At 43.6% G+C, this 134,538-nt stretch overlaps 2 protein-coding genes and 1 non-coding gene across 8 annotated transcripts in view; all 3 read right to left on the bottom strand.

The window, feature by feature from the left end:
• Nucleotides 1-20,167: 20,167 nt before the first annotated feature.
• Nucleotides 20,168-66,045, bottom strand: NOL11 (nucleolar protein 11). Of its 4 annotated transcripts, none has more exons than XM_032241956.1 (18): nt 65,795-66,045; nt 63,445-63,558; nt 63,272-63,328; nt 61,718-61,866; nt 60,625-60,682; nt 59,679-59,823; nt 57,247-57,435; nt 50,611-50,687; nt 48,323-48,446; nt 47,384-47,472; nt 46,994-47,068; nt 46,447-46,631; nt 46,170-46,295; nt 45,794-46,024; nt 45,180-45,258; nt 44,561-44,653; nt 40,850-40,957; nt 20,168-20,564 (listed from the first exon to the last, which is right to left on the bottom strand). In XM_032241956.1, exons 1-18 carry the CDS (start codon nt 65,933-65,935, stop codon nt 20,499-20,501), a joined length of 2,106 nt encoding a protein of 701 aa, XP_032097847.1. In that variant the 5' UTR covers nt 65,936-66,045; the 3' UTR covers nt 20,168-20,498. The 4 variants fall into 4 exon arrangements, with proteins under 4 accessions (XP_032097847.1, XP_032097846.1, XP_032097848.1 ...); XM_032241955.1 differs by lacking the exon at nt 20,168-20,564 and adding an exon at nt 40,227-40,686; XM_032241958.1 differs by lacking the exons at nt 20,168-20,564; nt 40,850-40,957 and adding an exon at nt 41,458-41,682.
• LOC116525880 lies at nt 43,677-43,807 on the bottom strand. Its single transcript, XR_004257872.1, has one exon. It is a non-coding gene; the product is annotated as a small nucleolar RNA SNORA38 (small nucleolar RNA).
• A 16,329-nt stretch (nt 66,046-82,374) lies between the features above and the next one.
• The window catches only part of PITPNC1 (phosphatidylinositol transfer protein cytoplasmic 1), a 322,862-nt gene continuing 270,698 nt past the window's right edge, over nt 82,375-134,538 (bottom strand). The window contains exons 7-10 of one of the 3 annotated variants that reach the window (XM_032241953.1): nt 107,621-107,776; nt 103,316-103,379; nt 91,368-91,486; nt 82,377-87,016 (exon numbers count right to left, since the gene is read on the bottom strand). In XM_032241953.1, the coding sequence (XP_032097844.1) occupies nt 87,011-87,016; nt 91,368-91,486; nt 103,316-103,379; nt 107,621-107,776 (345 nt within the window). In that variant the 3' untranslated portion in view covers nt 82,377-87,010. Of the gene's footprint in view, nt 87,017-91,367; nt 91,487-103,315; nt 103,380-107,620; nt 107,777-134,538 lie in introns of all 3 variants that reach the window. The other 2 variants (XM_032241952.1, XM_032241951.1) reach the window with 2 other exon arrangements.

Below are 134,538 nucleotides of genomic sequence, written 5' to 3'. Positions count from 1 at the left end.
CACACACACACGGCCAGTTAAGGTGGGCAGATTGCTTGAAATCAGGAGTTCGAGACCAGCCTGGGAAACATGACAAAACCCCATCTCTATAAAAAATACTAAATATTATCCAGCCATGGTGGCCTGTGCCTGTCTTCCCAGCTACTTGGGAGGCTGAGGCAGGAGAATTGCTTGAACTCAGGAGGCAGAGGTTGCAGTGAGCTAACATTGCACCTCTGCACTCCAGCCTGGGTGACAGAGTGAGACTGTCTGATAAAGAAAAAAGATGACGAAGAAGAAAAAAGCAAACAAAAAGCACCAAGACATTAGAAGTCCAAAATCAGACTAGCAGATGCATCAAGAATATCTGTAGGCAGAGTGAGCACATGGAGTCCTAGGGAAGGCAAATCAGAGGCCAGAAGGTCAAATCCAGGTTAACCAGCACGCTCTGGTTTAACTTGGCAGCAGAACAGATGGATGTCGTCATGGTCTGGGACAGGACACCAGGACACCATCAAGTCTCGACTGCACGTCTTCCCTGACTTTACTATGGGGTTGTCTGCCTGTTTCTGGCCGACTTCCTGTCCCTGGCCCTAACAGATGGGCTGTGATGAGGAGGATTGGGGGTTGGAAGAACCACTCTAGCCTAAGGGTCCACTCCCATATGGGGGGCCCCCATGATTCGGCCCACCTCCACCAGGACAGAGTGGAGTACACCGGATCAGGCAGCAGGGGGCGCTACTGGCCCTTCTGGAAAGGGGAAGGTGGCAACGTCACAGAAAAGTGTTGGTTTTATAAATGCGTTGATCCCAACACTTTGAGTGGCCAAGGTGGGTGGATCACATGAAGTCAAGAGTTTGTGACTAATCTGACCAACATGGTGAAACCTCATCTCTACTAAAAATACAGAATTATCCAGGCATGGTGGCGCACACCTGTAATCCCAGCTACTCGGGAGGCTGAGGCAGAATTGCTTGAACCCGGGAGGTGGAGGTTGAGGTGAGCTGAGATCACCCCACTGAACTCCAGCCTGGGCAACAAGAGCGAGACTCCATCTCAATAAAATAAAATATAAGCCAGGCGCGGCGGCTCACGTCTGTAATCCCAACACTTTGGGAGGCCAAGGTGGGCGGATCACGAGGTCAAGAGATGGAGACAATTCTGGCCAACATGGTTAAACCCCATCTCTACTTAAAATACAAAAGATTACCTGGGCATGGTGGCACACACCTATAGCCCCAGCTACTGGGGAGGCTGAGGCAGGAGAATTGAACCCGGGAGGCAGAGGTTGCAGTGGGCCAAGATCAAGCCACTGCACTCCAGGCTGGCAATAGAGTGAGACTCCATCTAAAAAAAAATAATAATAATAATAAAAGAAAATAAATACATTGAATAAAAGAGGCCATTGGTTGTAAGGCGTATGTCAATTTCATAGATAATATGTGAAAAATTAGTGTCTTAGAATCTTTTAAATACATATTTCTTTGACATGGTTCTTTCAGTAACCCTAAGAATCATAGGTAAGTTATCTGTTTACCGATAGGAAAACTGAAGCTCAGAGACAAGTAACTTTTCCCAAATGTAAGGCTTTAGTTTAGTCCAACAGAAACTTTTCTCCTACAGCTTTCCCTGGAGCCAGTGATGCTCTAAAATTTCTATTTAGCAGGAATTTGGGGGCAGCAAATGGGTTGGATGGAGCTGGGGCTAGCTGGTTTTGAAAGCAACAGGGAAAGATAATACGCTTGATTGGGGTGGCTTCGGTGGGACTAATGGAGATTATGGGAGGGATTCAAACCCCTCAGCCACTTCTTGGCACCGCCACTGCTTGGAGCCATGAATACTGCTTCCAAGGCTTGTCTCCCAAAGTGCTGGGATTATAGGCATGAGGCACTGTGCCCAACCTCTTATGACTTCTTTAAATGCTTATTGAGCATCTACTACATCTACTATGTGGCCAGTCCCAGATAGGGACTGATCCTTGTCTTGCCCACTGTTGACACCTGCTCTACTATAGTCCCCCCTCAACTCTCAAAAACTCCAGCTTGTTTGATGCCATTCTGCCCCTGAGCTTCCCCGGAACCAGGTCTCTGATGTCTCAGGGCTGTCTCTGAAATGCTGAGGGCCCGTGGGGACTCCACAAAGCCACCAAACGCAGCCAATGCCTGCTCCCTGCCAGGGGCCACTGCGACAGTCCTTGGTCTCCTCTATAACAGAGTCTAAAGTGTCTAAAATGAGGCCAGGGCCCTGATCTTGGTCCCCAGATGTTCTATTAGCTCTGCTCAGAAGCAAGATCACAGCTCCTGGCTCCTGTTCTGAACCTGCACGTCACAGAAGCTTCTGTTTGGTGATAGCGTGCATGTAAGAGGAAATGCTGCCCAAGAGTGTCACTCCACACAGATGACTGTGCTTTCTAAAAGGTGGGCTGGAGCATCATCTTTGCATACAAAGAAAGTGTGTTCAGCCCATATTAAGTTATTTTAAGCTAATAATCTTAAAGAAAAACAGTATTGCTCTGTTGCTCAGGCCTGGAGTGGAGTAGTGCCATCTCGGCTAACTTCAACCTCTGCCTCCTGGGTTCAAGCATTTCTCCTGCCTCAGCCTCCCAAGTAGCTTGGATTACAGGTGTGCACCACCACGCCCAGCTATTTTTGTATTTTTAGTAGTGATGGGATTTCGCCATGTTGGTCAGGCTGGTCTTGAACTCCTGACCTCAAGTGATCCACCTGTCTCAACCTCCCAAAATGCTGGAATTATAGGCATGAGCCACTGCACTCGGCCTCAACTAAGGTTTCTTGAATTCCTCAGCTAAGAATCTTGTTTCACAGTCTAATGTGTAAAGAATCCTAGCAAATAGGCCTTTAGTAAAGTGTTGTGGTTTCTTGATGGTTTTGATAGCCAGTGTAACATTACAGCAAATTTAATTTTGGACAAAGAAAACATCTTGTCCTAACCCAACTACCCTAGCAATATTTCCATGGTCGCACAACCAGTCTTATTACTTCCTTTTTTCTTTCTTTCTTTTTTTTTTTTTTTTTTTTGGGAGATGGTACTCCAGTCTTGTTACCAAGGCTGGAGTACAATGTCATGATCTCGGCTCACTGCAATCTCCACTTCCTAAATTCAAGCAATTCTCCTGCCTCAGCCTCCCTAGTAGCTGGGATTACAGGCACCTGCCAGCATGCCCAGCTAATTTTTGTATTTTTAGTAGAGACAATGTTTTACCATGTTGGCCAGCCTGGTCTCAAACTCCTGACCTCAGGTGATCCACCTGCCTTGGCCTCCCAATGTGCTGGGATTACAGGCATGAGGCACTGTGCCCAGCCTCTTATTCTTTATTTAAATACTTATTGAGCAGCTGCTATGTACCAGCCACTGAATATACATCACTGTGTGCAGTGCTTTTGTGTTTTTGTAGAGATGGAGTCTCACTACGTTGCCCGGGCTGATCTTGAACTCCTGGCTTTAAGTGATCCCCCTGCCTCAGCCTCCCAAAGTGCTGGGATGACAGACCTGAACCACCACACCCAGCCCTGCACAGTGTTCTTAATTATGATGTTAGTCTATTATATACTCTTCTTGAAAGAGCAGACTCATAACTGACTCAAACATTTTTTTTTTTTTGGCTTTCTACACTATTCAGAGAGGGGTCCCTACAGCATTGTCCTGAGTTCTTTTGTCATGTAAAGGAAAATCTTTACAATGTCTGGTACACTTGATATCCTGAAAATGAAGGAGAAAGATATTGTCAAATTCCTTGTGGCAGAAACCCACTTAGGTGGCACCAATCTTGACTTCCAAACGGAACAGTACATCTCCAAAAGGGAAAGTGATGGCATCTACCTTATACATCTGAAGGTGGCTGGACGAAGTGGCTCACACCTGTAATCCCAGCACTGTGGGGAGGCTGAGGCAGGAGAATAGCTTGAGTCCCGGAGTTTGAGAACAACCTGAGTCATGTGGCAAGACTATCTCTACAAAAAAATGGTTTTAAATCAGCCAGGCATGGTGGTATCATCCATCCTAGCCTACTGAGGCGGGAGGATCACTTGAGCTCAGGAGTTTGAGGTTGCAGAGACCTGATCGCACCGCTGTAATCCTGTCTGAGTGACAGAGCAAGACTGTCTCAAAACGACAAAAGAAAATCAAAACAGGCTGAGCATGGTGGATCACGCCTGTAATCCTAGCACTTTGGGAGGCTGAGGCGGGTGGATCACCTGAGGTCAGGAGTCTGAGACCAGCCTTGCCAACATGTGAAACCCCGTCTCTACTAAAAATATAAAAATTAGCTGCATGTGGTGGCGTGTGTCTGTCATCCCAGCTACTCAGGAGGCTGAGGCAGGAGAATCACTGGAACTCTGGAGGCAGAGGCTACAGTGAACCAAGATCGTGCCACTGCACTCCAGCCTGAACAACAGAGCGAGACTGTCTCAAAAAAAAAAAAAAAAAAAGCCTCCCATGTTCAAGCGATTCTCCTGCCTCAGCCTCCCGAGTAGCTGGGATTACAGGCATGTGCCGCCACGCCTGACTGATTTTGTATTTTTCGTAGAGCTAGGGTTTCTCCATGTTGGTCAGGCTGGTCTCAAACTCCCAACCTCAGGCGGGTCCACCCGGCTCAGCCTTCCAAAGTGCTGGATTATACGCGTGAGCCATCGTGCCCAACAAAACAAACAACCTTTCTAAATCAACTGAGACCTGTCTCAGATAATTTGGGTTCACAATACCGAAAAAGAAGAACAGGTCACTACTGAAAAGCAGTGACCAAGGAGAACATTAAGGGCAAAGAAACTGCCATCTGAGGTTGTAAACTTGTCTGAAGGTGTGCAGGTACCCTCTGTCCCTACTAAAGAATACAGCACTCAGACTGCCATTGAAGACGGGTCTGGACCAGGCACAGTGACTCACGCCTGTAATCCTAATACTTTGGGAGGCTGAGGTGGGCAGATTGCTTGAACCCAGGAGTTTGAAACCAGCCTGGGCAACCTGGCAAAACCCCCCTCTACAAAAAACACAAAAGTTAGCCAGGTGTGGTGGTGCATGTGTGTGGGCCCAGCTACTTGGGGAGCTGAGGTGGGAGGATCGCTTGAGCCCTGGAGGTCAAGGCTGCAGTGAGCCATGATTTCACCACTGCACTCTAGCCTGGGTGACAGAACGAGACCTTGTCTTAAAAAAAAAAAAAAAAAAAAAAAAAAGGGTGCTCTTAAGCTGTTCTTCCACAGGCTTTTAAACAGGAAATGGAAACAAGGTTGATGGAAAATAAACATCAGTTTAAAAAAATAAACAAATCATTATTCCTGTTTTTATAGTCTCCATGATTACAATTTTTAAAATGTAACACAATATAGAAATTTTGGAAACTCACTGGAAAAAGATCCTATCCCAGAACGTAGCGACCCTTGGTACCTTTCCTCCATGTTTCTCTTTGCATTTGGTACAGAAGAGTCATCAGATATCCTGTTTCTTCCCCGACATTATGTCATAAGCACTTTCCCATGTTGTTACCTTCTCATCTTGCAAAACTGTCTTTGCTTATAAATATTTCCAGCCTTACTAGCATTTTCCAGGTTTTCCCAGCAGCAGACTTCTCAAGCATTGCTGGAAAGGTGCCAAAATGATTGTCTGAGTTGGGATTTGTTCTAAATAGTTCCCTTGTGTCTGGAACTGTCTGGCTCCACAGAGTCCCTGCCTGCAAAACTCAGTCCTGCCATGTGTGAATAAGGGTCCCTTCCATGAGCCCCTTTCAGAAACGATGGTAGGATGGAGCCCCACTTTGCCAGTCTCTTCTTCCCTCAGCACCCCCAACTCATCCTCCCTCCTCGTTTCTGATACCCATTTCCACTGGTATTAAAGTTAGCAGCCCTGGGTTCAAAACCAGGCTCAGCCACACAGCAGAGTAGACTACAAGCAAATCACTTCACATCTCTGCACCTCTCAGTTCCACCTTTTCACAGGCTGTAGTCAGTACATGAGGTCGGGAACCGTGGTTCATGCCTGTAATCCCAGAACTTTAGGTTGAGGCGAGAGAATTGCTTGAGCTCCAGAGTTCGAGACCAGCCTGAGCAACTCTGGAGACCCCATCTCTATTAAAAATAAAAAAATCTAGCCAGGTGTGGTGCTGCACACCTGTAGTCTCAGCTACTCACGTGGGCTGAGGCAGGAGGAACACTTGAGCCCAGTAGGTTGAGGATGCAGTGAGCCTTGATTGCTCCACTACACTCCAGCCTGGGCAACACAGCAAGACCCTATCTCAAAAAAGTTTTAATTAATTAATTTTTTTATTTTTATTTTTTAAGACAGAATTTCCCTCTTGTTGCCCAGGCTCGATCTTGTTGCAATGGCTCGATCTCAGCTCACCACAACCTCTGTCTCCCAGGTTCAAGTGATTCTCCTGCCTCAGTCCCCCTGTAGCTGGGAGTACATGCATGCACCACCATGCCCAGCTATTTTTTTGTATTTTTAGCAGAGACAGGGTTTTGCCATGTTGCCAGGCTGGTCTTGAACTCCTGAACTCAGGTGATCCACCAGCCTTGACCTCCCAAAGTACTGGGATTACAGGCCTGAGCCACCGCACCCAGCCGGTTACCTGTTCTGAGCAGCCCTTCTGTGCCTGAGGTTTGATCTCTGCCAAGTCCTTCCACCTGGATCCTCACCTGTAGACTTACAATGCTGTGCTTGAGGTTGACTCTCCTGAACCAGTTCCTCTGGGCCTGAAATTCTGCCACTTTTGTTACCTAGACCTTGTATACCTGACCTCCGCCTCTTCAAGCCTTGTCCCTTTTTTTTTTTTTTTTTTGAGACAGAGCTCTTGTCGTGTGGGCTGGAATGCAATGGTGTGATCTCGACTCACTGCAACCTCTGCCTCCTGGGTTCAAGCTGCCTCAGCTTCCCTAGTAGCTGGGATTACAGGCGTACACCACCACATTCGGCAAATTTGTATATTTTTTAGTAGAGACGGGGTTTCACCATGTTGGCCAGGCTGGTCTCAAACTCCTGACCTCAGGAGATCCACCCACCTTGGCCTCCCAAAGTGCTGGGATTACAGGCATGAGCCACCGCCCCCGAAGCCCTGTTTCTACTAGAAATGGCACTGCTCTTCCTGGCCAGGGGCAGTCTCCCCATGCTCCAAAATTGAATGGCGCCATTTATAATTTTGCTACCTTCCCCTGTTTGCTTCGGATCTCCTGACACAAGCTCCTATCCATACACCAAAGCACTGTGACCTGTTGGTTTCCTCTAATTGGCACCAGGCTCCTTATTTACCCGGTAGACTTGCCATGTTGGCTAAACACAGCACAGTGTCTTCTCCACACATGCTTTGCTATGTTAAGAAAGCAATCTGATTAAATGAATTAGTAAGCCATTTAAATAAAAACAAAACCTTATATACATATGGCAATTGACACCACATAGAAAACAACTGCTAGCAGGTCATCACCTTTGATTATCATGATGGTCCCATGAGCTACAGAAGAATGGTTTAGTCAGACTTATTTTGAAGACTGAAGTATAATCTTAGCACTTTGGGAGGCCAAGGCGGGTAGATCACTTGAGGTCAGGAATTCGAGGTCAGCCTGGCCAACAGAGTGAAACCTGTCTCTACTAAATATACAAAAAACTACCTGGGAGTGGTGGTGCATGCATGTAATATCAGCTACTTGAATCCAGAGGCAAAGATTGCAGTGAGCCGAGATCGAACTTTTTTTTTTTTTTTGAGGCGGAGTTTCGCTCTTGTTACCCAGGCTGGAGTGCAATGGCGCGATCTCGGCTCACCGCAACCTCCGCCTCCTGGGTTCAGGCAATTCTCCTGCCTCAGCCTCCTGAGTAGCTGGGATTACAGGCACGTGCCACCATGCCCAGCTAATTTTTTTTGTAGTTTTAGTACAGACGGGGTTTCACCGTGTTGACCAGGATGGTCTTGATCTCTTGACCACGTGATCCACCCGCCTCGGCCTCCCAAAGTGCTGGGATTACAGGCGTGAGCCACCGCGCCCGCGAGATCGAACTTCTATAACCTCTGGGTAACAGAGCGAGACTCTGTCTCAAAAATAAAATAAAAAAGATGGTGGGGCCGGGCGCGGTGGCTCAAGCCTGTAATCCCAGCACTTTGGGAGGCCGAGGCGGGTGGATCACGAGGTCAAGAGATCGAGACCATCCTGGTCAATATGGTGAAACCCCGTCTCCACTAAAAATACAAAAAATTAGCTGGGCATGGTGGTGCTCGCCTGTAGTCCCAGCTACTCAGGAGGCTGAGGCAGGAGAATTGCCTGAACCCAGGAGGTGGAGGTTGCGGTGAGCCGAGATCGCGCCATTGCACTCCAGCCTGGGTAACATGAGTGAAACTCCATCTCAAAAAAAATAAATAAATAAATAAATAAATTAAAAAAAAAAAAAAAGATGGTGAAATGAGTTGTCCAAGTTTGTTAACTAAGTGAGGTTGCTAAAATGAATAGCTATGACTTCTAATTTAATACTTTCCCAGTCTTCAACCCTCCTTCCAGAAATGACTAATAGCCCCTTCACTCTCCCTGTGGTATGTGCAGTTTAGAAGATGTTTATTAATGAAGCCAAATGAGTTTGAGTCTTTTCTTTCTGGTCATGAGAAAAAAAAAGAGAACTTGAAGGAGAGTAATGTAACATGGAAGAGGCTTTTCTCTGCATGTGGAACACCACAGAACCAAGCTGCCTTGACCACTTCAATTTAAAAAGGAGGAAGACAACCAGGTGAGGCGGCTCATGCCTGGAATCACAGCACTTTAGGAGGCCTAGGCCAGTGCATCACTTGAGGACAGGTTTGGCCATCATGGTGAAACGCCATCTCTACTAAAAATACAAAGATTAGCTGGGTATGCTAGTGCGTGCCTGTAGTCCCAGTTACTTGGGAGGCTGAAGCAGGAGAATCACTTGAACTCAGGAGATGGAGGTTGCAGTGAGCTGAGATTTGCCACTGCACTCCAGCCTGAGTGACAGAGTAAAACTCTGTCTCAAAAAAATTAATAACCAGCTGGGCATAGTGGCTCACACCTGTAATCCCAGCACTTTGGGAGGCCAAGGGAGGTGGATAATCTGAGGTCAGGAGTTCAGGACCAGCCTGGCCAACATGGTGAAACCCTGTCTCTACTAAAAATACAAAAATCAGCTGGGCGTGGTGGTGGGTATCTATAATCCCAGCTACTCGGGAGGCTGAGGGAGGAGAATCACTTGAACCTGGTAGGCGGAGGTTGCAGTGAGCTAAGATCGCGCCATTGTACTCCAGCCTGAAAAAATAAATAAGTAAATAACTAGATAAAAATAAAAAGGAAGGAGAGAGGGAATAAGAGCCGGCCGTGGTGGTTCACGCCTGTAATCCAAGCACTTTGGAGGCCAAGGTGGGCAGATCACCTGAGGTCGGGAGTTCAAGACCACCACCCTGACCAACATGGTGAAACCCAGTCTTTTTAAAAAAAAAAAAAAAAAAAAAAAAAAAAAAAATAGGGAATGACTTCAAGGGCAGCACAGGGGAACATAGAAAGGGGAGAAAACTTTTGGTACCAAGAGTAGGGCTTCCCACACTTACACACTGGCAGTGCCCCAGGGAAACGGCCAGTGCTCAGCAGGGAGTGGCCAAGTGGAGTACCAAGGGAGGCTATATCCTGGGCACTGGGGTACCCAAGGTGGGTACCACCCTCACCTTGCCAACAATTCCTGGTTCCCAGACTAGCACAGAAACAGAGATCACCAGACTTCAAGAAACCTCAGGGGCTTAGGCAAAGACCATGGTGGACTGACCACCTCCTACATCTCTGGCACCATTCAAACCTCTTAATGGCTATAGAAGGTGAGAGTATTAGTCTGTTCTCACCTTGCCATAAAGAAATAGCGGAGACTGGGTCATTTATAAAAAGAGGTTTCATTAGCTCATGGTTCTGCAGGCTATACAGGAAGCACAGTGACATCTGCTTCTGGGGGGGGTGGCCTCAGGAAATTTCCAATTATGGCAGGAGAAGGGGAGCAGGCAGGTCACACGGTCAGAGCCAGAAGGACGGGCACAGGTGCTACATATTTTTAAATGATTGGATCTCATGAGAACTCACTCACTATGCAAGGATAGTATAAGATGCTGCTGCTGAACCATTCATGAGAAATCTACCCCATGATCCAATCACTCCCCACCAGGCCCCACCTCCAACATTGGGAATTACTCTGCCCTTGTCACCTGCCTTTTTTTTTTTTTTTTTGAGACGGAGTTTCGCTCTTGTTACCCAGGCTGGAGTGCAATGGCGCGATCTCGGCTCACCGCAACCTCCGCCTCCTGGGTTCAGGCAATTCTCCTGCCTCAGCCTCCTGAGTAGCTGGGATTACAGGCACACACCACCATGCCCAGCTAATTTTTTGTATTTTTAGTAGAGACGGGGTTTCACCATGCTGACCAGGATGGTCTTGATCTCTTGACCTCGTGATCCACCTGCCTCGGCCTCCGAAAGTGCTGGGATTACAGGCTTGAGCCACCGCGCCCGGCGGGAATTACATTTCAATATGAGATCTGGGCAGGACATCTGAACCATATCAGTGAGGGAACCTCAAACATGACTGAGACTGAATTTCCTATCAGTCTGGTGAAATAAGGCTTGAAGTAGGATTTAACTTGATTTAAGGAACATAATTAGGTGTTTCTTGAAACCCTGAGGTTGTGGATGGACAGCCACCATTCCTCATTCATTCTTTCAAGACTTTGGCTAATGTTGGCTGGGCACAGTGGCTCACACCTGTAATCCCAGCACTTTGGGAGGCCAAGGTGGGCAGATCAAGACCAGCCTGGCCAACATGGCAAAACCCGGTCGCTGTTAAAAAGCAAAAACTAGCTGTGTGTAGTGACACACACCTGTAATTCCAGCTACTCAGAAGACTGAGGCAGGAGAATCACTTGAACCTGGGAGGCACAGGTTGCAGTAAGCTGAGATTACATCACTGCACTCCGGCCTGGGCAACAGAACAAGACTCTGTCTCAAAAACAAACAAAAAAAAAAGAATTTGACTAATTGTGCTAGGTACTGGAAATGCCTTTTTTTTTTTTTTTTGTACCGACATTGTTCCTGCCTGATGAAGCAGGTAAATTATGTCAAATATAAATTCATGGTAAAAAGGAATTGAAAAGGTTGAAGTGATAAAAGACAAGGCATAGGCCAGGCACAGTGGCTCGTGCCTGTAATCCTAGCACTTTGGAGGCTGAGGCAGGGGGATCACGAGGTCAGGAGTTCAAGACCAGCCTGGCCAACAGGGTGAAACCCCCTCTCTACTAAAAATACAAAAATTAGTTGGTGTGGTGGCATGCCTGTAATCCCAACTACTCAAGAGGCTGAGGCAGGAGAATCACTTGAACCCAGGAGGCAGAGGGTGCAGTGACCTGAGATTGTGCCACTGAACTGCACTCCAGCTTAGGTGACAGAGTGAGACTGTTTCCCAAAAAAAAAAAAAAAAAGGCATGGAAAGAAGAGGGGGAGGGGGGAGAGGGTAAACCCACTCTACTAAGATAGAGTGGTGGCCGGGCGCGGTGGCTCACGCCTGTAATCCCAGCACTTTGGGAGGCCGAGGCGGGTGGATCACGAGGTCAAGAGATCGAGACCATCCTAGTCAACATGGTGAAACCCCGCCTCCACTAAAACTACAAAAAATTAGCTGGGCATGGTGGCACGTGCCTGTAATCCCAGCTACTTAGGAGGCTGAGGCAGGAGAATTGCCTGAACCCAGGAGGCAGAGGTTGCGGTGAGCCGAGATCGCGCCATTGCACTCCAGTCTGGGTAACAGGAGCAAAACTCCGTCTCCTAAAAAAAAAAAAAAAAAAAAAAAAAAAGATAGAGTGGTTAGGGCAGGGCACGGTGGCTCATACCTGTCATCCCAGCACTTTAGCACTTTGGGAAGCCAAGGAGGGCAGATCAGCTGAAGTCAGGAGTTCAAGACCAGCCAGGCCAATATGGTGAATTCCTGTCTCTACTAAAAAGGAAAAAAAAAAAAAAAAAAAAAAAGCTGGGTGTGGTGGTGGGCACCTGTAATCCCAGCTACATGGGAGGCTGAGGCACAAGAATCACTTGAGCCCTGGGGGACAGAGGTTGCAGTGAGCCAAGATCGCACCACTGCACTCCAGCCTGGGCGACAGAGCAAGACTCTGTCTCAAAAAGAAAAAAAAAATGGCCAGGCACAGTGGCTCATGCCTGTAATCCCAGCACTTTGGGAGGTGGAGGTGAGAGGGTCATCTGAGCCCATGAGTTCAAGACCAGTCTGGGCAACATAGGGAGACTGTCTCTGCAAAAAATCAGAAAATTAGCCTGGTGTTGTGGCTTTTGCCTGTGGTCACTGTTACTTGGGAGGCTGAGGGGAAAGGATGGCTTGAGCTTGGGGGGTTGAGGCTGCCGTGAGCTGAGATTGCGCCACCGCACTCCAGCGTGGGCAGCAGAGGAAGACCTGCCCACTCAAAAAAAAAATATTGGTGACTTATGCACTGGAGGAAGAAAGGATGGCTCCAGGGAGGCAGTAAGGATGCTGTGGGAGATTCGCAAGCTGGCTCTTCTCCTTTGCCTTCCCTTGCTATACTGGCCGGAAAACAAAACCCCACATTCCCAGGCTCCCTTGCAGCTGGGGATGGCCATGTCATGTGACACAGTCTTGGCCAATGAGATGGAGGCACAGGTCCCTGGGGGAGGGTTTCCCCTCCCAACGAAGGAACAAAGCCCAAGTGAGAAAGCTTTTGTCCTTGACCTTCCGTTTTCTTGTTGCTTGGGTTACAGATGTCATCTCTGGAGGTCAGTAGCTATCTTATGAGGCGTTGCAGATCATGGGGCAGGAAGACAGAACTATCCTGGGCTACCTCTTTCCATGGTCATTGTCGCATGAGTAAGGAAACGCCTTGCTTCTTTCATCTGCTATTGTAAGGCCGGACGCCTCATCAGGAGCCCGGACAGCACCCAGCACTGCACTCCTCAGCACCCAGTTGTGCACCCAGCACCCAGCTCTGCACTCAGCACCCAGCTCTGCACCCAGCCCTCCAGTCGGGAATTCCGGCTGATGCAACCCTAACCCAAATCTTGCCCCAAAAAACCCGCCCGCCAACCCGCCAACCAATAGCGGCCCAATCCCGCTCCCCCAGAGCCAATCAGAGCGCCCTGCTGTTTCTCGTTACTCATAGCCACAAAACCCCCAAAAACCCCAAGCCCCAGGAAGTCAGCGGGACTTCTCTGGCCCCCTTTCCCCGACCGTAGACCCTCACCCGGAAGCTGAATAAACTGGCATTTAATTTTCTTATACTGGCCTCAGTTTCTTCATTTTAAACTCGACAATAACCCTTACAGCTATAATCGGGTTTTCTGGTACTAAAAGCCGATTCTGATATGGATACCTTTGCAGTTGTCCAGAAGAGGCCACATTGGCTTGGATTAAGGTGGTTATGAGGGGTGTATTAATCCATTTTCAGGCTGCTGGTAAAGACATACCCAAGACTGGGTAATATAAAGGAAAATAATTTTGTTTTTTTTGTCCCCCCGCCCCCCTCCCCAGAGGGAGTCTTGCTCTGTCGCCCAGGCTAGAGTGTAATGGAGCAATCTCGGCTCACTACAACTTCTGCCTCCTGGGTTCAATCAATTCTCCTGCCTTAGCCTCCGGAATAGCTGGAATTACAGGCACCTGCCACCACGCCCGGCTAATTTTTGTATTTTTAGTAGAGACAGGGTTTCACATGTTAGCCAGGCTGGTCTCAAACGCCTGACCTTGTGACCCGTCCGCCTCCGCCTCCCAAAGCCCTGGGATTACAGGCTGAGCCACCACGCCCAGCCAGAAAAAGAGGTTTAATGGACTCACAGTTCCAAGTGACTGGGGAGGCCTCACAATCATGGCAGAGGACCAGGGAAGAATAAAGGCAGGTCTCACCGGGCACCAAGCAGAGAGAGGTCGCGAGCCAAGTGAAATGTGTTTCCCCTTATAAAATCATGAAATCTCGTGAGACTTATTCACTATCACGAGAACAGCATGGGGGAAACCGGCCCCACGATTCAATTATCTCCCATTGGGGCCCTCCCACAACGCGTGAAACTTATAGGTGCTACAATTCAAGATGAGATTTGGGTGGAGACACAGCCAAACCATATCAAGGGGGATGGATGGAGAAGAGCAAATGGATTGGAGATAGATTGTGGAGGACAGCCTGGCCTTGCTGGTGATGACGACCACGGGACCAAAGGAACGTTTGAGCCATTCATTCAAATCATGCAGCTAGCTAGCAGCAAAGACGAAACTCCAACTTGGCTCTGCGTGCCTTACTTGTACACCAGGCATCCTATAAATGTTTGCTACTTACGGGGACCCTCATAGGGCACAGGTCTTTTCTCCAATGCCTGACTCCTCTTGGGCTGCCTAAACCACGGGTTGCCATTGGGAGCTGCCGTGGGTTTAGGAAAGCTGAGATGTCAGTGTGGCCAGCCCATCCTCCAGCATTAGCTACACACTGTCCAAATGTGTGGAAACGGGCTTCTCAGCAAACTATCTTGGGGAGGAGGGATGACATTCCCAAGGCCCTGATTCCTACAGTTTTCCTCAGATGTGCCCACTTGTCCTTCCAAAGCCCAGAGTGTATTAAGCCCATCAGGTCCACCTGGACCCTGGGCCTTGTCTCCCAGTCTTTGTGAAGACCAGGTTAAAACACTTTGGCTGACTTATCAATAAAATAAAGATGCAAATTCAGGAGATTTTCTTCTACCTCATAGAGCAAGTGATTCCCTGGCTGGGTGTGGTGCCTCACACCTGTAATCCCAGTACTTTGAGAGGCTGAGGCAGGTGAATCACTTGAGGTTAGGAGATCGACACCAGCCTGGCTAATATGGCAAAACCCCATCTCTACTAAAAATACAAAAAATGAGCTGAGCATGGTGGCACACGTCTGTAATTCCAGCTGCTCAGGAGGCTGAGGCAGAAGTTGCAGTTAGCTGAGACTGTGCAACTGCTCCCCAGCCTGGGCAACAGAATGAGTCTCCATTTCAAAAAGTAAATTAAATAATAAATAAATAGTGGAAGGTAAACAATAAGTTATCCAAAGGGAACATTGCCTCATTTTCCTTTGTTTCCAATGTTAAGAGAATAGTTTTTCTTGTAAATTGCACTGCTTGCTTATACTTTTTTAATTTTTTTTTTTTTTTTTTTTGAGACAGAGTTTCACTCTTGTTGCCCAGGCTGGAGTGCAATGGTGTGATCTCAGCTCAGTGCAACAACCACCTCCTGGATTCAAGCGATTCTTCTACCTAAGCCTCCCCAGTAGCTGGGATTACAGACATGGGCAGTACGCCCAGCTAATTTTGTATTTTTAGCAGAGATGAGGTTTCTCTACATTAATCAGGCTGTTCTCGAACTCCCGACCTCAGGCGATCCGCCCACCTCAGCCTCCCAAAGTGCTGGGATTATAGGTATGAGCCACCGCACCTGGTCCCTTACACCTTTCTTTAAAAAAAAAAACACACACACACACACAGGGAATAGTTGTTCTCTTAATTACAATAGGAAATAACGATTGTGTCTAACATTTAGGGAACAGAAAACACCAAGAAAATTACCCATAATGCTACCTATCAAAAATAATCATAATGTAAAAGTATTTTTCCATGTATAAATAGTATCACTGAATAAAGAGTATCAGAATCCATAAACTATTTTAAAGTCTATTTCCATTAAATATATCATGTATATTTTCCTATGCTAATAAATATCCTTACAATATAATTTTTTTAAAGGTTTCTTTTTTAGTTTTTTATTTTTAAAAAATTTTTTGAGACAGAGTCTTGCTCTGTTGCCCAGGTTGGAGTGCAATGGCACAATCTCGGCTCACTGCAACCTCCGCTTCCCAGTTCAAGCAATTCTTCTGCCTCAGCCTCCCAAGTAGCTGGGATTACAGGTGTGCACCACCACGCCCGGCTAATTTTTGAATTTTTAGTAGAGACAGGGTTTCACCATGTTGACCAGGATGGTCTCGATCTCTTGACCTCGTGATCCGCCTGCCTCGGCCTCCCAAAGTGCTGGGATTACAGGCATGAGCCACCACGCCAAACCTATAAACCAGTTTTTAAGTGGCCTAAACTCTATAGAGTTCTCTCAGTGATGATTTCTAAAAGGTAAAATGAAATCACTGGGCTCATTTTATGTGGAAGAGCAGGGTCTACAGTTCCTGTCGAGGGAAACAGCCAGGGCACAGGGAAGGGTGTTCTGCGTGCCTAAGAGCACGAAAGCGCGTCCAGATTAGCTGCTCCTTATTACAGGGATAGAGGCTTTGAGAAACCAAAAAGTGTAAAGACACCTGGTTGCTATGGTCATATAGGCAAAGTAGAGAACAGAGATAATCTGCATTTGCCTATAATGTAAACAAGAACTTGGCGGTGGTTGGGGGGAGGCGGCGGGGGTGGGGGCTGCTTTATCTCTGGAACAGCTTGAATTTCCCACTACCCTTTGTAAGGGTGTGGTGCACAGAGCTTCTTGGCTGAAGTGCTGTGGTCCAGGGGATTAGCTTGCAGGGTGGAAGGGAGAGGGCCTCCTTTCCTTCCTCTCCTCTCTGGGGCCTGTCACCTCCTGCCCCTTGAGTCTAGCCAATGTACACCCTGTCCCGAAAGAGGGTGGCTCCGGGAGAGCCATGGGGCTGCTGGGCAGGCAGTAGGTCAGAGGGTAACTGGGTGTGGACTCTGGTGTGGATGACATGGGGGACGGCTGGCCCTGGGAATAGAACCAGGCCAGATTATTTTTCTGGCGACTGTGGGCCCCAATATACATTCTTTTCCCTCTGTCCAAGCTGGAAATTCCATTGCACAACCATCTGTGTGTGTGAGCACATGTGTGGTATGAAAAGCACAGAGGAAAAAGCTGGATAGATCTATATTTATGGATTTTCTGGCCCTGAGATCTCAGCCCTCAGCTTTCTGGCCTTTCAGGAAACTTGGATTCAGAGCAAGAGAGAAGGTGCTGTCAGTTCTCACTCAGCCTATTATGGGCCACCTTGGAAGGGCTGAGTTTTACTAAATGGAAAAATCACAACAATAGCAAATCTAGATTTAAGATATATGACCAGAGCCAGGCACTTTCCTTGCATTCTTTCATTTCATTTGCACTGTAATTTCTGAGGTATGCGGAAAGGGTTGGAGGGAAGCAAAGAAAGGGAGGCTTAGTGAAGCCAAGCAACTTGCTCAAAGTTGAGTTTGAACACATTTGGCCCTGGTACTGTAGCTAATTTGCTCTGTGATTGTAGGCAAATCATGTGGCCTCTCTGAGCCTCAGTTTCCCTATCTGCAAAGTGAGAATAATAGTAATATCTGTAATCCCAGCACTTTGGGAAGCTAAGGTAGGAGGATCACTAGAGGCCAGAAGCTCAACACCAGCCTGGACAGCACAGTGAGATTCTGGTTTTTTTTTGAGACGGAGTTTCGCTCTTGTTACCCAGGCTGGAGTGCAATGGCGCGATCTCGGCTCACCGCAACCTCTGCCTCCTGGGTTCAGGCAATTCTCCTGCCTCAGCCTCCTGAGTAGCTGGGATTACAGACATGTGCCACCATGCCCAGCTAATTTTTTGTATTTTTAGTAGAGACGGGGTTTCACCATGTTGACCAGGATGGTCTCGATCTCTTGACCTCGTGATCCACCCGCCTCGGCCTCCCAAAGTGCTGGGATTACAGACTTGAGCCACCGCGCCCGGCCTAGAGATTCTGTTTTTTTAAAAAAAAAACATATAAAAAAAATACTGCATGTGGTGGTGTGCATCTGTGGTCCTAACTACTTGGGAGACTGAGGTGGGAGGATAACTTGAGGCCAAAGTTCAAGACCATCCTGGACAACATAGTGAGACCCCATCTCTAAAAATATATATATATATATATAAAACCTGGACATAGCAGTGCGTACCTGTGGTCCTAAATACTTGGGAGACTGAGATGGGAGGATCACTTAAGCCTATGATTTTGAGGCTGTAGTGAGCTATGATCATACTACTGCAATTCAGTCTGGACAATGGAGCAAGACACCACCGCTAAGCATTTTTTACGAAACAGTAATACCGGCCGGGTGTGGTGGCTCACGCCTGTAATCCCAGCACTTTGGGAAGCTGAGGCGGGTGGATCACCTGAGGTCAGGAGTTCAAGACCAGCCTGGCCAACATGGCAAAACCCCTAAAAATACAAAAAATTAGCTGGGTGTGGTGGTGGGTTCCTATAATCCCAGCTACTGGGAGGCTGAGGCAGGAGAATTACTTGACCAGAGAGGCGGAGCAGATGGTGCCATTGCAGTCCAGCTTGGGCAACAGAGCAAGACTCTGCCTCAAAAAAAAAAAAAAAAAAAAAAAGTAATACCTACCCACAGAAATAAATTCAAAGAAAAGATGAACTAATTCATGAAAGGTCACTTGATGAACTAAAGAACTATCTAAAAACAAGCTAAGAAGGTTAGAATGCTGCTTGCTCAGGGCAGACCCAGATGTCTACTTGGTAACAAGGAATAATGATTTCTTTGCTGAAATCTTCTCATTAAGAAAGTAGGTCATCTCACTGTATCTGTCTCTTTTCATAAGATGGAATAAAGCTCATGTCATTTTGACTGAGGAATAAAAAATGAGGCCTGTAGACTGGGCGAGGTAGCTCAGACCTGTAGTCCCAGCACTTTGGGAGGTCGAGGCTAGTAGATCACCTGAGGTCAGGAGTTCGAGACAAGCCTGGCCAACATGGTGAAACACCATCTCTACTAAAAAACACATAAATTATCTGGGCGTGGTGGTGGGCACTTGTAATCCCAGCTACTCTGAAGGCTGAGGCAGGAGAATCACTTGAACTCAGGAGCTGGAGGTTGCAGTGAGCCGAGATTGCGCCACTGCACTCTAGCCTGGGTGACAAGTGAGAAACTCCGTCTCAAAAAAAAAAAAAAAATGAGGCCTGTAAACACCTGTAATTCTCTGAATTAGGCCTTGTGCTAAAAGGCTTGCTACTGAAAAGGCTGCAGCTTCTTCAGAGGCAGGCCAAGTTTCATGTTCTGTATGTTACCAGTGGCTTCAAGCCAGATCTTGAGCACTAGTTACGTCTTGCCCAACATCTGGTTGACAAACACTCTTTCTCCAGTTCCTGATCAAACACAGAAAATGCCTTGCAGATTTACGATCTCTTACATAGGTAGTATATAAATTTTTTGCCTTTAAAAATTACAAAGGAGCCGGGCATGGTGGCTCACACCTGTAATCTCAGCACTGTGGGACGTCAAGGCAGGAGGATCACTTGAAGTCAGGACTTGGAGACCAGCCTAGTCAACATGATGAAACCCCATCTCTACTGAAAATACAAAAATTAGCCAGGTATGGTGGCACACGCCTGTAATCCCAGCTACTAAGGTGGCTGAGGCAGAAGAATTGCTTGAATCCTGGAGGTGGAGGTTTCAGTGAGCTGAGGTCACATCACTGCACTCTAGCCTGGATGACAGAGTGAGATGCCATCTCAAAAAAAAAAAAAAAAGGTACAAAGGAAGTGTTGTGTATTCTTTATTTTTAAAGCTTCACTCATTTATTCTACACACACAGACATTTATTTATTTATTTTATTTTGAGATGGAGTCTCTGCCTCTGTTGCCCAGGCTGAAGTGCTGTGGCGGATCTCAGCTCACTGAAACATTTGCCTCCTGGGTTCAGGTGATTTTCCTGCCTCAACCTTCTGAGTAGCTGGGATTACAGGCACATGCCACCACACCAGTTAGTTTTGGTATTTTTAGTAGAGACAGGGTTTTGGATTGTTGGCCAGGCTGGTCTCAAACTCCTCACCTCAAGTAATCCACCCGCCTCGGCGTCCCGAAGTGCTGAGATTACAGGTGTGCACCACCACACCCTGCTAATTTTTGTATTTTTAGTAGAGATAGATAGGGTTTTGCTATGTTGGCCAGGCTGGTCTCAAACTCCTGACCTCAAGTGATCTGCCCACCTTGGCCTTCCAAAGTGGCAAAACCCCCCATCGCTACTAAAAATACAAAACTTAGCTGGTTGTAGTCACGTGTGCCTGTAATCCCAGCTACTTGGGAGGCTGAGGCAGAAGAATTGCTTGAACCCAGTGGGGTGGAGCTTGCAGTGAGCCAAGATTGCACACCTCACTCCAGCCTGTGTGACAGAGTGAGACTCCGTCTCAAAACATAAAAATAAAAATAAATTGAGTCTATGAAATAAACTGACAATGGATATGTTAATAGGAGAAAAATCATTTTAATGACAATCTTGTCCACATGAGTCCCAAAATATAAGACCAGAGCTACTGAAAGCAATAGAGGGGCCTGTGACTTCTGGGGGAGCTGTGGTGACAAGTTATGGGAGGGCGAGGAGAGGAAATGCATGGTGAGCAGAGGTTGTCTTGTTACGCAGATGAAAGATCTCATGATAGAAGTTCTCTTGCAGCAGCCCTCAGAAGAATAGATGATAGTCTGTGATGAACTCTTGGTGTGGGGTCGACCTTCAGTCTCTCCTGTGATACAGTTAATGTTCTCTTGTTGATGAGACTCCTGGGGGAGGGGACTCATGACAATTCTATTCCCTCTAGAAAGTCTCTGTAATTGCCCAGTGGGTTCTTCTTGCCTGCTGCCTGGAAAAGCCAATACAATGAGATCAGCAGGAGTGTTACAGCAGAGAAATAATTAATTATTGCAAGGCAGCTGAGTGGAAGGACAAGAGATAATTCTCAGTCCCTGAGGATTCAGAGGCTGGGATCTTTCAAGAATCGTTTGGTGCACAGGGGGCTAGTGAACAGTTAATGCTGAATGGTTGGGTCTAGGATGAAATCACAGTGGGCGGAAGGTGTCTTCTTGCCCTGAGGCAGTTCCAGGGTGGGAGGACTGGTCGAGTCAGTTTCTTGGTATAGGTTACTGGTCCAGGTGGTGCCAACTGGTCCATCAGAATACAAGTTCTGAAAAATACCTCAAATACCACTCTTAGGTTTTATCATAATGATGTTATCTCCAGGAGCAATTGAGGGGGTGGGTTACAAGTCTTTTTTTAAATTTTTTTATTTTTATTTTTATTTTTTTTAAAAGATGGGGTTTCACCATGATGGCCAGGCTGGTCTTGAACTCCTGACCTCAGGTGATCCACCCACCTCAGCCTCCCAAAGTGCTAGGATTACAGGCGTGAGCCACTGTGCCGGGCAGGTTACAAATCTTATCACCTCTGGCAACATGACTCCTGAACTGTAATTCCAACCTTGTGGCCAACTTGTTAGATTTATACAGGTGGTTTCAGTCCCTGAGCAAAGAGGGGTTTGTTTTGGGAGGGAACTGTTAATCATCTTTTTTTTTTTTTTTTTAGAGACGGAGTTTCGCTCTTGTTACCCAGGCTGGAGTGCAATGGCGCAATCTCGGCTCACCGCAACCTCCGCCTCCTGGGTTCAGGCAATTCTCCTGCCTCAGCCTCCTGAGTAGCTGGGATTACAGGCACGCGCCACCATGCCCAGCTAATTTTTTGTAGTTTTAGTAGAGACGGGGTTTCACCATGTTGACCAGGATGGTCTCGATCTCTTGACCTCGTGATCCACCCGCCTCGGCCTCCCAAAGTGCTGGGATTACAGGCTTGAGCCACCGCGCCCGGCCCTGTTAATCATCTTTTAAAGTTAAATTGTAAACTAAACTTCCATAGTTAGCTTGGCCTATGCCCATGAATGAACAAAGACAGTTAGCTTGTGAGGTTAGAAGCAAGATGAAGGCAGCTATGTCAGATTTATCTCTCTGTCATAATTTTTGCAAAGGCAGTTTCGTGTCTTTAGGCAGACAAGGGAAATTCAGAGAGATCCCTTTCTTGTGTTTTAGGGAAGAAAGGGGTGAGAGACCTTGGTTCTGAGGTTGCCTCCAATCTGCATTAGTTTGAAATACTCAGCATGCCCAAGTGCCATGCTTCAGTGCATCACTTTCTGAGCCCAACAGCTTAGAGCAGGTAAAGCACGGCTCAGAGAACAAGGAGAGGAGGGGGGTGGCGAGATCATGCAGTGCTCTGTGGGCCTTAGTAAGGAATTTGGATTGCATTTATTTATTTGTTTTTTTTGAGACAAGGTCTGGCTCTATTGCCCAGGCTTGAGTGCAGTGGTGCTGAAGCAGGAACTAGCAAGGAAGGGGTGACTTATTCGGCCTGGAGCAGGGTGACATAGTTGTTTAACAGCCAAGCTCGCCTAGCAAAGAGAAGCTTTGTCTTTATATAGGCTTACAACTCTAGATATTACACGTGAAAGGGTCTTGGGTTTACAGTCTTAGAAATTACATGTGAAAGGGTCTTGGGTTTACAGTTTTAGAAACTACATGTGAAAGGGTCTTGGTCCATGGAGTAGGCGTGGGGTGGGGTTTGATCTTGTTTAGGTAAAAACAATGCCTTCCGGAAAGATTCCCCCATACCATGCCTGCTATCTATAGGAAGGTGATTAAGGAGGCGCTGGTCGGCCAGGTTTTACTTTTACTGAAATGCAGCGTGGAAGTCAAGGGGGAGGTGATCTTAAATGCTTGGATCTCTTTCCTCAGTGCAATCATGGCTCACTACATCCTCCACCTCTGGGCACAAGTGATCCTCCCACCTCAGCCTCCCCAGTAGCTGAGACTACAGGCGCATGCCACCACATTTGGCTAATTTTTTCTAGAGACAGGGTTTTACCATGTTTCCCAGGTTGGTCTTGAACTCCTGACCTCAAGCAATCCACCCACCTCGGCCTTCCAAAGTGCAAATTATAGGCAAAAGCCACCATGCTCGGCCCTGGCTTCTATTTTAAGACCACAAGAAGAAGTCATTCAACATTTTTTAGAAAAGAAATACGGTAAAGTTCACAAAACAAAAGTTGCCCTTTTAATGTGCACGATTCAGTGATATTTAGTACACTGTGTTGTGCAATTATCATTATCCAGTTCCGGAACATTTTTCATCACCCCAAAAGGAAACCCCACACCCTTTCAGCAGCCAGTCCCCATTCCTCCCTCACCCATCTCCTGCCCCTGCAGCACCAGCCCGTCAGCCCCTAACCTGCTTTCCTTCTCTATGAATTTGCCTCTTCTGAACATTTCACCCAAGTGGAATCACACAACACACAGCCTTTTTAAACTGGCTTCTTTCATTCAGTGTCATGTTTTCTAGATTCATCCATGTTATAGCATGGATCAATACACAAGAGCTATTTATTTAATTTATTATTATTATTTTTTCAGACAGAGTCCTGCTCCCTCACCCAGGCTGGAGTGCAGTGGTGCAATCTCGGCTGACTGCAACTTCCGCCTCCTGGGTTCAAGTGATTCTCATACCTCAGCCTCTCAAGCAGCTGGGACTACAGGTGTGCACCACCATGCCCAGCTAATTTTTTATATTTTTAGTAGAGATAGGGTTTCACCATGTTGACCATGCTGGTCTCAAACTCTTGGCCTCAAGCGATCTGTCTGCCGTGGCTTTCCAAAGTGTTGGGATTACAGGTGTGAACCAGCTCGCCCAGCCTTATTTTTTATTTCTTTATTTTTTGTAGAGATGGGGTCTCCTTCTGTTGCCCATGCTGGTCATAAACTTCTGACCTCAAGTAGTCCTCCTGCCTTAGCCTCCCAAAGTGCTGGGATTACAGTGATCCTCCTGAGTAGCTGGGATTACAGGTGGGCACCACCACACCCAGCTAATTTTTGTATTTTTAGTACAGACGGGTTTTCACCATGTTGGCCAGGATGGCCTCGAATTCCTGACTTCAGATGATCCACCTGCCTTGGCCTCCTAATGTGTAGGAATTACAGGCATGAGCCAAGGCACTTGGCCTGAGGATACTTTTTTTTTTTTTTTTTTTGAGACGGAGTTTCACTCTTGTTACCCAGGCTGGAGTGCAATGGCGCGATCTCGGCTCACTGCAACCTCCGCCTCCTGGGTTCAGGCAATTCTCCTGCCTCAGCCTCCTGAGTCGCTGGGATTACAGGCACACGCCACCATGCCCAGCTAATTTTTTGTATTTTTAGTAGAGACGGGGTTTCACCATGTTGACCAGGATGGTCTCGATCTCTTGACCTCGTGATCCACCCGCCTCGGCCTCCCAAAGTGCTGGGATTACAGGCTTGAGCCACCGCGCCCGGCCTCTGAGGATACTTTTTAAAAGGCGTGTGAACTGATGTGACTTATGTTTTAGGATAATCTGCTGTGGAAAGAATATTCGGGTAGGAGAGAAGCCAGAGGGAAAGCAGGTAGATCAGCTGGGGGCTGCTGCAGCGGGGAGGGAGGGATGCTGGCGACCTGGTCTAGTGGCTGCAGTGGAGATGGAGCAGGGAATGGGGCACCAGGCGTTCCAAGCACCTGCAAGGGAGCAGGCTCTGTGTGGGGCTTGTGGCTGGACCAGGCCCGCTGCACCTTGGAAATATCACAGGGAAGGTGCACAAGACTTGCTGATGGATGAGGGGTGACAGAAGTAAGATGCCAAGTACCCAGGAAGTCGGGATTGAGGAGGGGAACAAAAGTGGAGGAAAACTGGCCTGGCACAGTGGGCTCATGCCTGTCATCCCACCACTTTGGGAGACTGAGCACGTTGCTATGGTTTGAATATTTGTCCCCTTCAAAATTCATGTTGAAATTTAATCTCCAATGTGGTAGTACTGAGAGGTGGGCCTGTAAGAGGGCTCTGCCCTCATAAATGGAATAATCCATTCATTAGTTAATGGATTAATGGGTTATCATGGGAATAAGATTAGTGGCATGATAAGAAGGGAGAAATGAGCTAGCACAATCAGCCCCCTTGTAGCTGGGATTACAGGCATGTGCCACCATACCTGGCTAATTTTTGTATTTTCAGTAGAGATGGGGTTTCATCATGTTGGCTTGGCTAGTCTCGAACTCCTGACATCTGAGGTAGGAAGTTTGAGACCAGCCTGGTCACCATAGTGAAACCCCGTCTCTACCAAAAATACAAAAATTAGCTGCGTATGGTGGTGCACACCTGTAATCCCAGCTACTCAGGAGAATAAGGCAGGAGAATCGTTTGAACCCAGGAAGTGCAGGTTGCAGTGAGCCAAGATCACATTACTGCACTCCAGCCTGGGCGATAGAGCAAGACTCCATCTCAAAAAAAACAAAAAACAAAAAGCAAAAAAACAGAAGTTGGGTGAGGGGAAAGCCAGAATTCCATTTTGGGTACATTAAGCTTGAGATATCTAATCAAAAATGTTAATCAGGCAATGGAAATTCAAATTTAGAAATTAGTGGGGAAGTCAGAGCTAGAAAGGAAAATTTAAGGACCACTAGCCAGAAGATTGAGTTTAAATTCAGGAGAATATGTACTGAATTATTTGCATTATAATAAAGTGATTTCCACCCTCAAGGGTGACCAAGCATAAGAGGTCTATAAATCTATTACTTCTCAGCTTCTAGCAAAAAGCAGAATATTCTGCATTTGAATGAGTACTCAGCATTCACGGACATCCGAAGAGGACTATATTTAGAGCCCCTAGTCCCATTCCACACATCTCTTTTCAGCAATAGAAATTGCTGCTGCAGTCAATCAGCCCAACAACCAGGTAACACACAGTGTGTAAGTAAAACGAAGTTTGCCTTTCAATAAGAAAATCAACAAAGTGAGTCAGGCTCCTGTTCACTGAGGTCACTTAACATCAAGAAGTCAAACTCTTTTTTTTTTTTTGAGACAGGGTCTCACTCTGTCACCCAGGCTAAAGTGCAGTGGCATGCTACTCTCTGCAGCCTGGAATTTCTGGGCTCATGCCATCTTCCCACCTCAGCCTCCCAAGTGGCTGGGACTACAGGCAGGTACTACTAGGACCAGCTAATTTTTTGTTTTTTGTAGATGGGGTTACCCAGGCTGGTCTCAAACTCCTGGGCTCAAGACATCCTCCCACCTTTCATGCATGATTTTTCTCAGTCACTTTGCCAGCTGAAGATTTCCAGCCGGCAAACCCCTGCCTGGGCCTTGCTCAGGCCTCAGCTTGCTGCAGAAGACACTCCATCTACTCAGCCTGCCCAGCCGCACCTGGCTTACACTCCAGAGCAGGTTCCATGGCCGCCACTACTGCCGGCTTAGCCCGTGGCAGGAGGGGGTGTGTGAGTGAGCGTATGTGGGGTCAGGTCAGACGTTCCAAGTGCTGGCAGAGGAGTGGGGTCTGTGTGGGGCTTGTGGCTGGAGCAGGCGTGTCACAAGTGACTCCCATGGTGGACTCTGGCATCTAGATGAGGGGAACACAGTGGCACTCAGGTAGGGGTGCCTATGACCCTGAAGCCCCAGAGGGGGTGTTACAGCATGCTAATTAGCTCTTTTAGTCCCTTAGTCCACAGCCTGATGGATGACAGCGTGTTAACAGCTCCGTCGGTCCTGTTGCCCATTCTGGCTCATGGCTCCAGGGCTGGCTCAGCCCTACTGCTGCTTCCCATCACACGAGGCAGCTTCCCTCCACTGGCGGAGGGTGTATAGCTTTCTTTGTACCTGTGTTTGGTGAGTCCCGAGTTCTTATCTCCTGTCCAAAAAGTATGAGGTTATGCTGACGATCAAAGGGTGAGGAGGGCAGAGAAGAATTTTAGTGAGCGACGAAACAGCTCTCAGCAGAGAGATGGGAGGGTGGTCCCCTACTGAAGTCAGATGGTCTCTCTCTCTGTGTGGCTGGGTCTGGGGCATTTATGTGCTCAGAATAGGGAGTATGTGCTGATTGGTTTGTGGGTATGCAAAAAAAGGCTAAAATAAAGGTACCACTCAAAGGTGGGCAGGACAGTGTAATAAACCAATTAGGGAAGGGTAGGTACATGTAAAATAGGTGAAGGGTGGGGATCAATCAGAGGAAAGTGTGGAAAGATCAATCACAGGAAGAGAGGTTCTCAATCCATTCTGTGAACTTACCTGGGATTTGTAGCTAGGCTTTAAGCTGTCTATGGCTTGAAGGTTGGGTCACTGGGGATCTGCCTCCATCTGCCTAGGATTTGTCCTCCTCCTACTGCTATCACCTTTGTCAGGTCTCCATATGCAAGCCTGGAGCCTGAAAATCTGAAGTCCTGCTTGTCCCGGCTGAAGTCTCCCACCCGCTGCCTGCATTCACCATTGTCCCTAATCACCCAGCGGAGCTTCCCCAGACTAGCCCCTCATCCAACCCTGCCATCTTAACTGTTCTTATGATAATACAAATAACTCTCACCCAACTCTACCATTGTAACTGAACTTGTGGTCATGTACACTCCTTGTCCCCTACCCTGCACCACTGTAACTAATCTTACTCTGCAACACCCCATCCCCCAAAAAACTACCCAAGTCTATAAAACCAACTCCTATCCCACTGCCCTTTACTAATGCCCTTTTCAGCCTTAGCTCACCTGCACCTAGGTGAATAAACAGACATGTTGCTCATACAAAGCTTGTTTGGAAGGTCTCTTCATTCAAATCGCATGTTTTTCAACAACCTTGGCATCCCAAAGTACTGTGATTACAGGCATGAGCCAACTTTTGTTTAAATTGAAGGAGAAAATATTCATAATGTGTTTCCCAGTAAAATAACTTTATTTTTCCTTTTTTTGCTGTACAACATAATGTTTTGATATATGTATACCTTTCGGAATGGCTAAATCAAGCTAATTAACATAAATATTACCTCACATACTTTTTTGTGGCCGAATACTCAAAATTTATTCTCTAATTTTCACGTATATAATATATTGTTATTAAATGTAATCACCATAGATCTTGAAATTGCCTTTGTGGAAATTATAGTAGTAAGCAAAGTCTGCCATAACTGACTCCATCTTGCTTCTACCAGACGAAATTGCTTTTGGTCATTCCTTTTTTTTTTTTTTTAAGACACAGTCTTGCTCTATCACCCAGTCTGGAGTGCAGTGGTGTAATCTCAGCTCACTGCAACCTCCACCTCCCAGGTTCAAGCAATTCTCCTCCTTCAGCCTGCTGTGTAGCTGAGATTACAGGTACCCACCACCACACCTGGCTAATTTTTGTATTCTTAGTTGAGACAAGGTTTCGCCATGTTGGCCAGGCTGGTGCTTTCGCTTATTCTTAGGCAGAGACCATAATAGTCCTTCCCTGGAACTAATCTCCTCCTTGTTCAAAAATTGAAACTGAGAACAGGAACAGTGCTCATGCCTGTAATACCAGCCCTTTGGAAGGCCAAGATGGGTGGATCATGAGGTCAGGAGTTCAAGATTAGCCTGGCCAACATGGTGAAACCCCGTGTTTACTAAAAATAGAAAAATTAGCTGGGCATAGTGGGGTGTGCCTGTAATCCCAGCTACTCAGGAGGCTGAGGCAGGGGAATTACTTGCACCAAGACCCAGGAGATGGAGGTTGCAGTGTGCCAAGATTGTGTCACTGCACTAAAATCTGGGCTACAGAGCAAGACTCTGTAAAAAAAAAAAAAAAATTGAAACTATATTTGTAAAGACTAACAAAAGGTCATAGGGTTAGAATTATTGGATCTCTCCCAAGAAAGAATTCAGGGTGAGTACATAAAGTGAAAACAAGTTCATTAGGAAAGTAAAGGAATAAAGAATGGCTACTCCACAGACAGAGCAGCGGCATGGGCAGCTCAGCTACTTATATTGTTACTTCTTGATTATATGCTAAACAAGGGGTGGATTATTCATGAGTTTTCTGGAAAAGGAGTGGGCAATTCTTGGAACTGAAGGTTCCTCCCCTTAGCAGACCATATAGGGTAACTTCATGTTGCCATAGCATTTGTAAACTGTCATGGAACTGGTGGGAGTGTCTTTTAGCATGCCAGTATCTTATAATTAGCATATGAGCACTGAGGACAACCACAGGTCACTCTTGTGGCCATCTTGGTTTTGGCTGGCTTCTTTACCATCACCATTTTTTTTTTTTTTTTGAGACAGTCTCACTCGGTCACCCAGGCTGCAGTAAATGGTGCAATCTCAGCTCACTGCAACCTCTGCCTCCTGGGTTTAAGTGATTTTCCTGCCTCAGCATCCTGAATAGCTGGGACTACAAGTGCGTGCCACCAAGCCCAGCTAACTTTTGTATTTTTTAGTAGAGATGGGGTTTCACTATGTTGGCTAGGATGGTCTCAAACTCCTAGCCTCAAGTGATCCACCTGCTTTGGCCTCCCTAAGTATTGGTATTACAGGTGTGAGCCACCATGCTGGGCCGCCACAACCTGTTTTGCAAGGTCTTTATGACCCGTATCTTGTGCAGACCTCCCGTCTCATTCTGTGACTTAGAATGCCTAACCTCTTGGGAATGGAGCCCAGTAGGTCTCAGCCTATTCGAGACGGTGTTGCTTTGGTTCAAATGCTTCTGACAGTAGGGACTTGGACTTCGCTAAAGAATAGACATAGTTACTGGCCAACCAGCCTGGCCAACATGGTGAAACCCCGTCTCTATTAAGAATACAAAAATTAGCTGGGCATGGTGGTGGGCACCTGTAATCCCAGCTATTCGGGAGGCTAAGGCAGAACCACTTGAATTCAGGAGGTGGAGGTTGCAGTGAGCTGAAATGGAGCCACTGCACTCCAGCCTCGGTGACAGAGCAAGACTCCATTTCACACACACACACACACACACACACATATTAGCATTATTAAACAAATGACCTGCTATGGCTAACTTGTTTTCCTACAAGTTGCTTACTATCCCAGAGTCACATAACTGGGGGTTGCAAGATTTATAACTTCCCCAACTGTTCCTATAGATAACATCACTACTGTGAAAACGAAAAAACTGGTCTTTGAGATATTCTTCAGATTTAGTGTTTGGCAGACTACGAGACACCACCTGATCTGAGACTCCTTCCTGGAAATGGACTTGGCCGCACAAAGAATGTTTAGACAGCACTTGATTTCATTCCCAGCCCATCAGTTGTTTTGGTTCCCCAGCCCCCAGCCCGCCAAAGTACCCTTAAACACTCTAGCCTCTGAATTCTCAGAGAGGTGGATTTGAGGAATTTTTCCCATCCTCCCACTGGGCTGGCTCTGTGATAATTAAACTCCTTCTTTGCTGCAACACCTGCTATTCTAGATTCATTGGTTATCTTTTTCTGGGCAGTGAGCAAGAAGAACCTGTCAGGCTGTAACAATCTCTTGAACTTACTCCTCCTGCCTAAATGAAATTTTGTGTCCTTTGACCAACATCTGTCAATTCTCTGTGAAAGTTATCAATATTAGGCTGGGCACGGTGGCTTACACCTGTAATCCCAGCACTTTGGGAGGCTGAGGCAGGTGGATCACTTGAGATCAGTTCGAGACCAGCCTGGCCAACATGGTAAAACCCCGTCTCCACTAAAAATACAAAAATTAGCCAGGCATGGTGGTGCATGCCTGTAATCCCAGCTACTCAGGAGATGAGGCAGAAGAATTGCTTGAACCTGGGAGGCAGAGTTTGCAGTAAGCTGAGATCACACTACTACACTTTGCACTCCAGCCTGGGTGACAGAGTAAGACTGTCTCAAAAAAAAAAGAAAAAAAAGAAAAAAAGAAAGTTGTCAATATTAAAATGTAGTCGTTAATGTCCTTAACAGAATGGAGCCGGGAGGCCATGAAGCAGGGGCCCTTATGTCAGGAACCATGTAAGGAATTCCTCCATAAGCACAGAGGAATCACAGAATGATTACCCAATAATCATTACCCAGATGCTTATCTGTCCTCTTTCAATATGGGAGGGGGGAGGTGGGGAATGCAGGCAGTATTTTTAAGAGGTAGTAAATAATTATTAGAGAAGGGGGGTACAGTGGCTCATGCCTGTAATCCCAGCACTTTGGGAGGCTGAGGCAAGAAGATTGCTTGAGCTCAGGAGTTCAAGACCAGCCCAGGCAACAAAGTGAGACCTTGTCTCTAAAAAACAATAACATTAGCTGGGTATGGTAGCATGCACCTGTGGCCCTAGCTACATGAGAGGCTGAGGCAGGAGAATCACTTGAGTCCAGGAGGTCAAGGCTGCAGGGAGCTATGATTACACCACTGTACTCCAGCCTGGGTGACAGAATGGGACTCTGTCTTCAAAAGAAAGGCAAAAAAAAAAAAAAAAAAAGAAAAGAAAAAAGAAGAAAAAAAGATTATTTGAGAGAATGAATGGTGCCAAGAAACAGAAATTAACTTGTAAATGATTCTCTTTGTAATTTGAATGAGCATAAGAGGCAGATACTATTTTGTGAAAAAAACCCATCAGTCTTTTCTGGGATAGATAATGAAATTTCAGGGAGCAAATGAAGGCAACTGCATTTTCTTTGGTGGGTCGTCTTAAGGTAGACAGGGAAAAATAGAGTAGAATCTCTTCCAGCACCTGCTATCTTTCAAGGGCCCTTAATTTAAAATAATCAGCATGCCAGGGTGCCATATTTTGGGGTGAAATTCTCTGGGTTCCTTCACTACAACAAAGATGAACTTTTTTTTTTTTTTTTTTTTTTTTTTTTTAAAGAGCCTCCTTTCGTGGCCCAGGCTGGAGTACAGTGGCACAATCTTGGCTCACTGCAACCTCTGCCTCCTGGGTTCAAGCGATTCTCGTGCCTCAGCCTCCTAAGTATCTGGATTTACAGGTACCCACTATCACAGCAAGCTAATTTTTTTATTTTTAGCAGAGATGGGGTTTCCCCATGTTGGTAAGGCTGGTCTCAAACTCCTGACCTCAAGTGATCTGCCTGCACTGCCCTCCTAAAATGCTGGATTACAGGCGTGAGCCGCCGTGCCTGGCCAATTTTTACATTTTTAAAAATAGAGATGGGGTCTACATATGTTGGCTAGGCTAGTCTCAAACTCCTGGCCTCAAGTGATCCTCCTGCCTTGGCCTCCCAAAATGTTGAGATGACAGGCATGAGCCACTGCACTCAGCCAGTTTTGAGTATTTTTTAATACTTTTCTTTGCCACAGAAATCTTACTCATTCAAAGCCTAGCTTCATTTCTTCCTGTCCTCTCTAACATCACTCTAGTTCTGTGTCTCTGAATGGAAGTCTACTGGCTGATGTTCTGTGACTGTTAGCCAGGGTTTGAGGTGAACTGACAAAAATTAGGGCAATAGAGAGAGCTCTTCCCAAAGATTAATAAGCAAAATAAAACATTGGCAATGCTCATGTCAGATCCCAAAATCTTTCGGAAATTTTACTGCCTCATGAAATCGTTTTGGGAAACACGGTCATAGATTTCTCCTTCCACAGAACTCTAGAAACACTGAATGTCAGCAACACTCATTTGACAAAGATGAGTTTGTGTTGAGATTTGATTTTGCTTTGCGGTCTCCTCTTCCAGAGTGTAAGCACATAAAAGGTAGGAAAGTTTTCTCTCACTTGTTTTTTTCCTTTTTTTTTTTTTTTTTTGAGACAGAGTTTCGCTCTAGGCTGGAGTACAATGGCGTGATCTTGGCTTACCACGACCTCTGCCTCCCGGGTTCAAGTGATTCTACTGACTCAGCCTCCTGAGTAGCTGGGATTACAGGCATAAGCCATCATACCCAGTTTATTTTGTATTTATAGTAGAGACAGGGTTTCTCCATGTTGGTCAGGCTGGTCTCGAACTCCCAACCTCAGGTGATCCGCCTGCCTCGGCCTCCCAAAGTGCTGGGATTATGGGTGTGAGCCACTGCGCATAGCCTTCTCCCACTTTTCTACTGCCTTTTTGATTTTTTGAGACAGTCTCGCTCTGTCACCCAGGCTGGTGTGCAGTGGTGTGATCTCGGCTCACTGCAACCTCCACCTGCTGGGTTCAAACAATTCTCCTACCTCAGGTTCCCGAGTAGCTGGGATTACAGGCGCCCACCACCATGTCTGGCTAATTTTTTTAGTTTGGTAGAGACAGGTTTCATAATGTTGGTCAGGCTGGTCTCAAACTCCTAGCCTCAGGTGATTCATCTGTCTCAGCCTCCCAAAGTGCTGAGATTACAGGCATGAGCTGCTGTGCCCAGCCTGCCTTTTGAAATTCTTATATTTTTATCTTATAGTTCTCCAAAAGTCTTCTGGGTTTATAGCACAGTCTACTGCTGCTGATGCCTATGGGGAGCGTAGATGGGTTGAGCAACAAAAAGTTCTTGGAAGTTCACCTTTCCACAGGCAGGGTGGGTCAGGTGGAGAAGAATGTCCTCTGCAAAGTCAAGTTCCTGTTCTTCCCCTCCAGGCTTTCTGCTTGTGTCTAAACGATCACTTGGTTACTCAGTTGCTGCTTTGTGAAAACTTTTCCTCCATCTCACATTTGTTTCCCACCCCAGCTGTCATCTTCTCCAATCATTCAATAATCATTATTATTATTATTTCGAGATGGAGTTTTGCTCTTATTGCCCAGGCTGGAGTGCAATGGCGCCATCTTGGTTCACTTCAACCTCTGCCTCCCGGGTTCAAGCCATTCTCCTGCCTCAGCCGCCCAAGTAGCTAGGATTACAGGTACGCGCCACCACACCCAGAAAATTTTGTATTTTTTTTTTTTTTTTTTTTTTTTTTTAGTAGAGATGGGGTTTCTCCATGTTGGTCAGGCTGGTCTTGAACTCCCAACTTTAGGTGATCCACCCGCCTCGGCCTCCCAAAGTGCTGGGATTACAGGTGTGAGCCACCATGCCTGGCCTAATTATTTAAGGAGCATGTCCTCTGTGCCATCTTCATATTCATCTCCCAACCGCTCCTTCAGCCTCATCTCCTGGATCCCTAGCCTCTTCCTGAACCGGAATTCCTGAAACAAGGGCTTGGCCCTTAAACCAAACACGTGTTGTCCTCATTGATGCTCTCCTCAGAGCTTAGGATATTTGCTCCCAAAATTTGAGTCTGAGCCCAAACACCATTGCCGCTGAGTAGCAACCAATCCCGAACAAACCTCTCAGCTTCTCTCTCCATAAACTCCAACAGTAAAGCACTTCTAGCACTATGAACAAATGCTATACACGGATTTTAAGCCTGCCTACAAAGAGACGGACTACCTTTACATGAACAGTGTCTTTTCTTTCCTTTCCTCTTCTTTTCTTTCTTGAGACAGGGTCTAGTTTTGTCACCCAGGCTGAAGTCCAGTGCACAGCTCACTGCTGCCCTGACCTCCTCGGGCTCAGGCAATCCTCCAACCTCAGCCTCCTGAGGAGCTGGGACTACAGATGCATGCCACCACACTCAGCTAATTTTTGTATTTTTTGTAGAGACAGGTTTTCGCCATGTTGCCCAGGCTGGTCTCAAACTCCTGGGCTCACGTGATCTGCCCGCTTCAGCCTCCCAAAGTGCTGGGATTACAGACACCAGCCATGGTTTCATTAAAATACATCTCTTTGGTCGGAAAGAGCTCAAGCAGTAATGATCTAAAAAGTTGTCTGTGTCCTTTTCTGCCATTCTATATAAAGGAAAACTATAGCAGAATTAAGGAAGACAAAAAAAACAAAACAAAATAAAACAAACAAACAAACAAACAGGGATTTGAGGCAAAAATGATCACAAAATCTGTACTGGAGACCAGGTAAGAAAACTGACCCCTTTAACATTTTCAAAACCATACCATCCTATAGCAGATGCAACCAAGCATGGGTAATGGGTATGTCAGAGAAATACATAACATCAAGAATACCACAGAAGCCAGGCGCAGAGCAGCGAGACCTCATCTTAAAAAAAAAAAAACAAAATAAAAACCAAAATAAAAAAAACACCTCACTACCTATTAAAGGTATAGGCATAGACAGAACTTTTGAAATCCTAGGGAATTAACCTCCAGTTCCTGAAGCACAATCAATTTCAGCATACACTTATCCCTAATATAAATAAACTGCTGTTAATTTTCATTCATGATATCCTGAAAGGTTTAAATAGCTTATTTAAAAATTTTACACTACAGTCCAAAGAAACCAGAATCTTGTAAAGAGCCTCCAGGTCCAAAAACCAATTTAAAGGAAACATAAATTCAGAACATAAAAAATGATACTCTGGACAAATAATCAGCATAATCCAAACAGCAGAAATTCTACCGGACAAATTACCTAATTCCTTCAACAAGTGAATGTAAGTAAGAAAAAAAGAAAAACAAGAGATGGTGAGGAAATCTATAGATTAAGTCTTGAGACCTATCAACCAAACACTACAATGTGTAAATTTTGCTTGTGCTGATTCAAATAATTTGTGAAAATAAATAACTGAAATATTCAATGGTGAAATGATTTGACATATAAAATAATATGGGAGGGGAAGGAAGGGTATGGATGAAACAAGATTGGGAAAATATTGATAATTCTAAGGCCAGGTGCGGTGTGACCCACACCTGTAATCCCAGCACTTTGGGAGGCTGAGGCAGGCAGATTACCTTGTCAGGAGTTTGAGATCAGCCTGCCCAACAGGGCGAAATCCTGTATCAAAAATACAGAAACTATCTGGAATCCTAGCTACTCGAGAGGCTGTGGAATAAGAATCACTTGAACCTGGGAGGTGGAAATTGCAATAAGCTGAGATCACACCACTGTACTCTAGCCTGGGTGACAAGGCGAGACCCTAACTCGGAAAAAAAAAAAAAAAAAAAAAAAAAAAAGGTAACTGTTGAAGCTGAGTGACATACATGGTTATTTGTTAAACTCTCTTTTTTCTTTTTGTATGTTTGGAGTTGTCCATAATAAAAAGAAAAAAAAAAGGGCCGGGCGCGTTGGCTCAAGCCTGTAATCCCAGCACTTTGGGAGGCCGAGGCGGGTGGATCACAAGGTCAAGAGATCGAGACCATCCTGGTCAACATGGTGAAACCCCGTCTCTACTAAAACTACAAAAAATTAGCTGGGCATGGTGGCGCGTGTCTGTAGTCCCAGCTACTCAGGAGGCTGAGGCAGGAGAATTGCCTGAACCCAGGAGGCGGAGGTTGCGGTGAGCCGAGATCGCGCCACTCCAGCCTGGGTAACAAGAGCGAAACTCCGTCTCAAAAAAAAAAAAAAAAACAATAACAACAACAACAAAAAAAAAAAAGAAAAAAAAGGAGGAACTTACACAAGTTTAAGGTATATAATCAGTCTCTGTGAGTTGAAATTTTGTTGACTTTGGCAGTTTTGTTTGTATTCATCTTTCCTAGGCCTGTTCTGCTATTTTATTGCAGTGTCTCTTTGTGAAACAGACAATGCATAAATAAATTTAAAAGCCTTATACCACAGCTAATAGAAGACTTAAACTTCCTAATTTTCCTAAGGGGGATCATGTATTAAACTTGAAAATGGTGCAAATTTAATTCTGTAGAGTATGCTGTTGTGTATTATATGCTCTTGTCCAACCTAGTAATGTAACAGCAATGGTGCATGTGGTCTGTGCAAATCCAAGAACGCTTTCTTCAACTTTATTGTACTCCAAGTTCATCTTAATTTATTTTATTGAGACAGAGTCTGCTTTGTCGCCCAGGCTGGAGTGCAGAGGCACAATCTCGATTCACTGCAAACTGCTTCCTGGGCTCAAGCAATTCTTGTGCCTCAGCCTTCTGAGTAGCTGGGACTACAGGCATGAGCCACCATGCCCAGCTAATTTTTGTATTTTTTTTGGTAGAGATGGAGTTTCGCCACGTTGGCCAGGCTGGTCTTGAACTCCTGGTCTCAAGTGATCTGCCTGCCTTGGCCTTCCCAAGGGCCAGGATTACAGGCATGAGCCACTGTGCCAGCCCACGTTTATTTTATTTCTATCCTTTTTTTAAATTTTGAGACAGAGTCTTACTTTGTTACCCAGGCTGGAGTGCAGTGGCACAAACATGGCTCACTATAGCCTCAACCTCCTGGGCTCAAGTGATCATCTCACGTTAGCCCAAGTAGCTGGAGCTACAGGCACGCACCAACCCAACCAGCTAATTTTATAATTTTTGTAGAGAGAGGGTCTCCTCATGTTACCCAACTACTGTGGCAGTTACATTTCCTGAGCTTAAGTGATATGCCTGCATCAGCCTCCCAAAGTGCTTGGATTACAGGCATGAGCCACTGTGCCCGGTTGGTCCAAATTCATTTTAAAACAGTATAAAACACATCCGTACACTAACTATACCTTACCTGGTGCATAACCAAACAAACCAGCAAAAACAGATACTGTCAGCTCTGTGGTCTGAATGTATTAAACGAGGCATAACAAATTTGGCACTGACAACCCAAAGCATATGAATTCATCCAGAGATGAAAAGTAGCCAAAGATAATTAGATTCACATGAAATTAAATTTAGAAAGAATTTCAATTTGTCAATTTACAGGGATTATTCCAATTTAGGAAACTGTAATTACCTCTCATACAGAGCCTCCTCATCCTGGTATTTGTTTCTGGGAAAGTAAATCAGTGTCAGTTGCTTGGCAAGTGTGGGATTAGAGGAAAGATACTTCCAAGAAAAAAGAATTTCATTTTGGCAACAATGTGCAACCCCCAGAAAGACCCCCTCCTCCTTCCTTCAGCTATGAAATACATTACTGGGACAATTGTGGAAATCTGAATACAGACTGTAATCTCTCTAGAGAACAGTACTGCATTAACATGAATTTCCTGAACTTGATTATTGTATTGTGGTCATGCAGAAGATGCCATTTTTTTTTTTTTTTGGAGACAGAGTTTCGCTTTGTTGCCCAGGCTGGAGTGCAGCAGCACGATCTTGGCTCACTGCAACCTCCACCTCCCGGGTTCAAGCGATTCTCCTACCTTAGCCTCAGGAGTAGCTGGGATTACAGGTGCACGCTGCCACGTTTGGCTGATTTTTGTATTTTTAGTAGAGACGAGGTTTCACCACGTTGGCCAGGATGGTGTCGATCGCCTGACCACATGGTACACCACCTTGGCCTCCCAAAGTGCTGGGATTAGAGGCATGAGCCACCACACCTGGCCAGAAGATGTCCTTGTTTTACAGGATTAAGCTGAAGTATTTATGGGATTAAGCTGAAGTGTCTGGATGTCTGCAAATAACTCTCAAATGGTTTGGGAGCAAAAGAAAAAAATATAGAGATTAGTAAAGCAAACATCATAAAATGTTACCAATTGGTAAATTTAGTTGAAGGGTGTATGGGTATTCACTGTTTTATCTTGCAATTTTTTTAAGAATTAAACTTCAAAAAAGAATTGGACACATGATCCAGAATGAACTCAACCATAATGATGTCATAACACGTACATAAACATGTACAAAGGCTAAGGAGGCAAAAAGCAAATAAATGCTGCATCTTAAGTAGTAAAAACCCGTTAGCCCACATTTCCTTCGGAAAACAGCTAAGATTCATAACAGGAAGTCATTTTCTTTTTCTTTCTTTTTTTTTTTTTTTTTTGAGACAGAGTTTTGCTTGTTGCCCAGGCTGGAGTGCAATGGCATGATCTTGGCTTACTGCAACCTCCACCTCCTAGGTTCAAGCAATTCTCCCACCTCAGCCTCCCGAGTTGCTGGGATTACAGGTGTACACTACCATGCTTGGCTAATTTTTGTATTTTCAGTAGAGACAGAGTTTCAGCATGTTGGCCAGGCTGGTCCTGAACTCCTGACCTCAAGTAACCTGCCCACCTCAGCCTCCCAATGTGCTGGGATTATAGACATGAGCCACCATGCTAGCTGGATCATTATCTAGATGGAACGTCGGTTTACAGAACAACTCTTTTATAGATGTAGTATATAGTATATTATCAGAAATCAATCAGAGATATATAGTGTTTTTTGGCCTAGAGGAAGAAGACACACTGCCTATATATAGCGAACATGGATGGATTCCTTTCCAACAAAAGGAACTATAGCAAACCGTCAGAATTTTACTCTGTAGTTAGATACAATCTATTCTTCAAAAACTTTATTCATTAACCATTTATTGAACACCTGTTAACCATTTACTGAATACCTGTCATCTCCCAGTGGTCCTGGGCTTAGTCCTTGCTTTGAAGGAGTCGGTCTATCAAAGTTTCTGCATATCTTTATAAAATCCTAGTTTAATTTTAGTAACTTAGATTGCAGGTAATCTAGAAATAATTTACAACTACTAATTAAAAGCAATTATGAACAGGTGCAGTGGTTCACGCCTGTAATCCCAGCACTTTGGGAAACCGACGCAGTTGGATCACTTTAGGTCAGGAGTTTGAGATCTGCCTGGCCAACATGGTAAAACAGTCTCTATTAAAAATATAAAAATCAGCCAGGCATGGTAGCATATGCCTGTAATACCACTTACGTGGGAGGCTGAGGCATGACAATCACTTGAACCCAGGAGGCAGAGGTTGCAGTGAGTCGAGATCACACCACTGCACTCCAGCCTGGGCGACAGAGTGAGGTTCTGTCTCAAAAATAAAGTAAAATAATAAAATAAAGGCAATTAAAATTTTCTACTCCAATTAAAATGGCATATAATTCTGTAAACCATAATATAGTTTATAGTCTTCTCTGAGGTAGTTGCATTTTGTCAAGCATCTGATTCCCTACCAGATAAGTTATTTTTCAATGCAGAAGCCAGTCTTTAAGTATACAATTAAATCAGAAGTCACAAAGAGTAAAATGTCTATCTAGGGACTGCCTCTGCATTTCAGTCATTTGCTTGTTTTCGCTGGCTAAGAGGTCAGAGATCAATGAGACTTGTCTCTTTAATTATGGGTTCTTAGATACAAAATAAAGATCCACTATGCAAAAGCTCAAAATTCCTATAAAGAAAAGCTTAGGAACTCATAATTTTATAACTGGCTGTCTACAAATAATTTTTGAATGGTTCAGAAAAAAAAAAAGATAAAAAGGGGACATGCACTGTGGAGACCTGCTGTGGTCTCCACATTTTCATTTCTGCTGAGTACTGCACTGCCGCTGAGCAAAGGTCCCATTACATAAAGAGAATGTGATCTTTGTTTTGTTTTTGAGACAGGGCCTCACTCTGTCATCCAGACTGGAGTGCAGTGGTGCCATCTTGGCTCACTGCAACCTCCACCTCCTGGGTTCAAGTGATTCTGCCATCTCAATTTCCCAAACAGCTGAGACTATAGGCACGCACCACCATGCCCCCATCTAATTTTTGTATTTTTTGTTCCTTTGGTATTTCTTTCCATTAAGGCCTACTGAGAGATTAAAAATGATGGAGGAGACCTGTTTATTAATGGCCACATGTGTGACTAAAGTTTACACAGATTGCCTTACCTAAAATGCAGCCTTTCACTACTGCAAGGTAAATGCAGCCATCAGGATTCTTTCTGTAAATCTGGGCTGTAGAATCACACTTGAACTTTTCATTTGTCCTAAAGGACAGGGGAGACAGCAGGAGGCAAGTATGTGCCCAGATAAGAACCCCTCTCTGCCCTGCTTGCGGCAGAAGAGGTCCATGCAGAAGACACACTACAAATATGTATGAAAGAAAGATGAGCTGTGGAACAAATGAGCAGGGGCAGCTTCTGACTCGATCAAATGACATTCTTCCTAGAATCACTGCTTCAATGATCATCTTTTATTAAAAGAAAAACAATTCAAAACACATGATAAGAAATTAGAGTTTTTATCAATACACAAATAATTTTACTTAAAACCAACCCAGTTATGTATTTTAAAAAACTTCAGAACCTCTCCGCATCAGTGTCCACAACCTAGAATAGGTTCATGTGAAACCTACAATCCTACCCAGGAGCATCAGTAAGTGATGGGCCAGGTACTCACTGACACGTTTCTTGACACTGAGGTGGTTGCAAACAAAACATCTTTCTTGCCTGGATGATGCAAGAGTTCACATAAAAGAGCTTTATAAAATGTCTATGAAGGAGAACTGGTAATATCAGAAAAGCTCCAGCACTTCAATTGAATATAATCCTCTATTATTCTTTTCTTGGTTTAATTTCTGTAGCTCCCGAAAACTTACTTCAATCTTGTTAAGCTCGGAATAAACAGATATCTAAAGAAAAAAGTTTCAGAGTACCTTTTACTATAATGTCTACATAGAAACAAATCTTCCATGATTATTAGGAAGTTTTTTAAGGATCAATTTTAAGAATAAATTGTAATTCAGGTGATACTTGGGTACAAATAAAATCAGTATATGTCAAATAATCACAAACCTGAGATTTCACAAGCTTGTAAAGATTTATCAGTAGCCTTTTTGCTTCTGGCATCATTACTACAACAGTAAAATTTGCATCCAGAAGTAGGCATATCCAATCCATAATCTGAAGATGAATAGGAAAAGGAAAGTTAAGATTTTAAATTTAACTTCAACTTAATTCATTTTACAAAGTTCATAAATATATCAAATAGTTATGAGAAAAATAAGTCTTTATAAATAAAATCTGAACATTTTAGTTTAGAGATAGAGGAGTTTCTAAGAAATATAAAAAGGATCATTTCTGGCTTTAAAAAATTTATTTTAATTAAAAAAAAAAAAAAAGGCAGTGGCACAATTCATAGCTCACTGGAGCCTCCAAACACCTGGGCTGAAGTGATCCTCCTGCCTGCGTCTCCCAGATAGCTGCAGCCATCCAGAGTAGGTAGGATTACAGATGCACCACCACACCCCGCTAATTTTTAACATTTTTTGCAGAGATGGAGTTTTGCGTTATTGCCCTGCTGGTCTTCAACGCCTGGCCTCAAGCAATCCTCCAACATTAGCCTTCCAAAGTGCTAAGATTACAGGTGTGAGCCACTGTGTCCGGCCAGTAGTTGTCTTTTATTTTTAAAAATTTTACTTTTCAGTTTTGATAATTTTCAGTTACCAAAACAAAACAAAACAAAAAAAACCACTCATCTTCTATTCTGCAAAATGCATTTTCCCCCAAGGACAGGGTGTTGTGTATTACAGATGAGCTACCATAAACTAGGATTATTACTAAGCACTTATAAAAGTTTCCTATGTAGTCCCCCATCTTCCAATGGCATAGTTGACATGCAAATATCACTGTAATGACAAAGCACCCAGGAAACTGGTCATCCATTTGGGCACGGGGAGCTGATCCCTATGGAACTCCTTATGTTAAATTAAATTCTGTATGTATTAAAGGGTTAAACACAAGAAATAAAACCATGAATACAGTAGGAAAAACTGGTGACTATTTTCATAATCTTAGAGTGAGAAGGGGCTTATACATAATATAGGCCATAAAGAAGTCATAGAGGAAAAGTTTCACTAATTTTAACAGCATGAAAATGAAAAAGTGTCTGTCAAAAATTACACTAAAGAGAGTAAAAAGACAAATAGAAAAAAAGTACTTACAATGCATATGACAGAAACAGGCTAATTTCCTTAATATAAAAAGAACTGTTTATATACCACAAGACAGGAAGTGTAATAAATATATGGACAAAGAACCCAACTAGGCAGATTCACAGAAAGAAATATAAATGGACAAGAGACGGTTCACTTCTCTCATTATCAAAGAAATGCAAAATATAATGAACTAACACCTGTTACCCATCTGAGTGGCAAAGAGTAAGTTTGACAAAGCCGGGTGTCAGTAAGAATGTGAAAAAGAATGTCTCAGACCTTGCTCGTGGTAGTTGTCACAACTCTTCAGAAACATAGTCTGGCATTTTGAAAACTAAAAATGCACACGCCATTCCATCCAATAATTTCTCTTGTGGAATTTATCCAACAGGCATTCTCATAAATATACAAGAATATCTGTATGAAGTTACTCACTGAAGGTTTGCAATAGCAAAAAATGGTAAACAACAGAAATGCCCACCGATAAAGGATTCACAGATACATGAATATATATTTGTAAAATGAAATAGTATGCATTGGTAAAAAGGAATGAGGCAGATTTACGTCTACTGGTCCAGGAAATGTCTAAAATACTGTTGAGTGAGAAAAACCAAACTGCAGAATAGCACACATACTTATAATCTCATTCATGTTAGACAAAACAAGAGAAAGTTAAGTTTGTGTATGTTTAGACAGAAGAGAAACTCTTGGTCAAGCATGGTGGCTCACACCTGTAATCTTAACACTTTGGAAAGCCGAGGAGGGAGGATCACTTGAGCCCAGGAGTTTGAGGGCAGCTTGGATAACATAGTGAGATCTTGTCTCTATTTTTTAAAAAAGAGAAAATAAACTCTTAATGTTGGTTAGCTCCAGCCTGGGCAACAGAGCAAGACTCCACCTCAAATAAAAACAAAAAAACAAACAAAAAAAATCAACTTATTTTTAGACCAGGTAAGTGTCTCATGCCTGTAATCCACGTGCTTCGGGAGCCCAAGGCAGGAAGATCACTTAAGCCCAGCAGTGTGAGAGCAGCCTGGGCAACACAGGGAGTCCCTGCCTCTAAAAGAAAAACTAAAATAAAAAAACTGAATTTTGGCCGGGTGTGGTGGTTCACACCTGTAATCCTAGTATTTTGGGAGGCTGAGGCAGGCAGATTATCTGAGGTCAGGAATTCAAGATGAGCCTGGTCAACATGGTGAAACCCCATTTCTACTAAAAACATAAAAATTAGCTGGGCATGGTGGCACATGCCTGTAATCCTAGCTACTTGGGAGGATGAGGCAGAAGAATCGCTTGAACCTGGGAGGTGGAGGTTGCAGTGACTTGAGATCGTGCCACTGCACTCTAGCCTGGGAGACAAAGAGAGGCTCCCTCTCAAAAAAAAAAAAAAAAAAAAGAAGAAGAAGAAAGAAAAATATTGTCTTTTAATGTGGTGTGGTGGCATGCACCTGTAGTCTCATCTACTTGGGAGGCTAAGGGCGGAGGACTGCTTCAGGGCAGGATTCATGGCTGCACTGAGCTGTGATTGCCACTGCACTCCAGTGTGGTTGACTGGGCGAGACCTTGACTTCTTAAAAAGGAAAAAAAGAAGTTATTTTCTAAATGGAAAATAGCCAAATTCAGTGTTTAAAATCCTTAATTAGAATAGCATATTACCAAACCAAAACAATTTACTGTTTTTACTGCTTCTATGTGGGATGGTTGATCTTGAGCCTGCAGGGAGCAAGCTGGCCCCAGATTTCTCCAAGTCCACATTTCTTTGCCTCCAATTCTTACATGTCCAAAGACAAGGAACTATAGACATGCCTTTGTAGGAGGGTGAATATATTATTTTCAAATTTTTTTTTTTTACTGTTTCTCAAATAAGTATTATTTTTAAAGAGGGACTACCATAGGATTCTCTGGGAATATTTTTTCACTAATCTTTATTCTCTTATTCTTTTTTGTTTTTTTGGAGACGGAGTTCTGCTTGTTGCCTAGGCTGGAGTGCAGTGGCATGATCTCGGCTCACCGCAACCTCTGCTTTCCAGGTTCAAGCAATTCTCCTGCTTCAGCCTCCCAAGCATCCGGGGTTACAGGCATGCACTACCATGCCCAGCTAATTTTGTATTTTTAGTAGAGACAGGGTTTCACCATGTTGGCCAGGTTGGTCTCAAACTCCAGACCTCAGGTGATCCACCCACCTCAGCCTCCCAAAGTGCTGGGATTACAGGCATGAGCCACCATGCCCGTCCTATTCTCTTATTCTTAAGAGATAATTAAGGGTGCAACATATTAACAGCCCCTTCCTGTTGTCTCACATCAAGGTTAAGGAAATTCTTGGAAAAGGGTCATAATGAAGAATCAGGAATTTAAGATAAATTAAAATTCTATGGTGTAGAATTATGGATTTAGAAATCTAGTAAATGCGAGCCTCTCCATTTCTAACTGCAGTGGTTTGGTTTTATGAGGGAAGAGATTCCTATAGCCTAGGAGACAAGAAGTCAGCTCTTGAATCCAGGTGCTGACCTTGAATACAACTTTTTTTACAGATTGTTCCCAGCACCAAATCAAATTAAAAAAATAATCTCACCTGGTTCAAGGTAGGAGGGTGTATTCCAGGAAGAGTCAAAGTAGCATTTTCGCTACACTTTAGATAAAGGAAATACAAATACTTGAGAAACAGCTGGGTGGAAAAAAAAAAAATGGACAATTTAGCACTTTGATAGAAAAACTTCCTCTTATTATATAAACCAGTCAAGAAGACTAAAAAAAATTTTAAGAGGATGTTCAGTTTAACTATACATCAAACAAATATGTCAGACATCTGGACACAAAAATGAGTAAAATGCAGTCCCTCCCATTAATGAAGAGCTCATCTGGTTTGGGGGTAGTGGTGGTGATAAGCTTATTGTTTACAAATAATAGGTAAAGGAAAGAGAACCCTTGTCTCAGCAACTCTTTTTATAGTGTTTACTCATTTATAACTTAGGAAGCTTAACTTGGCCTTCAAGTTTGGCACAAGGAATATGCCATGGTCTATCAGCCTAGAATCACTCTAGTTTTCTCAGTAGGAGTTTGCCATGATAGCTGGACAATCTCTTATTCACATAAAAGAATTTGATAACCTTTAGAATGCTCTAACAGCTGGTTACAGTTAAATAGCAAAATTTAAACTGGAAGTAAAATTCTATACTTGTATGAACACTTACTGTGATATGCTGTGCTGGGATGTCTTTCAAGTGAGGCAGAAGAAATGTTTCACTATACGCTGAATGAAGAATTGCATTACTTAGGACTAAAGGAAAAGCTTATTTCAATAATTTATACAAAACTTTTATGTCTCTAAAAGAGCTCTATCACCACTCTCCTAATAATTGGAGAACATGTGGAATACTTTAATTGCTATTTATTCAGAATACTAATCTTCGGAATTGATAGAGCTTCTGTGGTAGTATAGCTTCTTCTTCCTCTTCTTCTTCTTTTTTTTTTTTTTAAATCTGATGTAGAGATGGGGGTCTTGCCATGCTACCCAGGCTGGTCTCGGATTCCTGGGCTCAGACAATCCTCTTGTCTAAGCCTCCCAAAGTACTGGGATTACAGGCATGAGCCACATGCCCAGCCTAGTATAGCTTTTTAATTAAAACATGTTTAAGTAAACCTTACTTAATGTGGCACTGAACATAATCTATTTTCAAACAGAAATAAAAACCAATTGGAAAAGGAAAGAAAAATCTTAAATTACTTTGTTACTCCTTAGTTATTGCTTGGCAAATAACTATACCCTGTAAAGAGAAATAGAAGGATGTTCTATTTCAAAGGATACAGTAGAGCTGCTCTTTTTGGTATCACAGGGCATGAAGTGGTCTCCTTTGTTTTGGCCTGGGGCTCTTCATTTAACTCTTGATCACACTTATTGCATTCATCTTCTACAGGATTGAAACCATTTTGAAGAATTTCAGTTTGCTCTTCCATTTTCTCATCATGTACAGAATTACTACAGTCAAAAACTGACTCCATATTGACATCTGTTTCTTGAAGACTGTCATCAGCAATGCTATGATGTTAAGTGAAAGCAAGAGGTTAATCCTTATCACCAAACTTTTAGGAAAAATTTCATTTTCTAAGCATCGAAGTTTTAGAAATCAAATAATGTAACAGATTACAAAGTGAAGAAAAAGGACCATTAGAGTGTAACTTACCTTAGGAAAATTTTTAAGCAAGCACAGGTAACCAATTCAGGAATGTCAGGGAAGTGCTGTAGACAGAGTTGTAACAACTGTACATCTTTCTTTTGTAAGGCAATCTCCATTAAGTCGGGGCACAGACTAAGACAAAAAAATCTGAATGACTAATACATATTAAGACCCTCAAATGCAGATAATTTATAAGCCTTTTCAGAGTTTCAGAAGCTAAGAACTATAAAAAACAAGGTCAGAAGAGTCATGCACGTACAGTTTGGTACACACAAATAGCTACCTGTAAGAAAGCACATGTGTTTGGGTAAGCTGCATCAGACAGTTCCGGGGATAAAATGATGGTTCTGCTTTACATCTTTCCAGAAGTCCTGTTACTGTGTCCCCAATTACAGTATGAAAGTCAGGTGTCTGCTTAATAGCCAAAAATTTCCGTAGTTCTACTTCAATGTGTTTTTCTGAATCTTTCTGAAAGGGCAGAATTAAAGAATTCCATTTGGCACATTAATAATCTCACTCTGAACTCAAAAGTTTCCTGAACATTTTGTCAAATGACTAACAGTTTTCATGCATTTCTGCAAAGCTGGAGTTGATACTGCAGAGTTAAATAAGAAACAGGTAAGATAACACTGTATCAATCTCACCAGGTGACAGCGAGCATCAAAGAAGCCAAAATATTGGATCAGCTCTGACACCCTTAAGACACTACACAGATGTTAGCTATAGCTATAAAGATGATCATAAAAATAAGACAGAATGAGTAGTAGTAGATAGGATTTCTTTGAAACACTTGAGTGGGATTTTTCATATTTCTATTATTATTTATTTACCATTATGGTTGACAAAAGTTGTTTGGATGGTGGAACCTCTGGCTGTAAACTCACTTCAATTTTTCGTCTCCTTAACTGGAATCAAGTAAATTGATTAGGATCACAAAACAATACAAGAGATCCAATATACATTTAGAGAGATATCAAACACTCCAAAGAGATTAGCACATTTTGCTCTCATCAAAAACTTTTGAAAATAAATATAACTAATAGACTACATGTGGTATTTCTGGATAAAGAATGTGAGGTTACTGAGTTCAAGCCTCAAACTGTCCTGTCATTAACATCAAATCTGTAAGAGTTGTAAGGATATGATTCACTAAAATAATTCGGTCTTTTTCTGTTTTTCAACATTCACACTAATATTTCAATTTCAGCCATGAAACTTACGATTCTTCTTGACTGCTCTGAGTTCTGGGCTCCAAGTCCACATTCTTGAGGTGTTTCCCAGTTTACAAAATGGGGCACGACATGAGTTCCTAAGAAGATGCAAAATGCACAATTTCTGGAACGTTCTGACTTACTGATTTTTACCCAACTAAACAATCAAACAAAGAACAATTTAAAAAACCCACTCATACAATTTAAGAGGGACTTTGAAGCCCATGTAATTCTGCTGATAACCTCTGATAAGTAAATCGTAATATAGTAAAAAGGCTGTATGTCCAACAACATTAAGCCAACAGATGAGCCCATCAGTAAACAAGGGAGGACAGAGGCATTACTGATTTTGTTTTGGGGGTTCTCCCATTGCTCCTAAAGTAAGAAGAACACTGGCATTCAAAACACAGTATAGGCTCACGCCTGTAATCCCAGCACTTTGGGAGGCCGAGGCCGGTGGATCACAAGGTCAAGAGATCGAGACCATCCTGGCCAACATGGTGAAACTCCGTCTCTACTAAAAAATACAAAAATAAGCTGGGCATGGTGGTGCATGCCTGTAGTCCCAGCCACACGGGAGGCTGAGGCAGGAGAATTGCTTGAACCCGGGAGGCGGAAGTTGCAATGAGCCGAGATCAAGGACTATTAACAAGTTTCAAACTTGGTTTTTTTTTTTTTTTTTTCCTTTTTCTGCGGAGAATGGGGTTTTACTATGTTGCCCAGGCTGGTCTTGAACTCCTGGGCTCAAACTATCCTCCCACCTCTGCCTCCTTAAGTGTTGGGATTACAGGCATGAGACACTGTGCCTGGCCTGTTCACAAGTTTCGATAAATAGTGATAAATTTCAAAATTAAGAACAAGCTTTACAAATAAAAGACTGTTGGAAGCTATATGAAACTAAAGGTTAATAAAATGGTTTGTATTAATAAAACAAACGTAAGTTTCTACCTGGATCTTGACTATGCTTGAGTTTTCCAAGAGCACTTGCTAATGATGACACTTCACACTTATATGGAATCACAGTCAGAGATCTTCCATGTAGCATAAACAAATTTTCCCCATAATACCAGAGCTACAAAAAAAGTTATCCAAAACATAAGCAAATTTTTTTTCTCTTCTAAGATCTGATTCAATAAAGCTTTATCACTTATTGTATAAGCTCTCAGTATTAAAAAGAACAAGGTAAAGTCAAGCAACTTCCCAGAAGAATTTCATATGTAGAGCTTATTAAATAGGCTTATTTCTGCCCAAGTCTGAATGAAGCATAAAGAATATTTTCCACTCAGAAAATTGTAATCAACATATACATTTTAGAAACCTCAATTGTTTAAAATTAATGCTGTCACTATTATACATCTACTAACGTAATAATTACCAAGGCTATTATAACATGGGCAAACTTCTAATGCACTGAATTTAAAAACCAGAATTTAACACTTTATATCTTATGATTGTAAAAATAAGACAGGTATATGGAAAAAAAAAATCCTGAAGGAACAATGAAATAAAAAAATAAGTTTGCAATAATAATAAAATGATAAAGCAAATAAAATAATAAGTTATAAATTGATAGCTGCTGCTATGAGAGAAAAAGAAAAACAAAACAAAACAACAACAAAATAGTAAGTTGTAATAAGAAAGTTTGTGAGTTTATTTACAATAAAAAATTATGGGCTGGGCCGGGCGCGATGGCTCAAGCCTGTAATCCCAGCACTTTGGGAGGCCGAGGCAGGTGGATCACGAGGTCGAGAGATTGAGACCATCCTGGTCAACATGGTGAAACCCCGTCTCTACTACAAATACAAAAATTCAGCTGGGCATGGTGGCGCGTGCCTGTAATCCCAGCTACTCAGGAGGCTGAGGCAGGAGAATTGCCTGAACCTAGGAGGCGGAGGTTGCGGTGAGCCGAGATCGCGCCATTGCACTCCAGCCTGGGTAACAAGAGTGAAACTCTGTCTCAAAAAAAAAAAAAAAAAAAAAAAAAATTATGGGCTGGGCATGGTGGCTCACGCCTGTAATCCCAGCACTTTGGGCAGCCGAGGTGGGTGGATCATGAGGTCAGGAGATCGAGACCATACTGGCTAACATGGTGAAATCCATTCTCTACTAAAAATATAAAAAATATAAAAAATTAGCCAGGTATGGTGGCACGCGTGCCTGTAGTCCCAGCTACTTGGGAGGCTCAGGCAGGAGAATTGCTTGAACCCAGGAGGCAGAGGTTGCAGTGAGTGGAGATGGCACCACTGCACTCCAGCCTGGGCAACTGAGCGAGACTCTGTCTCAAAAAAAAAAAAATTGTGAATAGTTAATTTTGTTAAAATTACTTGTTCACATATAAATTATAATTAAATTATATGCTAAGAAACCTTGTCTCTTTATTCTCAAATTAGAATTACCAAAACATCCTGTTGCCTTGATTTATATTTTATTTGTATATGAATATTCATTCACAAAGTAACTAAAACTTACTGTGCACCTTGCTAAGCATTGAAAATACAAGAGAGAACAAAACACAAAAGGAACCCTGCCTCAGGAAGTTCACAGTCTGGTCAGCTTCACTTTTAATTCATTTAAGTATTTTAATATAATTTCATGGTAACAATTAACATATAATCTAAAAGATTAATGTATTAGAAAAAGTAACAGCTTGAGGCTGTGTAGTTCAAAACATGTAAGTAAAAAGACAAAACAAAAGAGCAGCTAAAAACAAAAGCTGTTTTGTTAAATAGTTAACTGTTCTGGCAATAATTTAGAATTTTGGGAGTGATAAACATAAGGAAGTGATTTTAACAATAACTAAACTAAACATAATCTCTCAGGCAAAAAAAAAATTTCTTAATTTAATCAATAACTGCCAAAAATATTGATCAATAGATTGATTGATTGAGATGGGATCACACTATGTTGCCCAGGCTGGAATGAAGCAGCTATACACGGGCACAATCATATAGCACTGTAGCCTTGAACTCCTGCCTCAACCTCCTCCGTAGCAGGGACTACAGACACACACCACCACACCTGGCTTGAAAAGCTGCCAAAATATTTAGGTCCAAAGAGACCTTACAGCATATTTATTAGGCACAAAAATAACTACATTTCTGAGGCAGAAAGATCACTTGAGCCCAAGAGTTCAAGACCAGCCTGGGCAACACAGTGAGGCCCCATCTCAAAACAAAACAAAACAAAACACAACAAAATAACGAAATCAGAGAAAGTACTCAAGTGAAACAACTTACTTGACCACTGGTCCCTTGTGGTAACTCTTTTGAAGTCTGTAGTGTTTGAAATTTTATGTTCCATACAGAGAGGCATTCTATAAAATAAGACATACAAATTCAGAAAAAGTCCCAGGTACAAACATGTAAGTTTTGCTTTAATTTAGTATACAAATGAGTTATGAATACAGTGATTGTCATATGAGCTGGAAGAAATGAGAGCTCTTGGTAAGAAACAGCCTGGGAAGGTGAGCCCTGAGGAAGGGAGGGCTTTATGAATCGGGAATAACAGTGAAAAACACCCAACAAAGAAAAGCCCAAGGCCAGATGGCTCCATTGGTAAATTCTACAAATTTAAAAATGAACACTAAATCTTCCCAAACTCTTTCAAAATACAAAAGAACAGGAAATAAATCCACTCAGGCTTTTGGTTACTCTGATACCAAAGCCAGACAAAAGACACCATACAAAAAAACTACAGTGCAATAACCCCGTGTATATAGATGCAAAACAAAAAATCCTCATCAAAATACCAACAAACCAAATCCAACGGCAAATATTAAGATCCATGACCAAAGTGGGATTTATTCCAGGGATGAAAGGGTAGTTCAACAAATGAAAACCAATCAGTGTAGTACATACATCAACAGAACAAAGGGTTAACCATATGATCACCTCAGTTGACACAAAGCATTGTACAAACTCCAACACTCTTTTATGACAAAATCTCAGAAAGCTAGGAAGAGGAAGGAACATCCTTAACATGATAAAGAGCATCTGTGAAAAACCCACAATTACCATCACTCAACAGTGAAAGACTAAAAGCTTTCCCCCTAAGATAAGGAAAAAGACAAGGGTCCTGCCCTGCCCTCTTCCCCACTGCTATTCTACACAACTATCATTACACTGAGTGGTTAAAGACTGAAAACTTCCTCCCTAAAATGAGGAACGACACAAGGAGGCTTATTTTTACCACTTCTATTCAAGTTCTAGTCAGAGTAACTAGGCAAGAAGAAAAACAAAAATCCAAATTTTGTTTGTTTTAAGACAGAGTCTCACTGTCGCCCAGGCTGAAGTGCAGTGGCATGATCTCAGCTCGCTGCAACCTCTGACTCCTGGGTTTAAGCGATTCTCCTGCCTCAGCCTCCCAAGTAGCTGGGATTACAGGTGCATGCCACCACACCCGGCCAATTTTTTTGTATTTTTAGCAGAGATGGGGTTTCACCATGACGACCAGGCTGGTCTCGAACTCCTAGCCTCAGATGATCCACCCGCCTCAGCTTCCCAAAGTGCAGAGGTTTACAGATGTGAGCTACCACACCTGGCGAAAATCCAAATTTAAATGGAGGTAAAACTAACTCTATTCACAGATGACATGATCCTGTATAGAGAAGATCCCAAACAATCCACAGGAAAAGATCAGCATTAATTCAGCAAAGTTGTAGGGTACAAGATCAACATACAAAAATCAGATGCTCCTATATACTAAAAATGAAAAGGAAATTAAGAAAAAAAATTCCATGTATATTAGCATCCAAAAAGAACAAAATACCTAGGAATAAATTTAACCAAGGAAGTGAAAGCATGTACACTGAAAGTTATAAAGCACTGCTGAATAAAACTAAGGAGGACATAAACAAATAGAGACATCCTGTGTTCATCAATTGGAAGATTTAATATTAATATGGCAATACTGCACAAAGCAACCTACAGGCTCAGTTCAATCTCTGTCAAAATTCCAACAGTCTTTTTTGCAGAAATGGAAAAGCCAACCTTTAAAATCACGTGGAATAATTGCAAGGGGCCTAAACAGCAAAAACAAACTTGAAAGGGAAGAACAAATTTAGAGAGCTCATGCTTCCTGATTTCCAAACTGACTATAAAGTTACAGTAATCAAAACGGTGTGGTACTGGCCCAGTGCAATAGACTGAAAGTCAGCTAGGGCCAACTGATTATTCAACAAATGTGTCAGGACCATTGAGGTGCTGGGACAACTGAAGAGCCACATGCAAAGGAATAAAATTAGTCCCTTATTTTACACCTTACACAAAAATAATTAAAAATGGATCAACAACCTAAATATAAGCTAAAACTGCCAGGTGTGGTGGCTCATGCCTGTAATCCCAGCACTTTAGGAGGCTGAGGTGGCTGGATCACAAGGTCAGGAGTTGGAGACAGCCTGACCAGCATGGTAAAACCCTGTCTCTACTAAAAATTCAAAAATTAGCTGGGTGTGCTGGCACATGCCTGTAATCCCAGCTACTCAGGAGGCTGAAGGAGGAGAATTGCTTGAACCCGGGAGGCAGAGGTTTCAGTGAGTCGAGATCACGCCACTGTACTCCAGCCTGGGTGACAGAGCAAGATTCTGTCTCAAAAAAAAAAAAAAAGAAAAAAAGGCCGGGCGCGGTGGCTCAAGCCTGTAATCCCAGCACTGTGGGAGGCCGAGGCGGGTGGATCACGAGGTCAAGAGATCGAGACCATCCTGGTCAACATGGTGAAACCCCGTCTCTACTAAAAATACATAAAATTAGCTGGGCATGGTGGCGCGTGCCTGTAATCCCAGTGACTCAGGAGGCTGAGGCAGGAGAATTGCCTGAACCCAGGAGGCGGAGGTTGCGGTGAGCCGAGATCGCGCCATTGCACTTCAGCCTGGGTAACAAGAGCAAAACTCCGTCTCAAAAAAATAAATAAATAAATAAATAAAAAAGAGCTAAACCACAACATTCTTTGAAGAAAATGTGGGGATAAGTCTTTATGACCTTAGATTTGGCCATGGATTCTTGGATGTGGCACCAAAAGCACAAGCAACAAAAGAAAAGCAAAAACTGGACTTCATGAAACTTAAAACTTTTATGCACCAGGGACATTATCAAGAAACTGAAGACAACTTATGGAATGGGAGAAAATATTTGTAAATTGTATGTCTGATAAGGGTCTAGTAACTAGAATGTATAAAGAATGCTTATAATTCAACAACAAAAAGACAAACAACCTAATTTAAAAATAGGCAAAGGACTCAAATAGACATTTCTCCAAAGACATATAAACAGCCAATGAGCATATGAAAAAATGTTCAACACCCTTAGTCATTAGGGAAATGCAAGTCAAAACCAAACTGAGGTACCACCTCACACCCACTAGGATAACCAGAATCCAAAATAAGGAAAATAGTCACGTGTGAGCAAGAATGTAGGAAAACTGGGAACCATTGTACAATGCTAGTGGGAATGTAAAATGGTTCGGCCACTGTGGAGTTTGGCAGTTCTTCGAAAAGGTAAACACAATCAATAACTAAAAGTGTATAACTAAAATGTCTGTAACGTGAAGAAATGACAAATGCCTGAGGTGATGGATACCCCATTTACTCTGATGTGATTATTATGCATTGCATGCTTGTATCAAAATATCTCAGGTACCCTTTAAATACATATAAATTATACCCATAAAAATTAAAAAATGAAAAGTTAAATGTAGAATTAACATACGACCCAGTAATTCCCCTTCTAGGTAGGTTATATCCCAAAGAACTAAAAACTGGTACACAAACAAATACACGCACACCAATGTTCATAGCATTATTCACAATAACCAAAAGGTGGAAATAGCTGAAATATCCAGGAATGGATGAACAGATAAACACACTGTGTTATATACATAAAATGGAATATTTTTATACCCTGAAAAGGAATGAAACACTCATACATGTAACAATGTAGATGAACCTCAAAAACATTTGGCTAGCCAGGCATGGCAGCTCATGCCTGTAATCCCAACACTTTGGGGAGGCTGAGGCAGGAGCATCTCATAGCAAGACCTTCATTGCTACTAAAAACTAAATACAAGGAAGCCAGACACAAAAATTATTGTATGATTTCATTTACACAAATATTCCTAATAGGTAAATCCGTAGAAGAATGGAGATTGGTGGTTGCCAGGGGTAGGGGGTGGAGGAGAATGAGGAGCAACTGCCTAATGGGTCCAGAGATTCCTTTTGACACGATGAAAACGTTTTAAAACTAGATAGAAGTTGGCCAGGTGCAGTGGCTCACGCTTGTAATTCCAGCACTTTGGGAGGCTGAGGTGGGTGGATCACACTTGAGGTTAGGAGTTCAAGACCAGCCTGACCATCACGGTGAAACACCATCTCTACTAAAAACAGAAAAAAAAAAAAAAAAGTAGCCAGGCGTGGTGGTGCATGCCTATAATCCCAGCTACCTGGGAGGCTGAGGCAGGAGAATCGCTTGAACCCAGGAGGTAGAGGTTGCAGTGAGCTGAGATCCTGTCATTGCACTCCAGCCTGGGCAACAAGAGTAAAACTCCATCTAAAAAAAACCACAAACTGGGCCGGGCGCGGTGGCTCAAGCCTGTAATCCCAGCACTTTGGGAGGCCGAGGCGGGTGGATCACGAGGTCAAGAGATCGAGACCATCCTGGTCAACATGGTGAAACCCCGTCTCTACTAAAAATACAAAAAATTAGCTGGGCATGGTGGCGCGTGCCTGTAATCCCAGCTGCTCAGGAGGCTGAGGCAGGAGAATTGCCTGAACCCAGGAGGCGGAGGTTGCGGTGAGCCGAGATCGTGCCATTGCACTCCAGCCTGGGTAACAAGAGTGAAACTCTGTCTAAAAAAAAAAAAAAAAAAAAACCCACAAACTATACAGAAGTGGTAGCTGCACAACAAAAGCCAGTGGATCGTTCACTTTAAAGTAGTTCATTTTTCTTCTACAAGGGCCTACCAAAAATTAAAAATAGATGAAAGTAAAAAATGAAAAAAGAAAGTAAAAAAGAGGATTAAAAACTTTTCAAAATAAAAGTTCATTTTATATTATGTGAATTTCATCTTAATTTAAAAAAACAGAATGTATGGTTCATGTATGGCAATAGGAGAGTGATGAAACACATTGTGGGGCAGCCATTCAGTGAAATTCAATGAAATAGTACGCAGCTATTAAAACAAGGAAGAGAAAAGAATAATATCATATGCAAAGATGTCTGAAAGATCTTGGGTAGGTGAATAAACAAGGTACACAAACAGTATGTATGGTGTGCTACCACGTGTGTTAAACGAGGGAAAAGCCCTTAAGCAGTAGTATTTGCTTGTATATGGACCAAAAAAAAAAAAAAAAACAAAAAACCGTGGAAAGAGACACAGGAAACTCTAGAGTAGCTAGTGGGGTTTTTTGGGCAGGGAAGTAAAGCAGGAATAACAAAGAGAGGAAGATGGGAGGAGAGAGAGGAGAGGCACAGCATAGCCAAGTGGTAAAGGGCCAGGACTTAAGAGTGGCAGGGGAAGTGGCCTAACAGAGTTAACCTGTTCCGGTTGAATCCCAGTTCTACTACTAATAATCATCCCTAAAAGAGGGTTGATAACTGTATTTCCTCCCATATGGTTGTTAGAGGAGTAAATGATACAAATAATGAGATAATCTTAGTAAAGTACCAGGCACACTGTTTAGTTATAACTAGGAGCTCCTGTTTCTTTTTTTCTTTGAAACAATCTCACTCTCTCGATTAGGCTGAATGGAGTGGTGCAATCTCGGCCTCCAGGGTTTGTGCATCAACATGCCCAGCTAACTTTTTGTATTTTCAGTAGAGACATGGGGTTTCACCATGTTGGCCAAGCTGGTCTCAAACTCGTGGCCTCAAGCAAACTGCCTGTCTTAGCCTCCCAAAGCGCTGGGATTAGAGGCGTGAGCCACCATGCCAGGCAGGAGCTCTTATCTTAATAATAAGCAGGAGAAACACAGAACAAAGTACACAGGTGAGGATGGGCATATCAAGTGTGTAGTCAATAGAGAGCCTCCCCTGAATAAAGCAGAGAGTTCTTGCTCAGAATTTGGGAGAAAACGTTGGAAAAGGTGGATGGGTCTAGACCATGAAGGGACTTATGCCAAATGATGGATTCCGAGTTTTCTAGTGAAGGCTGGGGTCTGCGATCCTCCACTGGCAAGGAGCAATCGTGTTCTTCATGACAGACTAAAAAGTCTGGAGGGGAGTTGGTGGGTAGGAAGGTGAGGTGGTGATGAGAATCCTATTCAGAAGTCACAGAGACTAAAGGCACACTATTAGGTCCCACATTTCAAAGTGTCCATGTCCAGTGGATTTCCATGCTGTGAAATGTTGCTAGGAATCCAATCCTCAAATGCAAGGCTTACTAATGTTTCAAATACCTGCAGGCTAGTATAAAGGAGTGTTTTTGAAAGATTAATCAGCCAGGCACGGTGGCTCATGCCTGTAATCCCAGCATTTTGGGAGGCTGAGGCAGGTGGATCATGAGGTCAGGAGTTCGAGACCAGTCTGGCCAACAGGGTGAAGCCCCATCTCTACTAAATATACAAAAACTAGCTGGGCGCGGTAGCTCACGCCTGTAGTCCCAGCTATTCAGGAGGCAGAGGTTGCAGTGGGCTGAGATTACACCACTGCACTCCAGCCCAGGCGAGAGAGTGAGACTGTGTCTCAAAAAAAAAAAAGATCAATGCAAAATAAAAATAAAAAGCCAATTCAAGATGAATTAGGAAAGTACAAAAAGAACTGAGTATGCTGATAAAGAGAATGAGCTAGGCTGGGAATAACGAAATGAAAAAGAAAAGGAAGACTAAAAGAGACACTGTGAAGGAAAAATACAAAGGCTTTCTTAATTAATTGGATTTCAGTTACCCTTAGAAGCTGCTAGTGGACTTCCCAGGACTGCGATGTGATCCTGATCCAGGACAGTGACTGCAACTCCATGTCGAGTGTTACCAGATACAACAGCCTTGAATAACAGTGATCTAACTAAGCTCTGATTTTTTTCTGGGTCAGTTGGACGTATTGGTATCAAGGTTTCATATATACAACCATCAGTGCCTATTGGAAACAAGCATTTGTTGGTGGTTATTGAAGAGCACTTCTGTATCTATTAAAGTGTACTAGGTTGTTTTTAAGATTTTACCAATTTGATAAAAGCCAACCAGAAAAATAAACAAGCCCATCACTGTGGTTTCTCTTAAAGAACACTATAAATTTAAACTGGGGAAAGGAGCATTATTAATAAAAATCTCAGTAAGAAATATAATAGTCAAGAAATACAAACTGTAAATACCTGCAATAACTTAAAATATTCAGAGGGAACTGCAAAGAATATAGATAATCTAGTCCCTAAAAGGATATATCCCTCATTAGAAACTAGCATCTGGTCTATACATTCTATTTCTTTGCTTGTTTGTTTTTTTGAGGCAGGGTCTCACTCTGTGGCCCAAGACTGTAGTGCAGTGGTGTGATCACAGCTCACTGTAGCCTCAACCTCCTGGGCTCAAGTGATCTATCTTTCCATCTCAGGCTCCCAAACAGCTGGGACTACAGGTGTACACACCTCATCCAGCTAATTAAAAAAAAATTTTTTTTTTTTAGAGATAGGGTCTCCAGCTCCTGGGCTCAAGCGATCCTCCTGCCTTGGTCTCCCAAAGTGCTAGGATTACAGGTGTGAGCCACTGTGCTCAGTCTGTTATAATTCTTCCTACCCAATCACCCTGAAGACCATATGAAATTGCTCTTTCTTGTGGGCCAACTGAATTTCGGCAGTTTCATGTGATTCTAGCTATTGCTACATAAAGATTTATATGACCCTTTGGTTTAGACTTCCTCACTTCAAAGTTCATTAAGCTAAATATTAAGTACATTCCAATAACCCCCGAGATATGAGAATGATAGAAGCCTTTTAAAAAACAGCCACTGCAAACATCTGTACATTGAAAAACTTCACAAAGATTTTTAGCTGTGATAATACGGAAATGTTTCCTAAATACTGCTCATTTATTTCTCCATCACCTTCTCAGAACAACTTCAAAAGCAACTGTGAAGCGTGGAGGGGAGAGGATACTACAAAGACTTTTTTTTTTCTTTTTTGCCCTAGAGGTCTAAGACTGGGATTATACTTTAGATCATTTCATACAGGTAGACTCTAAGGCATTACAGTCTGTAAAAAGCAAGTGGCATGGGCCAAAGCTGCTGTTAGTTTCCTTTTGCCCATCTGTCTCAGTCACTATTCAAAGAAGGGCACACTAAATTTAATGGCTGGAAAAAAGGAGCAGAGGGACCATTCAATGCCAAGCATAGACCATTTATGGTTCACTAATTACACTCTCCAAGAACCTGGGCCTTATCGCCTAAAAGGTGATTTCTCTTTTTCATTGGTATTAATATTGTTACTTACTGCTTACAGTACATTTTAAGGCATAAAATGTAGAGAAGCAATGTTTGAAAATGATGCTGTAAGGCCGGGCGCGGTGGCTCAAGCCTGTAATCCCAGCACTGTGGGAGGCCGAGGCGGGTGGATCACGAGGTCAAGAGATCGAGACCATCCTGGTCAACATGGTGAAACCCCGTCTCTACTAAAAATACAAAAAATCAGCTGGGCATGGTGGCGCGTGCCTGTAATCCCAGCGACTCAGGAGGCTGGGGCAGGAGAATTGCCTGAACCCAGGAGGCAGAGGTTGCGGTGAGCTGAGATCACGCCATTGCACTCCAGCCTGGGTAACAAGAGCGAAACTCCGTCTCAAAAAGAAAAAAAAAAAAAAAAAATGATGCTGTACCTAAAGTACTTCAGTAGGCCCTCAAAACACAGCATCACTGATCTAACACATGGCCAGACATGCAAAGTACAGAAAGTGAAGGCATGGGCCGGATGTGGTGGCTCACGCCTGTAATCGCAGCACTTTGGGAGGCCAAGGCAGGAGGATTACCTGAGGTCAGGAGTTCGAGACCAGCCTGGCCAACATGGTGAAACCCTGTCTATACTAAAAACACAAAAATGAGCTGGGCGCAGTGGTAGGCACCTGTAATTCCAGCTACTTGGGAGGCTGAGGCAGGAAAACTGTTTGAACTTGGGAGGCAGAGGTTGCAGTGAGCAGAGGTCATACCACTGGCACTACAGCCTCGGCAACAGAGCGAGAATGTCCCCCCAAAAAAGTGAAAGCATGAATGCTGTAAGAAAGCACAAAAAGGGCTGTAATGGAATGCTTCACAAAGTCTACAATTCAAAAACATACACTATCCTGTAATATTCCTCTATTTATAATCTCTGAAAGCTCAAAGAAAGAAAACTTACTTACTTAATGACATCAAAGAGATGAATTTTCTATCTACAGATGCTGTAAAACTCTCTATAACAGAGTTTTCATCTTGTCCAAATAAGAGTGTATATTTGCTTAAGACACGTGAGTTAAACATTTGTACGTAAGCAAAGTAATTGCCATGCTGCAAAAAAAAAAGAATTTATAAATATTTCCATTTCAACCAACTACCTTTACATTATGTTAAAACCAGTTGTTTCCCCATTCTAATTACATCAATGAGTACTTAAAAAACATCTTGTCCAATTAAATTTAAAATGTTGATTTTTTTTTTTTTTGTTTGTTGGTCTGTTTTGAGACAGGGTCTTGCTCTGTGTGGCCCAGGCTGGACTACAGTGGTGTGATCTTGGCTCACTGCAACCTCCACCTCCCAGGCTCAAGCAATCCTCCTGCCTCAGCCGCCCCAGTATCTGGGAATACAGGTGTGCACTACCACGCTCCACTATTTTTCTTTTTTTACTAGAGACGAGGTCACTACATCGAGCCTTAAATTTAAGAGGTTATTAAAAACCTAGAGATCTTCTGAGAGAATAATAAAGTCCCATTTTAGTTTAAAAATTTATGATTTTGAAATTTCACAGCTGGGCACAGTGGCTCACGCCTGTAATCCCAGGACTTCAAAAGGCCAAGGTGGGAGGATCCCTTGAGCCCAAGGAGTTTCGAGACCAGCATGGGCAACAGAGTGAGACCCTGTCTCTGCAAAACATAAAACATAAGCCAGGCATGGGTAGTGCATGCCTGGAGTCCCAGCTACTCAGCAAGCTGAGGGAGGAGGATCGCTTGAGCTAGGAGGTTGAGGCTGCAGTGAACCATGATGGCACCATTGCACTCAAGCCTGGGTGACACGGCAAGACCCTTTCTCTAAGTAAAATTTTTTAAAAAAGAAATTTCACAAATTGGGCCAGGAATTGAAGATATCACTTACTTTTTCAGTAATAAAAATTAAAACAGGATGCCTGAATACTATGAAAAACTTTGTCCATCTACAAAAGAAAAAAAAATTATAAGATGCAAAAATCACCAGCTGGGAGAAATGTTATCAGTCAAAGTTTAATCAGCTTTCACTAAATATTTTTTAGAATCAGAGAACACTTAATATGGTGTTTCAAAACATGTACCACACGGAGTATGCATTTGTTAAATGCAGCTCTGGATTAAATGCAGGTTGTTGACCTCCCCAGATGATAATATGAATTGTTAGGTTCTAAGAGGGGTGATGCAGTGCTCCCTAAACTTAAATTGACTCCCCATCCCATTTTTTTCATTTACTTTTGGGACTTGTGTTCTGAGGAAAACATTAAGATCTTATTATTCAAGTGACAGAGGAAACTGAGGCACAGAGAAATTATCAGCCCATAGTCAGTTTGTGGCAAAGTGGCAACTAGAACTCAAATCCTCCAAAGACTTCCCTCATAACAGTTGCTCACGCCTTAGAGGTATTCATCAAGTCAGTCTAACATATAACAAGTTATTGTCCACCTTGTAAGTATATGTGTTCACTCTGACTTTTGGAAAATTAGTTTCTACCAGGTGGACCTGGAAAGAACAAGTCAAATGAAGAGGAAATGTGATGAAATAAAGAAGATCGGAAAGATGTGAAATCACGAAATGCCCTTCTGTCCCCTGAAGTGTCACTTTTCCAGTTTTATTTCAGAATTTTAACACACATCAGGATTTCACTAACAAGATGCACTTTTAGCCAGGGGAAAAGGATGGGAGCTTGGTAGTCAGGGCAATATGACAGACAAAAAAAAAAAAAGATTCTGGTCTTTTGGGATAACCCATCTCATCCTCAAATAACTGAGTATCCAGTTCTGTCAAGACCTCATATGACTCCACAGTTTCTTCAATAATCATGTCCAGAAGCTTTTTAGAGTGTTATCTCAGTCAATGTTTTACAAGTAATTTTAAATTAGGTCATTTTTATTATGTTTATAACTAAAATACTTTTGAACAAGGCAAAAAACATTCAGTGCATTTTTATTTTGATAAATGTACTTATAAGTATTGGAACTTACTTAATCACTTCTTCATCGGAGATAACAGTTTCAATTTTCTGCTGGGGCTCTGCAAGCAAGGCCTCTAAACCACGAACAGCACCTTCCTTGAAGAGCACCAAGGGCTCTGTCCCTTGCACTGAAAGTATCCTATATACTTCAGCTGACAACTGGAAGAACATAAAAAATTTAATTTTTATTCTAAAACAACTTATACCTAATATAAGTAATATAAGGATATTTAGATAAGTCTTTTTTTTTTTTTTTTGAGACAGAGTTCTGCTCTGTCACCCATGGTGGAGTGCAGTGACACAATCTCGGCTCATCACAACCTCCGCCTCCCGGGTTCAAGGGATTCTCCTGCCTCAGCCTCCCAAGTAGCTGGGATTACAGGCGCACACAACCATGCCTGGCTGAATTTTGTATTTTTAGTAGAGAGGGGGGTTTCATCATGTTCTCAGGCTGATCTCGAACTCCTGACCTTGTGATCCGCCTGCTTCAGCATTCCAAAGTGCTGGGATTATAGGTGTGAGCCACTGCGCCTGGCCTAGAGAAGGCTTCTTGTTAAGTGACTGCTTTCTTTTCATTTTAATTTTGCTTTATAATTATCTATGGTTCCAAAATCTAACCTACAACATAAAATACATTTAGAAGTCTTAACTTTTTCTCTTATCCTCTCTACCCAGGCCCCTGCTTTAATCCATCAGTTCATTTTTGGTTTATCCATTTTGACTACTAGAACTTAGGCTAAAACCTGGGTTTCTTAAAACCGGAGAAGATACAAATAAGCCATTAATGCAAATGTACATGCAATTCTGGTGTTAGACAAGAATGGATGCCACAATTGTAACTACAGCCTGTAATTCCAGAAAAAGAAGTTAACACTATGTGTGAGGTAAAACAACAAACAAAAAAAAAACCCTAGTGAGAAAAATTCAGGATTGTGTTATTAATTTCAAGGCAAATGAAAAAACTGGAGCCAGGGAGCAGCATAGCTAGCTGGCTGAAAATTTCAAGGATCCAGGCAACAATTGCATTATATCTCAAGTAGACCGATTGTGAGCCACTTCTAAAATGTGCCAATTATATTTAGACATTTAGAACTGGAAAGAACTTTCAAGATTAACCTAGTTTAAGATCCTCATTTTATAAGTAAGAAAAAATGAATGTACTTTAGGTCATTAGTACAACATGTACAGCTAGTCATGTTTTTTATTTTATTTTTACTGTATTATGTGTCACTCTTAAAAATATACATGAAACTGAAGGGTCTATTCTACCTATTCTAAGAAAGGGCACAGGAAGTTCATTTGCTCTCACAAAAGACATATTCCAAACATCCAAACTTATGCAAATAAGTATAAATTTCTCATTCATGAATTATGTAAATCCTCATCTCCTTAACTCATGGAGACATGTTACTAAGATACACTGTAAGATAATTAGAATGAAAACCTGATTAGGACCTTATGCTTATTTTCTCAGTGGTATCAAAATAAATAACACATACTTTATTACGAATGATTCTATTTCACCAATAAGCTAAATAAATATGTTGGAAATTCAAAGACTTACTGTAGCTTTAAATACTTTATCCAGGTTTACATCTTCATTATTCCATATTCTTAAAACCTTAAATCAAAACATACTAGTTAAAAACTATCTTATTCTCCATTTACATATAATAAATACAAATAGTTAAGTCAACATTTATGTTGTATATATTATATAAAAGTTTTAAAACTCACCTTATTATCGTGTACAACAATATACTCCCCAGTTTGAAAGTTGCACACAGCTGGACATGTTATAATTTGACCTTGTTTCACTGACCAGCTCCCCAAAGGTTTCTGATCAGAAACCTAATGAAATTAAGATAAATACAATAGTCAAGAAGTCAATTTCAGACATTAAAAGCAATTAAATTTACAATTAATGAAAGAAACCATTAAAATGACAGCATTTAACAAATTTCCTGGCTGGGCACAGTGGCTCACGCCTGTAATCCCAGCACTTTGGGAGGCAGGCAGAGGCACGTGGATCACCTGAGGTCAGGGGTTGGAGTCCAGTCTGACCAATGTGGTGAACCCTGCCTCTACTAAAAATACAAAAATTAGCAGGGCATGGTGGCATACACCTGTAATCCCAGCTACACGGGAGGCTGAGGCAGGAGAACCGCTTGAACCCAGGAGGTGGAGGTTGCAGTGAGCTGAGATCACACCACTGCACTCCAGCCTGGGCAACAGAGTGAGACCCCATCTCAAAAAAAAAAAAAAAAAAAAAAAAAAATTCCTAAATGTCATTAAAATGACAGCATTTAGAAAATTTCCTAAAAAAATAAGTAGTCACAACAAATACTGTAGATTCCACTTACATGTGAAGTACTTAGGGTAGTCAAATAAAGATTGAAAGAATGGTGGTTGCCAGAAGCTGGGGCAGTGGGAAGTATACGCTTAAAAACAGTTAAGATAGGCCAGGCTTGGTGGCTCCCGCTGAAATCCCAGCACTTTGGGAGGCCAAGGCTGGCGGATCAACTGAGGTCAGGAGTTTGTGACCAGACTGACCAACATGGAGAAACCCCGTCTCTACTAAAAATACAAAATTAGCCAGGTGTGGTGGCGCATGCCTGTAATCACAGCTACTCGGGAGACTGAGGCAGGAGTATCGCTTGAACCCAGGAGGTGGAAGTTGGGGTAAGCCGAGATTGTGCCATTGCACTCAAGCCTGGGCAACAAGAGCAAAACTCCATAGCAAAAAAAACCAAGTTAATATAAAGACAGGCACAGTGGCTCACACCTTTAACTATAGCCTGCAATTCCAGAAAGAGGGTCTCCTTCTGTGGCCCAGGCTCGATTTTGGTGTGATCTCGGCTTACTGCAACATCCGCCTCCCAGGTTCAAGCGATTCTCGAGCCTCAGCCTCTCAAGTAGCTGGGATTACAAGTGCACACCATCATGTCTGGCTAATTTTTCTATTTTCAATTGACACAGGATTTCACCATGTTGGTCAGGCTGGTCTCGAACTCCTACATCAAGTGATCTGTCCACCTCGGCCTCCCAAAGTTCTGGGATTACAGGTGTGAGCCACTGCCCCTGGGCAAAACTTTAAAGGGGTAGTTAAAATGAAAATATAACAAAGTCCCTAAATAAGTAAACAACCCTTTGTTAAAAAACAATAGTATATTTAAAAAATTGATTCTATTATGCCTCTGAATAGAGGTATGGGAAATTAAGTAGGGACAGCCGGGGATCATGTCTATCCAATTCCAATCAGCCCCTGTATTTCTACGTAGGAGCTGCAAAACTGCAAATCTACTTGACAGCTCAAGTAAAATCCAACAGTCAGCAGAGTCAAAACACAACAGGGAGCTGCTGGAAACCTGTTCTCAAAACGTCAAAGCAGATAGATAGCTAACTTCTTTAAAACATGGAAAACTGTTCAGCAGACAAGATAAAAGTAACTGTTTTCTATGCGACCGCCAAGAGCAAGGTGAGAAAGTGTTCTCTGTCAGGCTTTAGGCATAAAAGGGGGCAGGGCTTGCAGATTTTCCCGGGACTCAACTCCAGGATTTACAGCGTAACCAGAGGTGCCAACAGACAAATCACTTGGAGTCAAGATTCTTACCAAGCTATCAAGAAAAGTCCCTCACCCTCTAAAACTGTCCCCCTCCCACCCAAGGAGAGGGGTGTGAAGTGTACAGACACAGGAGGGCTAAACCACTATTCCCAGTCTGTCAGTGTCATCCTCTCCCGCCCAACCAATCTCCCGCGGGCAGCTAAGATGTTAAAGACCCCAGGACGGAATCTTAGCAAGGCCATCTCCGTGAGTTCCGAAGCAAAAGCACAGGTTCTCTTTCTTTTTCGAGTCTAACCCACGTGCACCCAGAAGCTCTGCCCCTGCAACTCGGAAATACGCCTTTACAAGAAGGCAAGCATCCAGATTCTAGACCTCACTCAGCGTCCCCAACAGGACAAGCTGGCTCTCCGCTAAGCCCACTCCACGATCTCTTTCTGAAGCTGTGAGAAACTCAAGCTCGGGCTCTGCGCTCAGAAAGGGGCGAGAAGGCAGTTGGGGCGCTCCCGATCCTATCGCCTTCACCTTATACAGGATGACGGTCCTGCCGTTGTCTGTCACTAAGAACTGGTCTGTTTTGCTGCTCTGCTCCACGCCTAGGAGTCCTTCAGACCCGGCGCTCAGGACTGCCGAAGACAACGTGAATTCTTCCTCCAGCGATGCCATTTTGAGCAAACCTAGGGACGGCCGCGCTCCCTCCCGGCAGGCCTCGCGCTTTCTCTCGCGAGACTGAACGGACCGGAGGGGGCGGGTGTTTGCCAAACCAAGAACCCACTCTCGCAGCCTGCGACCTCTGGCGGGGGGAAGGAGCGAGCGCGACTGTGAATTCAGCCAGGTGGGCGGGGCCGGCTTGTGTCAGACTCCGCCTCCCAAGACCATGCCTCCTCGAGTCCCGGATGTGCTCCAGGAAGGGATGGGGCAGGCGCGGAAGTGTTGCTTATTGGTTCCTGAATCGGCTGCGTGCCTTTCTGGGTGGGGACTTGAGAGACTGCAGGATGGGTCTAGGGAGTGGTCGAATTTAAATAAACTAGGTTATTTTTCACTCTAAGGGCACTCCCTAGGAATTCTTCCCATGGCCTTGTGGAACCACGAGCCAAAGAAAAAAAATTTATCTCTGTAGGTAAACTCCCAATAACGTGCTGTTCCTACGTGAAATGCTTAATTCCTCTCCAGTTCCGAGTTCACTGACTCCCCTCCTCTTAGCCCCAGCGTGGAAAGTCTCTCCCCAGCTTACAGGAAATTCAAATTAGTTTGAGGAAGGTGAAGTTGAAGGTCCCTTGATTTTTGGCAAGGTTTTATTTCCGGGAGAAATCTGTTTTTAAGATAAAGCCTGGCAGATTCAATCAATAATGTTTTTTTAAAAAAATCAAAGATAAATTGTGGGCGGGGCGCAGTGGCTCACACCTATAATCCCAGCACTTTGGGAAGCTGAGGCAGGTGGATCACCTGAGGTCAGGAGTTCAAGACCAGCCTGACCAACATGGCAAAATCCCATCTCTACTAAAAATACAAAAATTAGCCGGGTGTGATGGCACACGCCTGTAGTCCCAGCTACTCAGGAGGCTGAAGCAGGAGAATCGCTTGAACCCGGGAGGCGGAGGTTGCAGTGAGCCGAGATCACACCACTGCACTCCAGCCTGGAGTGCGAGACTCCGTCTCAAAAAAAGAAAAAAAAAAAAAAGATAAATTGTGATGTTCTTAGGGAGAAACTATATGATAGGCAATTACTAAACAAATGTACCCTGTGTGACAAAGTGCCTCCAGAGCGCCATGTGTGTTGTTTCTCATTGCCACAACATGAAAACATGGGCAAAGGAGAATATCCAGCTGCTGTGAAGGAATCTGATACAGCCAGTTTTTATAAAGCTGCTGGGCGCTGTGGCTCACACCTGTAATCCCAGCACTTTGGGAGGCTGAGGTGGTCGGATCACCTGAGGTCAGGAGTTCAAGACCAGCCTGACTAATGTGATAAAATCCCATCTCTACTAAAAATACAAAAATTATCCGGGCGTAGCGGCGAACGCCCCTGCTCCCAGCTACTTGTGAGGCTGAGGCAGGAGAACCACTTAAACCTGGGAGGTGGAGATTGCAGTGAGCTGAGATCACACCCTTGCACTCTAGCCTGGGAGACAGATGGAGAATTTGTGTCAAAAAAAAATTTTTTTTTATAAAGCTAATAGGTCTTTCATTGTTCAAAAGTAGCAGCATTATCATGGCTCACTGCAGCCTCTAACTCTTGGGCTAAAGCAGCCCTCCGGCTTCAGCCTCCTGAGTAACAGGGACTACAGGGATCCATCACCGTGCCTGGCTAATTTTTGTATTTGTTGTAGACATGGAGTCTTGCTTTGTTGTCCATGGTGACCTTGAACTCTGATAATATTTTAATTTTTAGGTTGGGTTGTGAGTTCAGGAGGATGTGGTTTATTATTATGCTTCATAACTTACATTGTGGTAGGTGGTAAGAAGAAAAACATTCAGCTCAGAAGTGGGAGATAAAGCATGGCAGTGAGGGAGGAACGGGAGGTATGTGTTTATGTGAGATTTTAACTAGGATGACCACAGAAGTCCTCCTTAAGAGAGAGGATTTTTTTTTTTTTTTGAGGCGGAGTTTTGCTCTTGTTGCCCAGGCTGGAGTGCAATGGTGCAATCTCAGCTCAACTTCTGCCTCCCAGGTTCAAGCGATTCCTCTGTCTCAGCCTCCCGAGTTGTTGGGATTACAGGCATGCACCACCATGCCTGGCTAATTTTGTATTTTTAGTAGAAACCGGATTTGATCATGTTGGCCAGGCTGGTCTCGAACTCCTGACCTCAGATGATCTGCCTGCCTCAGCTTCCCAAAGTGCTGGGATTACAGGTGTGAGCCACTGCGCCCAGCCACTTCACGTTTTTGTATTCATGGCCCCAGCAATTGTGTGCGACCAATTACAAAGAGCTTAATACATGTTTGTTCGTTGCAAGCTAGGGTAATAAATAGAATGTGGACTTGATCCATTAAGGGAAAGTAAGACTTCCTGGTTGAGAAAGTTGGAACTGCGCTTGCATATTCGTCTGTAATTTGAGTCTAAGTTTGGTAAACTATTAAAGGAGATTGCAATCCTTTCTGGAAAGGACACCAGCTGTAATAAGGGAACTAGGAGTCTTCTGCAACCAAGCCTAAGCTAGGAACGGGTCAGGAAGTGTTCCACTTCCACTGTGCATCCGTCAAGGTCAACGAGCAAGAAAAGAGTCTGGCTATCCATCACTGGTTAGAGACATTTAAGGCTGGTCTTCAAAGGCAGCTGTGACCCTGTATATTTTACTGTGTGCTGTGGATGTTCTCTCTGGATTGTTTGTCATGTTTATGCTGTTTGGCTGCCTAGCTGTGAAGACTGGGGGAAGATATCGCCTCTCACATTCAGTTCCTAGAATAGAATCAGATGATAAATATACAATGAACGAGTCTAAATATATAATGGGTAGGAAGGGAAGCCTACTCATATTCAAAAAGGAGGATGTTAGCCATTAGAAATTTATCATGGAAGGTTGACAGCTGGTGATGTGTACTTTGCATGAATGGGGTACAGTAAGTGCTTCATCAAAGGAATATTTGTAGAAGGACCATTCTGCAAAGAATGTGGATGGTAGTTATGTGTATGCCACCAAATCTCTATGTTATTTGAAACTTCTGGTGATTCTTAAAAAGGATCTGAGATACTCTAAGATATGTTTTTCAGTTTCAGAATCTCAAAAAACCTTTGTGGTAAATGTTCAGACCATAACAAATAATTGAACAAAAGTATCAGAATTTAGGTGTATGCCCCTGAAGACGTTTTCTGCCCAGCAAAAATCAGAGAGAGAGGAAAAATCTAATATCTTTTGTCATCCTTAGGAGCATACATTTCTTTCTTTTCCTTTTTTTTCTAACGAGGATGGAGCATACATTTCAACCTAATGTTAGCGTCCTCCCAGTGGTGCCAAAACCCAATGAGTGTATTTCAAATTTTTTGATTGTGCTAAAATATACATAACATAAAATTGCCATTTTAACCATTTTAGCAACTTTTCTTTTTTAAGAGACAGGGTCTTGCTATGTTGCTCAGGCTAGTCTTGAACTCATGGGTTCAAGTGATTCTCCTGCCTTGGCCTTCCCAGTAGCTGGGATTACAAGTGTGAACCATGGCATCTGGCTCTTAACCATTTTTTATTTTGAGACTGAGTCTCGCCCTGTCACCCAGTCTGGAGTGCAATGGTGCGATCTTGGTTCACTGCAACCTCCACTTCCTGGGTTCAAGCGATTCTTGTGCCTCAGCCTCCCATGCAGCTGGGATTACAGGTGCCTGCCAATAAACCCAGCTAATTTTCTTTATTTCTTTTTTTATGGAGTTTTGCTCTTGTTGCCCAAGTTGGAGTGCAATGGCACAATCCTGGCTCACTGCGACCTCTGCCTCCCAGGTTCAAGTGATTCTCCTGCCTCAGTCTCCTGAGTAGCTGGGATTACAGGCATCCAGTTAATACTGTATTTTTAGCAGAGACAGGGTTTCTTCATATTGGGTCAGGCTGGTCTTGAACACCTGACCTCAGGTGATCTGCCTGCCGTGGGCTCCCATTGTGCTGGGATTGCAGGCGTGAGCCACTGTGCTGGGCCTCTTAACCATTTTTATTTTATTTATTTTTTGAAACAGAGTCTTGCTCTGTCACCCAGGCTGGAGTGCAGTGGCACAATCTCGACTCACTGCAACCTCCACCTCCCGGGATCAAGCAATTATCCCGCCTCAACCTCCTGAGTAGCTGGGATTACAGGCACACGCCACCACACCCAGCTAGTTTTTGTATTTTTAGTGGAGATGAGGATTCACCTTGTTGGCCAGGCTGGTCTTGAACTCCTGACTTCAGGTGATTCACCCGCCTCGGCCTCCCAAAGTGCTGGGATTACAGGCGTGAGCCACCGTGCGCGACCCGTTTTTCGTTTTCTTTTTTTAAATTTGCACAATAATAGCCATCCTAAAGAGTGTGTGTATTTCGGAATTTGAGGTCAAGCAAGCCGTTTTGATTTAGCTCCAACAGGATAGGTAAGTAAGTAGGAGGAAAGGCCTGGGCTGAAGAGTTTAAGATCAGTGGGCAGAGTACAGTGCCTGCAAGAACCCAACAATCTTCAGGAACAGTTTAGGCTGCTTGTCATCATTAAGGGTCCAAGCTGGAGTTAGAGCAGTGACCAGTGCTCTAGAAAACGATTGCTGGCAGGTGCGTGCACAACTTGAGAGAGGTCTGGGTCCTGGAAGTCATTTCCAGTCAGTGGGCGGAGGCTCAGGAGAAAGCAAAAACAAGACAAGGCTTCAGACCTGAACAAAAACCACTGATGCTTCCTCTTCCTCATCTCCCAGATCCAGACTGTACCCAAGCATTCATTCATTATACACTTTTTTGTTTTTAAGGGACCGGGTCTTACTCTGTCACTCAGGCTAGAGTGCAGTGTCATGATCGTAGCTCACTTTAGCTTCAAACTCCTGGACTCCAGTGATCCTCCCACCTCAGCTGGGATTACAGGCACATGCCACCAGGCTCAACTAAATTTTTTTTTTTTTTTTTTTTTTTGAGATGGAGTTTCGCTCTTGTTACCCAGGCTGGAGTGCAATGGCGCGATCTCGGCTCACCGCAACCTCCGCCTCCTGGGTTCAGGCAATTCTCCTGCCTCAGCCTCCTGAGTAGCTGGGATTACAGGCACGCGCCACCATGCCCAGCTAATTTTTTGTAATTTTAGTAGAGACGGGGTTTCACCATGTTGACCAGGATGGTCTCGATCTCTTGACCTCGTGATCCACCCACCTCGGCCTCCCAAAGTGCTAGGATTACAGGCTTGAGCCACCGCCCGCCCGGCCTCAACTAAATTTTAAAAGTATTTGTAGGCCGGGCGCGGTGGCTCAAGCCTGTAATCCCAGCACTTTGGGAGGCCGAGGCGGGTGGATCACCAGGTCAAGAGATCGAGACCATCCTGGTCAACATGGTGAAACCCCGTCTCTACTAAATATACAAAAAATTAGCTGGGCATGGTGGCGTGTGCCTGTAATCCCAGCTACTCAGGAGGCTGAGGCAGGAGAATTGCCTGAACCCAGGAGGCGGAGGTTGCGGTGAGCCGAGATCGCGCCATTGCACTCCAGCCTGGGTAACAAGAGCGAAACTCCATCTCAAAAAAAAAAAAAAAAGTATTTGTAGAGACAGGTTCTTGCTATGTTGCCCAGGCTGATCTCTAACTCCTGGCTTCAAGAGATCCTCCTGCCTCAGCCTCCCAAAATGCTGGGGTTACAGGTGTAAGCCACTGCTGCCCGGCCCACTTTGCAAATATTGGAGTGCCTAGGAACTGTGAATTCAGCAGGAAAGGAGAGAGAGAAAGTTCCTGTTCCCAGAGGGCTCTCCATCACGTGTGGGGAGGCAGCCTGCATGAGAAAATTCTCCCTGTGGTTAAGGCCTTTTCTTTGAGATTCCATGGACAAGGAGGAGCAGGTGAAGGGGAGAATGGAAGGCGATCAGGCTGAGATAGGCAGGAACCTTGGTCATATAGGGTTCTCTGAAAGCCAGTGTAAGGAGAGGGCATTTCATTCTAAATGCAGTTAAAAACTTACCGAAGGATAGGCTAGACACAGTGGTTTGTGGCTGTAATCCCAGCACTGTGAGAAGCCAAGGCGGGTGAATCACCAGAGGTCAGGAGCTCGAGACCAGCCTGACCAACATGGTGAAACCCCGTCTCTACTAAAAATACAAAATCAGCTGGGCATGGTGGTGCATGCCTATAATCCCAGTTACTTGGGAGGCTGAGGCAAGAGAATCGCTTGAGCCTGGGAGACGGTGGTTGCAGTGAGCTGAGATCACACCATTGCACTCCAGCCTGGGTGACAAGAGCGATAGTCCGTCTCAAAAAAAAATTTTTTTTTAAGCTAAGGTCTGATTTCTGTTTTGAAAAGATCACCCTGGCTCTCAAGCAGAGAATGGCTCACAGGGGATAAAAAGCAGAAGCAGAAAGACCAGTTTTAAGGATACAAGAGATGGTGGCTTGTGGTAGGTGGTGATAGTGGAGACAGGGAAAAGTGGATGAATTCAGGATGTGAATTGGAGGGAGAGTCGACGGGGGGACAGATGGGTTGGGTGTGATAGTGAGAGGGAGGGAGGAATCGAAGGCATGTTCTCCACGTTGACCTTGAGTGACCAGGTGGATTGGGGTGTTCTTTACTGAAATGAGGAAGTCTGGGCGGCGGGGTGGGAGATTTGCAAAGGGTTGTTTGGAGAAGCCATACCCAAATTTCTATTTTGGCTGTGTTAAGTGAGATGCCAAATAAGCTGTATCCCATATGATGCTGGAGTTCCTGGCAGAGCCCAGGCGGGTGATAGAGATGGAGGTATCATTGGCACATGATAAGAATCTAAAGCAGTGGGACTGGAGTAGGTCGCCAAGTACTGTGGATTTTGTCTTCTAAACATAGCTCAACCTGTCTACCTCGCTCCTTCTCCACTGCCACCCCCTGTTCCCAGCCCTGTCTCTTTCTTGGACCGAAATAAGTGCTCTCTGGTCTCTAAGCTTCTTTGTTGCCTTCTGCCAACCTGTAGCCAGTATGATCTATTAAAATTCAAATCCGATTATGCCACTCCCTGCTTAAAACCCTTTAATACCTCATTCACAGGATATGAGCAAAATCATATCCTTACCTTGACCTACAAATAGGGTTGCCAAGTAGAACACGGATGCCCAGTTAATCTGAATCTCAGATAATGAATCATTTTTTATTTTTAGGTATGTCCCTTGCAATTATTCATCACAGGATGCCCAGTTCATCTGAATTTCAGATAATGAATACTTTTTATTTATTTATTTATTTTTTGAGATGGAGTCTCGCCGTGTCACCCAGGCTAAAATGCAGTGGCACGATCTCGGCTCACTGCAACCTCCACCTCCCGAGTTCAAGCGATTCCCCTGCCTCAGCCTCCCTAGTAGCTGGGATTATGGGTGCTGGCCATCCTGGCTAATTTTTGTATATTTTAGTAGAGACGGGGTTTCGCCATGTTGGCCAGGCTGGTCTTGAACTCCTGACCTCAAATGATCCACCTGCCTTGGCCTCTCAAAGTGCTGGGATTACAGGCATGATCCACTGTGCCTGGCCTTGCTTAATCACCTTCTACCCCTGAACTCTATCAGGTGTGGCCCCTGTTGAGTTTGTTCATGGAAATGCTGCCGGAAGAGAAGCTCAAGTGGGTCTGTGCTCGGCTCCCGTTCAACTCTGTGGGAATCCTGTACCTCCGTGTCCCCTGCCGGAGCCAGCATGAGGGTGCATGTGGCTGCAAGACAATCAATGCACCTAAGTCCCGCCTTCTCAACCAGCCCTGCAAATAAATTGGTCCTATTCACCTAAATGTCTAGTTGACTATTTTTTTTCATAAATGTATATTTATAAATTGCTTAAGTTTTGTCTTAGCAATCAAGGGAGTAGAAAAGTAGAGAGACATTTGGTGCCATTGACACACACATTTCAATTCTTTGCTAAATTTTTTTTGGAGGTGGTGCTGTCTTCATTGCAAATGTTAGCTATATCTAGATTTTTTTAAATCTAAATTTTAATATTTGGAAACAAAAAGAATGGCAACATACGTTTATAAAGCTTTGTAGTTTATGTAGTGTTTTCATGCCAATAAATTGTTTTCTTCTGGAATTAAATTTAATTCAATTCCAGTAAAATTAAATTTATTGTCTCCTCCCACAAAAAAACAAAACAAAACAAAAAACAGATGACTTCTTCCTTGAAGTATATCCAATTAGTAGCTATCAACGCTATTAAAAACTTGCTATTAAAAACTGGTGACTCCCTGGGTGTGGTGGCTCATGTCTGTAATCCCAGCACTTTGGGAGGCCAAGGCAGACAGATCACGAGGTCAAAAGTTCGAAACCAGCCTGGCCAACATGGTGAAACCCCGTCTCTACTAAAAATACAAAAATTAGCTGGGTGTGGTGGCGGGTGCCTGTAATCCCAGCTGCTGAGGAGGCTGAGGCAGGAGAATCGCTTGAGTCCGGGGGGCAGGAGTTGCAGTGAGCTGAGACCATGCCATTGCACTCCAGCCTGGGTGACAGAGCGAGACTTCGTCTCAAAAAAAAAAAGAAAAAAAGAAAAAAAAAACCAACAAGAGGTGGCTCATGTCTGTGATCCCAGCACTTTGGGAGGCTGAAGTGGGAGGATTGCTTGAAGACAAGAGTTCAAGATCAGCCTGGGTTTTGTTATCAAGACCCCATCTCTACAAAAAAAAAATTATTTAAATTAACTGGGTGAGGTACTGTGTGCCTATAGTCCTAGACTCGGGAGGCTGAGGCAGGAGGATCACTGGAGCCCAGGAGTCCAGGGCTATAGTAAGCTATGAAGGCACCACTGTACTCTAGCGTCCTTGGCAACAGAGTGAGAATCTGTCTCGACAAAACAAAACAAAATGATATACACACATAAAAGAGCTGTGTTTGTGAAGATGGTTTGAAAGCTGGTTGTTTTGAACTCAGTTCATATTTTCGCAGTGGCAGTGCTGGGGAAACTAGGCTCTCCCCTCAGCCAGTAAACCTGCCCAGTGCAGCTAAAGGCTGATCAATCCGCCTTCGTATTAGCCTCTGAAACCCCAATGGCCACGGTTCAGCAGGAAAACATTTTTAGAGTTCCCACTTGGGATGTCAGGAAAACATCTTCATCTGCTGGAAACTAGATAAGGAGAGGTGGCTCTGTGTGTCCCCCTGGAGGCGAGGAACCACGGAAAAGCCAGGAGTGGAGAGGTGAGTCTGAGAGTAATTGTTGGAGACCCAGTGTCAGGTATTATGGCAGCTGAAATCATGGTGAAGGAGCCATTGTGTGGGTGGGTCATTAATAATTCAGATGAGTGAGTTGGAGACCACCTATTATTTTTTTTAATTTTTTTTTTAAATTGAGACAGAGTCTTGCTCTGTCGCCCAGTCTGGAGTGCTGTGGCTCGATCTTGGATCACTGCAACCGCTGCCTCCCGGGTTCAAGCAATTCTCCTGCCTCTGCCTCCCAAGTAGCTGGGACTACAGGTGCACGCCACCACGCCCAGCTAATTTTTGTATTTTTAGTAGAGATGGGGTTTTACCATGTTGGCCAGGAAGGTCTCGATCTCTTGACCTCATGATCTGCCCGCCTCAGCCTCCAAAAGTGCTGGGATTACAGGCGTGAGCCACCGCTCCCGGCCCTATTATTTAGAGGAAAGTAAAAAAGCAAAGGCCTAAAATTGGGAGGGAAGAAAAGAATACTATGTGAAAACTTAGAGGTCCCCTTGATGGGTCGCAGTGCTCCCTCTGGGAAAAAAGGCTCTCAGACTGTCCCTTCAGGAAAATTGGAGGTATTCTACTTTTTTTTGAGACAGGGTCTCGCTCTGTCACCCAGGCTGGAGTGCAGTGACCCAATCACAGTTCACTGCAGCCTCAACCTTCCTGGCTCAAACAATCCTCCCACCTCAGCCTCTTGAGTAGGTGGGACTACTGGTGTACTCCACCATACCTGGCTAAGTAAAAAAAAAATTTTTTCTTCTTTTTTTTTTTTTTGGTAGAGACTATGTTTCCCTATGTTGCCCAGGCTGATCTCAAACTCCTGAGCTCAAGTGATCCTTCTGTCTCAGACTCCAAGTGCCAGGATTACAGGTACGAGCCACCGCGCCAGGCCTGGTATTTTACTTTTTAAACCATCTTTCCTTGGTTTTCATTTGAAGCATCAAGAAAGGTGCATGGGGAGATGAAAAAGAACCAACCCAAACCACTGAAAATAATTGATTGATTTGTATTTGGATCCAGAATTGAAGAGGCTCATTTTCAAAGATAAGAGTGCTTCTCTGGATATGTTTGGTTTAATTTTATATAAAAGGAATTACTGAAGAGTTTCAGCTGAGGTAGTGGTAGGTATTGTTTAGCAAATCTAATTAACAAAATGTTGGCCTTTTTAGTTAAATTTCTGCGTATTAACCAGATCTGTCTCAAAAGTCATCCTTCAGCTTGGGGAGGTATTTTATCCTGCTAAAAAGCTTTTTCATTTAGGTGCAAATTAGATCTAGTATATCAGAAAAAAGAGAAGCTTTTGACATTTTTATATTCTGACAATAACAGGTCATGTTACTTAGAATCTGAATATAAAACACTATTGACCCACCAGATAATCTGAAATTAGTCAGTTGTGTGTGTGTGTGTGTGTGTGTGTGTGTAATGATCTAAGCATCCTCATTTAATTGTCTTTACAGGAGGAAAGCATAGTTATTTTTACAACTTGCATGCATGAAAACAAAGCAGGTTTTGCATGTCTGACTTCATTTGTATGGTTCTTTTCAAACAGAAACATATTTTAACTTATTTTTCATTTTTTATTTTTATTTTTGAGAAAGGGTCTTGCTCTGTCTCCTGAGCTGGAGTGCAATGGCACGATCTCAGCTCACTGCAACCTCTGCCTTCTGGGTTCAAGTGACTGTGCCTCAGCCTCTCAGGTAGCTGGGATTAGGCATGCACCATCACACCCAGCTAATTTTTATATTTTTTAGTAGAGATGGGTTTCACCATGTTGGCCAGGCTGGTCTTGAACTCCTGGCCTCAAGTGATCTGCCTGCCTTAGCATCCCAAAATGCTAGAATTACAGACATGAGCCATCACACCAGGTCTTTATTTATTTATTTTTGAGATGGAGTCTTGCTTTGTTGCCCAGGCTGGAGTATGGTGGTACAATCTTGGCTCACTGCAACCTCTGCCTCCTGGGTTCAAGTGATTCTCCTGCCTCGGCCTCTTAAGTAGCTGGGATTATGAACACCTGACACCACTCCTGGCTAAGTTTTTTGTATTTTTAATAGAGACAAGGTTTCACCATGTGGGCCAGGCTGGTCTTGAACTCCTGACCTAGTGATCCACCCATCTCAGCCTCCCAAAATGCTGGGACTACGGGCGTGAGCCACTGGGCCCAGCTGATGTACTTTTATAGTTATACAAGGCATTATCGTCAGGGGAGGTTGAGTGAAGGGTGTATGGACCATCCTGTATACTTTTTTGCAACTTTCTGTGAATCTATAATTATTTCAAAACAATTAAAACAAACACGCAACACTGACAATAAAAAAGTAAAGACTGGGCCGGGCAAAGTGGCTCCTGCCTGTAATCCCAGCACTTTGAGGGGCCGAGGCAGGTGGCTCACTTGAGGTCAGGAGTTCAAGACCAGCCTGGCCAACGTGGTGAAACCCAGTCTGTCTCTAATAAAAAATACAAAAAATAGCTGGGTGTGGTGGTATGTGCCTGTAATCCCAGCTACTTAGAGATTGAGGCAAGAGAATCACTTGAACTCGGGAAGTGGTGGTTGCAATAAGCCGAGATCATGTCACTGCACTCCAGCTTGGATACGGAGTGAGACTCGGTCTCAAAAAAAAAAAAAAAAGTAAACACTGAAGTCAGATTCCAAACTAACTGGAATGTAAATTTTATACCTTGTCCTTGTCCTTATTATGTATGAAAAATGACCATTGTACTCTCCTGGTGGAGAATTCTCTATTTCTCAGGAATGGCTTACACATGGCTGCAAAGAGTGCTATGTACTATTTCTTCCCTTTTTGGAGCACATGTGCAGTCCATCATCACGCTGCTTCCCAAGAAGTTAAATCAAAGACTTTGGAAGGACTCTGCTTTGTCTTTATCAAGGTTCTGCTAGAATCTGGGAATCACGGATTCTAAAATAACAGTAAGAGAGCTGTAGGGTTTTTTACCTTTTTTCTTTTTTTTTAACCGATTCCTTCTTGGTTCAAGGAAAAAAAAAACCTTGTTGGCACTTACATGGTGGTTTTCAGAAAAACTTCAAGTAAAGATGCATTCAATGTTTGTTATCACCGAAAGTGTGAAAACAAAATGACTTAGAATTGATGTTTGTTTATTCAATTAAATGCAGTTCCTTATGTTCAAGTTAGGCTTTTGTTTCTGTAGTAGCCAGTCAAATGTTTCTGCAGTTTCTGCAGCTTGCTAGCTAGGCTGGAGAAGGCACTGAACATTTAAATAATTCAGAGAGCTTCTTTGTGTCTGGGTTCTCCCTTTGTTACATGCCTACCCAAAATAAGGATATTTGACCTATTAATACATAAAACTAACAAAAGACTTATATGGGAATTGGATGGTGGCAATTGCTTAATAAGTTGAGAATGGTGAACTTTTACAATGGCAAACACTTGTTTAAAGAGACACATGTTCTCACTCAGATATTGTCAGTGGAAGTATAAATTGGTATAATTTTCTTTGGAGGGGATGTTGGCAGTAAGGACCCAAAGTCAGGAAAATATTTATATCCTTTGACCCAGTAGTAATTCAATTTCTGGGAATTTATCCAGAACAAATAATTTAAAAGAAGACATAAGCTATGTTGCAAAGATGTTCCTAATAGAACTTTATATAATAATAACATAACCTAAATGCAAAATAACAAAGGAATGTTTAAGTTACAGATTTTCAACCCAATGGAATATTATATGGCTATGAAAAATGATAAACATGACATGTACCAAACGTAAAGGTGTTTATAAAACAATTAGAAAATCTTCAAAGCATTTTGTAGGAAGACAGGCATGTATGGATTATCCTCTACAGAAGACAAATTCTAAAGTACTTAATGAAGGTGAAAAGTCACATTCTTGGATTTATATAATAGATTTATAGCAAAATGCAAAGAAATACAGTAACTCTAAGATGACAGTGGGAAAATTTAAACTTGTAGAGTCTTTCTAAATTTTCAAGTTGTCTTCTGAGAAAAGACAAAATATGTATTCAGTGCTGTTAACTGACTACACATACAAAGCAGCAAGCTGTCTTTGAACACTCTGAATATAATCACTGGTATGCTTAAGAGCACAAAATGATTCTCAAGGGTTGCTAATGAGCTGTAAACTGCCAGCATTTTGCATGAAGAATCTCTTGGGAGGAAGAAAGTTATTTTGGAATAAAATTAAAAAAAAAAATCACAGAAGTCCAGATTTGGCCACCCTCAAATGCCCTTCAGGGACAGAGCGCTCAAAACTCCCTCCTATAAAAGCTAAAGGAGGGCAAGTGATGATCCAGCCTTTCATGTCTGCTTCCAGTGGAGAAAGTTGGTACTTACAGTTAAACACAATCAGCACAATTTAATTTACAGTTAAATCCCAGGTGCTTAATTCAGCCGGTTAATTCACCAGCACTGAATGGCTGATTCATTAGGTTCTGAGGCTGTGTCAGGTTTCTTTGGCCACAGGCTGGCTCCATTCCTCAAGGCTGGGAACAGAGCAAAAGCACTAAGGCAAAGTCCCAGACTGCTTCCAACTTTCCCAGGAGCAGGGGAGCACTTGGAGATTTGGATTTGAATGGGATATCCTAGTAGGTTGCATACTGTGGAAAAAGGAGGATTTATGGGAAGATGAAATGTCAGAGGGCAGGTATGTTAGGCAGAGAAAGTCAGTCTGCCAGTTGGAAAACAGGGTTTGCCTGGATCAACCACACTGAGTTAAACACACACACACCTGTGTGTGCACACACACAAAGGCTGTTGTTCCAAAGGCATCAGGACTGAGGGTGACATTTTCTTTCTTTTTTTTCTTTTGAGACAGAGTTTTGCTCTTGTTGCCCAGGCTGGAGTGCAATGGTACAATCTTGGCTCAACGTAACCTCTGCCCCCCAGGTTCAAGCGATTCTCCTGCTTCAGCCTCCTGAGTAGCTGGGATTACAGACATGCGCCACCATGCCTGCCTAATTTTGTATTTTTAGAAGAGATGGGGTTTCTCCATGTTGGTCAGGCTCTGGTCTTGAACTTCTCACCTCAGGTGATTTACCCGTCTCGGCCTCCCAAAGTGCTGGAATTACAGGCAATAGCCAGTTTGCCCGGCCTGAGGGTGACGTTTTTGTTTTTCTTCTTTTCCTTTCTTTCTTTTTTTTTTTTTTTTTTTAGAGATGGGATTTCACCATGTTGCCCAGGCTGCTCTCAAACTTCTGGACTCAAGTGAACCTGTCTCAGCCTCCCGGAGTGCTGGTTTTATAGGCATGAGCCACTGCACCCGGCTGAGGGTGATAGCTTCATAGAGGGATATTTCACGACAGGGTTGGAGGATGGTTGCATGATTATTCTGAACTTGAGAGGCCAAGATGCAGCTGGAGGTCAGAGGCAAGAAACCCCAAGTAGAATGTAATGAAGGAAATAAGGACGTTTTAGAAAAGAATGTGGGTGTTTGGAAATCTAAGGAGTAACGCTCAAATGAGATAATGCCTTGATGAAAAGCTGTAGTAGGAAATCGGGGGTGACACAAACATATATATGTATTTTTAACATCAGGCATCCAAATATTTAACCATCCATATAGCTTGGTCACAGCAATAAACACCCCAGCCTGGCTGTACCCAAGTTCACCGGCTGAAAGCCGGCCAGCAACAATGCGTGGAAAGTTTGTGTGTTTTGAAAAAAGAAGTAAAAGGCGGGGTGGGGGTGGTAATGGTGAAGCTGGAGCTACAAAAGCAAGCATATTTTTGTTAATTGGAGCGATGCAATATGATTTTAGGAAAATTTTCAGTGTAGAAAGCCAAATGATGGTGTGCTGTTCTATGAAGCTGTGTGTCTGATCCAATCAGAGATTAGAACATAGGATGTGGATATTGACATGATTCAAGAGGAGAGAACAGAGTGAGAGCACGTGCTGTTTTAGCAGGAGACTAACGAGCAGGGTGCTAGAAAGTATTTCTGACTGCATATGGTGGCTCACACCTGTAATTCTAGCACTTTGAGAGGCTGAGTCAAGATGATCACTTGAGTCTGGGAGTTGAAGATCAGCCTGGGTAACATAGTTTAACCCATCTCTACAAAAAATAAAAAATTAGCTTGGTGGGGTGGTGTGCCTCTGTAGTCCCAGCTAATCTGGAGCCTGAGGTAGGAGGATAGCTTGAGTCTGGGAGGTCAAGGCTTCAGTGGGCCGTGATCATCACACCACTGCACTCCTGCTTGGGTAACAGAGCAAGACTCAAAAAAAAAAAAAAAAAAAAGGAAAGAAAGTAAGTTTCTGTCCTCAGACTACTCATCTGCAGAGAACTCTTCTGTGCACAGGAGTTATTTGAGATGTAGAAACCACATCAGAGTGATTTCAGCTCACCTTAAAAATGGGCCCAACTAGTGTCCCACTGGGATGGTGGTCTACCAATTCCCCTGGGGTGGGTAGCTTCACATTTGAGAAGGGGAAACCAAACCCCTGGTGGATGCATGCATGATTCTATATTTGCATCCCACTGGGTTATCGATTTACCTTGGATTTTTTGTTTTGTTTTGTTTTTTAAGACGGAGTTTCACTCTTGTTGCCCAGGCTGTAGTGCAGTGGCATGATGGCTCACTGCAACCTTCACCTCCCAGGTTCAAGCGATTCTCCTGCCTCAGCCTCCCAAGTTGCTGGGATTACAGGCACGCACTACCACACCTGGCTAATTTTTGTATTTTTAGTAGAGATGGGTTTCACCATGTTGGTCAGGCTGGTCTCGAACTCCTGACCTCAGGTGATCTGCCTGACTCAGCCTCCCAATGTGCTGGGATTACAGGCGTGAGCCACCGTGTCTGGCTGGGGGTTTTATTTTTTTGAGACAGGACCTTGCTCTGTCACACCCAGGCTGGACAGCACTGGTGCGATCTGGGCTCACTGCAAAGTCCACCTCCGGGGTTCAAGTGATTCTCATGCGTGCCACCATGCCTGGCTAATTTTTGTATTTTAGTAAAGATGGGGTTTTGCCATGTTGGCCTGGCTGGCCACCTTGTGCACTTTTTGACTGGATAATTAATGCAGACACTTAGGCTTTTTTTAAACCAAGAGTCCTGAAGGTGCCACATGCCTACTAGCAGGCAAGGCCGCAAAATGACCTATACCTATACAGATCATCTGTAATGATCAACTTTTGTTTGCTTTGCTTATAGTCTATAGCGCTGTGTATCCCAACATGTTGTCCTTTAGCAGTGGCAGTGGTATGTGGATGGGAAAAAATCCACAGAGGAAAAGAAACAAGCCCATCAACCCAAGTGAACAATTGCTAACATTCCCTCCAGAACAGCTGAAGGAGAGGGAGAGAGAGAGAGAGAGAGGAAGCTACACTTAGAAAGAAGATTGCTTCGTATTTTATTTACAACAGAATGTAAGAAAAAGTAAGTTATTAACAATAATAAATAGGGAGAAAAACGCAGAACAGCCACAAAATGACACAGAAGGATGGCATATGTGAGGATCAACTTTTGTTTGCTTTGCTTATAGTTTGTAACGCTGTGTATGCCAACACCTGGTCCTTCAGCAGTGGCAGTGGTATGTGGATTAATTTAACCAGTCAAGATCCCAGCTTGAGTGTAAACACTAAAAATGACACTTGACGCTGCATGTGAAGGGTATAGGTACAACAGCAACTCAAAGAACCTCTTCTGGGTGATACATAGAAACTGAAGGGGCATTTGCAGTAAAACAGACATGCTTTCAGTTTAAAGCAAAAACATCAAGAGGCTTATCCTAAAGGACTTGTTAATTTAACAACAAAATTACAATTATTAATGGCATCTGAAAATTTCCCAACATATTCATGTTCCCTTATTACACTAACGCCTAAAAGCTTAAACACTTATATTTCAAATGCAAACGGATTGTTTCGAAGGTAGAACACAAAATCCAATGTTTTGCCTCAGCATGCCAACACTGTGCTATTGTGTACACTTCAGTTTCAGCAAGGATGAATAGTTTAAAATAGTTTATTTATAATCAGATTGCAGTCACTGGACAGACTTTTTTTTAAATCTCAAGAACTATGGCTCAGATGACAGACTGTCTCCTAGCCTACTGAGTCAGATGATCAGAAAGTACTAAAACTATTTGGACAATTCCTCTCTATTGGATTATCTGATTACACATTATATGTAGAGTCAGTTATACACTGGCCCTTCTTAAAATTCCTGTTGACCTAAGCCAGCCAATGACCTATTTATTACCTTGTTGTCTCTGAGCCATAAAGAGATGCCAAAGAAAGAATTTAAAAATACACATAAATACATTAGCCCTGAAACTTTTGCAGAGAATGATTTATCGAGATGTGTCAGAATCTATTCTCTTAGTTCACTGTTGATCAGTGTCTTGAAAGAAAACCACAGTAACTTTTGCAGGTACTGTAAAGTGCATAATATACCCACAACTGTGCTACTTAGAGATTTATTTTCAGGACCAACATCATGGCTAATAAATACTTCCAAATAAATTAAAATCATTGTCCCCACACACAGATGCAAAACTGTAACAGAAGGCTTGATAAATCGGTTCACCAACAAACCCATATTGTCTGAGTTACAACGGTGGTAACTAAAATGTCACAGGCTTCCTTCGTTGTTATTCTTTTCCTTTGCTTTGTCTTGCAACATCCCAAAGTGAGAAAATGAAATGATCTTCAGAGGTGATTTCTAACAAAGCTTATGTGTTAAAAACACCAAGATCTTCTCATCCCAGGAAAGCACAGCTAAAGCAAGAATGCTGTGTGCTTGGGCCAACAAAATGCACAGGGGCATTTCACATTTGAAATCCTCCCAGAGTAATGAAATTTACAGTCATTTTGATGAACTCCACTAACTTCAGAGATGGAGATGGTGAACATGTGATTATCTATGGATTATTTATTTAAAATCGGCTACCAGAGACTTAAAACCAGGGTGTCTGATTTACTCTACTATATATATATTTATATATATATATATACACAGGTATAATACAATTTTGGTGAAGAAAGTTGAAGGTTTCCACATCGCAGACAGAGGCACTGAGTTAAGGATTCTATTTCCCCCCAAACATGCTTAGCAAATTCAAGTTTCTGCTTTTTTTTTCTTCTAATTTCCATCATGCAGCCATTTGACTTCCATCCTTATAAGAATTATTAATGTTCTGTATATATACATCCATGGCAGGCTTGTATTCCACAATAACAAATTCATGTATAGAGGAAGTGAAATGATACTTGAAAACCAAGATATATCAAATATTGAAAGTCATTTATGCCTTTTGATGACTGGGTTAAATATGCAAAGCAGCTAAAGGAATATCTGCACTCCCCAGCCCCTTTTTAATGCACACAAAGCACATGGAGACAGAAAAACTGAACATACTTTAAGAGCACACACATTTTTTTGGCTAAGAATCACACTATCATGGTAGCTTTGCAACTGATGTCTGTGGTATCACACTGGTTATAAAAGAAATGAGACTCACAAAAGGAAATTAGACCTTAGCTTCCTAAAGCGTATAGAATTGTTGACCTTGACAGCAGAAGCTACTTTATAAAAAGGGAAAATAGCAATGATATGAATGGAAAAACTAGGTGCCAGATGTGGTAACAACCTGCAGAAAATAAATACATTCTATGTGAAAATAATGACCCCACCCCGCCTTGATTTCAGCTTGCAAATGGTAAGCAAATACATATATGATTTCAGTGTCTTCTGAAAGTAGGATTTTGCTTTCTAAAGCAAAACTTTTTCATTAAGTACTACTGTGGGGAGGGAGGAATTGAGAAGTCCAAGGGGTTTGATAAAAGATTAAGTTTTCCCACAAGCAAAAATCATGCTTCCATACCATGCATAGAAAGTGTCTTATTAAGATACTATCATTCTTAGGGAAGAGATACACTGTTGAGCTAAGCTATTTGTAATGGGTTTCCTTTGAGTTCTAGGTTTATTTTTTTTTAAGCTAAATATCAACCTATAGATAAAGAAATGATCTTGATAGTCTGACCTATGACTTAGAAAACTTTGGTGCTGGGCTCATGGGGCCAGCGCCTGCACCTTGGGAGAGTGTATCGACCTGAAAGACACAACTCACAGTGCTGAGCACTGAGAGGGAAGCAGGCAGGGTCCACTGGCAGAGAGGCTGTGTGAGAGAAGCACAATATGCTCCTTGGTCTCTTTTGTTTCCTTTGGGATCTGTGTTTTGGGAAGGTCCCTTTCCTGAGGTTAGAGGTTATGATCAGGAAGGCTAGCTGGGGCACGGGCCTTGGAGTTGTCCAATTACCTTCTTCTTTTCCTCTCTCGGAGGACAAAAGTCAATGTTGAGATTCTGCCTGCCCTCCCGTCTGTGTTTAAAGGCAGTGAGGTGCAAAGGTGACAGATTTCTCTCTTTAGAGCAAAGGAGATTTGTCTTTCTGCCACTTCGATGAGTGATCTTGCCTCCTGTCAACCTGGATTCTAATCTTGCATTACCACTAGTTGAAGAAAGGAAAGCTAGGCAGAAGGGAATTTATTTTAGCTCCTCTTTTTACTCTACAAATAGGAGTCAGCAATTCCGCTCATTCTCTCCTCTTACTTGACAGTAGTTACTTGATGTCTGTGAGTTCCCAATATTTGTATTTCAAGCAAGGAGTAAGAGAATGACAGTCTTTCCTAAGGTCTGGTGGTAGGGGTAGGCAATCTGTTCCAGGGAATTCTGGATGTTACTAAAACAAGGAAGGGGATGGGAGACAGTTCTCTTCTTAATGGTTCATGCACCAGACATTCTGATAGTGTTAAAGCCCAGTTAGCTTACTCTGCCCTTGAACTTCTTTGAGTGGGCAGATAGTAAATTAATTCTATTCAATTAATTGCAAATTCTGAGAATCTTAATGGATGACGGAAGCTGACAAGTCAAGGTTTATTGGTACCTGTAGAGAAAAAAGCTGTTGCCTCACCTGGACCTCTTGGTTCCTAAACTGAACCATTCCAAAATCAGTTATGGTCACATTCATCCATGCAATTCTTAAGGATTTCTGAGGCCACAAGGGCACAAAGGGGAAAGTTATTAAAAGACGGAAACAAGTAGAATCTTTATTAAATTCCGTGGAAGGTATAAATGAGTTATTATTAATTGCACTTGGAGCCTCTATAGCTTGATGATTAAAATTTTCAAAAGTTTAAAGAGTTAATTAGGCCCCAAATCCTGAGTCAGACTAAAACAAAATAGGAATCTCAGTAACTATTGGTATTCAAGTATTGGTAATCAGCAGTTCAAAATTTAGCAATTAAGCATGTTACGCCTGAGAGTATTTTGGAGAATTTTAGATTTGATGAGAGGAAACTGACTTCACTATTTCCTACCATACCTTGTAACAAAGTGGTGCAAAGTTTTCATTCATTTATCCTTGAAGTCCATGCCAACCTCATCAAATGCCAATAACAAGGCTTCCTCTCTGGCTTACAGCTGTGGTTACAGAAGATTCCTTCTGTCCTTTGCAGGTCTTACATCTTACATCTAATATGATGCTGTGTGGCATACTTAGGTAATCATACTCTATGTGAAGTTACTGAATCACATGCACACTGAGCGGTCGAAGGAACATGTTTGAGTGACAAAGCAGTCTTTTTCTCTATTGGAAAATTCTTAAAAAAAAAAAAAAAAACGAAAATATAAAACCCCATGAGATATTTCTATAAAGTTACTCTGATTTGGGCCGACATGGCTTATCTGAAGAGTGCATGCCAGGTAAATTCAAGGTGGCTTTTTTCTCAAGGTCTGGAAGCGTGAGAGTTTCTGGGGCAGACTTTTTCCGGGGCCGATCTTTGGGAACGGACAGAAATTCGGGTGCATCTGTGGAGAGAGGGGTGGATGGAGCACTAGAAGGCGCACTGCGGACAGAGGAAGGCAGCAGGGGGATGCTGGAGATAGAAATTGCCGGTGGGAAAATGCCAATTTTCTTGTTGGTGGCTTCCTGAGTGGCTCGTTCAAATTCTCGGACTTCATCCATTGTCATGTCTTCAAGGAGAAAAACAGAAAGAACAACCAGCAGTTATTTACAACAGATGCAAATGGATCCATCACTACCCTTGTTTTTACAGGAGCTGTGAGATCCCTATCACAAAAGGGCCTCTCTCAATCATACACCCAAAGTATCACTGAAAGACCGAACCCCCAATTTTTTCTTATCAGAAGCTACATCCTGAAAACAATATTCCTTTATGAATATCCATTTGAGATTTTCCAAAGTACTCTTCAGTGAATTTTAAGTATTCTCAATAAGGACTTAACAGTAGAGTACAGAACTAGATGGGGAAAATGTGTGCCTGTGTGTGTGTGTGTGTGCGCGCGCACACACACACACATGTGCATCTGTGCTGTTGTGAGTACGGTGTGGGGTATTTGGAGCTATAATTAACTGGTCATCTTTTCCATAAAGAGAAGGCAATTAAAACAATTGAAGACCCTGAAATAATACATATTATTGTCATTATTGTCAACTTTAGATCGTGAAAGAATAAGCATACCTTTATAGGGTAAACGGGTAAATCATCAGGATTTTTCAATATACTGTCTTCTTTTTTTTTTTTTTTTCTGAGACAGGATCTCATTGCATCACCCAGGCTGGAGTGCCATGGTGCGATCATGACTCACTGCAGTGTCGACCTCCTGGGCTTGAGCGATCCTCCTGCCTTAGGCCCCCATGAGGCTGAAACCACAGGTGTATGCCCCAATGCCTGGTTTAATTTTTTGTGTTTTCTGTAGAGACAGGGTCTCGCTATGTTGCCTAGTCTGGTCTCGAGCTCCTCAGTTCAAGTGATCCACCTGCTTAGGCCTCCCAAAGTGTTGGGATTACAGGCGTGAGCCACTGTATTCAGGCCAACACGCTATCTTCTTAATCAATACATATATGTTTTTATTCTGAGGGGCCACAGAGATGCTATTGTTTCTGTTTTCCTGACTGTGTATCGATCCTAAGAAGGTTCAGAGGTTGTGTTTTAATAAATTCAGCTTCAAAAACACAGAAATCAACAATATCACCACACCCTGCTAATCATTCCAAAGCTGAGAAAATAAAACCATGTCTTGAGGAAACGTAAAAAGAATAGAGAATGAAAAGAGAGAATCGTTTAATGGTGAGGACCACTGTTAATAATCATTGTCGGATAATGTAGGTTTTCCCAATACCTGAAATGTTCTTATTAAGTGAGAAAGTAAAAACGGTATTTAAAAAATGTAAATCTTTCCCTACTGTGTTTAATGTATTATATATACTTACATCTGAGATATGTTGAAAATACATCACTGTGTAAAAATACAGTTCCTTAGTTCTTTCTCGGGGTGTACTTGCTCTTTATGGCTTGATAGCTCTTCTCTCACACTCAGGAACTCTATTATTACCATTATAATTAATTTTTGTTATTCTGGCTATCCCTGATATCCTTTGCCAGTTTTATTTGCTGGGAACAGGGAAAACAGGTTACTGGGCTTATTAAAGACTGAGTCAAGGCTCAAGGCTTATCCTTGAGAAAAATGTGAAATCTACTGCCCGTAGATTTTCTATGCCTATTTTGGCCTCCCAGAGACCCATTTTTCATTCTTTCTTGCCCACTGCCATGTACTTAGCAGTTGAAACTTCATTATAATGATAATACTGCATGAATAACCAGCATGAAACAATATAGCCACTTTGGAAATACTGAGTATGTAATGAATAGTCATAACACATAAAAGGTTAATCCTTAGATCTTTTTTTTTTTTTTTTGGAAACAGAGTTTTACTCTTTTTGCTCAGGCTGGAGTGCAATGGCATGATCTCAGCCCACTGCAACTCTGCCTCCCGGGTTCAAGTGATTCTCCTGCCTCAGCTTCCTGAGTAGCTGGAATTACAGGCGTCTTCCACCATGCCTGGCTAATTTTTGTATTATTAGTAGGGATGGGGTTTCACCATGTTGGCCAGGCTGGTCTCAAACACCTGACCTCAGGTGATCTGCCTGCCTCGGCCTCTCAGAGTGCTGGGATTACAGGCGTGAGCCACTGCGCCTGGCCTAATCCTTAGGTCTTATAACATCTGAGCAAACCAGAGTACTTGTCACAAAATGAAATCCTTAAGAGGATTTCCTGGGAAGAATTATTAAATTTTTTTGAAAGGGAAAGTTTTTACAAAGGAAATAAATCATTATGACTGTGTGAATAGGATATAAAATTCAGAATACATCAAGAAAAATTGCACCTGCAAACTTACCAATTTTTAAGAATATGAAGACTATTAAATGAGCTAAGATGTGACATTAAGATTATATAAAAGAGGCATTTATTTAACAGTAAAGTTGAGACTAAGAGACATTTTAGTGAATCAGAGTATGCTGTTTTTACTATGATAAATGGATATTATCTTTGAAAAGGCAGACTTTCTTAATCAAGTGGCTGAATGCATTGCTCTACTCCACATAGCCGGCAGGGGGCAGAAATAATCTAAAGCACAGAATTTTGATTTTCCACTGCCAGAGGCTCTTAGAAGGTCCTTTCCTTGAAGGCTTTGAACCTGCTCAATTGAAAAGGAGACTTATTTCCTTACTGCTGTGTTCATGGATGTTAATTTTGCCTAATTTCAATCTAATTTGTCCCTGCACGGGTTGATGATCTAAAATCCATTTAGCACCCATGCCGTTTTTATTTGTGACAAACAACCGCCTCCTGATTTTCACCGTTTTTCATTATGATACAGGAGAAAGACTATGGCAAACTAAATGAGCTCCAATTTAATGGAATTCCAAAGGATAATGGAAATGTCATAGCATTCAAAATAACCACTTTGTGTGACTTCTCAGGAGGCAGGCATCTTTCACCCTGAAGTCACGGCAACAGCGCTGAGGTGTGGCCAGGTATTACATGGGCTTTCCCAGGGGGAGAACCATCCTGCGTTATCATTGTCCACGTAGTAAGTGGACTTTAATTACGAAGTCATAATCACAGTCAAACTGAAAGAAAGCCAAGCAAAGGGCCTTAAGCTGTGAGCCTTCAGGACTTAGATAAGGCTTGAGACATCTGGTGTCCCCTCTTTTCCTGTGCTTCCATTGTCTGGTCATATTTATAGTGAATGACTTTCAGAGTGGTTGAGGGGGACAGGGGTCCAACATTTCTAAAAGAAAAGGTAATTGAAAGTGATCGAAATTCAAGGAGTTTCCTTAAAGAGAACTTCTAGGGGGAAGTCCTACTGGAATTGGTCTGTGCGTAAACAGGAAACACCTCTTGTTCTAACAGGTCCCTGCAAATCCAATCACCGCATGCAAAACGGGAGGAGAGTTGGGGCCCTCGAAACCTCAAGGGCAAATCACATGCAACCAACTGCAGTGCATGAGCCTTGCAGGGCACATTCCAAAGACATGCTCTAAAAATGTCACTAAAAATTTCCAAAATGCAATCAGAAGGTCTCCACAGTTCTAAAGATCCATTTATGACAACAGCCACATCTAAATTTCCTAGAACTACAGCACTGATTTTTTTTTTTTTTAAATACCTACTATGTATTATTCTGGAGACTGGGCTAATGGACATGAGGACTCAAGGTGGAAACCAAAGAGATCACAGCTCACTGAAGAGAAATGATTTGATGCAATAAATGATTGGATGATTACACTTTTCTTTGTTATCTCTGTTTCCCCTTTATTAGCATGAATGATTGAGAGATTCCGATACTTAAAATGCTGGCGTACAAGATACAGTCAGCTCTCAATTTCCAGTGTGCAGTGAAATAACTGAGGGTCTCTGAGGCTTATCCTAAGTCCCAGGGATCAGCTCAGCACATCCCCAGCTCACACCCCTTCGCTGCTCAGCCTGTGTGTCTGCACAGACTGCAGCCCATCTTGAGATTATCCTAAGTAAAAAGGAACTGATTGGGTAAAACAGCTATAAAGAGCCACAGAAAGCTTTTCAAAGCAAATGTAAAGAAACCTAAAATAGCTGATGAGCCAGAAGCCCTCCCCTGAATGAATAAGTGAGTGTTAGCTATGTTTTTAAAAGTTACTGACATGTTATTCTAGTTTACATATGACATCCATTCTCACTCCTCTGCTCTTTTATGGTGCACGCCGTTTTACTCGTCCCACAAAAAATGTTTCCACTCTCCATGTTCTTGGTCTTATGACCGAAATAACCTCCACGTCAAGCAACTTTAAAGGATCGAAATGTCTGGCAGAGAGAGGTGACACTGCCCAATTTAGATCCAGCTCCGGTTCTGCAGCAACAGGCCCCGGGTGACGACATGTTTCTGTGGAAGGCTGGGAACTGGGGATTTGCAGTATTTCCAAGATCAGTTTACATGTGCATTTGTGAAAGGGTGGGCAACATGTTTTAAAAATTCTACGTACACTTGTTTGGGTATGACTCTCTATGTCATCCACAGGGGAGGAATGCTGATTGCAAACTTTTATGTTGGTTTGTTCATGCATGTTTTTCTCGTATTCTCGAACATCATCCATTGTCATATCTGAAAGAGGTCAAGACGTTGGCAACTTCCGTTATTAAAGGCAAACTTTCAATGGGGAGACTTTAGGGAAAGATGGTAGCTTAGCAGTAACCAAAGAGGTTTAAAAAAGCAGAGACTTATCTAACTTTATGATGAGTAAGTCATAAAGTTAGCTAAACCAACCAAAGTGGGAGTGAGGGCAAGGAAGTTAAGTCAAAATAGTCTTAGAACAGAGAAGAGTGGAAATTGTTTAGGGTGACTCTTGTAAAGTGAGCTAGGTGGGTAGAAGATATTAGCGTGTGGGCAGTGCCATAGCCTGAGATCTCCTAAAGCATTTTTAGAAGATCCCATTGAGGACAGAGGCTCAGTTTTGCTTGGTTTAATACTTACCTTCCATATAGCTTTCAAAATACATTTAGAGATTGTTTAAATCAATGCATTCGACAACATAAAGGACACTTTCATTGCTGTCACAGGAGGCAGGATGTAGAAGGCAAGGCAGTGATATTCACTGCTACCACTGAGATTTGGTGCAATTTGCCCACAGATGTAAATTTGCACAGAATGCATGGCATCAGAGAGTGCAGGTCTATACTGAACTTCCAGTCTAGCCTAACAGCTTGAAGATGGCTGGCACTACTTCCACCCACACTGACCTAAAAATAAAATGGCACATGACATGATTTTTGGCCCAAGTCTGCAATTTTTCAGGATAATGATCTCTTAATCCAGTAGTTCTCAACGGGGGACAATTTTGTGACATTTTTGGTTGTTAGAACCAGGGAAGGGGTGCTACTGGGATCCAGTGGGCAGATGCCAGGGGCACTGTGGAGCATTCTACAATGCACAGGACCCCCAGCTCCCAACAAAAAATGTGGTCCAAAATGTCCATAGTACCAAAGTTGAGAAACCCTGTCTTAACCCAACTGATAACGATTTTAAGGCCAGGCATGGTGGCTCATGCGTACAATCCCAGCACTTTGGGAAGCTGAGGCAGGTGAATCAGTTGAAGTCAGGAGTTTGAGACCAGCCTGGTCAACATGGTGAAACCCTGTCTCTACTGAAAACACAAAAATTAGCTGGATGTGGTGGTGGGCACCTGTAATCCCAGCTACACAGGAGGCTGAGGCAGGAGAATCACTAGAACCCAGGAGGCACAGGTTGCAGTGAGCCAAGATTGCACCACTGCACTCCAGCCTGGGCGACAGAGCGAGACCCTGTCTCAAAAACAAAACAAAACAAAAACTTAAATAAGGAACTCATCTAGCTTCGGTATGTGAAATACATAAAAATGAAATTTAAATACTTCTGGCATTTTATCCCCCACCCCTACCCCACTGCTTGGTTATTTTACATTTTATCAGCAGTATTCCCAGGTAGGCATTCCTCTGTTACTTTCTTGGCAGAACTTAACTTCATGCCTCTTTACCACTGATGGTATGCTGAACAGTGCTTACTCGGCCACCCTGACCACTAATTGGCTTAGTGGGGATTTAGAGTGGGCATTCACAGCTGGAATTTCTCCTCAAGTATTTTCTGCATCATGTGGTTTGGTGTCTTTTTATATCAATCCATGGGTCATGTGAGGCTCTCTTCATCTCCAAAGGGCAGATCTGCCAGGAGTTTATGATTTAATTCACTGCGGTCTGGGACCAAGATGGTGTGTGCCTCTGAATCCAGACCTGGACTATTTTATGCAGCAGATGATTCCCAGGTATACCTGGAAATCCTCAATCAAAAATGTGGTCCATAAGCAATGGAAGTATCAAGAACGCTAAGCAGCAGCTTGGCCAAGCAAGGAGCATGCTTTTCTTTTAGAAAATTGAGGTAACCATGCTGCTTTATGATGAGAACGAATGCATCTTAGTTAATAATCACAATACATTCTTTCAGTACAATCACTCTACTTTCAATGGCTGCTTATCAACATTTCTTAAACACAAATATATCTGAAATAAATATTAGACGATCATTTTTAGCTACGAGTTGAAAATCTAAAGAAGTTTCTCTCTACATATGTCATTAGGGCTGCCCCCGACCACCCCAACAGGCATGACAATAATTTGGAAAAGAAAAGCCAAGGAGTTATAGCTTTTTTTGTTCTAGTGAATCCCAACAGAAATCATACTTTATCTTTAATTAGCTCAATGTCAAGATAGGGGCTTAAACTTGGTGACTATGGACTTTCAAAGATGTATCAATTTTATGAATGTGAAAAAGGGTTTAACAACAAAGATTTTCATTTCTGCCTTGTTCATAATAATGAAAAATTGAAAACAACCCAGGGGACTGAGAACACTATGCAATCATTACAAATTAAGTAGAAGAATAGTTAATACTAGAGAGATATCCTTGATCTATTGTTAAATAAAAAATAGGAGGTAAAAAAAAAACTACATAGGATATGAAATTAATTTAGTCAGAAAACCATTATCTACATTAAAAAAAAAACACTGAAAGGATATATTTCAACATGTTAAAAGTGATTATTTTGAAGAGTTAGAATTACAGGTAATTTTCTACAAAAATTAGCTGGGCATGGTGGTGCGTGCCTGTCATCTCAGCTACTTGGGAGGCTGAGGTAGGAGAATTGCTTGACCCTGGGAGGCGGAGGTTGCAGTGAGCTGAGATTGTGCCACTGCACTCCAGCCTGGGTGACAGAGTGAGACTCTGTCTCAAAAAAAAAAATAATAATAATTATAGGTAATTTTCATTTCCTTCTTTTTGCTTATGGACATTTTTGAAAATTTCTACATCATATATGCATTGCTTGTGTAAAAGAAAAAAAAATCTTTAAAAATCTATTATTTTGGGCTGGGCATGGTGGCTCATGCCTGTAATCTCAGCACTTTGGGAGGTTGAGGTGGGCGGATCACCTGGGGCCAGGAGTTAGAGATCAGCCTGGCCAACATGGTGAAACCCTATTCTACTAAAAATAGGAAAATTAACCAGGCGTGGTGGCACACCTCTGTAACCCTGGCTACTGGGGAGGCTGAGGCACGAGAATTGCTTGAACCCAAGAGGTGGAAGCTGCAGTGAGCTAAGATCATGCCACCACACTCCAGCCTGAGCGACAGAGCAAGACCGTCTCAAAAACAAACAAAAAAAAAACGATTACTTTGGATGATTATGAGATGGATACCATCAATTTGGAATTGTTAAGGAAAAGATACTTTCCAGAATTTTTTTTTTTTTTTTTTTGAGACGGAGTTTCACTCATGTTACCCAGGCTGGAGTGCAATGGCATGATCTCGGCTCACCGCAACCTCCGCCTCCTGGGTTCAGGCAATTCTCCTGCCTCAGCCTCCTGAGTAGCTGGGATTACAGGCACGCACCACCATGCCCAGCTAATTTTTTGTATTTTTAGTAGAGACGGGGTTTCACCATGTTGACCAGGATGGTCTCGATCTCGACCTCGTGATCCACCCGCCTCAGCCTCCCAAAGTGCTGGGATTACAGGCTTGAGCCACCGCGCCCGGCCACTTTCCAGAATTTCTGAAACATAATTCCCTGTTGTTGTTTTTTAAGACAGAGTGTCACTCTGTTGCCCAGGCTAGAGTGCACTGGTATAATCTCAGCTCACTGCAACCTCCGCCACCTAGGTTCAAGGGATTCTCCCGCTGGAGCCTCCCGAGTAGCTGGGATTACTGGTGTGCGTCACCATGCCTGGCTAATTTACGTATTTTCAGTAGAGATGGGGTGTCACCATGTTGGTCAGGCTGGTCGTGAACTCCTGACCTCAAGTGATCTGCCTGCCTTGGCCTCCCAAAGTGCTGGGATTACAGGTGTGAGCCACCAACGTGCCCAGCCCTCCCTTATTATTTTTTTAAAGAAAGAGTTAAAAAACTAAATTTCAGAAAATTCTATAAAAGAAAATCTCCCAATTTGGCCACATAGGAATGAACATTCCTCGTAGAGTTGCTCTCTAAAAGATGGTGATAATTCGGTCCCTGCTGTGCTGAAGCAAAATATGTTTGTCTAAATCCTGAAATATCCTTACAGACTATAAATGTGTATGAACATGATGTAAATATTTTCAGTATTTCTCAGTAATTTATGGAAATCCTAATCAAGGGAAAATGCTCCAGTTCAGGTTAGCTGGTGAAATGCACTGTCCAGCTTTTGCAACATATGTGACCTCAAAATCTATATAGAAATCAATGTTTTAGGAAATTCAATTACATGTGCCCAAGGACAGGGTATACAGTAATGATGATTCATGTTCATTACTGATTGATTTTCAACGATCAGAGTGACTTCTAACAATTTAGGTTCAGACTTCTTTGCTTCCAGCAAACAAATGTTTATATGTATCAAACTCTTAATTAAAGGAAGCCTATGTCAATTATTCTGCAAATACATTGGTAAACAATCAGCTCTTAACTTATAGATTGTGAAAGGTCATAATTTACTCTTCCTAAATAAGGTTTCCTACATAAAGACTCCTTAAGCCAGCAATACAGGGATAATTGCCTAATTTAAGAGAATATTGGAACTGGTAGAGTATTTCTTCTGATAAAGAAAGTACATCCTAATATCTTTGAGACTTTGCTATCGGAGGTTAAACAGCCTTGGGAAGTATTTCTGGGGCCACAAATGCCCTGCTCACTGTATTTCAGTGGGACATTTCCTTTCCTTGCCCTCTGGAGAGGCTGTTTCTTTCCTTCTCTTTTGTGCTCTCTTTCAGGTGAGGCGAGAACAGATCCCAGACTCCTATCTCAGGATGTGAGGTCATATTGAGTGGGGCCTGAGTACAACGTTCTTCTCTACCGGTGATGGGCTGAGGCCAAAATCTCCTCCTCAACCATCAGCTCCACTTTGGCAAAGAGGCTCTGTTCTCCGGGGATTTGTTAATTGATAATTGTGTTAGTAAACATTTACACTGAGACTAATTTTTAGCTTTTATGAACACCGCCACACAGAATAGCTTTGTACATGTTGTACATGTATTCATGAGCACATTTATATTTCTTTTTCTTTTCTTTTCTTTTTGAGACAGAGTTTCACTTTTGCAGCCCAGGCTGGTGTGATCTTGGCTCACTGCAACCTCTGCCTCCAGGGTTCAAGTGATTCTCCTGCCCCAGCCTCCCAAGTAGCTGGGATTCCAGGTGCCTGCCACCACGCCTGGCTAATTTTTTATATTTTTAGTAGAGACAGTTTCACCATGTTGGCCAGGCTGGTCTTGAACTCCTGAACTCAGGTGATCCACCTGCCTCAGCATCCCAAAATGCTAGGATTACCGGTGTGAGCCACAGCGCCAGGCCTCTTTTTTTCTTTTCTGAGACAGAGTCTCATTCTGTTTCCCAGGCTGGAGTGCAGTGGTGCCATCTCAGCTCACTGCAACCTCTGCCTCTGGGTTCAAGTGATTCTCCTGCCTCACCCTTCTGAGTAGCTGGGATTATAGGCACGTGCCTCCACGCCCAGCTAACTTTTTGGTATTTTTAGTAGAGATGGGGTTTCTCCATTTTGGCCAGGCTGGTCTCGAATTCCTGGCCTCAAGTGATCTGCCCACCTTGGCCTCCCAAAGTGCTGGGATTATCAGTGTGAACCACTGTCCCTGGCCTCATGTGTATTCCAGAATAAAATTCTGGAAGTGGATTGGCTGGGTTATGGGTTGTTTGTGCTTATCATTTCTATGGTATATTTTATAAAATCAGATTATCATTTTATATTGAAAACTGGATACAATCACTCTTACATTTTTGCTATCAGACAGGCAAACGGCCTAGCTTCTTGTTTTTCTCATTACATTTCTTGTGATTAGTAGGAAGTTTATTGGCCGTTTGCATTTCTTCTTCTATGATTTACTTATTCATGTCCTTTAACATTTTCCTGTTGAGTTATTGGATTTTTTTTTCTTTTTTCTTTTTTTTTGAGACAGGCTTTCACTCTGTCACCTAGGCTGGAGTGCAGTGGTGTGGCGAGGATTCACTGTAGCCTTGACATCCCAGACTCAAGTGATCCACTTCAGCCTCCCAAGCAGCTGGGCCTACAGGCACACGATCATGTCCAGCGAATTTTTAAATTTTTTGTAGAGATAGAGTCTCCTTATGTTGCCAGGGCTGGTCTCAAACTCCTGGGCTCGAGTGATCCTCCTACCTTGGCCTCCCAAAGTGCTGAGATTACAGGTGTGAGCTACCATACCTGGTCAATTTTTCAATGTATTGGACCTCTTTATATATTGTAGATTGTATTCCTGTTGACGACATATGGTGCAAATGTTTTCCCCTAGTCTTTTAGCTTCGTCGATGGTGGCAATTTTCTTTTGATCATTGTATTTTTAAAGAAAGGAGGTTGATTTCACAGGAAGTGGAGGCAAGATCATATGAAAAGGCCTTTAGGATGGAGGTCAGTTGAACATACGTGAAAACTACGAATGCCCCTGAACAAGGCATCTACAAGCGTGCATTTTCCTTCATTGTACCACACAGTTGCAGCAGCAAAATTTTAAAAAGGGGAGTCTTATGTTCTAACTCAATGACCTGTGCAATGGCACATCATATTTTATTTCCCCCTACAAACATTTCCCTTCGCTTTCAGGCTCCTTCACCAAAACAGAAGTCTCTTTTACATCGTTCTAAGTCAAAATCAAAGTCTTGAACAAGTAGTTGAGGCAGGGAGGCTCCAGAAATCGTAAATAAGAACGGACACTCATTTGGCTCCAGCAAAATGGTGGCCATCCTTTGAAAAAAGCCATTTTTTAAACCTTTTAAAATGATTATAAATTCAATACATGCTTCTTTCAAAAAGCTTAGGGAGACTCAATTTTTTTGCAGCAAAAGTAGCCAATCCTCAAGGCATGGTGTATACCTTTTCTACATAATTGAGACCAGTAAGATTTAGAGCTGTAATCTATAGTTGTGATTTTTCTTTTTTTGGAGATGCAGTTTCACTCTTGTCGCCCAACCTGGAGTGCAATGGCGCGATCTCAGCTCACTGCAACCTCTGCCTCCTGGGTTCAAGTGATTCTCCTGCCTCCGCCTCCTGAGTAGCTGGGGCTACAGGTGTCTACCATCATGCTGGCTAATTTTTGTATTTTCAGTAGAGATGGAGTTTCGCTACGTTGGCCAGGCTGGTCTTCAACTCCTGACCTCAGGTGATCTGCCTGCGTTGGCCTCCCAAAGCGGTGGGATTACAGGCGTGAGCCACCATGCCTGGCCTTACAGTTGTGACTTTTTTTTTTTTTTTTCCCTGTAGTTTTTAATTGGGAGCAGGGAGTAGGCAGGGGAAGGGTTCACAGGTTCCTCTGAAAATCTGATGGAAAGTTATAGATTCTCTCCCCAGCTAAACGAATATAAGCACACATACACATAAAATGTTGCACTGGAAAATGCTGGCTTGGTGAACTCAACCAGCGAATGTAACCCCTAGCAGGCTTATTTCTCCACCTTAATCTTGCTTCACTCATTGTTAGACCTGCTCTAGGGACTCCAGGCAGATTTCTAAGTCACTTTTATGAGGCAGTGTCATCTACGCCAGCCAGAACTCACCCTCCCTCATACTTTTTGGTTAGAGTCAGGTTTTCAAAGACATTCGTGAGGTTCAACTCAATCACAGGCTCCTTCTGGCAATGTTCTGTGTTCCTTTCTCAAAACACTGTCAGATTTGTAAAGCAAAACCATGCCTCTGTGAGGCTGGGCTGCCTATTTTTATCCACCTTCCCTCTTACCCCATCTCCTGAAATATGTTGTTGTTATTTCTCTGATTAGTGTTCTAGTCATGCAGAGAGACCCAGGGCTCGTGGATAAAGACCAATCAGGGCTTTGAAAGACACACTCAACTCCTCCAACATGGAAATGGTTACACTTTACAATGAACATGAGCAGAATCAAATCTCTTTAGGGAAACAGTTTCATGACAGCCAAATGCTGAAACTCAGAAGAGATACAAAATTAATCCTTGGCTGACAAATGATCACTACCCTCAACAATGTCCTTTTTTTCTTGCCTCTTAATTAAGCACTGGAGGTGGTGAGTCTAATTAGAGAGAAAGACATCTAGGGCTGCCCATGCGTCAGCGTGTACAGTTTGTGCACTGTATGAACACACAGCAGAGGAGGCCAATGGGGCTAAAATTCAGCCCCAAGTCCAGAGCACCTGCTGAGTCTGCCCAGAAGGGGCATCTTTTTCTAATTCATCTCACTAAAGGTGAGCTTTTTTCTAATTCTCACAAGGAATCAGAGTTGTAAGAATTTGGGTTCCTGCAATCATCTTTTTACTTAGTTTTTGTTTTTTAGAGACAAAGACTTGCTCTGTTGCCCAGACTGGAGTGTGGTTGATCCTGTAGAGAGCTATGATTCTCTAGTTAACCTATTTGGATTGAATGAATTAAGCTGTCCTTACAGCCCAATGTCTTAGTCTGGTTTACAGCCCATGCTATACGCCAGTGGTTTTTAAACGAGCCAGCAACATAACCATCTGGAAGGTCTGTTAAAACAATTGCTGGGCTAGACCCTCAGAGTTTCTGAGTCAGTAGGTTTGGGGAGGGGCCTGAGAATACGCATTTCTAACAAGCACCCAAGGGATGGTGATGTTGCCGGTCCAGGGACCTTACTTTGAGAACCAGTGCTAGAAGCTATAGCTATAGGCAAGGATTTATTTTGGACCTTTTCCACGTTTACTAATGAGAGCCTCACTGAGCCTGTCCAGATCAAATGAAAATAAGCCACTTCAGGTACCCCAGAATGGGGTGGAAAGATAATGCTGGTGGGCGCTTAGCCTGGGTACCAGTGGCACACATGGCCCACAGTTCCCAGAATTACTTTGAATACAGGACTGAGAAGGCACTCTGTGGGCAGGAGCCATTTCCATTCATTTGATTCACTCAGTGTCTGCATCTATGTGATGAAGGAGCCACTGTTTGCCTGGTCAGCAGCTCAGCTGTGGGTGCTGATCCTTGCAGTAGCTTACATGAAATTAATGGTGTAGTTCTCAGACCCTTGCTGAGTGAAAAGGCGGCTTGTTTTGGTTGGGGTTGTGTCAGTGTATGCAGGGGGAGAGCCGCTATGGGGAGTGCAAGGCTTCCTAATGATCCACATTCACTAAGCCCACACTGTTTTGTGCTCAGGTAAGGAAAAGGCTTTTTGCACAATAGACTCCTTAGTTGTTAAATGCCTCTACTTCATGCATCCTAAGTAAATAAATGTTCTCGTGGAGATCTCCTGTCTCCTTTGATACATTATTCTAGCTTTGGGCTCCCGTTATAATCTGAGAATTCTTTCTTTTTCTTAAGAGATGTAGTCTTGCTCAGTCACCCAAGCTAGAGCACAGTGGTGCGATCATAGCTCACTGCAGCCTCCAGCTCCTGGGCTCAAGTGATCTTTTCACCTCAGTCTCCTGAGTAGCTAAGACTATAGGCATGCACCTGGCTAATTTTATTTATTTATTTTATAGAGATGAGGTCTTGCTATGTTGCCCATGCTGGTCTCAAATTCCTGGGCTCGAGTGATTCTCCATCTTAGGCCTCCCAAAGTGCTGGGATTACAGGCTACCGTGCCTGGAATAATTTTTTTTTCCCAATTTTTATTAGAAGTCCCTAAGTCTTTTCCTTGCCCTAGGCTCAGCTGAGATGGAAAAGTCAGGCTCCATCCCCTTCCTGGCCTTTCATTTAGTAGGTACCCACCCATATTGGGTTTTCTTCCTATATCCTTTCTCTAATCAAAGCCTCTTTACTACTCTGTCTTCTTGATCAGAGCCTGGCTATTCTTTTAGCTGAAAAGTCTTCAGTCTTCTTTGGCATTCTGGCAACAGAGAGTGCCCTGTCTGTTGGTTTTCAAAGTAGCAGATTTGTGGCCCTTCAGGTGCCTCTCCATTTGCTAAACTTCTAATCAGTTTGCACCTATGATTCTTTGTTTTTTTTTGAGAGGGAGTTTTGCTCTTGTTGCCCAAGCTGAAGTGCAATGGCGCGATCTCGGCTCACTGCAACCTCCGCCTCCTGGGTTCAAGCGATTCCCCTGCCTCAGCCTCCCGAGTAGCTGGGATTACAGGCATGTGCCACCACACCAGCTAATTTTTTAATATTTTTAGTAGAGATGGGGTTTTACCATGTTGGCCAGGCTAGTCTTGAACTTCTGACCTCAGGTGATTTCATGTAACTCGGCCTCCGAAAGTGCTGGGATTACAGGAGTGAGCCACGGTGCCCAGCCACACCTATAAGTCTTTAAATATCCTTTTGATATTCCCTTGGTGTTGGTAGCAAGGAAACCATGAGCTCTGAGGAGCACAAGCTGGGAGAGACCAGAAGTTCTTATCCTTTTTTGGGGTCTGTGCTTCCTCTGAGAATCGAAGAAAAGCTCCCCAGAAAAAAACAACCAGAAAGATTTATTTAAGGCTCAGAGGAAGTAATCACAGGAGACTCTCCTGCCTGCCTCACAAAAGACAACTAGAAATAGACAGGTCTCTGGGAGACTTCATGACAATGCGGCAAGCCAGTGCTTTTGCGGCATGAGCGCGGCATTCTGTGGGTGTGTGATAAGGGAGCGTAAATGATCTGCATTTGGACAAACCCAGGAAGGTGCATTTGCTCTTCAGAGGTGCAGATCTGGGAAAACTGCAAAAGGAAACAAAAAAACAAAAACCAACAACGAAAAAGAAAAGCCTGTAGTTTATAGAACCACGCCTTTTAAATGTGGCTCAGAAATAGCTAACGATATTAATCATAATCACTGTCTTGCCCCTTCCATCCAACGTGTCCTTTTACTTTGGTACCTTCTGCTAAGGGAAGGGAGGGAGTTGGTGGAACAATGACAGAAAAGGACCAAAATGCAGTCTAGGTTATACTCAGAATAAATTTAATGTGACTTAGGAAAAGGCCAAGGAGGAGGGCATTTCATTAGACAATCGACCTGAAAATCAGATCTAACCTAAGCCACCAGTGGGGCGTGTTCCTTTCTATTTATAGCCAAGGACAGTAGCCATCTGATGACTGATTCTGGGAGTGCAGAAAATTCATGTGGACAAGACAAGACTGCTGAGGACCTGGGAAGAACGGTCCATCCATCATGAATGAAGCTAACCTTGTTTTCATTTGCTGGAAATGTGTAGAACTTGTTTAACTCTTCCCAGATCATGAACAAAAAAGCCAGAACAGTCCGGGTGCGGTGGCTCACGCCTGTAATCCCAGCACTTTGGGGACTGAGGTGGGAGGATCACCTGAGGTTGGGAGTTTAAGACCAGCCTGACCAACATGGAGAGACCCCCGTCTCTACTAAAAATACAAAATTAGCCAGGTGTGGTGGCCATGCATGTATTCCTAGCTACTTGGGAGGCTGAGGCAGGAGAATCACTTGGACCTAGGAGGTGGAGGTTGCAGGGAGCCAAGATTGCACCATTGCACTCCAGCCTGGGCAACAAGAGTGAAACTCGATCTCAAAAAAAAAAAAGCCAGAACAATAGTTTCAATTAGGATGAACGGGGCACCTATGCCTCTGTCTGCCCTTGAATTCTTGCATAACCTGTATATATTTGGTGAGGGATAGTTTCAAGTGTTCTCTGAATCAAAGGACTGCTTTTACTTGACAGGATGCTTCAGAGAGCTTTGATCTTGAAGTTAGGGATAAATTAGGATGGGTTTGAAACGCATCTAACAGAGAATGATGGAGCCATGCGTATCAACTATGTAAGCATCAAACATCCTGAGGTTCCTACTTAGTCAATAATTCTGTAGTTATTTTAGAGCAAGCTTCTATAATTACATCTTCATTATGCCTGGCAGACAGGGCTATTTCCAACACAGGAAGCAGTGGCCTTGCCTTTGTTGTTGTCCTTCTAGGTAGCTGTTGAAGCCAAATGGACAGAAAGCCCAAGTCAACATGAAGTTGTTCTACAAGTTACTTTGGAGAAATTGACTTACCATACCACTCATCAACCCATGCAAAAGCCTGTCTATGTCCAATCAGCAGAATGTCTCGGACCACCTAAAAAGTAAAAGAAGGAGATTGAAATAATAGAATCTTTGATGAAAACTACCTGGAAGACAGGGTTGTTACCAATTCTGGGAATCTTGGTGATTACAGAGTTTCTCAATCCCTCTGTCCGCAGGTGATGACAATTACAGGCTGCCTGTAGGTCCTATAGTGCTCGCACACCTCCAGCCCTTCCCAGGCTGAACGTACACTTGCAGTATATTCATCTCCTTGTCTTATTTGAGAGTAGGGCTGGGTCTGTGTACAAACTAATGACAAATACTTGGCAGTCACACAGCAGTGATGCAAATAAATCTCTAGGTTAATTACCTTGAAGTTTTTCTCTCCATTTATCTGTAACTAAAACAGCATCTATTTTTCATCTATGGGAGGGTATGTCTCACCGGTGCCAGGAGGTCATACATGTTGGAAACCTCGAACACTTTTCTAGGCAGCAAGTCCCTTCTAAGTAAAGAGAACTTAACACGCCCTCTTCTCTGATGACATATCCTAAATATTCTTTTTTATTTTTTTTTGAGACAGAGGTGCAATCTCAACTCATTGCAACCTCCGCCTCTTAGGTTTAAGCGATGCTTGTGCCTCGGCCTCCTGAGTAGCTGGGACCACAGGTGTGCACCACCATGCCTGGTTAATTTTGTATTTGTAGAACAGACAAGGTTTTGCCATGCTGTCCAGGCTGGTCTCGAACTCCTGGCCTCAAGCAATTCAACTGACTCGGCCTCCTGAAGTGCTGAGATTATAGATGTGAACCACCTCACCCAGCCTGATTCAATTTTTGGGTTGTACATTGAAAAATAACGTAGAGCATAAATGGATTGTAACATAAAGGATAAATGCTGGAGGGGATGATATCCCATTCCTCACGCTGCGCTTATTTCACATTGCATGCCTTATGAAAATATCTCATGTACCCCCTAAATATATACACCTACTATGTACCCACAAAAATTATTTTAAAAATAAATATTGATTCAGCTTTTAAACAAAAATAAACGAATGTGTGAGATACAAGATAAGTAAATATCCTTTTAGGTTTGACTTTCAGGTAATAGAAGGGGGGAAAAAAAGGCAGTTTATTTTAACTATCATTGAAAGGATAAAAAAAGAGACCTGAACTAGAATAGAACATAATGGAATGATAAGCTTGATTGGAGACAAAAGAAATGAAATTGTTTCTTATGGTAACAAGTAATGGCGATAGAAGGCTAAAGAAAATAACATATACTATTTATGTGTGTGTGTGTGTGTGTGTGTGTGTGTTACTGTTCATGCGTTTTAGTTCATGGTATTAATTTCCATCCTGTGTAAATATGTCTTTTTACATTTCTTGGATACTCACAGTCCCTCCAACATTCCTTTCTTCCTTCCAAACAAATCCAGTGATTGTCAAAAACCTCCGTGGAAGGTTCAAGCATGTTTCAATAAATGGAGGATTCTAATTTGGTGAATTTGCAGAAACAAGGAAAGCATTTACAATGAAGTGTTTATTACTCCAGGCCCCTGGATATCTAGTGAGGCTTTTATGACTTGGAAATAGGAAACACATAATGAATACAAGAAACAACACGCAGCCATACACACTTGAGTGCTGAGTGTGTCAAATTCATGGAAATCAAAAGAACAGCATTGAAGCATCAGTAAATGTACCCTATTACACGAAGCACAACACAGCTGTCGACTGGAAACAAGAATTCAATAACGTGCTAATGGCTCGCGTTCGAACATTTTTTCCCCCTTAACTGTGAATAGATTCTTAAAAAAACAAAGGTGTTTAGAGAAAGGCATCCCTGGCACCTTCAACCCATGCAAATGCTAGCCTCAGATACTCATTAGCGACTCACGTGCCAGAGCAGGTGTGTTTCTGGAGTGTCGATAACATTTCATTATATTTGGAAAGGGCAAGGCATCAATCTCACAGGTATTTTCAAGAAATAGATTCTCAAAGCTAGCCTGAGTCATCTGTGAGAAGAGAAACACAATGGGCCCTGGGGCAATCTAAATATACCCTTTTAAATTTTAATTATTATTATTTTTTGGAGATGGAGTCTTGCTCTGTCATCCAGGCTGCAGTGCAGTGGCGTGACCTTGGCTCACTGCAACCTCTGCCTCCCAGGTTCAAGCGATTCTCTTGCTTCAGCCTCCCGAGTAGCTGGGACTACAGGTGCTCACCACCATGCCCGACTAATTTTTGTATTTTTAGTAGAGACAGGGTTTCACCATGTTGGCCAGGCAGATCTTGAACTCCTGACCTCAAGTGATCTGCCTGCCTCAGCTTTTCAAAGTGCTGGGATTACAGGTGTGAACTGCACCCAGCCTTATTTTTCTTTTGTATTATTCTCTTTTTAACTGATACCTCTGCCTTTGATAAATATGCTTTGTGAGTGGAAATAAAGCACACTATGAGGCTGGGCGCGGTGACTCATGCCTGTAATACCAGCACTTTGAGAGGCCAAGGTGGGCAGATCACCTGAGGTCAGGAGTTCAAGACTAGTCTGGCTAACATGGTGAAACCCCATCTCTACTAATAATACAAAAATTATCCAGGTGTGGTAGTATACAACTTTGCCTTGGCTACTCAGGGGGTTGAGGCACAAAAACTGCTTGAACCTGGGAGGCAGAGGTTACAATGAGCCGAGATCGCATCACGGCACTCCAGCCTTGGCGACAGATTGAGACTCCGTCTGAAAAAACCAAACCAAACCAAAAAAGCACTATGATAGTGGCCCTAGTAAGAGGAGGTCTTTTCACCCTAAAAAGCCATACACAAAAAGGGATGCTGTGGGAAACCAAGGAAGATACTGCCTTAGATAGACACAGAGCTGAGGCTGGAAAACATTTACTTTGGGAGCTGCAACTGACTTCCCGGGCAATAATCAGGACACAGAAGGAAAACAGGAGATCCTTCGGCTTGATTTCTACGCATCACATTTCATTCTGGCTCCTGGCTGTCCGAACGGGTTCTGGAGCACAGGAGAGGAGCAGGATACTTCTCTGTTGAAGAAGACACCCAGGCTCTCAAGTTTGTGCCAGAGTCTGCCATTGCTGTGAGCCTGAGTTATGAGGGTTCAAGAGACTGGCAATTTAGTTCTTGGATCTAAATTCCAGAATTAAACTTTTTATTGTCAATTGGCCCCAATCTCAATACACAAATCCCTCTAAGTAATGAAAAGCTCAGTCCATTAAGGTTAAATTCCAGTGACTCCAAAATAATTTTGGAAAGCTACTCTTTATCAGTTTTTGAGTGGAAAAATAAACAGATAACCAGCCTATCTGGAATGTAGAGACAATTTGGGTAGTATTTATTCTTTTGAAAATGAGAGCAGCTACAAAGGGCAATGCTCAACACTGCAGTTCCCATTTTTTTCTCCCATGAGGGACAGAGTCATGTTAGAAACCCTGAGAAAATATAAATAATCACCAAGTGGGTTTCTGCTAGAAAATTAGCATGTTTAGCCATAGTGGGTATATAATTGAAATCTACATCCTGAGGCTGTTAACAATTCTTTGGTAACCTTATTATTATTATTATTATTTGAGACAGAGTCTTGCTCCATCACCAGGCGCCAGGCTGGAGTGCAGTGGCACGATCTTGGCTCACTGCAACCTCCGCTTCCCGGGTTCAAGCAATTCTCCTGCCTCAGCCTCCCGAGTAGCTGGGACTACAGGTGTGCGCCACCAAGCCCAGTAAATTTTTGTATTTTAGGTAGAGACGAAGTTTTACCATGTTGGCCGGGATGGTCTCGATCTCTTGACCTCGTGATCTGCCTGCCTCGGCCTCCCAAAGTGCTGGGATTACAGGCGTGTATTATCATTATTTTTGAGATGGAGTCTTGCTCTGTCACCCAGGCTGGAGTGCAGTAGCACAATCTCGGCTTACTACAACCTTTGCCTCCCAGGTTCAAGCAATTCTCCTGTTTCAGCCTCCTGAGTAGCTGGGTTACAGGCACCCACCACCATGCCCAGCTAATGTTTTGTATTTTTAGTAGAGATGGGGTTTCACCACATTTGCCAGGCTTTCAAACTCTCGGCCTCAAGTTATCCACCCGCCTTGGCCTCCCAAAGTGCTGGGATTACAGGCATGAGCCACTGCCACTGGCTCAAACGGTGTTTTTGAGATGCAGTGTCGAGATGTTGGAGTAGTACTTGTGTATCTTGTGTGTATCATGCACTCCAACTTGGCAATATAGACAGTTACCTTGTCATAGCCCAGGAACTGCTGTTGGACCTCTTACCTTGTGTACAAATTGTTCCACTCTGGTCTGAAGCCCCCAGACCTCAAATTTCACAGTCACCAGCTTGTAGGAGCACATGATGGGCTGATGACTGTCTCTCCAGCCTTCCCTCAACTGTCCCCGTCCTGTCTTCTCTGACTTGAAGTGCTTAGGATCCTAGAAAAAAAAAATAAAATAAATTGACATATTAAAAGTTTGACCATTGACAGTAAATGTCAGGAATAAGTATTAAATACATAGAGACAGAAAGTAGATTTGTAGTTGACAAGGGTTGAGGAAAGGAAGGGATGTAGAATGATTATGGATGGATATAACATTTCCTCTTGGAGTGATGAAATGTTCTGGTATTAGACAGTGGTGACAGTTGCAGAACCTTGTACACATACTAAAAACCACTGATTTGCACATTTATTTAAAAGGGTGAATTATACTGTGTCTCAATTTTTTCTTTTCTTTCTTTGTAGAGATGGGTCTGAGTATGTTGCCCAGGCTGGTCTCCAATTTCTCACCTCAAGTGATCCTCCTACCTTGGCCTCCCAGAGTACTGGGATTACAGGTATGAACCACCATGTCTTCTGGCCTCACAACAGCTTTAAATACAGTAGGCAAAAACTGGAAACAGTCCAAATGTTCATCACCAAGAAACCAGATAGCTACATTTCGTCTAGGTGCCCAATGGAATACTACACAGCAATGAAAAAGAACAAAAGGCAGATGCATGCAAAAACATGTACAACTCTCACTGATGCTATGTTAGGTAGAAGTAGCCAAATGCAATAGCATACACATTGTATGATTCAAACTGAAGTTCAAGAACAAGCAAAACTTTAATGTATGGTGATAAAAGACAAGCAGTAATCTCTGGGGAGTAGGGGTTTGGTGCAAAGGGACATGAAGGAAACTTCTGGGATGCTTATATGTTGATCTGGATGTAATGTGCATACATTCACTGAGTTTTGCACTTCAGATTTGTGTTATGCTTCCATTACAAGACTGAAAAAGACAGGGAAAAGGGTTTTTTGTTGTTGTTGTTTTTGAGACTGAGTCTCGCTCTCACCCAGGCTGGAGTGCAGTGGCTTGATCTCAGCTCACCGCAACCTCCGTCTCCTGGGTTCAAGTGATTCTCCTGCCTCAGCCCCCTGAGTAGCTGGGATTATAGGCACCTGCCACATGCCCAGCTAATTTTTGTTCGGCATCTTTTCTGGACCAGCCTCCCAATGCCACACCTCTCTTGTGAGCCTTAAGAAGCTCCTGCTGGCTCCATTCTCCAAAGCCCCAGGATTCTGGAACCCCCTAGGTAGGCACTGGTTCCCCTTTCTGAAGTTCCTTCTCCCCCACCAACTCCTCCACTCTGCCCGATTCTCCTTTCCATGCTTCAAGACTTAACTCAAGACTTACTGCAGTGGCTTACACCTTTAATCCCAGCACTTTGTGAGGCCAAGGTGGGAGAATTGCTTGAGGCCAGGAGTTCAAGGCCAGCCTGGCCAACATAGCAAGACCCCAGCTGTATTCAAACAAACAAACGGAAAAACACTTGAACAGGCATGATGGCTCAGGCCTGTAATCCCAGCACTTTGGGAGGCTAAGGTGGGTGGATCATTTGAGATTAGGAGTTTGAGATCAGCCTGGGTAACACGGTGAAAGCCTGTCTCTACTAAAAATACAAAAAAATTAGCTGGGTGTGGTGATGCGTGCCTGTAATCCCAGCTACTAGGGAGGCTGAGGCAAGGGAATCACTTGAATCCAGAAAACGGACGTTGCAGTGAGCCGAGACTGTGCCACTGCACACCAGCTGGGGTAACAGAGAGACTCTGTCTCAAAAAAAAAAAGTTCAGTGTCACCCCTCCAGGAACCCTTTCCTAGGTGGCTCAGAATGAGGGCTCCTCCTTTATGCTTCTGAAGCCTCCCCTGTCTCGGGTATGGTACATCACAGATGTTCAGAAACTGGAACTCTCTCATACATTGTGACAGAAATATAAATAGTGTGGCCACTTTGAAAAACATTTCAGCAGCTCATCAAGAGATTAAACATAGGGCTACCATTTAACCTAGCAATTCCACTCCTAGATATCTGCCTAAGAGACTTGAAAACACATATCTACACAAAAACATGTGTGCAGGCTGGGTGCAGTGGCTCATGCCTGTAATCCTAGCACTTTGGGAGGCTGTGACAGGTGAATCACTTGAGTCTAGGAGTTTGAGACCAGCTTAGTGATGCAAAGCGTTTTTTTCTGCCCACCTTGACCTCCCAAAGTGCTGGGATTACAGGTGTGAGCCACCGTGCCCAGCCATGAAGTCTTCTTAAAAGAAGATATACAGGTCACCAACAAACATGGAAAAATGCTTAGTATCACTAATCATCAGATAAATGCAAATCAAAACCACAATTAGATATCATCTCACACCAGCCAGAACATCTATCATTAAAAGTCGAAAACAATAGATGCTGGTGAGGCCATGGAGAAAACAAAATGCTTATACGCTGTAGGTGGGAATGTAAATTTGTCCACACTGTGGAAAGCAGTCTGGAGATTTCTCAGATAACTTAAAACAGAGTTACTCAGCAACTACATTACTGATGAATAGATACAGAATAGATGGTATATCCATACAGTGAAATATTATTATGCCATAAGAAGAAATGAGGCCAGGCACAGTGGCTCACAACTGTAATCTCCAGAATTCTGGGAGGTTGAGAGGGGTGGATCACCTGAGGTCAGGAGTTCAAGACCAGCCTGACCAATATGGTGAAACCCCATCTTTACTAAAAATACAAAAACTGAGCTGGGTGTGGTGGCACGCACCTGTAGTTCCAGCTAGTTGGGAGGTTAAGACAGGAGAATTGCTTGAACCCGGGAGGTGGAGGTTGCAGTGAGCCGAGATTGTACCATTGCACTCCAGCCTGGGTGATAGAGCAAGGCTCCATCTCAAAAAAAAAAAAAAAAAGGAGAAATGAAGACTTGACTCTAGAAGCTTGCTTGGTCACTGGACCAAATTGAGGGCTAGCTAAAACAGGTCTAGGGTGGAAGCAGCTTTCCGTAAGCCACGGCCACCTGTGTGCCATGTCATTTACCATCACCATGGCAACATTGGAAGTTACTGCCCCTTTTCATGGCAATGACCTGACAACTTGGAAGCTACCACCCGCATCCTAGAAATGTCTGCATAAACCACCCCTTAATTTGCATATAACTAAAAGTGGGGATAAAATGAACGCAGAGCTGCCTCTGTGCTGCTATTCTGGGCACACTGCTCAGGGGGCAGCCCAGCTCTGTAAGGAGCGGGACCTCTGCAGCTACTGCTTCAACTTTTAACACCACTGGCTCACCCTGGAATTCTTTCCTGGGTGAAGCCATGAATCTCCTGGGCTAAGCTCTCATTTGGGGGCTTGCCTGGCCTGCATCAGATACACATGTGTTACATCCATATAATGAAATATTATTATGCCATAAGAAGAAAATGAAGTCTTCTCAAAGACATACAAGTGGTCAACAAACATATGCACCAGAGCTACGACTCATCCCAGCAACCCCATATGCATAAAAGAGAATAAATCATTCTACCAAAAAGACGCATGCACTTGTATGTTCATCACTGTGCCATTCACAATAGCAAAAACATGAAATCAATCTAGATGTCCATGGAATACTACACAGCCATAAAAAAGAATGAAATCATGTGCATGGAGTACTATGCTCACTACAGGGTGACAAGATCCATACTCCATATAAGTACTCCATGATGCAATATTCCCATGTAAGTAGTCTGCACATGTACCCCCATATCTAAAAGTTGAAATTTTAAAAGAAGAAGAAATAAAGTGCTGATATATGTGCCAACATTGACGAACTTCAGAAAACATGACACTAAGAGAAGCCAGCCACCAAAGGCCACACTGTATAATTCCACTGATATGAAATGTCCAGAAGAGGCAAATCTACAGAGAAAGTAAGTAGATTAGTGGTTGCCTAAAGCTGGGGGAAGGGAGTGGTATGGGGAATGACTGCTAACGGGAGCAAAGTTTCCTTTTGGGGTGATTAAAATATTCTAAAATTAGATTAAAATGATGGCTCATAACTCAATAAATATATGAAAAACCACTGAAATGTACACTTAGTTGTTTTTTTTTTCTTTTAGATAGAGTTTCACTCTGTCATCCAGGCTGGAGTGCAGTGGCACGATCTCAGCTCACTGCAACCTCTGCCTCCTGGGTTCAAGCGATTCTCCTGTCTCAGCCTCCCGTGTAGCTGGGGTTATAGGCATGCACCACCATGCCTTGCTAATTTTTGTATTTTTTGTAGAGATGAGATTTCACCATGTTGGCCAGACTGGTCTTGAACTCCCAACCTCAGGTGATCCACCCGCCTCGGCCTCCCAAAGTGCTGCAATTACAGGCATGAGTCACCGCGCCCAGCTGAATTGTACGCTTTCAAAGGGTGAGCTTTATGGTAGGTAAATGACATAAACATTCAAAAGATACAAAAATATGCCTGTAATCCCAGCACTTTGGGAGGCTGTGGCAGGCAGATCATGAGGTCAGGAGTTTGAGACCAGCCTGATCAACATGGTGAAACCCTGTCTCTACTAAAAAAAATTAGCCAGGTGTGGTGGCGTATGCCTGTACTCCCAGCTACTTAGGAATCTCAGGCAGGAGAATCACTTGAACCCAGGAGAATGGGGTTGTAGTGAGCTGAGATCGCGCCATTGCACTCCAGCCTGGGCGACAGAGCAAGAATCCATCTCAAAAAAACAAAAACGAAAACACAATCCAAAAAATGCTATGTTGCTACCTTGGTGGATTTTTCAGGACACCCACTGGCTCTGGGCTTGCTGATAGTCCTACCAAAGTCATATGATAACAGTCATGATCCTGAGCACGTGTTTCCTGAGTGTGCCCCATGGGAACCAGGTACTGCACTGCCTCCCATCTTGACCACACTTCTTTCCACCGGCGGTGTAGGAGGGGTGTGGTCTGTGTGTGGTCACAGAGCACTTCCCTCCACTCAGAACAGACTCATCCCTGCACAGAAGGTCTGGGTTCCCTGAGCTTCCTTCAGAGTCCTTCCTTTTTTGTCTCTACTGCAGGAAGACAGTGGGCCTGGGGGTAAGGAGACAAAGGGACTCCAGTGGGACAAATATTTGATTAATAGAATATAAAGCCTGTTTTGCTAATGGAGTAGAACAATATTGACAAAAGAGAGTCTGGGAAGGGGGAAGGAAAAGAGATTGATAAGTATCTGAAGGGAGTGGGGGCTTCTGTGAAGGGAGGGGATGGCGACCTTGATTGTGGGTGACATTTCTGAATCTTCCCTATTAATTTTGCCATGTTGCATTTCCATTGCCTAAACCAACCCAGAAACTACCACTGAAATCATATGCATAGGCCTGGAAAGACTACGCCAAATTAAGAATGTGATTTGACGGGTGCAGTGGCTCACGCCTGTAATCCCAGCACTTTGGGAGGCCAAGGTGGGCAGATCATGAGGTCAAGAGTTCGAGACCAGCCTGGGCAACATAGTAAAACCCTGTCTCTACTAAAAATACAAACAAAAATTAGCCGGGCGTAGTGGCAGGGACCTGTAGTCCCAGCTACTCGGGAGGGCTGAGGCAGGAGAATCACTTGAAACCGGGAGGCGGAGGTTGCAGTGAGTCGAGATCATGCCACTGCACTCCAGCCTGGATGACAAAGTGAGACTCCATCTTAAATAAAAAAGGAATGTGATTTATGAGACTGGGTGCAGTGGCTCATGCCTATAATCCTAGGATTTTGGGAGGCCAAAGTGAGCAGATTGCCTGAGGCCAGGAGTTTGAGACCAGCCTGGCCAACATGATGAAATTCTATCTCTACTACAAATACAAAAATTAGCCAGGTGCGGTGGCATGTGCCTGTAATCTCAGCTACTTGGGAGGCTGAGGCAGTAGAATCGCTTGAACCTAGTGGAGGTTGCAGTGAGCTGAGATCATGCCACTGTGCTCCAGGCTGGCAACAGAGTCATTGAGACTCTGTATCAAAAAATAATAATAAAATTAATATGATACATGAAAAATGCCTAACATACGGCCTGGCCCATAGCAAGCACTCAATTGATGTTAGCCATTATTGCATTTCCCAAGGCAGTCAAAGGAACATTTAAGTAATGTATCCAACCCTATAGTCCAGGGCAGAGTAAAAAGATAGTAATAAAATAATAAAACAGAGGGCAAAAGGCAACTTTTGGAGGTGATGGACAGATTTACGGCATAGCAGCCGGGTGTGGTGGCTCATGCCTGTGATCTTAGCACTTTGGGAGGTTGAGGCAGGCAGATTGCCTGAGCTCAGGAGTTTGAGACCAACCTGGGCAATATGGCAAAACTCTGTCTCTACTAAAAATACAAAAAATTAGTTGGGCGTGGTGGTGCGCGCCTGCAGTCCCAGCTACTCATGAGGCTGAGGCATAAGAATTGCTTGAACCCTGGTGGTGGAGGTTGCAGTGAGCTGAGATTGCGCCACTGCACTCCATCCTGGGCAAAGGAGCAAGATGAGTATTATAATTATTTATTTCCTTTTTGCAAGCACTGTCATGGGAATAATGAGTAATATTAACTGCACGTAAACGACTATCTTGAGGTTTACAAGACATGATTTCCACCTGCTGTTGGCCAGAATATGGACAGGCAAACCCTCGAGAACCTAAGTGGAGGTCTTCCTGCTTGGGTAAGCGACTGAGTAAGTAAAGGATAGGACAGAGCCAGCAAGTAGAGGAAAGCAGGAGGCCAAGTTCCTGGTAACCCAGAGATGTAGGAGACAAAAAAAAAAAAAAAACACCCCAGCAAACAAAGCAAGGTGGGTAGGCACCAGAGGCAGGGAAATAAAATAAAAACCAGTGATGCAGGAGTTTTTCTGCTGCTTAGCTCAGCTAGTTCCGAGTTCTTGTCTCACAACCAGGAAGAATTAGGCATGAGGACACCAAAGAGTAAGTGGAGTATAATTTATTAAACAAAAGGCAAGCTCTCAGCAAAGAGAGGATACGGGGGTAGTTCCCAACCCCAAAGCAGGGAAAGTCCCCTAATATGGCTGATGCTGGGACTTTTATGGGCTCACAATAGGGAGTGTGTGCTGATTGGTTTGTGAGTATGCAAAGAAGGTTAAAGTGAAGATACCACTCAAAAGTGGGCATGACAGTGTAGAAAACCAATTTGGAAAGAGCAGGTATATGTAACATAGGTGAAGGGCGGGGATCAGAGGAAAGACCAGTTCTCAGTCTGGTCTGAGGATTTAACCTGCAGCTTGGCTTTCAGGCTTTAAACTGTCTTTGGCTTGGAAGTGGGGTTTCACTGGGGTCCCACCTCTATCTGCCTAGGCATTTGGCCTCCCTCCTGTCACTGTTACCAGGGACATGGCTAGACCTGCCTTCATGCCCCTCAGGTCCTGAACAGTGGGTCTGACTGAGCAAGAGGAACCTGGACCAGTTGACCGTGCCTGACCCTGCGTTCCCTCCCTGATTCATGGACTGCCTTTGGCTTGTTTCTTCGGTCAATGACAGCTGAGTTTGAGATGGTATCTATTCCAGCATCTTTGTGTACATTTCAGGCTCATACTCTTCAAGAATAAAACAAGACTTTGCAGTATTAAAAATGGAACACCAGTGGATTGCATTTCCAAAGCTGTAGAGAATTGTGTGGCCTGACAGCTCACGTCAGTTCAGACTAAGACTGGAAAAGTATTGCTTGCACAGCAAAAATGATCTAGACGCTTAAATCAATGTGTGGTTCCTGACTGCATGACGAAAGTACAGACTTATATTGGGGTATTGTGAAATAAAGTTTTGGAAAAAGAATAGATAGAAATGAGAAGTATGGTGTATTTTCACGATTAAGAATAGAATTTTTAAGCTGAAAGTGTTAATTTGGTTTCGTTCTCTCAGTTTTATAGATAAGGACACCAAGGCCTGAGAAAAATAAAACTCTGCCCCCAAATCACAGGCACTTGGTAATAGGACTGGGACTAGAATCCCAGCCTACCTTACTTCTAGCTCGATGTTCTTTCCACTACATTTACTTTTAATATTAAACAGGAAAAGGGTGTTTTTGTTATAGCCCAGTGCCAAATAAGCAATTAACAACTGGGCTTTTTATGGCAACATTGTGTCGATATTTTGCAGTCTGGTGTCATATCTACAGCTGTTGATTTCATCTAGTCAATCTCAAACATGGCCTATAATTAAGGATTCACTTTCAAAGAGCTGGAGGGAGGCGAGGGAAAGGACTCCTTTAATCAAAACTCAAGATTAGAAATGAACATCCAGGTAAGTGCTTTTGAATGAAAATGAGCCACAAAAAAATGGGAGGTGGGGTGGGAGGGGAAAGAAATCAAATCATGGTATCTTACCTGAAATAGGCTGGTCCCTGCAAGCCTCTCTTTCAACATGCTAACCCTCCCCTTCACTGTCGTCCTTACCACCTCCCAAGACCCATTCTTCATGAAGTCATTTTCTTTCTCATTTTCTCACTTGGGTTTACAAACATTCAGTATCTAAATTGCCCCCTTCACATATCTGTCGACCTTTCTTACAACATTTCATATATATATATTTCTGGTATTTCTACAGCATCTGCAGTATTTTGGTTCTGATTCAAACTTTGTTATAGCACTCATTCTTTATAAAAGAACAGAATTATTTTACATTTTAATCATTTCCAGGTTTCCTTATTTTAAAAGGAGGTTTGTAAACCTCAAACTTCATCCCCGATGTTAAAAATCCCCTGGGCCTTTCCACATGCACTGTGGAAAGTTTACAAGGTTCCACAGGCAGGTTTCAAGGTTTGGCCAATTATAAAATGTCATAAGGCTGGACTTAGTGTGACCGAGATGACTTGTCTCGAAACCCCTGTTGGGTCCCAACTCAGTGCAATCAGAAAACACAGGGAAAGATCTCTTGTGGGTTAAACGGTAACCTTCTCCAAAGATACGTCCAAGTCTTCACCCCTAGTATGTATCTATCTATGAATGTGATCTTATTTGGGAAAGGTCTTTGCAGATGTAATTAAGTTAAGGAGCTTGAGATGAGATCATCCTGGATTAAGTGGGAGGGTCCTAAATCCAATGACAAGTGTCCTTACAAGAGACAGAAGAAGAGAAGACACAGAGGAAGAGGTTATGTGAGGACAGTGGCAGAGATGGGAGTTAAGTAGCCACAAACCAAGGAACTTCTGGAGCCAGTGGAAGCTGGAAGATGGAAAGAAGGATGGCCCCTAGAGCCTCACCTTGATTTCAGACTTCTGGTCTCCAGAACTGTTAGAGAAACCTCTGGGGATGAGGCACAGACAGAGCAAGGTTAGACCCTATGCTCAGATCTAACTGGTCCTGGGTGGGGTCTGAACAGGTGGTGATCTAAATATACAGCCAAGATCCAGCCACTGCTATGAAGTACACGTGTTAGCTCCATGTTCTTGATGAGGAATCTGAAGCTCAGAAACGATCAGCGACTCAGCTGATCCTCCCAGACCCGGGCTCCTATGAACCTTTGGTCTGAATGTTTGTTTCCCCTCCCCCAATTCACATGTTGAAATTTTGTTTTTTTTTGCAACAGGGTCTTGCTCTGTCTCCCAGGCTGGAGTGCAGTGGTACCATCATAGCCCACTGTGGCCTTGAGCTTGTGGCTCAAGCGATTATCTTACCTAGCTGGGATTCCAGGCATGCACCATCACATCTAGCTAATTAATAAAATTTTTAAATGTTTTATGGAGATGAGGTCTCACTATGTTGCCCAGGTTGGTCACAAATTTCTGGCCTCAAGCAAAGCTCCTGCCTTGGCCTCCCAAAGTACTGGGCTTATAGGTGTGGGCCACCGAACCCAACCCATAGGTTGAAACTTAATCGCCAATGTGATGGTATTGGGAGTGGGGATCTTTGGGAGGGAATTAGTGCTCTTATAAAAGAAACTCTGGATAGCTCCTTTACCCTTTCTGCTATGTGAGGACACAGTGAGGGGGCGACATCTATGAACCGAGAAACGAGCAGTCTCCAGACACTGAATCTGTCAACGCTTTGATCTTGGATTTGCCCCCCTCTGGAACTGTAAAAAATCAGTGTTTGTTGTTTACATGCCACCCAGTCTGTGGTATTCTGTTATTGTAGCCCAAATGGATTAAGTCATCACCCCTACACCATGCAGACAGGCCGTCCTGTCTGAAACTCTGGTACAATTTACTAGAGGGGAGCTTCTGTCTCCCCATCTGTAGAATGGTGTAAGAACTCCCTTGTGGGGTGGTTGCAAGACTTAAATTGGATAACGTAGGCAAAGTCCCCAGCCCAGCCTGGCACACAGGAGACATCCCAAAGTGAGAAGCACATGATGCAAGAGTGCCCTGGGAGATGCTATAGCACACTGTCTTCAAATCTTATTAAGCTCCTCCAAAGAAACACAGTAGGAATATCCCAGGGGCTGGAGGATTACTATGAGTTTATTGTTACCCTGTAGTCAAATGTACAGAAAAACGGTGATCGTCTCAAATAAAAAATATGACTGCCCAACAGCACGCAGGTTTCCTGGTGTGAGTGAAAGCCTGGGTGGGCGTTTCCATTTTCTGGAAGCTCTCAGGTGCCAGTGTCCATAAGTATGGTGGCTGGAGGAATTCCGAGAGAAGGGTTCTTGTTTGTGGGATGTTATGTTGGGGTTCTGGGTCCAGGAAAAGCGATAGTCTTCAGTGCTCAGAACCAATTTCTTTCCTTCTTTCTCTTATGTTTCAGAGGCAGGAACAGTCTGTTCCAAGTGGACAAAAGCATAGAGCAGAGCAAATTGTCCCTGCCATGGGCTGCTCCCTTAGGCGATTTCACCTGAGGGCCTCTGGAACCACCTGGTCCCAGCCAAGCAGGGCGCTACCTGGAGCGGTGCATATACTGGGCAGCCACCTCCCAATGGCAGGATGGGTCAGCTTCAAAGCCCGGCAGGCTTCAAGCATCTTAAAGGTGACTTACACACTTTCCTTGTGAAGCGCTGAGAGGCACACGGAGGCATATGGTATCCTTTCCTTCCAGGAATCTTCCAAGCCAGGGCTCCCTTCCCGCATGGTTCAAGTTCAGGTTCAAGAAATCTACATTAATTCAAGGCTAAACTTTACCTGGTGGAAATGGTCATTTATTGGAGTGGAATGAGAATGAGATCTGCAACACCCTGGAGTCTTCAGGAAAAGTTCCAGAATGCAGAGAAAGAAATCTGATGTGATATATGCCGTTCATCCATCCCTGTTTAGGGCAGAGGGTTAGTTTCCCTACTGTATTCGTTTCTTGCTGTATCAGTATCACAGAAAAAATACCCAAAAACATAGACTGGTGGCTTAAACATGAGAAATGTATTGTCTCAAAGTTCTGGAGGCTAGAAGCCCCAAATTGAGGTATCATCAGGCCTGGCTCCTTCTGAGGGCTGTGAGGAAGTATCTGTTTCATGCCTTTCCCCTGGGGAATTCCTTGTTTTATAGAAGCATCATTCTGGAGTGGAGACATCACATTCTCACTGCGTCTTCATATCATCTTCCCTCTGTGCTTGTCTGTCTCTGTGTCCAATGTGTCCAAATCCCCAATTTTTTTTTTTTTAAGACAAAGTCTTGCTGTGTTGACCAGGCTAGAGTGCAGTGGCATGATCTTAGCTCACTGCAATCTCTACCTCCCAGGTTCAAGCAATGCTCCTGCCTCAGCCTCCCGAGTAGCAAGGACTACTGGCGTCCATCATCACGCCTGGCTAATTTTTGTATTTTTAGTAGAGACGGGGTTTCACCATGTTGCCCAGGCTGGTCCCGAACTCCTGACTTCAAGAGAGTCACCTGCGTTGACCTCCCAAAGTGCTGGAATCACAGGCATGAACCACTGTACCTGGCTCCAAATTCCCCCTTTTTATAAGGATACCCATCATCCTGGATTAGAGCTCTGCTAATGGTCTCACTTCAACTTTGGAAAGACTCTATCCCAAATAAGCTCACACTCTGGGGGTTAGGATGTCAACATAGCTTTTTTGGGGGGGACACAAACCCGTAACATGAGTCAGAGGTTTTTACAAGGCAAGTCTTCTGGGTTCCATGGTCACTCTTCCAGTTCACTGATGTGGTTGTGGAGCACCAAACCCCAGTAGTGGCAGCTGGCCCCACTGGGGGACGTGGAAGTTCTCTGCAAGTGATGCTCTTGGCTTAAGGGCCCTGCCCAGCTCCTCTCGCCCAGCAGCTGGCGGGTAGGGAACGCGTGGGGCTGCAAGTTCTTTTGGCCAGGGTTTTATAAATTCATCCACAATGAGATCTCTGGCTCCGGATGCTGCCGATTCCCTCCAGGCTTGGCAGATGGCAAATTGGACCCTTGTAGTTAAAGCCCATCTGTATCGAGGGGCTTGAGCTGGTGCCAGGGCTGTTTCCCTGGGGCCAGATGGACTTCGGCACATCTTTAGAAGGCGTCCACTCCAGAGGATCAGCCACACCTGCAGGCCTCATCCATCTCACACTGGGACAAGGCAGAGCAAAGGGGATACTAAGGGCTTGTTCGAGGAGTCCATGTAAAACTTCGTCCCCATTTCGGATAGAATCAGTCTCCCACCTGGAAGATGCAAGGGGAAGCCCACAGGAGCGCTTGGTCCAGCTGGGGCTGAGCTTGCATCTTGGAGGCAATCTTATTAGCCGAGGTTCACTGAGATATGAAGTCTCCATCAATTATTACGCTTTCAACTTTAACCACAAAGGGCAATAACCAACAGGGGCTTGCCCTGTTAATTGAAATAAGAAGTTTCTGACAAATGCTGAATGAATAAAGGCTAAGCAGGAACTCCAGCCAGGCACTGCTACATTATGTAACTATAACCCTCAGCCCTAAAATAGGGATGGATGAACAACACATATCACATGTCAGATTTTTTTCTCTCCATTCTGGAACTTCTCCCGAAGACTCCAAGTTGTTACAGATCTCATTCTCCTTCCCCTCTGATGAAAGTAAAGTTTAGCCCTGAATTAATGTAGGATTTCTTGAACTTGAATCTTAAGAGGGATACACATAAAACTAAGGATCTTGCAAAGCAGCTAGTCCCAAAGACCACTTATTAAGTGACTCCATTGATATGAAATGCCCAGAACAGGAAAATCTATGGAGTCAGAAAGTAGATCAGTGGTTGCTGATGGTTGGGAGAGGGGTAAAGGGAGAGGGGAGGGAGATGATAGCCAAAGCATATGGGGTTTCTTTGTGGGGTGATGAAAATATTTTACATTTGATCGTGGTGATGTGTATGTGTGACTACAGTAAAATCCATTGCTCTATACATTAAAAATGGCTGAACTGTATGGTATATGATGCATCTCTCAATAAAGCTTTTTTTTTTTTTTTTTGGTGGAGTCTCACTCTGTCACCTGGGCTGGAATGCAATGGTATGGTCTCGGCTCACTGCAACCTCCACTTCCAGGGTTCAAGCGATTCTCCTGCCTCAGCCTCCTGAGTAGCTGGGATTACAGGTGCGTGCTACCACACCAGGCTAATTTTTGTATTTTTAGTAGAGATGGGGTTTCATCATGTTGTTCAGGCTGGTCTCAAACTTCTGACCTCAGGTGATCCACCCGCCTCAGCCTCCCAAAGTGCTGGGATTACAGTGGTGAGCTACTGCGGCTAGGCAATAAAACTGTTTTTTAAAAAAGAGACGAAACTAAGGAGTTTTCAGAATGTGCTGGAGAACTGACTTAAAACTTGACTTAAAAGGTCAACTGCTATGCATCAGCTTTAAAAAAAAAAAACCCCAAAACCCTAAATGTAAATCATGCCAGAGTCAGTCAATTCTTGCTTTGTTAGCAGTTAATACCTAAAGTGCTATTTTTAAAGCATTTGCTCTCGGCACTAGAATGCACCGCAAACCCTGAGCGGTTTGCGCTTTTTCTCTAAAGCGGCTCTCTTAAAGGAGCTTGACTCATAAGGTGCATCTGATGTGTAGAAAGGCACGGAAAGGCGGCTGTGCCTCGCGGAGTGTTTCTCTGTGTCTTGTGCCCTTCTCAGTTATAGTTCAGTGCCAGAAACACTTGAAACTCACTGATCCGAGAAGAGAGACAATGCAATTGAGAAATTTGAGCACATCACACAAAACAATGTAATAGTCTATGGTTTTGGCCAGGCGTGGGCAGATCATTTGAGGCCAGGAGTTCGAGACCAGTCTGATCAACATGGTAAAACCCTGTCTCTACTAAAAATACAAAAAAAAAAAAAAAAAATAGCCAGGTATGGTGGCACATGCCTGGAATCCCAGCTGCTTGGGAGGCTGAGGCACGGGAATCACTTAAACCTGGGAGGCAGAAGTTGCGGTGAGCTGAGGTCGTGCCACTGCCCTACTCCAACCTGGGAGGCAGAGCATTCCGTCTCAAAAAAAAAAAAAAAGGCCCATGGTTTCTAGCCCCAGGATGCCTTTTAGGGACTGGGGAGAAGATAAAAGCAAACGAGACCTACAAGAGAGGTGGTCAGAGGAAAGTCAGGGAAGGAAGGAGGGAAAAATAATCCTAGGAGCTGATGTTTTTCAAGTGCTTGCTCCATACCAGAGGATGTGTCAGACACTTTAGCTTCACTGTCTCATTTCATCCTTGTGATGTAATACAAAATAGATTTGGATTTTGTCCCTGCTTCCTGAGACAATGCTCTGAAAACCCCTGGAATTTCCTGAGTGATGGGGGTGTCTTTTGGGATGCATAATGAGCTCCTTCTGATCACACACACAGGTGGGGAGCCTTCGATGGCCTCAAGATGGCTCTGGTCACTAGAAACCCCAAGTGCTTAGAAGGTTAGAATTTTCAGTCCCATCCACTGACCTCTGGGGAGGGAGGGGATGCTGGGATTGAGCTCCATAAACACTTAAACACGTTGACCTGCTGGGAGGGTGGCACACCCAGAGGGGGCGTGGAAGCCCCAAGTCCTCACCCCACAATACATCACCTGACGCCTCTCTTCCATTTACCTGCTGCTGAGTCATATCCTTGATAATAAACTAGTAAGTCTAGATAAATGTTTTCCTAAATTCGATGAGCCTTTCCAGCACTTATTGAGCCTGAGGAAGGAACTGTGGAGACCCCAGATTAAAAAAAATTTTTTTAAATAAAAAAATAGAGACAGGGGGGTCTCACTCTGTTGGCTAGGCTAGTCTTGAATGCCTGCCCTCAAGTGATCTGCCTGCCTTGGCCTCCCAGAGTGCTGTGATTACAGGCAGGAGCCACTGTGCCCAGCCAACACTCCAGATTTACAGCCTGTCAGTCAGAAGCGGGGGCAGCTTTGTGGGACTGAGCCCTTTAATTTCTGGGGTCTGATGCTAACTTCAGATAGACAGTGTCTGAACTGAATTGGAATTGTTGGACACACAGCTGGTGTTGGAGAACTGAACTGGCTGGGGACACAGAAAGCACCCCGGAATTCTCATAAGGAAGCTATTAAAAGTCGCCCACTGCTATCTCCATTTTCAATAATGCCCAAGGGGCTATCCCCATGCTATTCCAGGCTCACATTCCCATGATTCCGTCTCAGTCCCAGCCACGGGCTCCTTCCAAAGCTCCTCCTTTAGAAATTTCCAGATGGGCATCAGGTGCAATCTCTACATTCCTTTGCAAGCTTCTGGGGACATTTATTAGTCTCACCCAAGTCTTGTAGGATGGTAGCACTGAGGGTGGGCCTGCAAGTTTCCAGCTTAGCAAATAGTCAACTATTTTGTGTGTGTGTGTCAGGGTCTTACTCTGTTACCCAGGTTGGAGTGCAGTGGTATAATCATGACTCACTGCAGCCTCGAACTCCTAGGCTCAAGCAATCCTCCCGCCTCAGCTTCCTGAGTAACTGAGACCACAGGCATGAGCCTTTTAAAAATTTTAAAAATTTTAAATAGTTTTAAATTTTTAAAATTAAAAAAATTTTCAAAAATTTAAATATTTTTAAATATTGTAAGTATTTTTAAATTTTTAAATATTTTAAATTTTTAAAATTTAAAAAAAGGTTTTTGTAGACGGGCTTTTGCTACGTTGTCTGGGCTAATCTTGAACATCTGGCCTCAAGTGATCCTCCCACCTTGGCTTCCCAAAGTGCTGGGGTTAGAGGCATGGGCCACCATGCTGGACCTATGGCCAGCTTTTTTGCAGATGCCCCAGTTTCTGTAGTTGATTCACTCAGAATACTCCTGTCACATGGGTTTTGGGTCAGGCAAGAATGACTGCAAACTCCCCTCCTCCATCTCCACATACGGGAAGGGGGAGGGGAAGAGACGGGCAACCAGAGCTGTGGCAACAGGGTCATCTGGGCCACCGATGATCAGCAGCTGCTTGGAGAATGTGGAGTCCCAACTCCTCTTTGTCCCTAGCTTTGGGCCTGGTTCCCAGTTCCAGAGCCACAAGAGATGTCTCCCCAACATCCTGTTGCATAACACTAACCTGTTCCCTTTGCACCACGAGTACAGTTCAAGGTAATCTCTAATCAAAAGCAATAAGGTCATTCAAGGACACACTGGAGAGGACCCCGCCTTAATACATGTGACAGTGACAGGCCAGGAACCCAGCTCCTCCCATAATGGGAGCTTATGAGTTCCTGGCTCGGTTTGCAGTCTTTAAAATTGAGGCCGTTCTCCACTCTGATTCTGGCAGTGCTGTTTAGACATCGGCTCTGAAGAGGCATTAACAGCCCCCATTCCTACTGAGGACCTACAATTTGGCCTAGAGATAGCAGAAGTTTATTAAATCAAAAGCTGATAATAGACTGACATCTCGATGAGTCGCAACACGCCAACAGTGATCAGCCCCAGATTAACTGTCCCTAAGAGTGACTTGCTCCTCGTGTATTGTGTTATTTTGGAAAATTTAGGCTTCCAACTTGTCGAGCAAAAACTGGGGTAGAGATGTTCAATAAGCCAATCAGTCTGTAGTTTGACGACAATACAATAATTCCATTTTTAGATTTCAAACTTATTTGAGCTTTGGAGCTCATTTGGTGCCTCCAAATGCACTTTTGTAATCCCAGTATATAAAGCAGGTGAAAGTGATGCGAGGATTCTTCAGGCTGTTTCTCCTTTCACTGTTTGACACAATAGATTTCACTGTTTACTATGCCCGAGAGCGCCTTGTAGAGTCCTCAGATCTGTGGAGCAGAACTGAGAGATGAACTGAGGAGGCTTTGAAGTGAGAGGGAACCCACCTCCTGCCCCGCCCCCAGGTTTGAATTTCCGCTCTAGTAACTACCGTGTGAAGCTGGGCAAGTGACTTAGTTATTTCACTCTAAGACTATCATGTGGATGCTAAAGTGAGAAAAGGAATATTTCCAAATTAGGGTCTCTAGATGGGTTCTTTGGTGACTAATTTTTTTTTTTTCCTTGAAAATAGCTTCCAGGGTGGGGTGTGGTAGCTCACACCTGTAATCCTAGCACTTTGGGAGGCTGAGGGGGACAGATGGTTAGAGCTCAGGAGCTTGAGACCAGCCTGGGAAACCTAACATGGTGAAACCCTGTCTCTACAAAAAAAAAAAAAAAAAAAACCCAACAAAATTAGCTGGGTGTGGTGATGCGCACCTGTAGTCCCAGCTACTTAGGGGGCTGAGGCAGGAAAATGGCTTAAACCTAGGATCTCAAGGCTGCAGTGAGTCATGATGGTGCCACTGCACTCCAGCCTGGGCAACAAAGTGAGACCCTGTCTCAAAAAAAAAAAAAAGCAAAAGAACAATAAAAAAAAAAAAAAGAAGAAATGGTTTCTATAATAGAGGATGGCTAGTTTTTAGTTTTAGTTGTTTTTTTTTTTTTTTTTTATAGACCAAAGATGTTTTTGGCCACTCCACTATTTTCTGGAATGTTTGTAAAGAGGAAATTTTCCCCCAAAGATGAGGAGTGGCGTTCTATCAGATCAGGCAACCAAGAGACTGGAAAGGCTTTTCTTTTTCTACATCCCAGTCTTTCCCTAAGATCATTGAGTCACTGAGACTCAGGATTGGGAAGATACATTTAAGGATTTAAGCAGCGAACTATTTCTCCCCCACTTCCCACTTTTTTTTTTTTTTTTTTTTTTGAGAAAGAGTATCGCTTTGTCACCCAGGGTGGAGTACAGAGGCGTGATCTCAGCTCACTGCAACCTCCACCTCCTGGTTCAAGTGATTCTCCTGCCTCAGCCTCCCAAATAGCTGGGACTATAGGTGCGTGCCACCACGCCTGGCTAATTTTTGTATTTTTAGTAGAGATGGGGTTTCACCATATTGGTCAGGCCAGTCTCGAACTCCTGACATTGTGATCCATCTGCCTCGGCCTCCCAAAGTTCTGGGATTACAGGCGTGAGACACTCTGCCTGGCCGGGAACTATTTCTTAGAGTGATTTCCAAGGTCAATAGTTGTTTGTACCTCTAGTTTACCTGAAGGAGTCTATTTGGTATAGGGGAAACATAATCTTTGGGATATGACACTTTGGGGTTTGAATCCAGGCTTCCTGAAACTTCGGCCAATTACTTAGACTCTCTAAGCCTCAGTTTCCTTATCTATAAAATGGAGATAATATTGGCCAGGTGCAGTGGTGGTTCACACCCGTAATCCCAGCACTTTGGGAGGCTGAGCACAGGAGTTTGAAACCAGCCTAGGCAACATTGCAAGACCCTCATCACGACACACACACACACACACACACACACAGCTGGTGTGGTGGCATGTGCCAGCGGTCGGGAGGCTGAGGTGGGAGGATTGCTTGAGCCTGTGGGGTGGAGGCTGCGGTGAGCTGTGGTTGCATCACTGCACTCCAGCTTGGGGGACAGAGTGAAACTAAACAGTAGCATTTATTTTTCTCAAAAGTTAAAACCAGGTTGTGCAATTTTGTGAGAAATTTTCGTTGAAAATTCTAAGGCCCAAGCTAATGAGCTGGTAATTATATGTCTTTCTCTGGGCCTGTTAATAATAAAAGACGAAGACAAGCACCTTAATAACACTTATTCTTTCTTGGGTATTTTTGGAACAGAAGCCGAACAGTTGTACTTGGAGTCTGAATAAATAGATGTGGAGGAGACAATCGCTCAGTCAGGTCTTATTTTTCAAGGAGAAAAACGCCACTTCAAACATCATAGAGTCATTGCTGTAGATTCTTAGAGTGCTAAATGAAGAAAGGGCTTATTTACCCAGAGGACCTGGTGGACAACTATTAGAGTCTTTTTGTTTTGGTTTTGAGGCAGAGTGTTACCCTGTTGCCTAGGCTGGAGTACAATGGTGCAATCTCGGCTCACTGCAACCTCCGCCTCCTGGGTTCAAGCGATTCTCCTGCCTCAGCGTCCTGAGTAGCTGGGACTACAGGCGCCCACTACCACACCCGTCTAATTTTTGTATTTTTAGTAGAGATAGGGTTTCGCCATGTTGGCCAGGCTGGTCTTGAACTCCTGGCCTCAAGTGATCCACCCGCCTTGGCCTCTCAAAGTGCTGGGATTACAGGTGTGAACCACCATACCCAGCCTAGAGTCTTTGGTTGGAGGAAATAAACTTCAATGAGTGTCAATCTGAAGCCAGCCCCAACTCAGAGGCAACTTAGGAGAAAGACTACACAAACATATGTTATCATTAATGCTAGTAGCTGTCAAGGAAGACTTTGGACCTGATTCCACAGATGGTATCAGATTTCCAACAGACAGAACAACATTCAAAGGCACTGACCTCTCTCACAATCCGGGAATTGGCAGGCTTACAGGCTTACATTGCTATTCCCTGCATCCCCATCCCCCCAATTAAGTAACAATAAAGTGGTTTAAAACCTTGACTGCAATAAATTGAGCTCTCTTAAGCAAAGCTTCCCTACAGTGAATGGACAGTAGACGTGATAAGGCATCGCAGCCTGAGCCCTTGAGTGACAGACTGGGCCTCCTGACCTTGGGGGTGGGTCATCTTGACCAGGAGCTCCTCCTTGAGGTGTCAATCAAAACAAATCACTTTCTACCTGTCAAGGCTGAAAACAGATGGGAAGCTCTACTCTGAGGCCATTTCTCCAAACCTGGTGCATTTACACACTGATTCTTGGGTCCCAGCCCAGTGAGTCTGGTTGGGTTGGTCTAAAGTGGAACCAGTTTCCAAAACCTCCCTGGGTGATTCTGACCTGATCTGGGAACTCTGTTCTAAGGGCCAAGAAGTTCTGGTGTTTTACTTTAATAAGACTAAAACCAGCGGGGGCTGATGCGGCTGGGCCCAGTTCTGAGCAACTTGTGGACTTGCTGCCTGTTTTCTTGAAAGAACAGAGCATGGCCGGCGGCAGTGGCTCACGCCTGTAATCCCAGCACTTTGGGAGACCGAGGCAGGTGGATCACCTGAGGTCAGGAGTTTGCGACAAGCCTGGCCAACATGGTGAAACCCTGTCTCTACTAAAAATACAAAGGTTAGCTGGATGTGGTGGCACGCACCTGTAGTCCCAGCTACTTGGGAGGTTGAGGGAGGAGAACTGCTTGAACCTAGGAGTCGGATGCAGTGAGTCGAGATCGTGCCACTGCACTCCAGCCTAGGCAATAGAGCGAGACTTTGTCTCAAAAATAAATAAATAAATAAAAAGGACAGAGGGAAGTTCTCCATGAGATGGAACTGAAGAGGAGCTTGCTGTATCTGTTCGCTCCTGGCGGAGAGCTTTGGGCCCTTCAGCTCTTGCTTCCTTCTTTGAAAGTCTTAAATGTTAGTTTTCTATAACACAGCTGTAAGAAGGCTCGTGGCAGACAGAGATAGCATGGCAATACTGCCTTGGGTACCATCCCGGGACTGCAGTGCCACAGATGGCCCAGTCTTGGCACAACAAACAGAAAATGTAACTTCTAAGGTTTCTTAGAGGTGAAGTACCAGAGACACGTGCCATCTGGAATTCAGGTTAAACCACAACAGAGGCAGTAACACATTTTTTTTTGAAAAGTCTCAGCAGCACAAATGGCTGTCACTTCTGCAGGGTCTTGCTGAGCTGGAGGAGGATTCCATGATCCTGAGAGCTGGGGCCACTGGAACCACACCTCTGCTCCTGTTCTCCACTCACACCAACAAGGGAAAAGCAACACGCAAGCTCCTGTGACGCCACTCACGGTGGCCACCTTCCAAAGACACATGATTTCCACGGAGCCACTGTTCCTGCAACCCGTCTGCAGGGCTCGAAGCAGGGTCAAAGCAAGGAGAAGGTAACACTTATGAAATGCTTACTGTGTGCCAGGGACCATGCTAGTCATTTTCTATCCCTTGCCTTTGACGTCATCTCATTTCTCCATGCCATCTATCCATCTGTCCATTCTCTTGAAGGGAAAGAGGGACTCAGACACAGAATGGATGATAATGAAATGCAGTGGCTGTGACCGCCTGGGAGGCTCCCAGAGCCAGGGTCCTTACCACATTAGGGCTGAATCCTCTAGACATGGAGCGCATAAGCTGGGAATCCCAATTCATATGTTCTAGGGGGGTTATCTTTTGCACAGATCCTTCTACGAAAAGCCCAACTATTTCTCCCGTCCATGAATGTTTTGCTTGGATGAATTCTTCCCTCCCTGGTCTGTTCCTTTTGAGATATAGGGTGATAGGGTGATTTCCCCAAGGGTTCTTTCTTTCTTTTTTGAGACAGAGTCTCTCTCTGTTGTCCAGGCTGGAGTGCAGTGGGGTGATCTTGGCTCACTGCAACCTCTGCCTCCCAGATTTGAGCAATTCTCATGACTCAGCCTTCCTAGTACCTAGGACTACAGGCGGTCCTATGCCACCATGCCCAGCTAATTTTTGTATTTTTAGTAGAGACAGGGTTTTGCCATGTTGGTCAGGCTGGCCTCGAACTCCTGACCTCAAGTGATCTGCCTGCCTTGGCGCCCCAAAGTGCTATGATTACAGGCGTGAGCCAACGCACCGGCCCCCAAGGGCTCTTTCTATTGATTCAATCACCCACAATGCCACAATCAGCAACTCCACTTCTGGCAGAGACTTAGAATCTCTGGTTTTGATCTGGCATTTAGGAATTCATATGCCTTGATTTTGTTTGACCTACTTCGTCTGGTATTTCACTACCAAATTCAATTGGTAGGATTTGCAACTGCTGCTCCAAACACTGAGTTCTGGGGAAGATCATTCATGCCAATTACTGTAGCAGTTTAAATGTCTTTTTTTTTCCCCTTTGAAAAATTAAAAAAAACAAAAACTCTCCAGGATGAAGTTGGGCACTACTATTTTTGTAGTTATACCAGTAAAAATGGGGTTTGCTCAAAATGCTGAGGTAGCTTCACATTATTAGGCCAAGAGAACAGCAGTGGCTTTTAAAATCAGCACTAGGCACAGCAGTGCAGCGAGACTTGGCGTCTCATCTTTCCTGGTTTTGCAAGGAATGAGGTCTGAAAAAGAATACCTCATTGTTCCTTGGGAAGTGAGTTGCCAATGATCGGTCTGAAAATGAGGCAGTCGGGGTTGTTAAGGACTGGACTACTGTTTAATGCCTTTTTATTTCCAAATGTTCCTATTCATTAATAAAATCTATTGTTGTCAAGATGGGCTGAGGGCAATTTGCTCATGAAAGAGGGTAGCAGAATAGAGAAAGAAGTAGGTTGAAGGATTTGGAGGTTCCTAACCCTCTGGGCACCCAGGAGCCTGCCCTCACCATCCCCACAAGAGAGTCAGCCCCTCTGGTGAGGTCACAAGTAGAGTCCTCTTGCATGGTTGCTGATGACCCCTGCTTTTTCTTTTCTTTCAGACGGAGTTTTGCTCTTGTTGCCCAGGCTGGAGTGCAATGGCGTGATCTCGGCTCACCGCAACCTCCCCCCACCTGGGTTTCAAGCAATTTTCCTGCCTCAGCCTCCTGAGTAGCTGGGATTACAGGTATGACCCACCATGCCTGGCTCATTTTGTATTTTCAGTAGAGATGGGGTTTCTCCATGTGGATCAGGCTGGTCTCGAACTCCCGACCTCAGGTGATCCATCTGACTTGGCCTCCCAAAGTGCTGGGATTACAGGTGTGAGCCACCTCGCCAGCTCTTTTTCTTTTTTCTTGGCCAATGGAATTTTTAATTTTTGGTGACCCTTGCTTTGAAAAGTCTCTGCAACCTGCAGAATAAAGTCCAAATTCATTGGCTTGGCATTCAAGTTTTTTTCCTTGTGCCTTATTGACGCTTGACTCTGCACTGAGACTCCTTATTACCAGCCATTCACTACACTGCCCATTCCATCTCACACATCTTCAGACTGCAGTTTGCTCCCATCTAAGTATGAGTCAGGGGTAATTCAATGTAGCCACAGCGTGTGGGCCATTTTGTTATGTCTAGGAAAATTTAAATTCACATGTCCACTGACTCAACGGTTTCACATTTAGATTTATTCTACAGACATTAGAACAACTCCCAAAAGTACCGTAGTAAGAATGGAAACACCCTAAGTGTCCACCAAATGGAGAATAATGTTACACATGGCACCACCGTACACTGGATTATTATATTATTATTATTATTATTTTGAGGCAGGGTCTTGCTCTGCTGCCCAGGATCTCTGCTCACTGCAGCAGCCTCCATCTCCTGGGCTCAAGCAATCCTCCTGCCTCAGCCTCCAGAATAGCTGGGACTCTGGGCATGTGCCACCACACCTGGCTAATTTTTGTATTTTTTGTAGAGATGGGGTTTTGCCATGTTGCCCAGGCTGGTCTCAAACTCCTGAGCTCAAGTGATTTGTCCACCCTGGCCTCCCAAAGTGCTGGGATTACAGGCATGAGCCACTGCCCCGGCCTTCATTGCCATATTAACTGGCCACCTAAAACTCACTAGATGGGGAGGTGCTCCAGAAGAAAATGGCAAGCTTTGTTGTTAGCGAAATCATGCATGTTGCAAGGTGGTATGCATAGCATGAATTTTCTAAAATACTACTATGTGTGCATTATGTGTAAGTATAAACACTAGCTTTAACAACAGTGATGTCTGTGATGAAGGATCACAGGAGGTTTGTTCTATTTTGTGTTTGTATCATGCTGGAATTTTTTGTTTGTTTGTCTTTTGAGATGGAGTCTTGCTCTGTCACCCAGGCTGGAGTGCAGTGGCGTGATCTCGACATACTGCAACCTTGGCCTCCGGGGTTCTAGCAGTTCTCCTGCCTCAGCCTCTCAAGTAGCTGGGATTATAACACAAAAAATCACCACACTTGGCTAATTTTTGTGTTTTTAGCAGAGATGGGGCTTCATCATGCTGGTCAGGCTGGTCTCGAACTCCTGACCTCGTGATCTACCCTCCTCGGCCTCCCGTAATGCTGGGATTACAGGCATGAGCCACCTCGCCCAGGCTGGAGCTTTTTTTTTTTTTTTTTTTTTTTTAAACAAGGATCATGAATTAATTTATGAGCAAAAAATAAAGGCCCAGCTCAGATTCTACCTCTGCTATAAAGTCTTCCCTGACCAGTCCTGGGAATCCTCTGGCGAGGACTGTGCATACTAGTTTTAGGAAAGTAGATCACACGTGGCCAGGTGAGTGCATTTCTCTTGCTGCCTCGCTCTGTACTGGCACTTAGTGTTGGTGTCATTATACTTTATCCTCTCAACCAGATCATGAGTTCCTTTTTTTTTTTTTTTTTTTTTCCCAGATAGCATCTGACTCTGTCACTCAGGCTGGACTGCAATGGCTCGATCTCAGCTCACTGCAACCTTCGCCTCCATGCTCAAATGATTCTCCTGCCACAGCCTGCCTAGCAGCTGGGATTATGGGTGCGCACCATGACACTCGGCTAATTTTTTGTATTTTAGTAGAGATGGCATTTTACCATGTTGTCCTGGCTGGTCTTGAACTCCTGAGCTCAGGCAATCCACCTGCCTCGTTCTCCCAAAGTGCTAGGATTACAGGTGTGAGCCACTGCGCCCGGCCTCTTTTATTCTTGTTTGGTTTTTGAAACAGAGTCTTGTTCTTTCACATAGGCTGAAGTACAGTGGTGCCATCTTTGGCTCATTGCAATCTTTACCTCCTGGGTTCAAGCGATTCTCCTGCCTCAGCCTCCTGAGTAGCTGGGATTACAGGCGCCCGCCACCATGCCTGGCTAATTTTTGTATTTTGCTTGCTAATTTTTTTGTTTCATTTTTTTGAAACGGAGTCTTGCTCTGCTGCCCGGGCTGGAGTGCAGTGGTGTGATCTTGGCTCACTGCAACCTTCACCTCCCAGGTTCAAGCGATTTTCCTGCCTCAGCCTCCCGAGTGGCTGGGATTACAGGCACCCACCCCCATGCCCGGCTAATTTTTGTACTTTTAGTAGATACAGAGTTTCATTATGTTGGCCAGGCTGGTCTCGAACTCCTGACCTTGTGATCCGCCTGCCTCAGCCTCCCAAAGTGCTGGGATTATAGGAGTGAGCCACCGTGCCTGGCTAATTTTTGTATTTTTAGTAGAGACAGACTTTTGCCATGTTGGCCAGGCTGGTCTCAAACTCCTGATCTCAAGTGATCCGCCTGACCTGACCTCCCACAGTGCTGGGACTACAGGTGTGAATCACCACGTCTGGTCTTTTTAACAGCACTGGCATCATCCAGACCCTGCGAGGGGAGAGGGCTCAGGGCCGGTGATGTGGCAGCTGCCGGGGACCGTTCTCTAGCATCTCCTTTGCAGCCTTCCTCTCTCTCCCCCCAGTTTTAGAGGCTCCCACCAGGGACCCCTTTGGTAGCAGGGACTTTTCTCCCCACCCTAGTGATGTCATCAGTCCTCTTATTTTCCAAGAAGCATGCAGGCCCCAGTAAGTTGGAACCCACTGCAAACAGCTATGTTACTCTCAGAAAGAAACAGATGGACTTGAGGGAAAGGGGGAAAAATGATAATAACAGCACAACAAAGGAAATTTAACAATGTACCCCACATGAGGCAGCTGTGTTAAATCTGGCCATTAGAGATAACTGAAAATCTTTACCACGCTCAAAGGCCAAGATGTAGACCAGAATGAAAATGTTTTTAATTTGAAGGAGCCGAGTGATTTGGATGAAGCTCTTTAGACCGAAGGGACAATATTTACTTATTTGGTTTCTCTGTTCCCTTTCTGGGGCCTGTCATCCTTAGCAAACAACGTTTAATCTCTCACCTTTGACAGTTATTGGGAAAGCTAGATGTATCTCTTTTAGTTCCGTTCTCTCTCCCTTAAGAGAGAATTCAACAGATATTTAGATCTGTGGGGATCAGCCAACTGGCTGCCAAGGAGTTCCTGGTCCTGGAAGGCGACGATCCAGGGACCTGGAGACTCAGTCACCAACTTAAGGGAAACTTCAAAATCAGATTCTGTCTAAAACACATTCAATTATGCCACGACAGGCGTCCACGATTCTAGGACAGCCTCATGCTATTCCTTCTCCTTCGTTGCCATCTGCGTTCAAAAAATTGCAAATTTCCCCATTCAAGTTACTATGCTGTATTTATCACTAGTAAGAACGCCTTCATATCCTCCGAAATAAAAGGGGAAGAAAAACTGCTTCATCTGTAACAAGAAGATCAATTCAAAAGGCAGTAGAAGACAGGCCCTTTGAGGGCTGACACAATCTCGTTTTTGTACCCTCAATGCCTAGCCTTGAGCTGGCACACAGTAGCTGCTTAATAAATGCTAACTAAAGGAATTCATTAATGAGTCTTGATACCAGTAGGTTTTACTAAGTTTCTTTTCCTTGGATCAGTCTAGGTCGGGGTTTACTGATCTTGGCATAATGGACATTTCGGAGCTGGATAATTCTCTGTTGTGGTGCATTTTGAATGTGTTTCTTTTCTTTCTCTTTTAGAGACAGGGTCTCGCTCTGTTTCCCAGGCTGCAGTGCAGCAGCATGATTATGGCTCACTGCAGCCTCAAACATCTGGGCTCAAGTGATCTTCCTGCCTCAGCTCCCCCAAAGTGCTGGGATTATCGGCATGAGCCACTGCACCTGGCCAATTTTGGATGTGTAGCAGCCTCCCTGACCTCTACCCACTAGATTCATACCATGCCCTATCCAGTTTCAACAATCGAAAGTGTCTCCAGATATTGCCAGACGGCC

This window comes from Sapajus apella, unplaced genomic scaffold (assembly GCF_009761245.1).
Source record: "Sapajus apella isolate SASKATOON/1434 unplaced genomic scaffold, GSC_monkey_1.0 scaffold48, whole genome shotgun sequence".
Classification (NCBI taxonomy): domain Eukaryota; kingdom Metazoa; phylum Chordata; class Mammalia; order Primates; family Cebidae; genus Sapajus; species Sapajus apella.
This window is presented reverse-complemented; position numbering and strand designations above follow the sequence as displayed.

Excerpts from the sequence above, each read along its gene's own strand:
- NOL11 (XM_032241955.1), bottom strand. The coding sequence starts at position 65,935 with ATGGCATCGCTGGAGGAAGAATTCACGTTGTCTTCGGCAGTCCTGAGC. Across the intron at positions 63,329-63,444 it reads TTGTTGTACACGATAATAAG|GTTTTAAGAATATGGAATAA; the intron begins GTGAGTTTTAAA and ends TTTTGATTTAAG. Across the intron at positions 44,654-45,179 it reads TCCCAGCACAGCATATCACA|CTGTTTCTCAAGTATTTGTA; the intron begins GTAAGTGTTCAT and ends TTTTCCACCCAG.